General features: G+C 46.6%; 1 protein-coding gene across 3 annotated transcripts; it reads right to left on the bottom strand.

The window, feature by feature from the left end:
- Nucleotides 1-20,504: 20,504 nt before the first annotated feature.
- TBX1 (T-box transcription factor 1) lies at nucleotides 20,505-65,427 on the bottom strand. Of its 3 annotated transcripts, XM_081842779.1 has the most exons (9): nucleotides 65,064-65,427; nucleotides 59,396-59,927; nucleotides 46,045-46,146; nucleotides 39,338-39,509; nucleotides 37,135-37,290; nucleotides 29,588-29,655; nucleotides 29,175-29,275; nucleotides 24,303-24,365; nucleotides 20,505-21,387 (listed from the first exon to the last, which is right to left on the bottom strand). In XM_081842779.1, exons 1-9 carry the CDS (start codon nucleotides 65,344-65,346, stop codon nucleotides 20,951-20,953), a joined length of 1,914 nt encoding a protein of 637 aa, XP_081698905.1. In that variant the 5' UTR covers nucleotides 65,347-65,427; the 3' UTR covers nucleotides 20,505-20,950. The 3 variants fall into 3 exon arrangements, with proteins under 3 accessions (XP_081698905.1, XP_081698906.1, XP_081698907.1); XM_081842780.1 differs by lacking the exon at nucleotides 24,303-24,365 and having other exon boundaries at nucleotides 65,064-65,424; XM_081842781.1 differs by lacking the exons at nucleotides 24,303-24,365; nucleotides 65,064-65,427 and having other exon boundaries at nucleotides 59,396-59,968.
- Nucleotides 65,428-131,506: the final 66,079 nt, after the last annotated feature.

Below are 131,506 nucleotides of genomic sequence, written 5' to 3'. Positions count from 1 at the left end.
TAGATAAATAGGTACCGCTCCAGCGGGAAGGTAAATGGCGCTTCCATGCGCTGCTCTGGTTCGCCAGAAGCGGCTTAGTCATGCTGGCCACATGACCCGGAAAAACTGCAGAGAAATGTCGGCTCCCTCGGCCAGTAAAGCGAGATGAGCGCCTCAACCCCTGAGTTGTTCGCGACTGGACTTAACTTTCAGGGGTCCCTTTGCCTTTTTACGCATTACTTTGGTGGTGAATTTTGAAGGGCTGCTGTGTTTCGGCTTACTTAACTGGTGCAAATTAGGCAGGTTTGCCTTTAAATGCAAACTGACTCGAATCGCTGATGAGAAGCGGGGCACCCCTTGCTTGGCTTCCCAGCCCTCTCATTTCCACACAGGTGGTGCATCCTTCAGGGCTCTGGACTTGGGCCAGAACCCTGCCACCTGCAAATCTCTCTCTATCGCGTTCCCATGCCTTCGCAGCACGTTTTCAAACAGACACGCAGCAAAGCAGGTTCCCTGACCTGACTGTGATCCCAAACCCTCCGCCCCCAGGGTTACTTGCGTTGTGGGGTGGAGATAATCCCGGGACGCACAGTTCTGGCGCTGCCCCAGTCTGCCTCCCTCCTCCTGGGTGATGTGGGACTTTGAATCTCTGCTGGGCATAGGCAGGCCAGCCAATCTGGCCCGCTGCGGCCTCATTTGCTCTCATTTGTAACAACCGCGCTTGCTTCCGAGCTCTTAACCACAATCTCCTTCATCATCACAGCAGAGACTAATTTGTGTGAGGAGTGATTACGGGTGCTTTACCGCAACTGAGCCCATCGGCACGGGCGGATCCTCACTGGAAGAGCCTTTTCCGGACAGGGAATGGAAGTTTTCCCCTAGGCCAGGGGTGGGGAGTCTGTGGCCCCTGCAGGTGTTGTTCGACTGCAGCTCCCATCATCCTGATTCAGCAGACGCAATAGAGTGGCAGCCCAGAAGCACCTGAAGGATCACAGGTTGTCCCACTTCTGCTGGAGGTTCCTCAAGGTATCTGCTGGTATCTTCTACAAACACTGATATTGCAGCAGCAGTGGAGTCTCAGAACAGAAGAGCATGGGATGGCTTTACTGAGATACTGATTTATTTCTGGGCTTAATTTAAACTAAATGCTGAACATCAGAGACAAGGAACCAGGTGGAGGGCCTTCTCGGTAGTGGCACCCGTCCTGTGGAATGCCCTCCCACCAAATGTCAAAGAGAAAAACAACTACCAGACTTTCAGAAGACATCTGAAGGCAGCCCTGTTTAGGGAAGCTTTTAATGTTTAATAGGTTATTGTATTTTAATATTCTATTGGAAGCTGCCCAGAGTGGCTGGGGGAACCCAGCCAGATCGGCAGTGTATAAATAAATTATTATTATTATTATTATTATTATTATTAAGCCTGCTGGATTAGGCCAATGGCTCCTTTCGTCCAGCATCCTGTTCTCACGGTGGCCGACAAGATGCTTGTAGGATCTGAGCACAAGAGCACTCTCCCCTCCTGTGATTTTCCAGCAGCTGGTAGTTGGTTATTGGTTGGATGCAGACTGGATCTCGGTGGGTTCCACTAGATCTCACTTCCCTCCATGCATGGAAGCAGTTCTGCTGTCTGTGGAGGGCACCTGCAGATACTTCCCCTGATTTTGAAACCCTGTAAAATTCAGGGTGTGGATACTGAGAGCAGGAGGTTGCCAACCTTTTAAAGTCCATGTATGTTTGGAATTTTTAAGCAAGCGCTGTGCGCAACACCACTTCTGGTCACTTTCTCCTGCACCCCTCAGATCAGCCCCATAGCAAGACAGAAGGGGGGGGGGAACCCACATACACTCACGCTTCACTTTTTTGAGGCATCTGGTTAAAGTCAGATCCAGTAGATTTAATCTGAGCAGTAAAAAAAAAAAAAAAAAAAAGCACATAGAGCTGGAGTAAATGGGAAAGGGCATCACTCTTTCAACCTCCTCCTCCAGCTCTATGTCATTTTGAAGGGAGAAAAGGGCAATGGCCTCACCCCCTCCTGACCAAGGGAGTAGTGAGAGGGGTGGGAAAGGCTCAAAGGGCTTTGAAGAAGACTTCAAGGGTACCATTTCACCCCAGGGCACTCTGTTGGCAACCAATCGAGCAGGTCATCTCCTCTGGTCATCCATGCAGTTCTCTTTTTCGACAGCAGTGCATTTTCTAAAACAAAACGTAGGCTAGTACCTTATTGGTCTGCCTTGCTTAATATTGTCTGCGCAACAGTAGCTCTTCAGGGTAGCAGACAGGAAGCTGAAGAGGAGTCAGGGCTTAGTGAGAAGGGAGAGTCTGCGACAGAGAGGAGTCCAGAAGCAGAGGCTGGAGAGGAGGGGGCCTAAGAGGCAGAGATGAGTCTGGCTGGGGAAGAGTCTCTTCCCCTCCTGCTGGGACAACCTCCTCTCCCCACTTGTCTCCCAGAACCAGAAGAGACATGAAAAGGGTGGGGGAGAGACTGGGTGCATGCAGGCACAGCCTCCAATTGCTTGGGGAAAGGCCCTGGAGGCAAGGGGACTTGGATGGCTGTTGCGAGGTGGGGACTTCCAGTCTCAGCAACTGATCCATGGGGCAAGACCTACTGGGGTTGAGCTGCCTTAGGAGATGAGTGTCCTTAGGCCTGACACTCTGCCAAGTCTGTGTGGGTCGTGTTCTTGCTAACAAAGAGTTAACTCCAACTTTAACAGTGTGATTTACTGCCGGCTCGCTCCTGACACCTACGCAATTTATGCTCTCTGAAATAATGCGCCAGCCCGAAACACATCCAACGTTTGAAATTTGCGCTACGATGAACCTTGCAGTGCAACTCTCCTGCCAAGTAATAGATGCACAAAATGCATAAAAGCATGTACTGGGCTAAAGTGTGCATAAAAATGCATATATTAGGAAAATATGCACACACATATTAAGTTGAAATTGCTGAATATGCAGAGTTGCATACGTACGTGCGTATCTGGGATAAATTCTCACAAAAATGCGGAGGAATTTTCTTGAGGATGTCACACACACACACACACACACACACACAATTGCATACTAATGGGGAAATGTAGAGATCTGAAGACTGGAAAAAGCGAAAACCGAAACTGACGGATTCATTCAATCCCTGCAAGGCTCGGTGCTCAATGAAATAGAGACATTGAAATATTTCAGAGGGTTGTTTTTTTTTTTATCTCATCAACTCATCTGGTTTGAAGCAGCGCATACAGGAAAGGGAACGGAATCAAAGGCACTCGCTGTGGTTGCTGAAATAGGAGAAATATGTGAGGTGATGTTTAAAGGACTCCAAGAAAGTGTCTCTCTCTCCCCTCCTCCCCCCACCCCCCAAAATATTCTCAGCCTCCTTTATCTGGCAGTTATGAAAATGCAGCGTCTCTGAACGTGCCTCTTGTAGCATATCCAAACAGAGCACTTTGAGCCCTGGCTGTCGATATGGAGGCTCTCCAGAAATCCTCCTCCTTGTTGCATCCATGATGGTCTGTGTTCAAGATGGTATCAGGGCAGTTATACATGATCTCGCTTTCAGTACTGTCTGAGGCGGCAAAAGATCCCTGAGAGGTATGCAGCTTCTTTTGCAAGTCCCCAAACATCCTACCGAAATCTTGTGATTTTTTGTACCACAGGTGGTCCAGGATTTCTGCCCCAGCCTGTCTCATTTTCTGTTGTAGCAGACCTATCAAGCCAAACCCCTCTGCAGACCCAAAGACCCAAGAGCATCTGTAGGGATGAAGATGGCATTTTGGATACTTGAGGCCTAAGTCACGAAGGGCTTAAAATCACTTAGATCCATGTCATGGTGTAGAAGAAGAAGAAGAAGAGAAGATTTTGGGTTTGATATCCCACTTTATCACTACCCAAAGGAGTCTCAAAGCGGCTAACATTCTCCTTTCCCTTCCTCCCCCACAACAAACACTCTGTGAGGTGAGTGGGGCTGAGAGACTTCAGAGAAGTGTGACTGGCCCAAGGTCACCCAGCAGCTGCATGTGGAGGAGCGGGGAAGCGAACCTGGTTCCCCAGATTATAAAACTACCGCTCTTAACCACTACACCACACTCACACTGGTGTTGTGTTCTTATTTCCCTTTTGACTCTGCATAGATGCTAAACTTACTGTACGATTGTGAAACATGGACCACTTATAAATGCTATCTCCAACTCCTCGAAAGATTCCATCAATGGTGTCTCTGAAAAAATGTACACATCACTTGGGAAGACAGGCGAACTAATGCCAGTGTACTGGAAGAAGCAAAGATCAACAGTGTCAAAGCAATGATTCTTCAACATCAACTTCGATGGACTGGTCATATTGTGTGGATGCCTGATTATCATCTTCCAAAGCAGCTACTCTATTCTTAACTTAAAAATGGAAAGCGTAATGCTGGTGGTCAACAAAAGAGGTTTAAAGACTCTCTCAAGGCAAATTTTTAAAAAGGTAGTATGAACAACAATTGGGAAACACTGGCCTGCGAGCGCTCCAGTTGGAGAACAGCCTTTACCTAAGGTGTCATGGGCTTTGAAGACACTCAAACTCAGGACGCAAGGGAGAAACGTGCTGAGAGGAAGGCACGCTTGGCAAATCCACACCGTGATCAACTCCTGCCCAGAAACCAATGTCCCCACTGTGGAAGGACGTGTGGATCCAGAACTGGCCTCCACGTTCACTTACGGACTCATTGTTAAAACTGTGTTTATGGAAGACAATCTTACTTGGCTATGAGTGATCGCCAAAGAAGAAGAAGAGAAGAAAACACAACTGCTTAATTAGATTGCTGGGAAGATTCAATAGGATACAGTATTCTGTAAATGATCTGTGTTCTTATGTAGCTGAACCATTTTATACATTCTGGATGTACCATGATCATATTATAAAGTAGTTGTGTTTTGTCTTATAAATCCAGCACTGCTTCTTGTTCCTTTTTGTTTCCCAATGTATTTCTAATCAGCAAGCGAATTTTTGTTCTGAAAGTGTGACCCAGGAAAACAAGTTGGAGAGCCACTGGGTTAAAGTGTCAGACTAGGACCTGGGTGACAATGACCAAACCCCCCACTCAGCCATGAAACTCACCAAGTGACCTTGGGAGTCAGTCACACGCACTCTCACTGCCTAACCCAGAGTTGTTGTGAGGACAAAGTAAGGAAAGGGAGACTTGTGTACACTGCCTTGACCTCTTTAGAGGAAAGGTGGGATATATAAGTGCTATAACAAACAAACAACAATAATTAATAAACAACAAACAACTGTGACCACCATGATCTTTTAAGGAAGCGTTTCCCAAACTTACAATCATCATGTGCCCCTTTCTGAGTTTCCTCCCATTCTCAGATGAAGATAGTTTGGAGAGTAGTTTCAATAATGCTATTTTATCTAGACCAGAGCAAATTATGCCATGAACCTTTCAAAACCCCTTTGAACACATTGCCTTAAGGGATCTCCATCTTGGAAAAGGATCCTCATCTTAATCCTTCATTCTTTTAATTTAGTATTTTACAAAGCACTTTCCCCTTTTGTAAGGCGGTTTCTGCTTATAATGTGAAAATCCTGAACTTGAGATTCATGTGTGACTCAAACATCAGGTTTGTGGACTCTCTTCCTTTTCACCTTCCTTCCTTCCTTCCTTCCTTCCTTCCTTCCTTCCTTCCTTCCTTCCTTCCTTCTCTCTTTCTATTTCTCTCTCTCTTTCATACCTAATGGAAATAAATGTGAACAATGTATTGTAATTACTTTGATATAGGCTGTTCTCAATACTTTTCTTTTCACAGAAATCTGGAAACACATTTAATTCCCCATATGGAAAGGGGGAAAGCCCACATTTATCTTAATTTAACCATAGACGGGTCAGCCAAATCTGTTGTCCGTATATGCAAAACAGATGTGACATATACAAACTGTTTGAGTGTCATAGGCTATGAAAGGGAATATAATAGGTATATTACACCAACATGTGTGCCTCGTTTGCAAACCTAGCGTGGGTGGAATTCGAGCACCGAATGAGGCAAAACCAAAACGTTAGCCAGAATCGAAACAGATCATTGGGAGAATTGTGGCATCTGCGTTCGTGCTGGGCCGCTCCATTTCAGGCTGCAGGTGGGGAACGGCACGTTTAAATGTTTCCTCAAATTGAAAAGAAAAGAAGATTGACGATAGATCCTCTTTCTTTGGTGATAGTATTTGTGTGTGTGTGCATGTGCACATGTGTGTCTGCATGCCAGTATTTTAATGCAAGAGACTGAGTGTGTGGAATGTGGCCCCCGACAGCTTTACATAGGGGCAATGTGGCCCTCGTCCTGGGGAAAAAAATTCCATGCCTCTACACAGCAGCTTGAACCAAAGAATCTTCCAGACCCTTTTGTCTCCCTTCTCAGCAGCTTTCCAGAGAGAGGTGGAGACTGGACCCTCTTACTTCCTGCGATACAAGCGTTGTTCTCTAGAGGGCACTTGCTATTAAGCTGCTAGCTGAATTCTCAATGGCCAGCAGTGCAATCCTATACATTTAGAAGTCAACACTCCTTCAATCCAGTGGAATTTACAGGTAGGGGTGGGCAAATACAGGGGTAGGCAACCTAAGGCCCAGGGGCCGGATGCAGCCCATTTGCCTTCTCAATCCGGCCCGCAGATGGTCCGGGAATCAGCATGTTTTTACATGAGTAGAATGTGTCCTTTTATTTAAAATGCATCTCTGGGTTATATGTGGGGCATAGGAATTCATTCATTATTTTTTTCAAAAAAGAATCCGACCCCCCACATGGTCTGAGGGATGGTGGACCAGCCCCCTGCTGAAAAAGGTTGCTGACCTCTGGGGAAATATATCAAATTCAGTTCCTCACTTTTCCAACCTTATGTTCAGTTTTCTGCAGTTGGGATTTTTATTTTAAAAAGTCGTGAAAATTCACCAGTATTTTGGGTGCGAAATTCTCGTGGTGCACACATTTCTGTATGCAATTGTCCCAATTATGTACCTTTTCACAAAGCAATTTCCCTAATATAATGCATTTTTGGTGATATTCACACTACCAAATGCATTTCTCTGTCCACTTCACCTTAGCATCTGCAGTTTTGCACAGCTGCGCCACAAAATTCGGAAAAGCGTGAATTCCAAAAGATCGCCGTGTTTCAGTTTGCACCTTAATTTGCAAAGTGTGGCTTAGGTAGATTTGCCTTTAAATGTTGTGTTTCATCCCCTATCCCTATATAAGTGTGTATAAAAAAAGACTCTTGTTCCTTTCCCTTTGGTGACATGTAAAATCACACTGCTTTAATGCAGAAAATGTAACACAGGCCGCCACAGCGGGTTTTCCCACCTCACCTGTAAACCAAAAGGAAGTGCAAAAGAGCATTGCTGATTTCTTCCCATGTTTCATTCCCATGTTTCACTCCTTGGGAGGCAAATGCTCCCAATGGTTCTAGGATTCTAGGCTTTTGTGAGCAGAGCTGGCAACCGGTACATAAGAACATAGGACGCGGATGGCGCTGTGGTCTAAACCACTGAGCCTCTTGGGTCTGCTGATCGGAAGGTCAGCAGTTCGAATCCCAGCGACGGAGTGTTCTCCCGTTGCTCTGTCCCAGCTCCTGCCAACCTAGCAGCTCGAAAGCACATCAGAGCAAGTAGATAAATAGGTACCGCTCCTACGGGAAGGTAAAAGTGTTTCCATGCACTCTGGCTTCCGTCACGGTGTCCCGCTGCGCCAGAAGCAGTTTAGTCCTGCTGGACACAAGACCCAGAAAGCTGTCTGTGGGCAAACGCTGGCTCCCTCAGCCTGAAAGCGAGATGAGCGCCACAATCCCATAGTCGCCTTTGACTGGACTTAACCATCCAGGGGTCCTTGGCCTTTTTTACCTACATAAGAGGAGTCCTGCAGGATCAGGCCAAAAGACCAAGTGGATGCCCCAATGGGAAACTCAGAAGAAGGATGGGAGTGCAATATCAGCTCTCCTCACTTGGGAGTTCCCACAACTGGTATTCAGTAACATGCTGCCTCTTTTGCCATCGAGATAGAACACAACCGTAATGACTAGTAGCAACTGATAGTCTTGGGCTCCCAGAATTTGTCTAATCTTCTTCTACAGCCATCCCAGCTGGTGGCCACTGTGATTTCTTGGGAGAGCAAATGCCATAATAATAATAATAATAATAATAATAATAATAATAATAATAATAAAATTTATTTATATCCCGCCCTCCCCAGCCGAAGCTGGGCTCAGGGCGGCGAACAACAATCAAAATAATCCAACGATTCTAAAAACATTTCATTATAAAAATTAATTAAAATCAAATTGATGGCAACCATTAAGCAAAATTCTGTGCAGGTTGCCAGAGGAGGGGGGTCAGGCTGCGCCCTGACCAAAGGCCTGGTGGAACAGCTCTGTCTTGCAGGCCCTGCGAAAAGATGTCAAGTCCCGCAGGGCCCTAGTCTCTTGTGACAGAGCGTTCCACCAGATTGGAGCCGCGGCCGAGAAGGCCCTGGCTCTAGTTGAGGCCAGCCTAACCTCTCTGTGGCCTGGGATCTTCAAGATGTTTTTATTTGCAGACCGTAAGTTCCTCTGTGGGACATACCAGGAGAGGCGGTCCCGTAGGCACGAGGGCCCTAGGCCGTATAGGGCTTTGAAGGTTAAAACCAGCACCTTAAACCTGATCCTGTACTCCACCAGGAGCCAGTGCAGCTGGTATAGTACCGGATGAATGTGATCTCGCAGCGAAGACCATAGATTGCTTTCACCTTTCCCAAACCTTCCAACACTCATCTTTGTTGGGTAGCCCTGAGTTCTAGAGTTCTGAAAGAGGGAGGAACAGTTTTGTCTATCCACCAGGCAGAATTCTAGACACCTCACCATGTCCCCTCTAACTTGCATCTTCAGAGTTTGCCTGAAACCCTGGTGTGATTCAGGTGTAGCATGAACCTGGGGAAACTGAGCCACACAATCGGAGTTATGACGTGGTACAGCTCTTTCTGAACGGTTCCACTTCAAGCTGCTTGCTGGAGCATGGCATGCCTAAATTCTCTCCCGTATAATTCAAAAGACAGCAGCAACCTTCCACCCAGAACACTAGGAAGATGGGAAGTCACTTGCGCAGGGATTGGGCAGTCGTGAAAAGGCCCTCGTCCATTTAAACTGTGCAGAAAATCTCATAATGATCCAATGAATACTTGCTCCCATCTTCTAGTCCCACTCAGGAATTATCATCAGAGTCTGCCTTGCTCTAGGTTTCAGTTTTGGAAGGTTTGGTCTGTGAACACAAGACCTGGGAGCTTTTCTGTGACAGCACCACAGCCCTGGGTTTCTTTGCTGCTCAAACGCCACACGTTTCTTCTGACTGAAATTAAATACACTTTTAAATTTCAGTGGGCTTTTAATGGGTTAGCACCCCGTTTTATTGCCTCTCTCTTTCACATACCATGGTATCTCTGGATACACACACCTCTGGTTGTGTATCCTTCAGGATGCGAATGCAGCAAACCCAGAAGTATTTTTCCGGGTTTCGCTATGCACAGAAGCGCTCCACCGCACCATGCGCATGTGCAGAGGAGACACCTCCGGTTGCGAATTCCCCAGGATCCGACCGGAGCTCCAGAACGGATCCCATGTGCAACGGACAGAGGTACCACTGTATAACATCTTTGAAACTCATTAACGTGAGGTTTTTGTTTTTGTTTACAGTGCTGCTTGCTTTATTTGGGCGTCTGGTCGTTTTGGGTAGTCTGAGGTGAAGCTAAACAGGACAATTTTGATGCACATTGGTCTCAATTTTTTGCTATTATAAATAGGGAGAGTCACAGAATTGCTCCTCCCATGGCTCATTCCTTGTGGTTGGACTATAGTCATATTACAATCTCGGCTATATGTAACTACATCCCTATGATTAGGGGTTTTTTCCCCTCCTGGATATGCCTCGAATATGGTTCTGTTATTGTTTGCATGGTTATTTGTTATTTTTGTCCATGGGTTCATGATAAATCATTTTTTTTTAAAGTTGCTTGTGTTATATTCTTCGTTCATTGGTTCTTGCATTTGTACAACTGTGCTCCAGTTAGGGTTATTTCAGCTAAATAAATGGTTGTGACATCATTGGAATTTGGAGCTGCAACAAAAAGTTGCAGTGGTGAGTGCTTTGGATCAGGGTTCCACCCGTTCTGTTCCTGTCTTCCCTGCTCCCAAAAGCCTGTCTCTATTCCCAGCCCACTGAGTGTACCCAATCCCTGTTGGACTGTCTGGGAGTTCCTTCCTCCAACATCTTCCTCGGACATCTGGAGGGCCAAAGGTTCCCTGCACCTGCTCCACTAGAACAGGATTAGACCCAGGATTCCCTTGCACGGCCTGCGATAAGGCTTTCTTCATTCATAAAAGTTGAAGTTCACCAGTCACAACTGAGAATATCAGGGAAATCTAGGGAGAGCCCTTTGGAGGTTAAAAAAAAAAAGTGGGGTAGGAATTTTATTAAATAAACTAACCAATGTCCCGGGCGGAATTACCGTATTTTTCACTCCGTAAGACGCACCTGACCATAAGACCCACCTAGTTTTTAGAGGAGGAAAACAAGAAAGAAAGAAAAATTCTGAATGAAACAGTGGATGTATGATTTTTGTGGTTCATGCTGTAGCCATGGACATGATATGTGATCTGATGGTGAATTTAGGGAGACCCAGTTCAAAAATCCTGAGGATCCTTGTGGATTGGTGCTTTGTAACCACATTTTTGTGCCATTGCGGCCCCACGAAATAGTGGGTGCATGTTTCTTTTTTAGGTGCAGGCTGTAGCCATGGACATGCTATGTGATCTGATGGTGAATTTGGGGTGACCCAATGCAAAAATCCTGAAGATCCATGTGCTTTTACCTCCCCCCCTTCCAGGCAGCCTCCTTTATTGCTAGAGTCCCTTATCTCCCTCCTGATTGCTTGCCGATCAGCTGCTCAGCGGCTTCGTTTCAACACCCCCTTCCCCTTTTCTTAAAAAAAAAAAGCACGATCTGCTTTTCACCCCTGGGCAATTTGGCTCCAGGGACCACACATTTGCTCCATAAGACACACAGACATTTCCCCTTACTTTTTAGGAGGAAAAAAGTGTGTCTTATGGAGCGAAAAATACAGTAGTTGGTATGAAGGAAGGTTGGGGGACGTTTTTTCAAACCAAGGACCAGATCGGCATCTTGGCAATCCTCTGGGGGCCACATGCCAGTGGGTGGGGGGAGCCCGAGGCCAAATGGGGTGAGGCACAACAGTGGAGGAATGGCAGATAAAGATGATGGATTTTTTGGAGCTAGCCGACCTGCCTGGAAGAGTCTGTGACCAGGAGGAGGAGGAGTACCAAGAGGAATGGAAGAAATTCAAAGACTACTTAGTTAAATATGTTAAGATAACTTAAATAGAATTACTTGCAAGTATCAGATTGGCCTAGGATTTAAATATGTGATGTTGTAGAACACTATGGATAAAAGTCAAAATGAAAAGAAAGATGTTAATGGACCAAGTAAATTTTATGTGAAAATAGTTTTGGAAAACTGCTATAATGACTTATATGGAAACTCAGCCAGGGGGATTCGAGGAAGTCACCCAACAATGACAACAAAAGTGGAAATATTATAGTTAGGATACATGTTTGTTTATTTGTTTGTTTTTTGATGGTTTTTTTTATGTTTGTGGATATGTTTATTATCAATTTGGAAAACTAATAATTTTTTTTTGAAAAAAACAAATGGATGTGAGGCAATAAATATAAATGTTAACCTTCCTTCCTCAATTAACAACTGTCCTCCACCCAGACAAGTGAGAGGCATGACTGTGAAGCAAGGCAGACAGGTAGCCTGGGAAAAGTTCTGCAAAGTTCTGAGAGCCAGTGTGGTGTAGTGGTTGAGAGCAGTGGACTCATAATCTGGTGAACCGGGTTCGCTTCCCCGCTCCTCCACATGCAGCTGCTGGGTGACCTTGGGCCAGTCACACTTCTCTGAAGTCTCTCAGCCCCACTCACCTCACAGAGTGTTTGTTGTGGGGGAGGAAGGGAAAGGAGAATGTTTGCCGCTATGAGACTCCTTTGGGTAGTGATAAAGCGGGATATCAAATCCAAACCAGATTGAGAGCCCGGAGGGCCACACCCGGACCCTAGACCTGAGGCTCCCCACCCCCTGAGGTTTGTGCTGCAAACCGGGCTTTTAGTACTGCAGCTCCAGCCCTCTGGAATCAGGATGTGTGAAGAGCTCCGTTTTGCTTTCGTAACATGAAATGAACACCGCTGCCGCCCCCCCCAAAGCATGTGATTTCGAAGGGGAGGGGGAAAAAGAAAGGAGATTGAGAAAGAAGGAAGACGAAAACCTTTTATAAATGTTACTGTCTGTCATCTCTCCCTCCCCTCCCCCCCAGTGTAACCGCGGTATGTTTATCTACAGTTATCTACAAATATCTACAGATTATCTACACTCTTTGCAGATATGACTCTTTGGTTGAGTTGAATATTCCGGGCCCCCCAACCCCACCCCACCCTTCACTTTACACTGCAACTATCAAGAAGAGAAGAGAAAAAGAACACACGCACACACCACAAATTGCATAATTGCTGAAAGAAAGAAAATAATAATATTAATAATAACAATAAATATACCAATGTCATGAAAGACTTGACCCAAAGCTTTGGCACTAATCCATGTAATGGGGGAGAAAACCCTTCCAATAATTTGGAAATAAGAGTGATAAAAGCAAAAGCTCTCATAGAGGGGGAAGGGAGGTTCTCTGGTGGTGGGCGGGTGATACACAGAATTGTAGAATGCTAGGGTCATACGGGACACCCCCCCCCAAGGGTTATCTAGTCCAAACTCCCTACAACGCAGGAATCACACAACATAAACCTGCAGCCTTGGCCAGCCTGACTCCCTCCGTCTGTTTCAGACTACAACTCCCATCAGCAGAACTGTGCTATCTGGGGCTGATGGGAGTTGTAGTCTGAAGCCGATAGAGGCGGTCAGGGGGCAATGATTGCAATACTCCAGGCCTCCTCAAACTTGGCCCTCCAGATATTTTGCGACTACTATTCCCATCATCCCTGACCACTGGTCCTGCTAGCTAGGGATCATGGGAGTTGTAGGCCAAAAACATCTGGAGGGCCCAGGTTGAGGAAGCCTGCAATAGTCCATCAGCCATCTTCTTAAGGGCTGTGCTTGACAATGCCCCTTCCGATCTTCAGGAGGAGGGGGGGTTGTGGGATCACGACCCCGCCCACACTCGCTCTCGCGAGGCTGGCGTCAGCCTCGCGAGGGACAGGGATTCCCCCAATTAGCATACCCTGTGGCGCCAGCCAATCGGCTGGCGGCAGGGGCGGGCCTTCGTAGGGGCCACTTAAGGTCAGGGCAGCCCCTGGCTCGCCCCCTTTCTTCCCTGGAGACGACGCGGTTTCCCACCCACCCGCCCTTTAGGTTTTGCCACTGACCTTGCTATGGGCTTCGGCTGGTCGCCGCAAGGGGCCTGGTAGGAGTTTTTCCATTTGGCTAATTGGCTGGTTTTGTGAGCCACTTGGTTTTTTCGCCTACCTCGTAGCAAATCGTCACAACTCCCTCGGTTTTGGCGGTAGGCATTGGCCGGGGTATTATCATGCAGATGAGGTTGGGGGGGAGGAACGCCATCACCTCCCCCAATGCTTGAAGGGTAGTTCGTTAAAGGACTCCGAGGGGCGACGCCTCGTCCGAAACCTACGGAGGCTAGGGCCTAAAGCGCGCCCCCGAGCGGTAACCCCTCGGGGAGCGCCTAGGGATATGCATCTCGGGTGGCTCCCCCTGTTGGTGTTTAACCCTTCCCGGTCAGACCGGATAGTCGGTTAGGGCCAATGCCTAAAGCCAATACCCTTCTTTCCTGTAATCAATAAAGTTGTGGCCATTTTCGCCCATTAACCTAAAACACTGTGTCCGTTGTCTTCATTTATTCCACCTGTGGGGGGGAGGGAATAGCCACACAACATGGTTTAGTCCAGCCCTTGAAAAAATGCAGAATTACCACTACACTTTTTTAAAGGATCCCTTCTTGCGCAACGCGTTGCAATTGAATCAGACTTTCTTGCAACAGGAAAAAGCTAATATACCATAATTAACTAGAACACATCTGCTTTCGTCCATGACTCTTCCGAGCGCTGCTAAAGCCTTCCGAAAGCAGAGTTCTAACTGCAGTAGTAACACTGTATATCCGGGGGGAAGAGGGAGGAGGCAGGAGAAGCTCCCTTGAAGGAGATCAAGAAGCAACCTGCAGAACCTGGGGTGCAGAGGCACGAAGGAGAAAGTCGCACTCAGAGCTTGGGTATGTTTAGGCTAGATATGGGTCATGATTGCTGTTGTGCATATGAGATAGATAGATTGGCCAAGTTGAAGATCGATAAGCCTGTATCAGGGATGATCAGAGCACCAGGGAGAACAGTGTTAGAACATTTGCTTGGCATGCAGAAGGTCCCAGGTTCAGTCCCAGGCATGTCCTGGTAGGGCTGGAAGAGAACCCTGCCTGATACCCTGGATAGACACTGCCAGCTGGGAGTAGACAATATTGAGCTCTGAACTCCAGAGAACTGGTGCCTGAGTCCCTTCCAGGAAGCCCACACTTAAGGCATTAACTGTCCCCATTCTGTTCCCCTGCCCCCCCCCCCAACCACTGGTAAACTAAGTGATAGACATCCACTGATCATACGAGATTTATTTAGCTGTGCTGGCAAAGCATTTCTGGGGAAGGCATAGCTCAATGTTAGAGCCTGGGGTACAGAAATTTCCATTCCCTGCATCTCCAGGCAGAGAAGCCCTGGGAAGCTACTGCCAGCCTGTGCAGGCAATACTGAGTCCAATAGACTAAGGGTCCAACTTGGAATATAGTGGTGTCTTATGTTGCCAAGAGCTGTGAATGGACCTTCCCCCCCAAAAAATCCCCTTTAAAGCCCATCTATGTCAGACGAGCCACCTCCGCTTCTTACATCAAGTTTAAAGAGTACACCTAAGAAAGTAGGTGGCGCTATGGGGACGCAGATGGTGCTGTGGTCTAAACCACAGACCCTAGGGCTTGCCAATCAGAAGGTCGGCAGTTCGAATCCCCACGACGGGGTGAGCTGCCGTTGCTCGGTCCCTGCTCCTGCCCACCTAGCAGTTCGAAAGCACGTCAAAGTGCAAATAGATAAATAGGTACCACTCCGGCGGGAAGGTAAACGGCATTTCTGTGCACTGCTCTGGTTCGCCAGAAGCGGCTTGGTCATGCTCGTCACATGACCCGGAAGCTGTCTGCGGACAAACGCCAGCTCCCTCAGCCTATAGAGAGAGCTGAGCGCGCAACCCCCGAGTCATCTGCGACTGGACCTAACGGTCAGGGGTACCTTTACCTTTACCTTTAAGAAAGTAATAAGCAAAGGCTGGTGTCCATTGGGGCTTGTAGGTGAAAGGGCAGGGAGGCCAACAGTAGGTGGCGCCAGAGCCGGCAGTGGGAGGAGCCAACTCATTCTGGTTTTGTCCTTACCGAGCTAGGGGACTTGATGCAAGGCAGCTTCTAGGAAGGTCAGGAAGTCTGACTGCTCCTTCAAAGAAGAGCAGGTGCATGGGATAACAGACCACTGTTGAAATTTGAAAACCAAAACTCTGCTGCTGATTAAAGCACACTTTGTCAGATAAAGTGGAATGGAAGCAGTGATCTCCAGCCCACTGAAGCGATAAATGTATTCGCCTTTAAGGCGTCACAAGTCTTGGTTCTGTTTGTGCTGCAATGAATGCCCCTCCTCTGGAGTAACACAGAGTAACGCAGTGGCAGAGGGAGGGGGCATGCGGGGCGGACAGGTTCAACCCCTGGCATCTCCAGGTAGGACCAAGAGAGACGACTTCTGCCTGATGCTCCAGAGAGCCACTGCCAGTCGGTGTAGGACCAATAGCCTGACTCAGTAAAAAGGCAATTTCGTATAACTGGGGCAAGAGCTGAACCAGAGACGCAGTGGTGCAATGCATGCTATTCCTGCAAAGGGTTGCAGGATCAATCTCCAGCATCTCTAGGTTAGAGCTGGGAATGGTTCCTCTCTAAATCCCTGGAGGGCAGCTGCCAGTCAGTGCTGACAATACTAAGCGTGATGAGCCAATGGTTGGACTCAGCATAAGGCAGCAAGGGTCACTGCTTCACGGGAGAGAATCTTCTGTGCATGCAGAAAGTCCCAGGTTGTGCCCAGGTAGGGCTGGGACAGAGCCCTGGCTGAATCCCTGGAGAGCCTCTGCCAGCCAGTGTAGACAATATTGAGCTGGATAGACTAAAGGCCTGGCTCCTTATGAGACAGCTTCTTGCTAGGGTTAGGGACATAATTCAGTGGTTGAGTATCTGCCTTGCATGCAGAGCGTCTCAGGCCCAATCCAAATTGGTGGAGAGCTGCTGCCAGCCAGTGTGGACTAGCACTGGCACCCCCAACCTGGTTCCTTCCAGGCGTTTTGCACCACACTTCCTGCCAGCATGTGAGACAAAAAATAAATAAAATAAATATAACGACCTGCACGCAAGGACCTCCTGTTAGGGTCCAGAAATGGATCCAACCATCATTTTTGGCCAAGAGCGTTTGGAACAGGACAGGACAGCTGCTTCAGAACAGGCTGGTCCCATCAAGGTCTACTAGTCAGGGTGGCTGTGATCTGCCTCAGCTGTTGAAGGCAGCCTGCCTCTGAGTATCAGCTTCCGAGACTCGAAAGTGGGGAGAGCCCTGAGGATGATGACTTGGTTGGCCATTGGCCTGATCCCATCAGAGCTCCTTGTACCTGAACCCACTGGAGGGACCCTCTCGGTCATTCTTAAGGTCAGACACAGCTCCGGTCAAGTCTGCAGAGGCTCCTTTGTTGTTGCAGCTGCGTGGGGAGACTGAAACTTCCTTTCCCTGCTCTCTGCTATGTGATGGGGATGGGAGGACCCAACAGCAGCCCATGAACCCAAGTGTTATGCTTTGATTCTGCTCAAAGTCTTCCCTACATTGTCTAAAAATTGCCTTTGGGGAAAGAAGCACAACCTAGGCTATTCAGTCGTGAGTACCACTTTAGGGGGGCAGGGGTCAGTTAATTACATTTACAGCCTGCCCTTCTGCCCAAACTAGCCGACACGCTGCAAGGAGATCAAATGTGTGCATGTGCCCCCACACACTTGTGTAACTTCTCTGGTTCGTGTGACAAGTGTGTCAAAATAAAATATCTAGACAACCCAGCCATGGTTTTCCCAGTAGTGATGTATGGAAGTGAGAGCTGGACCATAAAGAAGGCTGATCGCCGAAGAATTGATGCTTTTGAATTATGGTGCTGGAGGAGACTCTTGAGAGTCCCATGGACTGCAAGAAGATCAAACCTATCCATTCTGAAGGAAATCAGCCCTGAGTGCTCACTGGAAGGACAGATCGTGAAGCTGAGGCTCCAATACTTTGGCCACCTCATGAGAAGAGAAGACTCCCTGGAAAAGACCCTGATGTTGGGAAAGATTGAGAGCACAAGAAGAAGGGGACGGCAGAGGACGAGATGGTTGGACAGTGTTCTTGAAGCTACAAACATGAGTCTGACCAAACTGCGGGAGACAGTGGAAGACAGGAGTGCCTGGCGTACTCTGGTCCATGGGGTCACGAAGAGTCGGACACGACTAAATGACTAAACAACAACAGACAACCCAGAGATAGCCTCTGGTGTCAAGCAGTAGGGGGTTAGCCCCACAGCTCAGGACAAGCCTGACAACCACTGCACACAAATGGTAACAAAGGAGATGTTAGCATTTGTGTGATTTAGTCCAACTCCTTCTCTCTATCTGTTCACCAGCAAAGATGGAGGTGTTGTATATAAAGCTTACACCCATTTGCATGAGCGCAATATCCAGCTTACACAATTCATGATGCGGCCAGCACATGTACCTGCTCTCTGCCATTCAAAGGAAGCTCTAGGTCCATCTAGGTCCATCTATGCCACTTATCTTCAGCTAGTGGATGGGGACCCACTATTGGGTGCCAGCCTGATCCCATGTGGGTCACAACAGGAGCACAACCACCAATTGTACATTTGGGTTAAAAGTGGATCCTGGATCTGAAAAGGTTGGCGATACCTGATCTAGGCAATTAGTATTGCCTAGGACTCGGACAGATGTATGGAAGTGAGAGCTGGACCATAAAGAAGGCTGATCACCGAAGAATTGATGCTTTTGAATTATGGTGCTGGAGGAGACTCTTGAGAGTCCCATGGGCTGCAAGAAGATCAACCCTATTCATTCTTCAGGAAATCAGCCCTGAGCGCTCACTGGAAGGACAGATCCTGAAGCTGAGGCTCCAAGACTTTGGCCACCTCATGAGAAGAGAAGACTCCCTGGAAAAGACCCTGATGTTGGGAAAGATGGAGAGCACAAGGGAAGGGGACGACAGAGGACGAGATGGTTGGATAGTGTTCTCGAAGCTACCAGCATGAGTTTGACCAAACTGCGGGAGGCAGTGGAAGACAGGAGTGCCTGGCGTGCTCTGGTCCAGGGGGTCACGAAGAGTCGGACACGACTGAACGACTAAACAAACAAAACAAGCTTCCTTATACTGAGTCATCAGGTCCATCTAGCTCAGTATTGTCTACACTGACTGGCAGGGGCTCTCTGAGGTTTCAAGCAGAGGACGTACCCAGCTTTACTCGGAGATACCGAGGACCTTTTCTATGCAAAGACAGATGCTCTCCCACTGAGCCAAAAACCTTAAACTGCAGACTTCTAAGGATACTTCCACATGGACAAAATCAGAACTAGTAGCTACTGCAATTTCACACCATCTTGATGCATAATCATCAGTCCCAGCGCTGCCCTAAGCCTGGCAAAAAACTGTGCACATAATTAAAAAATACTGGCAGTTCTGAAAGTCTCAACATAGCACCCCTTTTGCATAGGCATGCAATGATTCCGATGGACCTTACAGAAGAAACCCACCTTTGCATACACTGGAAACCCTGTGAGTATGTATCACAGAACTGCTTCTGGTGGTCTCAGCTGTGCCACTCCAAGGGCTCCCTGGGCTGTATCCAATGCTGGTCCTACTCAGAGAAGGCCCACCGGAATCAATGGGCCCAAGCTAGCCATGCCCATTGATTTCAGCGAGTTTACTCTCACTAGGACTAGTGCTGGATACAAACCTATGTATGGTTTGGGACTGTGGTTGAATGGGTTGAGATGCATTCTGTTCTCACAGTGACCGACCAGATGCCCATGGGAAACTCCCAAGCAGGATCCGAGCACAAGAGAGCTCTCCCCTCCTGACGTCTCCAACAAATGGTACCATGAGCATTCAGGGCCCGTGCAACAGATGACAAATAGAGGCCACTCTTGGTGTTGAAACCAGACACATGCCAGAACAGCAAGCACTTTAAAACTGCCATGCCAGCTGCAAGGGGCCTGATCCAGCTACATTTTTGCACTAGTGGTAGCCAGCACAATGAGTCCCACTAGTGCAGCGGTTCTCAAGCTGTGGGTCCCCAGATGTTGTTGGACTACAAATCCCATCATCCCTGGCCACTGGTCATGCTGGCTAGGCATGATGGGAGTTGTAGTCCAACAACATCTGGGGACCCACTAGTGAAATGGGACTTTCCCCATCCTTTCCTGCTCTTGTACGCCCGCCCCCCAATCAAATCTGCTCAGGGGGATTGGGAGAATACCCCAGAGCACAATGTGAGGGGACGAGAGGGGAGATTGCTCCATCCAGCAAAAGCAGAAGTCATTGTACTGACGGAACGGTCATCTTAGTGTGACACTGAATTCCACCCAAGGTCCACAGATGCTCAACTCACCTGTGGGATATGCAGGCCCACTGCACACCAGTACTCTGCCTGCAACAGAAAGGTCCTGGACCATGACCAACTATTTGCCCATGTATGCCAGCATTGTCTACACCAGGCATGGCCAAACTCGGCCTTCCAGCTGTTTTGGGACTACAACTCCCATCATCCCTAGCTAACAGGACCAGTGGTCAGGGATGATGGGAATTGTAGTCCCAAAACAGCTGGAGGGCCAAGTTTGGCCATGCCTGGTCTAGACTGACCAGCAGCAGCTCACCAGGGTCTCGGAGGTAGAGGCTTTCCCCATAATCTGCCCTCTGATCTGTACTGAATCATGGTCTTCTGTACTGAATCATGGTCCTTCCCCACCGTTACACTGACTAATGGATTTGCACCTGCCTTCCCCAAGCCAATGCCCTCCAGATGTCCTGGACTAATTCTCCTGTCCGTGCCAAGGCTGATGGGAGTTGTAGTCCAAATCACTTAGAGAGCACCAGGTTGGGGAAGTCTGCCATCTACCTATAACAGCTGACAGATAAAGCTTGTCACCTACCTTAGAGCGGTAAGGTAGGCAAGCTAAAATTCAGGCAAAAATAAAAATCGAGCTGTTCTGATGCTCACGCTTTAGGTCCACAGCTGTATCGGCATGATCACCTGACCTACCTGCACTGTGGCAGTGCTACAAGTAGCATTCAGCAAGCACTCTGAGCAGGTAAACAACTGCATAAACACTAAAAGGTTATTATGATGACAGCAGCGAGGGCAACAGAACAACATATGGCTTCATTTATAAAGCAAAGGGAGGAGGGGAGGAAAGTGCAGCTGCCAATCACTGTGTCGGGACGGACGAGAACGGTGGTGCCCTCCAAGCAGGGCGGCAGGCGGTGCAAAATGCTCCGAGTAAAGTCCCAACCTCCATCCATCCATCACGCATGTCAAGAGACTGATCATTTCCTCCTCCAGGACGAGGAAGGAAACCAAGTCATGAAGGACGATTCCAACGTTGCAAGAAGGGATGAGTAGAAAGCGTGTGCAAGAGACAAAGGACCCCTCGTGGAAACAGGGAAGGGTTGTTGTTTTTTTGTGGGGAGGCGAGACAAGGGGATGTTCTTTCGACAAGATAGTGCTCTCTGAAAACGTATGCTACTGAGCCGTTCAAACCCATGCAGATAGCCAGTCATATAAGCTAGAGGACCTTGCGTCTCAAAGGTTATCTTGGTCCATAGTCATAGCTGGTGGGAGCTCCTGCGGTGGAATACATGTTGGCCGCAGCGGCAGCCGCTGCAGCGGCAGCCGCCGAATTCATGTGGTGGTGATGGTGGTGGTAACTGTGTCCCCGGATGCTGGGCAAAGGGTAGGGGGCTGGCCTGCTCTTTGCCCCCAGGTAATGGTCGTAGGCAGAGACCGGGTGCTTGTAGGGGTGGTGGTGGAGGGGCTCCGAAGTGGATGGCTCCAGCCGCAGTTCGTGGTGTGGGGGGCTGGGCCGGCTCCCTGCCGGGCTGGTGAGGGGGACTAGACCCCCTCCACCAGGCACAGGGAGTGCCGGGCTCAACACTCGGGACATGAGCTGCTGGTGAGCAGGATCTGCATGGAGTGGCGTCCCGCCGGCTGCGTCCCTCTCGTATTCCCGACGACTCTCCGCCACATCTGCAGGGGGCACCAAAGAAGAAGGGGGGAGAAAAGCACAAGAGTCAGTTGGCTGGCAGGGAGCTTGGAAACTCCAGGTCACCTCCAGGTGTCCATCTAACCTCTAGAGAGGGGACCCATCACTCCAGAGTGAAGCCAGGTAACTCAAACCAATATAGTTTTAGCCTTTGTAGTGCAAACATGCGCCGCTGCAGATAAGAACATAACCTACTGGATCAGGCCAGCAGCCCATCCAGTCTGGCGTCCTGTTCTCACAGTGGCCAACCAGATGGGAAAGCAGCAAGCAGGATTCAAGCACAAGATGCCTGTGGTTACCAGCAAGTGGTAGAGAAAGGCTTGGACAATATGGCGGAGGCACCCAGTTCTGACCTTTTGTCAAGCAACGTCATTAGAAAATAAGGTGTATGGTTGCCCCAGGTGCTTTGGCTTCTAGGCCGTTTTGACACCAGAAGAGGAGTCCTGCCAGATCAAGCTGGACATAGAACAAGCGGAACACATGTAGAACATAGCCATGATGGTGAGCAGCCATTGATAGCCATTGATTTGCCAATATCCTTAAGAATGTAAGAGCAGTTCTGGTGGATCAGGCCAGTGTGGCCCATCTAGTCCAGTATCCTGTTCTCACAGTGGCCAACCAGATGTTCACCAGAAACCCACAAGCGAGACTTTCCCCAGCCTCCTGTGGTTTCTAGCAACTGGTATTTGGAAGTACATTGCCTCCAGCTGTGAAGGTGGAGCATAACCTCCATCACCCCTGACTTGGAAGGAAGAGACATTACATGCGAAAGAGTCTCCTACATATTCCCACTTTGATCGCTCCTCGCTTGCTTAGAGGGGACACATAAACAGGCCACATCAGCAAGGAAGAGACTACATCGAATGACAGCAGCCCCCTCACTGGGCAGTGGGACCTCTGCAAGCACCTAACAATGCCAACCTATGGTCCCACTCCTTTTCTTGGAGTTGTGGGCCCAGACACTCAAAGCACTCCAAGACACCCCAGAGACATGCCCTGTCCCCAGTGCTAAATGGGGTGCGGTGGAGAGATTGAGGATAAGATGCGCTTTTACAAACAGAAGCGGTTTGCTACTGGTCATGGTTTGCTGGAGGAAAACAAACCACTACTGAAGGAACGTGGGAAGCTACCTCATGCTGAGCAGCACCAATTGGTCCCTCAGTACTGTCTACACTGACTGGCAGCAGCTTTCCAGGGTTTCAGGCAGGGGAATTTCCAATCCTACCTGGAGCCTTCTGCCTGTAACGCAGGTGGTCTCCCACTGGGAGCCGTGGGACCTTCCTGGTTCAGACACAATGCTAAACCAGAGATTGTGACCACCTGTTTTGTAGAAGCTTGGGGGAGAGGAGGGTTCTGAACCAAGGAGTGCAGTTATTATTTCTGGATGATTAAAGGAGGAGACTGAGATTTTGATTGATTGGTTTGCATGTTCTACTAAGCTCTTGGTGAAGCTTTAGAAATAGCTTCTGCACACCTACACCTACTGAGACGCTGCTCTGTTCCGTGCGACCACGTTTCTTAAACAAAAGGACAGCCCTTTTTGTGTGTGTGTGTGAGTGTGTTGTTGTTTTTTCTTAGCTCAACGATCTTAAGTTAACAGAAGGGAGAGGAGGAATGCCAGGGATAGCAGCTCCCACCCCCCACCCCGCTCAAATGAAGTGTTTAACATTGTGTTCAGCAGAAATCTGTGCTCTTGGGACAAGGCATTCTGACTGTGATAAATAGAGCTGAGTTGAGTGACAAGTTTGCACACGCTTGAAATTTTTGCAATTGTATAACACTAAACAAATAGAGACTTCTCTTTATTTTAATAGGCCTGGAGTGTGCTGGGGGGAGGGAGGAAAGGCCCCCACCCCCAAGATTCTCTGCGCAACTGTTTACTCTGGGTAATGGAAAAGGAATCAAATAGAGGTGCCTAATGGGTTTGCTAGGGGGGGTCCTGCAAGAGGCTAAATACAACTACTGGCGGTTGTGTTTTCTTGCTCCTTCTCTTTTGGTTTAAAGAACAAGAAGAGGAGCATGGAAAAGGCTCTGCTCAGGTGATTGTTGAGGAGAGTGAAAGCCTCAGAGGTTAAAGAGAAGCCAAGCAAAACAAATCCCTAACTAATTTTATGTTTCAGCATCATAGGCAGGCGATCTGGAAGTAAAACAAATATTCTATCCTCTGGTTTATGTTGTTTCCCTGGGATTTATGTTTATCATTATAATTATTTTTGAACATTTCAAAACTCAAGTGCGTGTGCATGCTCATACAGCATACAATTTTATATAATGCATCTAAGGTCAGAAACGGCCACGAAGAAGCTTTTGCCATAATTAAAGAAATGGGGCAAAAGAGTCTGGGGTGCAGCAGTAAATGGAAAAGCTGGTGCAACTTTTGAAAAGTCAAGGCAAAACAGAAAAGAAAAAAAACCCTTAAGGCTGCAACCCTGTGCACTCTTACTGGGGAGTAAGCCCCTCTAAGTGTAAAGGTAAAGGTACCTCTGACCGTTAGGTCCAGTCGCGGACGACTCTGGGGTTGCGGCACTCATCTCGCTCTATAGGCCGAGGGAGCCGGCGTACAGCTTCTAGGTCATGTGGCCAGCATGACTAAGCCGCTTCTGGCGAACCAGAGCAGTGCATGGAAACACCGTTTACCTTCCCGCCATAGTGGTACCTATTTATCTACTTGTACTTGATGTGCCTTTGAACTGCTAGGTGGGCAGGAGCAGGGATCGAACAATGGGAGCTCAACCCGCCGCGGGGATTCGAACCGCTGACCTTCCGATCAGCAAGCCCTAGGCTCTGTGGTTTAGACCACAGCGCCACCCGCGTCCCTTCCATCAGGTATAATGGGACTTAATTCTGAGTAAAATATGTATAGAATCAGGTTGCACAGCTGCAAGCTGTAGATACTTACTTGGAAGTAGGTCCCATTGAACACAGAAGGACTTACTTGTGGGTACACACACATAGGATTGGTCTGCAAATTTAAGACATAAAATTGGAGGGGCCAAAATTCAATAGATGCCAATAAATGTTCTTATCTTTATATATCGGATGCAGGACAGTATGTGTTTATGTATACAGACAAACAGACATATATTTTCACCTGCATCCAATGAAGTGGACTCTAGCCCATGAAAGTGAATGCCATAACGACTTCTGTTCATCTTTAACATGCCACGACTCTCCTTGCCATTACTCTGAGTTGCTTATGCACTTCTATGCATACTTATCTGATAATATTCCATTGAATTCAATGGGCTTTATTTGGAGTACACATGTATAGACTGCACTGGAACAGAGTCTGCCTTTGAGCAACATCCTTCAATTTCACAATTAAATATGTGTTTATACATTACCATTAAATATTTATATTGTTAGATGTTAAGTTTTGATTAGGTTTGGTTTTGCTGTGTTTGTCATTTGATGACATAATGTGAACTTTTTGCTTTGTATTTGAGAACATATATGACATGTCGTTAAAATATGTGATTTGGTTGAATCAAACTTCAGATTCTCGTTTTTGAATTAACAATTGTTTCTTCGGGCATCATTGTAGGTTTATGAAAATAATGATGGCATTGCACTTATCCTTTACATAAAACTGTTGACATTTTGTTTGTCAACTACGCAGGGAACATTTAACAATGGTTGGTTACATGCATCTAATAAATAATAATATCAAACCAACTAATTTGTTCTATGCACATTTTTTTTAAAAAAAATACTAATTAATAGCCAAAATCAAATCCACCCAAATTCAGATAGTTGCACTGTATCCTGTACATGCCTACTCAGAAGTAAGCTTTATCGGGTTCAATGGGACTTGCCCCCAGGTAAATGAAAATCTCAGACTTCTGAACTGCCGTTCCTTGGATTGCCCTGTTAAGGCCTTACACGGTGCAAATAACACAGTCGCGACTGGCTCCAGATTAAAGTATTCATCATACCTGATATAAATATTTTATAAACCACAATTCCCCACCCTCTGGACTCTGTCTAAAATTGAGAGGATCATTGACATCCAGGGAATATTTATTTATTTATTTGTTATATCATAAGAAGACATCAAAGTGGTTTACGAAAATATCTATGTACAGTGGTACCTCGGGTTAATTACTTAATTCATTCCAGAGGTCCGTTCTTAACCTGAAACTGTTCTTAACCTGAAGCACCACTTTAGCCAATGGGGCCTCCTGCTGCCACCGCACCACCAGAGCACGATTTCTGTTCTCATCCTGAAGCAAAGTTCTTAACCTGAGGTACTATTTCTGGGTTAGTGGAGTCTGTAACCTGAAGCATATGTAACCTGAAGCATATGTAACCTGAGGTACCACTGTATAATGAAAACGCACAACAAATTTAAAATTAGAGACCAACTATCATTCAGCTAACTATCATGGAATTAAGATGTGCTCTTAATTGTCTGCGTAAGCCTGGTGGGAATAGCAAAAAAGTTTTTTGCAGGCATTTGAAGGTTGAAGGTGCCTGGAGAGTCTCTGTTTGCAGGGCATTCCATAGTTCTGTACTTAAAGGGAACTCTGAAATGTTTTGCTCAGGCACACAGGGACAATATATCAACCACTAGAATCCCAGGGCAGTATGGGTTATGTGTTCAGGTGCCCTCCCAGACCTCCCCTTTTAAATTGCAATTCAGCAGGTCTTTGAGTCGTTCTCCCCAAAGGCTTGAACTAAATGCACGAGGCCCTCCATGCAATTGGCAACTCTGTGGCTGGCTTTTAAAGCGTAAATCGCAGAGGCTGGAGTGAGGGAGGGCGATTTGGAATGGGACTCCAGAAGGCAGGTGGAGGGAGGGTGTGATCCAGATTCATTCACCTCCTGCTCGAGAGCCTGGTTCCCCTTTCCAGCATTTTTTGATAGTGGTCTCTCATCCCTGCAGAGCAGAAGAATTCTGTGCACCTAATACAGAAAGCTTTGCTTGTGGAAACCTGTTTTTATCAGGCGCATTGAGGCCACTGGATAGAAACTACTGGATTGAGGAAGAGGCAGTGAGCCCCACTTGCTTAAATAGGATAAACAGCCTATTGTGAAGTTTGCCACCTGAGCAAGTAAGCGCTTGGGGTGGTTTCTGCAGCCATGGGCATTAGCAGCAAAACTCCAGAAGAATAACCAGATCAGCCAGCAGAAGGGAAATAAAGAAGTAGAAGCTTCCTCCCGCTGAAGCTCTGCTAGTAACTCAGACGCTTTCTCTTTTGTGAGCAAGATGTTTTTCTTGTAAGACTATAAACCAGACTGGCAAATCTCCAGGCACTGTGCCTCGACTAGTCAGCGGATCTGGCTGTTAATCACATTTAATTTAAGGCTCCTTTGCATCGCACCACTTAAAGCCAAGCGCACACTTAGAGCTTCGTGTGGAGGGTGGAATCCCTAACTCTTACTATGGCCATCCCTTGTTCCAACGAAGTGACTTGCAGCGCTTGAACGACTCTTCCCACATTTACCCATTATTGGCCCTACCATCAGGAAGAGTGAGATATCCTCTTTTTCTATGGGGAGAAGGGTCACAGCTCAGAGGAAGAGCATATGCTTTGCCTGCAGAAGGCCCCACGTTTAATCCCCAGCCTCTCCAGGTAGGGGCGCACATTTGCCTCTGCTGTGGGCAGTTGGGAATCTGGGGAAGGGCCAAAGCTCAGTGATGGAGCCAGTGGCGTCGCAATGGGAGTGGGGGGTAGGGCGGTGTGCTCCGGGTGCCATGTCTTCAGGGGTCAGCAATGTCTAGGCAACACAATGACCATGTGCATATGCTATAGACAATCTTTATAGAATTCCTTCAAACCACAACAAGTACAAAATGAAATCTTTAGACTCAAAGTCTTTTAAAATCTTTAAATGAAGCGAGGTACCAGGCTTTGTACGATGAAAGACAAGCTGTGAATTCTATGAAACAGTAGTCAATATCCGGAATCACTGTTCAGTGTTGGACATCATATTTGCTGAATACACAAAGCTTCACAGCTTGTCTCTCATCGTACAAAGCCTGGTACCTCGCTTCATTTAAAGATTTTCAGAGACTTTGAGACTAAAAATTTCATTTTGTACTTGTTGTGGTTTGAAGGAATTCTATAAAGATTGTCTATTGCGTATGTACATGGTCATCGTGTTGCCTAGACATTGCTGACGTTCTCTTTGAAACACAGATGTCTGCGGGGGTGACAAGAAGGCACCCCGTGGCGGCGTGAGCATCCATCGTGCCACCACCCATGTGGAGAATCCTCCGTTTGCAGCTGCAGCTGTGAGCAGAGGATCCCGGCACCATCCATATGGCGCTGGAGCAGTGCCACTGGCAAACCGCTAAGTACAGCACATGTGCTATGGCGCTACGTACACCGCATGCATCATACGTAGCAACGCCGCACATATGCCCTATGTAGCGACACCCTGCCCCGGGTGTCACGATGCCTTAGTTCGCCCCTGGATGGAGCAGGCACTTTGCTTGCAGAAGGTCCCAGTTAAAAAAGGATCTCAGGTAGCAAATGATGGGAAAGATCTCTATGCCTGAAACCCCAAAGAGCCACTGCCAGTGAGAGCAGACAGTCTAGGGCTAGATGAACAAATAGTCTGACCTGTCCCAGACTCAATCCATGGCATCTCCAGGGAGGGCTGGGAGAGACCCACTGCCAGGCAGTGTAGTAATTCTGAGCTCGATGGACCAGTGGTTTGGCTCATTATAAGGCAGCTTCCTGTGAGGTGGATGCTTCAGGGAGCAGATGCCAGGGCTCAGGGAGCAGTGAGGAGGTGTTGGAGGACACTGTTGTGTGTGCCAAGCATGGCAAGTCCTACACCTGCTAAGTTAACGTGCTGCCTTCTGTTGCAGTAGACAATGTCCTGTTGCCTACATTGAAGATTCAGCTTTCAGTCTATAAAGTGGAATTGGGGAAGTGGGTTTGATATTGTCCTTCACATCAGGCAACAAATTTCCTTGGCCTAACCTTGCATGGTGCTGGAGAGAGAACCTGATATAGAATCATAGAACTGTAGAGTTGGCCGGGACCCTGAGGTTCATCTCATCCAACCTTCTGCAAAGGCAGGAATCTCAGCTAAAGCATCCATGACAGATGACCATCCAACCTCTATGGCTCCTGGGATGTTCTCCCAGATGTCCTGGGACTGCATCTTATCACAACCATTTCACTGGAATTTGTCCAAAGCCTTGCTGCATTCAGACTAAAGGTCTGTCTAGTCCAGTCTTTTTTTTCTTTCTCAGTGAGCCAGCCAGATTCACCCAAGAACCCCACAATCAGAACATGATGGCATTCACCCTCTCCTGCAGTTGTTCCCCAGTGGCTAGTATACTTGGAGGCAGCGATGTGTATATCCGCCATGGCTAGTAGCAATTGATAATCTCGGCCTCTTCTATGAATACCGGTTGCTGGGAATCATTCAAAAGCAAGGAGAAGACTACTGTACTCATTTCCCGCTTGCTGGCTTCCCATGGTGCATCTGTTTAGCCACTGCAATAACTAAATGGGGGGCTAATCCAAGCAGGGGCTGCTCTTACATTAGGAGGAACATGGGAAACTGTTTGCTATCAGAACATTGGTCCACCTAGCTCAGTACTGTCTACATGAACCTGCAGTAGGCCATTGGGATTTCAGGCCAGGGATATTCCCAGATCTACCTGGTTGGACCTTCTACATACAAAGCTGTCAGCCTACTACTGAGCTATGGACCTTCTCTGTTCTTAGGTTGAGTTTTTAAATCAACCATAACAAGCCACAGCTGCCCTGAATGCAGGAGGTTTTCTACCATTGTGACAAAGACTCACCTTTCTCGGTCCCATTCTGGTGCACAGGGGAAGATACTGGATTTCTAGATCTGGCAAAAGCACTCATGAGAGGCAGGGCTCCGGGCCGGTGATTCCTGGGCCTAATGTGGGAAAAGAGTGGACAGAGTTTAGACTTTTCAAAGGAATAATGGGCTCTGAATAATGAATACACACAGCAAGACGTTATGTGGATAATCAGTCCAGCCAGCCAAGCAACCAACCCAATTCTCCAAGACACAATCTAAATAAGGCTTCCCAAATCTCAGCATCCCTGATTTCCCTTGAAGTTGAGGTAGCGCTCCAAATGGACTCCAGCTCCATCTTCCCTTGCTCTCTACACCAGGGACATGTTTGAATCCAAACCTAGGATGAACCAGGACCTTAGCAGAGGAAGTGAAGAAAAACATCCTTACCAGTCTTCTGGATCACAGTCCCGGAATCCTTTTGCAAAAGGGTTGCTGGCAATCTTTAGCTGGGTTATCTGAAGAGAGAGATTCAAGGAAAGGAAAGACGTCAAGAGCCATTAAGGAACAACAATGTCATACTAACCAAGAGGGTGGAATCCCCAGGCCCTTGAGAGGGCAAGTTGCTCTGTTTTATCCTATATCAATTGTTCCAAAGCATGCCACACCATAAAGTCAGGGATGAGGAACATGTTGGACTCCAGTTTCCATCAGCCCAATCTAGCATGGTCAATGATCAGGGATGATGGGAGTTGTAGTCCATACCAGCATCCTCAGTAGGATCATGGGTTTCCCACTTCTGTTTTACACTGAATATGCAAGGAATTGACCCAGGGACCTTCTGTATGCAAAGCTATTTATGAGCCACTGTCAGCTCCCTCAGTGAAACTGGCTGAATGCTGGGCACAAAACCCGCTCAAAGAACTAACACTCAGAAAGTACATAGGGTTCATTTATTTGCAGCTCCCTTTATTCTGAGCACATTTTGATCATAGCATGGTTTTCCTTCTTCACTCCTAAATAAAATGTTTTTGTACCTTTTAGGAGAGAACACTGAATAGGATCCACCCCAGTCTGGTATGACCAGGGCACATTAAGCACTTGAAATCCACATTGGGTTTCATGCCAGAGAGCTGAGCACATATGCATCTTGCTCCAACTAATGGGATTTAAACACTTTTAGCTATGGCTGTATTGTTGCAGCCTAGAGATGTACAGCACACCAAGTACAGCATGTCTGTGGTGTGTGTGTGTCCGTCTGTCTGTCCAGGATTGGGAGGGGAATGTACGGTGCTGAATTACCCAATAAGCAGTCTATGCATGTGATATGGGCACCAGCAAGGCAGGGACACCAGAAAAAACGAGTTGGGTGTTTTTTTAAAAAAAAGAATTTGACATGAGGAAGACGAAGACGAAGACGAAGACAAAGACGAAGACGAAGACGGAGGAGGAGGAGGAGGAAGGAAGGAAGGAAGGAAGGAAGGAAGGAAGGAAGGAAGGACAACCGCAGCAGAAATATGGAATATCATACAGACACAGATCGAAATAATGCGAGGGAATCAGATTCTGTCATGTGTTGCAATAAATCCTTGTTTTCTTATTGTAATATATTCTTCTGAGCTATACGTACGTGATTCATTTTTCTTTCGTGTGTGTGTCATAATTAAGTTAGCTTTTGAATGTGAACCGAATCACATTTCTCCCCCATTCCTAATACTGGGTCCCCTTTTTGGTCGTGGCACCAGGGATGTTTCGAAAATTGTTACAGGCGAATTTCTCTCTCTCCCTCTATGCCTTGGAAGTTCAACCACATGGCTGCTCCCAGATGCAAAACTGTATTCTGTGCTAACACTAATTTGGGGCACCAGGGAAAGGCAGACCCACCCCCACCCCCCAACATACATTGATCTGTCTGAAATGCAAATAAACTTGAAAGAAGACGTCACTTCATATGCCTCCCCCCACCTCCCTCCTCTGCCAAACCATCCCATCACCACAAGAGCAATCATGTATTTGTTTCATTCACCAGGGAGAAAGACAGGGCATTCTCTCTCCCCACCCCCTTCCACCCCCACCCCCACCCCCCATATTTAAGCGAATCCAAGGATAAAGTATGTGATTGTGAGTTTCCGGAATGGGTTGAAAAACAAACTTTAAGCCCCTCAGTGACAGTTCCAGCCTTAGAGGTCAAACTGATAGAAAGCAGAAGAGAAGGAGCAGCTGTCCCAAGCCATCAGATAAATGCCAGTCGGGAGGTGGGGGGCAGAGAAGTCTCTTAAAGGCACCGCACTTGGCTGCCATGAAGGTTATTTTCAGATGTTGTCAGAACAGCAGTTGCGGAACCTCTCCCCCTCTGCCCACCCCCCACCTGCTTCACTTCTGATCTTATTCTTTTTAGGCGGGTAATGAAAATTTACAGGCCCAGAATTCCATATTCTTTAGCAGTATAAGTAATACTACTCTTGTTTCTTAGAATCGAGTCATAAACAAAAAGACTATCAGCAGCAATACAGGTTTACACACACACACACACACACACACAAATTGTCACATTTGCAGATCAGATTGGACCCACGGATTCAGAGGGACTTCCAGCTGTGTGGTCCTGTACACGCCTGCTCAGAAGTAAGTCCCACCGAGTTCTGTGGGTTCATACGTATGGGATTGCAGCACAACAGAGCAATCCTGTGAATGTTCTCTCAGAAGTAAGTCCCACTGTGTTCAGTAGGGCTTGCTCCCAGGCAAGCATGCTTTAGGATTGTCAGCAAAGTGTTGATGTGCAGGATTCATGGTGACACTGTGTGTCATCAGTTGTAACCCTGTGTGATGCTGCAGTGACAAAGAGTAGATATTCAGCCCAACTGTCTTGATACTGTTTTACACATCCTGATTTCTTTACAAAGAAAACGCTTCCATATAGGGAAAATGGGTGAAGCTTGAGTTTTTCCTCCTAACTAAGCAATACAGGCAGCTAATCCATTAATGGTTGGAATGGGATGGCCATTTAAAATGAGATTCTCAGATTCAAGGTACCTATGGGGCAGTTAATGTGTTCATTGGCTGATTATCAGTTAAACCAACGGCTTATGGACCTTATCAATAATTATTTTGGCAAGGAAGTGGGTATTTATAGAAAAAACAAATCTCTCACACAAGAAACCCCAGAATCGATATTCTAGTCTGTACTTCAGAAAGGCAACTCATGTTTTATGCCATATTGACTTCTATGGTTCAGCAGAGCAAGTCCAGATAAAACAGACACCTCTCCCAAGAGGAGTTTTTCACCTTACCAATTTTTATGTACTGCATTTGTACCACCTTAGTGGTGTGTTTCCTGCAGAACCTCAGACAGTGCTTGAGGCTTAAGTTTATACAAGCCGTGATGTCTCACTGATGTTCAGGACATTTTTGTGGGAGGTTTTCTTTAAGGCAAAACATGGAACCCTTGCCAGCTTCTTGGGGGGGGGGGAGATAATACTTCAAGGCCTCCCAGGGTGATCAAATTCCTTCAGAAACCAAGGGACGGGCTTAGCAGATGAACTGCTGCAGCAGAAAGAGGAGGAGGAGGGCAACTCCCTAGGCAGTCTACGCAACTTGCTTTGAGACTCAAAAAGCTGAATGCAGATTATTCAGCCAGAAGACTTTGCCAGCCCTGTAGAAAGAGTTGAGTGGAACAAAAAGCAATGGACTGGCTCTCACAGTCCATTACTGATCCTTCTCTCAGTAGCTCTGGTGATGGGCTTGTCTGCACTGCAAACACAATCCAGTTTCAAACCTGTTCTCATTTATTATGGTTCCCCTCGCTGCAAGGGGACACTGTGAATTAGGGCATTATGAAGTTGCTCCTCATCTTTCTGTACACAGTCTCATAGGTAGTAAAGGTAAAGGGACCCCTGACCATTAGGTCCAGTCGTGACCGACTCTGGGGTTGCGGTGCTCATCTCGCTTTATTGGCCGAGGGAGCCACCGTTTGTCCACAGACAGCTTCCGGGTCATGTGGCCAGCATGACTAAGCCGCTTCTGGCGAACCAGAGCAGCGCACGGAAACGCCGTTTACCTTCCCGCTGGAGCGGTACCTATTTATCTACTTGCATTTTGATGGGCTAGGTTGGCAGGAGAGGGGCTGAGCAACAGGAGCTCACCCCGTTGCGGGGATTCGAACTGCCAACCTTCTGATTGGCAAGTCCTAGGCTCTGTGGTTTAACCCACAGCACCACCCGTGTCCCATAGGTAGAAAGACTCAACAGTAGTACTTTGATAAACCCAAATTCAAGTTTCTTTACAGTCTAGTTTTATTAAACTCAGTGGTATAAGACAAAATAAAAAAATTCCTTCCAGTAGCACCTTAAAGACCAACAGAGTTAGTTCTAGGTATGAGCTTTCGTGTGCATGCACACTTCTTCAGATACACACATGTATCTGAAGAAGTGTGCATGCACACGAAAGCTCATACCTAGAACTAACTCTGTTGGTCTTTAAGGTGCTACTGGAAGGAATTTTTTTATTTTGTTTTGACCATGGCAGACCAACACGGCTACCTATCTGTCAGTGGTATAAGCTGTTTCCTGTTGTGGTGGTTTTAAGATTATGAACTCAGGAGCTGTAATGTCAAGAAAGAGACATGGGGTCTTACCTAGTGCTAATCCTACTCAGAGTAGACCCATTGCAAATAATAGGCATGGCTATGGCCAACTTATATCCATTGGTTTTCATGAGTCTAATCTGAGGACAGTTGGGTACAACTCACAGTCTGTGCAATTAGCTTGGAGTTGGTGGTGGGACTATAAAGTATTGCCATTTTGGGAGGCACCCGAAGGGGCATCTAGCCCCCCCCCCCCCCCGCAATGCAGGAATCACAGCTAAAGAATCCCTGGCAGATGGCCATCCAACCTCCTGTGAAGGAGAGTCCACAACCTTTTGAGGCCATCAGTTCCACTGCCAAACAGCTCTTACCGTCAGAAAGTTATTCCTAATGTTTAGTCACAATCTCTTGCCATTTGAATACATTGGTTCAGGTCCTAGCCTGAAAACAGCAGAAAACAATCTTGCTGGATTTGTGTTTAAGAGAGGTTATCACTGAAATATTGGAAGACACAAGATTTGCCCACCCTGGAAGAATGGCAGATGCAAGTGATAGACTACATGGAGATGGCAGAAATGACTGGCAGAATCCGAGACCTGGGAGAAGAGTCGGTGGAAGAGGACTGGAAGAAGTTTAAAGACTATTTGCACAAATATTGTAAAATGTTTGAATGTTAAAAAGATGTTGGATATAAAGACAATATGGCATTAGTGACATAGTCAAAAGGAGTATGCAAAAAAGTGTGGAAAAGAAAGGGGGAAAAGACCAGAGTAATGTTATGTCAAATGTATATTAAGTGGTATAAGGGACTAAGTTATAAAGATTAGGTAAAAATGATGCGGAAAGAGAAGAAAAACTGGAGACATAATAGGTTGAAACATATAATTATAAACAAGGTTTGAAAGAGGGTCAGAATTTGCTGAACTTGATTGTGTAAAGGGGAACACAAAAAAGGGAGATGTGAGGAAGTCAAGAAAGAGGGTTATAGAACTATGAAGTTAAAAATTGGATTTCTTCTTGGTTTTTTTAAATGTTTTTATTGGGTTTTTTTCTTTTTCTTTTTTGATATATCTGTTTTTGTTGTATATCTGTCTTACTTATGTTTCTGTTTTGTAAAATCTCAATAAATATCTATTAAAAAAAAAAGAGAGAGGTTATCACTGATCCTAACAATATTTACAGTTCCTTCCAGTAGCACCTTAGAGACCAACTAAGTTTGTTATTGGTATGAGAATGCACACCAATAACAAACTTAGTTGGTCTCTAAGGTGCTACTGGAAGGAATTTTGGTATTTTGTTTCAACTACGGCAGACCAACACGGCTACCTACCTGTAACTAGAAATATTTACAGTGTGTGCAACAGAAACAACATCTAAGCGAGCGCGCTGGGGAGATGTCTGAACTGGTTGGGTTCAAGCGCTGTGTTGTTACTGGTTTGTGGGTGGAAGTTATTAACGGCTGTTCTTATTAAATCACTGCTAAATTGGACCGGTGTGCTTCTAAACTAAAATCCAGCAATTCACAGTTGCCATATTTCCCAATGACCTCCATTCAAAGCCATGGGATTATCTAGGGAGCATGACACATACGTGAAACATGTAAGACAAATATGCATCCATAGCTATATTAGCAGTGACTAAAAAAACAGAGATATCAAAGTCTTAAAGCCATCAGAGCAGCTGAAGAAGCTGGAACGTTTTGCTTTAGGACTTTAATCTGTTTTGTGAACAAATTATGGTTTTAGGGATTTAGCTGCATCTTTCCAGCAAACAAATGCTGTTTTAAGCTTTAAGAATTGTAGTTTTACCACTGCAATATTTTAGATTTGGACTTTCTCGTCTTAATTTGCTTTAGGATCAAGCCGGGGGGTGGGGGGTAAATGTTCCAGGTGTGCCAAACCGGCCACTTTTGCTTCACAAATCTATTTAGGGCCATATTTTCACAGCTACTGCTTAGTGAGTCACTTCAACAAGATCTATGTCAAAAACACTACTGCTTTTGATGTGAGTGGGAATATACATTTTGCTTTTAATCCACATTGCTAATCTGCAAATCGCGTCTTTTCCTCGGCCTTTGATACCTGAGATGCCTTTTTTTTTTTTAAAGGATCCACCCTATTTTTGTGCATGTGTTGAACTGAAATTTTTTTAATTGTTGCCTTTTAAATTGTTGTAACCAGCCCTGGGACTCGAGTGAAGGGCAGATGACAAAATAAAATATAACAAGAACAACAATTTCCAATTAGTTTATATACTGTGGGTTGGATCCAGATGACGCATGAGGAAATTCCATTCACAGGACCCTGCTGTTGGATAGAAGGGTGGGGGCTCTTTTGCTGATTCATCCCAAATATTCCTCCTGCAATGCCCTAGTTCTACAAAATAAAAGGGGGGGGGAGAGGGAAACCAACCCCTTTTAACTCCTGTCATAGGGCTTATTTGTAGCATAGCTGCCCCTGTTCCTCCTTCTGAATACAGTGGTACCTCGGGTTAAGTACTTAATTCGTTCCAGAGGTCCACTGAACTCAATGAGGCTTACTTCTGAGTGCGAACAAGACTGAATGTATGGGGGGGGGCTCGTTTAATTTCACTGCACACAGGTGGTGCAGTGACAATACAGGTATTATTATTATTATTATGCATGTATATATATATATATATATATATATATATATATATATATATATATGGCATGGCACTGTTAACATCTCTGCATTTTATGAAACTGATTGAATAATAATTTCTGAATTATCTTAACTGCCTTGGATGAAGAGCTTATTATACTCAAAATGTGCTGGGCATAATATCTGCTTAGAGTCCTGTTTTGTATATACATTAAAGTAGTAATAGTAGTAATAGTAGTAGTAAGAGTAGGAGGAGAAACTGGAGAGCAGTTGCAAATGTAATTTCCTTTAGTGCCTTTTTAGGTTTGCCTCCTTGGGCATTTTTTGGGGAGGGGGAGATTGGTTTTGGAACCCAACTTATGCAATTCATTTCATACATTTCTTCCGAAGGGGTCTGCAAGCAATTTTTGCATCTCAACCAGTTTGATCTCATCTGTGTAGTATCATCACATCTGAGCTGATTTAACTGGGGACACGTCACCTTAAAGCACTTTATGGATAGTTGTTTTGTGGCTGGTGGTTTTTTTTTAAAAAAAACACACCAATATCAGTTGATTGACTGCTTTTAACAATGTCTCTCTCTCTCTCTTTCTTGCTTTCTCTCTCTCTCTCTCTCTCTCTCTCTCTCTCTCTCTCCCTCCCTCCCTCCTGCCTTCTCTTTTCCGTCTCTCCATCCATCATGTGGCTCGAAGAGAAGGTTGGGAAAGGTGCTTTTTCTTTTCTTTCCTTTGCTGATAAATGAAGTACCGGACGGAAGGTTTGTGTCTCAATAATGAACTCCAGATACTCACCCGATGGTTCTGGTAGGCGGTCACTGCGGTGAAGCGGGTCTCCTCGAAGACAAAAGTCTTATAGTTCTCTTCCGCGTATTTCTCGCTGTCTTTCCTAGGATCCACGTAGACCACGTGGAAGCGGGGCTGGTATCTGTGCATGGAGTTCAAAATGATCTGGATGATAAAACGAGCAAGGGAGATCATAACTGAGTCATTCTATGACACCATGATGGAACGCAGAGAGGCAAAGAAGGGTCCCACGCAGGAAACTGACAGCGGTGCCAATCGGGGGCAAGGCTTTGGGGCAGACGTCTGGGCCCCTGCTTGATAGGAAATCCCCCCCCCCCAGCACAGCAGAGTTGGCTTCTTACCATTTTTGGAGTATGTGAAGCAATTGACATTCCCATCTGAAAAGTCCATACCCTGCCCCAATAAGACCATTAAATACAGAGTTTCAAATTACCTAGCTGAAGTATACCACGTCACAGAGGGGGCAGACTGGGGGTGAGGGGGTCAATCTGTGCACCCCTAACTTTGAGGAGCCATCTGGACTGCAGGAGGACTCGACAAGGCCTACTGGTGTGCAATGTAAATCATTTGGGTGGATTTATTAATGAAATCACTGTCGTCTCCCCCCCCCAAAAAAAAAATGAAAAAAAGAAATCTGGAGCAGAATATCAATGCCACTGCTGAGAAAACTGTCCTGGCTGCCAGTTAGCTACTGGGTTAAGATCAAGGTGATGATGCTGGTGTACAAAGCGCTATACAATTGGGAACCAGGCTACCTAAACATCATTTGTTCATTGTGTCAACGGATGCCAGGCCAATATTCCACATTTTTTCCAAGGAGCTCCAGGTGGAACCCATGATTCTCCACCTCCTCATTTAACTCCCACAACAACCCTGTGAGGTAGGCTAGGCTGAGAAGCAGTGATTGGACCATAGGTACTACACACCCATGCTAGCTAAACTCTCTCTCTCTCACCAGGCCTTTTGACCACACGGCCTCTTTATTTGAGTCAGTAAATCCCAATGATTTTGATTGAAATGTTTTATTAATCTGGCTTGGAGGGTGTGCAATCTCTTCTAGCTTAGTTTTTTTGATGGGGTGCCACTAAAGAAGGAAGCAACCCATCAAAAAGTTATGCATTCTGAAGTCCAGGACACTTTGAACCATGCTTCTGCCTGCCGTAATTTCGGAGGGCCTGGATTCTCAAATAAATACATTCAGGGTTGCAAGTTGTTCTCATGTAAATTAAATAAGGCAACCTGTCTGGGCACCAAAATGTCTTCAAGTAAAATATGCAACAAAACAAGCAGTTTAAAAAGCATGGCAACGGTGTGTTTTGTTTATTTTAAAAAGCAAACAGTGTAAAAAAAAGTAATCAGAAGTTCAGTTCAGTGAGAGACTTGTGAAGCTGCTGTGTCTCTAGGGGCCAGCAGAATGCCAATGCTGATGGGGCTTCTCATATTTCATCAGGGAGGGGTTTCTACAACACTCGTGTCAGCAGTAGAAAAGCCCACCTCTGTGTTACCATGAGCTGATAACCAACTGGGTTCTATTAGCTGATTGTAGTGCCCTTGCTGGGTGGGAAGCAGAAGGTAAAATGTGTTGGGGGAGGGGTTCCTGGTCCAGAGTCATTTAGGGCTTTGTATGCAAGGAGTAGGGATGCAGGTGGCGCTGTGGGTTAAACCACAGAGCCTAGGACTTGCCGATCAGAAGGTCGGCGGTTCGAATCCCCACAACGGGGTGAGCTCCCGTTGCTCAGTCCCTGCTCCTGCCCACCTAGCAGTTAAAAAGCATGTCAAAGTGCAAGTAGATAAATAGGTACCGCTCCTGTGGGAAGGTAAACGGCGTTTCCGTGCGCTGCTCTGGTTCGCCAGAAGCGGCTTAGTCATGCTGGCCACATGACCCGGAAGCTGTACACCGGCTTCCTTGGCCAATAAAGCGAAATGAGCGTTGCAACCCCAGAGTCGGTCACGACTGGACCTAATGGTCAGGAGATCCTTTACCTTTATGCAAGGAGCAGAACCTTAAAATTGGGTCAGTGGCCTTATAGGCAGCTATAGCAGATCCCCTTTTACTGGCAGGATATGTGCCAGATACAGAGCACCCCTCAGCACCCAGCGGCAAGAACCATCCCACACCCAAGACTCATTCCATTATTATATTGTTCCATGTTCCCCAGTTAGCTTCCGCCCTCTCCAAGACAACACTTACATGTCCATTGTCATCCAATAAATTGTTAGTGAGCTTGAGTTTATCAAAGGAGACAATCTGTTTCATCCACTGGGCTCCCCTAGCCGGGGAATCTGGGTGATAATGGACTCTCCCCGGAGTTGCAGGGTCTGCCTTGCCAGCTACCAGCCAGGAGGAACTGTGAAATGCATATCTGTATGGGGAGAAAAGCCAGCCATGGGTTAGCCACCATGCTAAGTTTTACATTTGTGAATCTACGTTGCCAACAGCGAATTCAACACTTGTAAAGACATCGATTTTGATACATTAAATAAGCATCCTGATCTTTAGATAGGTTAAATAAACAACCAATTTAAAGAACGGGTTGTTTATTTACTCTGTCGAAATCAGCATCACCCTGTCTCAATGGACTTCAAAAAATTTTAGGTGTTTTTAATTAGCAAAACAATAGTGTGCCATTTTTAACAGTATGATTAGAAAGTGAGGCAGTGTGGTGTAATGGTGTTAGACCCTACTAGGCAAGACCCTGGTTCAAGTCCCCACTCTGCCGTGAAGCTCCCTGGGTAACCTTGAGCCTCTCTCTCTCTTTCAATGTAGCCTACCTCAAAGGGTTGTTGTGAGGGTAAGATGAAGAGCAGGGAGGAAAACCACATGCATTGCCTTGAGCCTTGTGGGGGACAAGCAGGTCTTCTAGGTAATAGGTAAGTATTGCATTTGGGCACAGGTCACATCCACTGCAGTGAGCTTTAATTTATGATAGATGTTATAAACTGCCGATATATAATGGTGGTTGTGTACAAGAAATTATAAAATAGGGAAATGTTCCCTGATACCAAGATGAGGTATGGAATGCAGATAGAGAGAATTGATAAGAATAATGATCTGTTGTAACCTTGAAAGAAGTGTACAATAGACGAGCCTTCTTGTGTTTTGGCTTATTTCCCCCCCCCCCTTTTTTCCCTCCTTCTTCTTCTTTCCTTTTCCTTTTTTCTTTCCCATAATGGCTTATGTTCTATGCCATGTACTTTGATATTTTTTGTAGTTTTTTAGCTTTTTCCATTATTATTATTATTATTATTATTATAGGTTTTTCTTTTGTAATTTTGGTTGTTTATCTGTATTTGTTTAAAGCAAAATAAATGTATTAAATTATAAATAAATAGAAAGAAATTATAAAATCGTAAAATCCAGAACAAACGGTCAGCACTGACGAAGCACTTGGTGAAACATAAAAATTTTGAGCAGGTGACAAAATATCAGCTTTGTAGGCATATTTGATTTCAACAGTAATAGGCAGAAGGAACACCATCCCATCCAGAGCTGAAAGCCCCAAAATGGGGCGCTCTGTTGGCAGGGCAGGGGCAGGACTGAGATGGCCCAAGATCCACCAGATCCCAAGCTGGTGTCCCAGCCAGTGCCAGCCAGTACTGGGCTCCATGCAAGAGTAATTGCTGCACCAACGCAGAGCTAGAACACAGATCAGGCCCAGTCTGTGGCTGGTCAGTAGACTTGGAGATCCCTCTCCCATGTTTCCGAGCTCTGGCGGCAGCAGTGGTAACTTGGACTGCTCTGCCTACCCCACAAGGAAGCTAAGCAAATATGTGGTAATTGTGGGACAGTCAAGTATTGCATCTGTATAGGGCTGTAGCTTTAATCTAGGGAGCCCTTGGCAAAGGATCTTGGAAGCGAGACAAAGAGACCTACCACAGCCAGAGGCCGGGTGGCATCTGAGCTACGGCTCAGCCAAAAAAATTGTTCTCATTGCCAGCACGTCACCTTGAAAGATGCAAAATGACAGTAACTAGAGGGTGCCGCTGACCATGGGCAGAGAGTTCCTTTCACCACAGAGTAAACAAAAGCAGTGCATGGACATCTGGGATGAGAGAAAAGAGCTCCAAAGTCAGAGTGGATGTCTTCCAGAAAGGGCCTTTCATTTCTGAACTTTAATGTGTGGGTGTGTCAGGTTTTGCTTTTCCTTCTGTGTGATGGGAACAACTTCACTTTCTGCTCTTGTAGCTTCTCAACCGCTAGCTTGCAAAGAAGCTGTAATATTTTAGTATGAGGTCTATAAGTTGGTGGGAACAGCTGATCAGATGCTCAGGAAGTTAAGAACATTAGAAGAGTCCTGCTGGTTCAAGCTAAAGGGATCTCTGGACACCTAGGCCACTGAGTCATTAGGGCCCAATGGAGATATGGTAGGAATATAACAACAGCCCTGCTAGGTAAAGGTAAAGGGACCCCTGACCATTAGAGGTCCAGTCGTGGCTGACTCTGGGGTTACGGCGCTCATCTTGCTTTATTGGCTGAGGGAGCCGGTGTACATCTTCCGGGTCATGTGGCCAGCATGACTAAGCTGCTTCTGGCGAACCAGAGCAGCGCACGGAAACACCGTTTACCTTCCCGCCAGAGTGGTACCTATTTATCTACTTGCACTGTGACGTGCTTTCGAACTGCTAGGTGGGCAGGAGCAGGGACCAAGCAATGGGAGCTCACCCCGTTGTGGGGATTTGAACCACTGACCTTCTGATCAGCAAGTCCTAGGCTCTGTGGTTTAACCCACAGCGCCACCCGCGTCCTTCCTAGGCCACTGAGTCAGATATGGTAGTAATATAACAACAGCACTGCTAGGACAGGCCAAAGGCCCATGTTGTCCGGCACCCTGTCCTTACACTGGAGAACCAAATGCAAAGAGGAACCAAATGTCCCAGGAACTCTCTCTACTTATGATTCCCTGCAGCTGATATATACAGGCATTCTGCCTCGAAAATGTCTGTCTGATGCTGAAATCAGCACCGACCCATCTTAGCAAAGGTGATCTTTCTATTAAAAAAAGAGAGAGAATCATTTGGCATGCCTCGCTTGAATCAAGAGAGAAGCATGTTGAAGCAGTAATTGGTTTAAATGTCATCGGGACAGTTAAATATGTTGACACCTATGCATGTCTACTCAGACGTAAGGCCCACTGAGTTCAGTGGAAACTTCTCTCAAATCAGTGCAGTTTCAAAGCAGGTTTCCAGCAAAACCTGCCACCGATTTGTTCTTTCGGTGTGTGTTTTTTCTTCCCCAAAGTCCACATTGAATCAAGAGAGTGCCAAGAGAGTGCCATTCCCTTTTTGTGATTGTTTATTTAAAAGTCTGCTTTGGCTCAGAGGGAGAATCTTCTCGCCTTGGAGTTGAGCAGAACCATCACTTGCCAAAAAAATGGAGGGGAAGGGGGGGGAGAGAAAGGGAGAAAAAGAGAGATATCCTCAATTAGATGTTCTATATCCCGTTGCCTTTGACAAGCAAACATTTCTGAAATGCCCTGGGAAGCTGGAGATCTGTCTAAATATTTACATCTTTGGCATTGGGATTTCATAGGAGCAGGTTTTTTTGTTTTTCTGCCAGGCGCCTCGGACCTGGAGCAAAACGCATAAATGCTCCTTTCACTGGGTCTTTGAAAACCCTAGGTATGGGGGGGAGTCAAAGCCTATAACAGGGGGAGGATGGGTGTGAAGGTGGGGAATATAGGAAGCTAGCTTATATTGAGTCAGAACATCAGTCTTGCCAGTGGTTCTCCTATTGTTTATTTGTCTTTTTATTTTCCTCCAATGTGGTTATCTCCCCCCTTAATCTTCACAACAGCCCTGTGAGGTAGGTTAGGCTGAGAGGCAGAGATTACCCAGTCGGCTTCATAACCAAGTGGGTGGCACTGTAGGTTAAACCACAGAGCCGAGGACTTGCCAATCAGAAGGTCGGCGGTTCGAATCCCCGCAACTGGGTGAGCTCCCATTGCTCAGTCCCTGCTCCTGACAACCTAGCAGTTCGAAAGCACACCCAAAAGTGCAAGTAGATAAATAGGTACCACTCCGGCGGGAAGGTAAATGGTGTTTCCGTGCGCTGCTCTGATTCACCAGAAGCGGCTTAGTCATGACCTGGAAGCTGTATGCCAGCTCCCTCGGCCAATAAAGCAAGATGAGCACCGCAACCCCAGAGTCAGCCACAACTGGACCTAATGTTCAGGGTCCCTTTACCTCCTGGTCCTAGTCTAACACTCTAGCCACTATGCCACACTGGCATGGACAGGAAGTCTCTCCCAGCCCTATCTAGAGATAATGAGGACTGAACTGGGGACCTCCTGGCTGCAAAGCACTGAGCTGTTCCCCAAGCAGCTCCCCAGAGGAAGAGAAAGTGGGGGGGGATGCATCCTTGCAGTGGGGAACAGATAAATCATGGGAGGCAAACTGAAGCCCGGGGGTTGGATCCGACCCAAACACCTTCTAAATCCAGCCTGCGGACACTCCAGGGATCAGTCTGTTTTTACATGAGTAGAATGTGTCCCTTTAATTTAATGCATCTCTGGGTTATTTGTGCGGCCTGCTTGGCGTTTTCACATGAATAGAATGCGTGCTTTTATTTAAAATGCATCTCTGGATTATTTGTGGGGCATAGGAATTCGTTCATTCCCCCCCATATAGTTCGGCCCCCCCACAAGGTCTGAGGGACAGTGGACCGGCCCCCTGCTGAAAAAGTTTCCTGACCCCTGAGATAGAGGCTCTTGTTGCCTAAAATGTATCTCCCCTGTTTCCCTCACTTCACATTCTTATACAGTATGTCCCTTCTACTGCTCTCGTCAATGTCAATGTCAGCGGCGCAGTTAGATCACTTTAGACATTGTCTTATGATGACACACCTCTTTAGATGGCAAGTAGTCAGTGTAGGTGCCTCGCAGATGTTGTTGCACTCCTGCCCCCAGCAGCCCAAGCCAGTATGGCCAGTTGTCAGAGATGATGGGAAATGTAGTCCAAAAAATATGCAGAACACAATGTGGACGATGTGTTTTTAATGGGATTGTTATTTTGTGAGTTTTAATTATGGGTTTTTTGTTTTTTTATTGCTTATGTAATTGGTTCCTATGAACTGCTGAGAAGCCTAGCTTGACTTTAAGCAGATTATTATTATCATTATTATTATCTGACTCAGAAGACTAGGTGCTTACAAGGGTGCTAGTTTTGGGACACCAGGATTAAACCGTGCAGAGCTTGAAGATGGAGAGCGACTAGAAATGTACCATATATATATATAATCTATTCATAAATAATAAAATGATAATGATGGTGGTTTTCTTCCTTTGAAATATGAGACAATGGATTCTGATAGATGGGGCCCTGCTCCAAAGTCCTGCGTTCTATGGGGCTTACTCCTCAGTAGCTGCCTACAGGATCACAGACTCTAAACCCAGTTCCCTTTCAGCTGGCTGTTGGTTGCTTCCTTCCTGACTGATGCACGCAGCAATTGCAATGGACGACTGCAGGATCCTAAACGCAGCAGAACCTACAGAATAAACACGCATAGGAATGTTGTAACAGACAACAGATTGTGGCCAATTAAATTCTCGCGGGTGAGGGGTTTGTGTGTGGATGGATCGGGCGGAGGGGGGTGGGTTGGTTATCAGTCAACCCGATGATCCCACCCACGATTCCTAAGGGCTTGCAAGCCAGAAATCGACTTCCACCGACCGAACCCGTTTGGAAGGATGGCCGTGAGGCGGATTCTTTTACCGAGTACAAAATTGGAGATAATCGCTGACAAATTGCCGAGGCCTCGGAGCGAAAACACGATAAAAGAGGCAGTAAAATTGGGATGTAATCGCCATCCGGGCTTGGCTTTCCTGCGCGTTGGAATGGCAGGGCTCAAAGCTGCTGGTTCTGCCGAGCCAAGGGATCCCGTGGGGAGTGCTTTTCCTTCTCTCCCCTCCCGCACGACTTATCCCTCATCTGAGCCACCGCTCCCCACATTCCCACGGCATTGGCACGCAAGAAAGTGTTTGCACGTCGGAATGCGCCCAGGCGTGTCAGGGTCGCTGAAACGATATGCTCGAGCGGAGCGGCAGTCCAAAAGGTGTGTGTGGGCGGGGTTCAACTTCTGCTTTCAGTGTTGCAATTATAAGCGTGAATTAGCTTGGAAGTAAAGCCCAAGTAATATAAATGGGACTTGCTCTTGAGTAAAGATGGGTAGGGCCGGGCTGTGATAGGCTTTGGGACACTTTAGCTGGGAAGAGTAAGCCTGCATCGGGCTGCACGACTGAAAAGTTACATTCCCGTCTCTAGGGAAGGGAAAAAATTCAAGAACATGATGCATGGAGAGATTGTGAATTTACAACTTTTGAGCTCCCTCGTGGGTTGGTTTATATAAGAGAATAAAGCAATACAAATGAGAATCCATTAGATAAATAAATAAACTGTCCTGATCTGGGATTTACAAGTGCTTATATCGAACTTGGTTTTGGGATTTTTTTAAAAGGTTTTTGTTTGTTTGTTTTTTTGTTTTGCATTGGTTCCTAATATTTGCAATCGTCCCTTAGACTTTGATTTTAAGAGAACGTGAAAACACGACATCATACAGCTTGAACACTAGCAAACCCCCGGAGAACCACCTGCGACTCCAGCCCCACAACTCTGCCCCCATAGCCGTTGCAAATGACCTTGAAACACTATCCTCGCCACCATATCCATTTAGAAGCGAGTCCTAACTGAATTCAACGGGGCTCACTCCAAAGTCGGCGGAGTTTGGGGTTTTTTTTATACTTGTAAACCGCTTAGTGCAAAGCGCTGAACAAGCGCTCCCTAGTCTTCCAGAGCTGCGAGGGACTCCAAAGTTTGCTGAGCGCCGATTTGGGCTCCCTTAATGAGAATCTTTGCTTCCACCCAGGGAATATGAGCGGAAAGAAGAGGTGCCCTTGTACTTGCCGGTATCGCTTGTCGTCCACGGGTACGAAGTCCATCAAAAGCATGTAGTCTGCCATAGGGTCCATCCCAAAAATCTTCACCTGGAAGGTGGGGAACATCCTCCTGGATTAGGGAAGGAAAGGACAGCGCAGGTGATGAGCCAGTTAGAGAAAAACGTTTTTTCTGATCCTGCACCCGGTGGTTGGCGAGGTACGTGGGAAAACAAAACAAACCAACACATCTGACCCGACTGGGCGCTGCCCTAACGACCCACGGATTAGCAGCGCTGAAGCGGCTGCACTGGAGCTGCCTCATAGCAGATCATTGGGCCACCTAGCTCAGCATCATCCCTACACCGACTGACAGCTGCTCTCCGGGATTTTAGACCTGCGGCGGGATCTCCCTGGAGACCTGGAGAGGCATGCAAAGCGGATGGTCTACCAAGGAGCCGCAAGTGTAGCGCACACGCTGTGCGCGTGGTTGTTGGACCCCTTTTATTTGAAGGCCCAGCTAGCTGGAGAGCAGCTGCCGGTCAAACATACTAAGCAGTTCTGGGATAAGTGGACAGCTAGCCTTTTCCTGGCGTGACTCTGCGAGGCAGCTTCACCTGCACTCCTCACCTTGGTGTTTGGAAGGTGGTTACGCACAACCCAGGCAGCAAATGCAAGTCTCAGTGGAACTGGGGAGCAGTGGCGTAGCGTGGGGGGTGCAGGGGGGGCCGGCCGCACCGGGCGCAACATCTGGGGGTTAGGGTTAGGGGGCGCAAATCCACGGGTTAGGGGGCGCAAATTACTTGCCTTGCCCCGGGTGCTGACAACCCACGCTACGCCACTGCTGGGGAGAAAACCTTTCAGCCCGTCTGAGACAAAACTCACTGCGACTGCAGTACCTAATTATACCTAATTGCAAATTCAAATGTATCCCTGCCGTGTTTTATGACTTCCTTGATATTGTTTGTGGGCTGGAACTGGTCTGTGACCGAAATAATAAATTCATTCAGTCTTTGAAACCCGTCTATTCTCTCGGAAAGGAAGTGGCATTAGTGGCGGGCCTAGAGATGAGCGCCTGTGATGTGACAATGGTTTGGGTAAGCGTCGCCAGCCTGTCCGGGTAAGGTTAGTTAGTTAGGCTGGCAATGCCCTAAGAACAGGCTAAGAGGAACAGAGGAAAGATTCGTCAGAAGAGGCAATCCCGAACGCTTAAAACCAGTGGGACTTTGGGTAGCAACATGAAATGCTCTCCTCGGCTGGTTACGCACCATACATCTGAAGCAGATTACATCACACACACGAGAAATCTTGGGAACTATAGTTTACCCGCCACAGCACTTCGAGTCACAGCACCCTTAAACTACAGTTCCCATGGTCCTTTGGGGAGCTGTGCGCTTTAAACGTGTGCCGTGCGCGCGCGCAGCCCTTGTCTGGCTATCCTAAACATGCTACTGGAAGCGAATGTGGAGCGCGCCCAGCTCAGTGGGCCAGCGAGTGTTCTGGTTCAAAATCCGGTTTAAAGGGGCAGGGGTAGATTTCATAGAATTGCAGAGTTCGATGGGACTAAATGGGTCATCTAGTCCCTCCCGCTGCAATGCAGGAATGTTTCGACCAATGTGGGGCTCAAACCCTTGATGGCCCCGAGATGGAGTCTTATGCAGGAAAAGGGACGGTAGGAAGGAGCACCCGTCGGAGGCTTTGGAGAGCCGCAGCAGGGCGTGTAGACCAGGCTTCCTCAACCTCGGCCCTCCAGGTGTTTTTTGGCCTACAACTTCCATGATCCCTAGCTGGCAGGACCAGTGGTCAGGGATGATGGGAAATGTAGTCTCAAAACATCTGGAGGGCGAGGTTGAGGAAGCCTGGTGTAGACTACAGTGGTATCTCGGGTTAAGAACTTAATTCGTTCTGGAGGTCCGTTCTTAACCTGAAACCGTTCTTAACCTGAAGCACCACTTTAGCTAATGGGGCCTCCCACTGCTGCCGCGGCGCCACCACACGATTTCTGTTCTCATCCTGAAGCAAAGTTCTTAACCCGAGGTACTATTTCTGGGTTAGCGGAGTCTGTAACCTGAAGCGTATGTAACCCGAGGTACCACTGTATAGAGGGCGAGGTGAACCAAGGGCCTTCCTATGTTGTTCCTTAATGCACAACATAGAGAGAAGTTGTTTGTTAGAAGTGGATAAACTGGAAATGAAAGGAAGCCGCATTGGATCATTTTTTTTGGAGGTGGGGTAAGGTTGCTGTAGGACCAACAACTATTCCATGCAAAGATGATGGAGAGCAAAGTTCCGAGTCCCCCACGCCACTTCTTCACAGAAGAGCTCTGTGAGATCTAGAAGCTTGCTCACAACTATGTTTTGGTTGGCCCTACGGTTCCCCACCCCACAGACCAATACACTGCTCTCACGCTCTCTCTCCTCTCCATTCAGAGTTGGGACCCCACGGGTCATCTAGTCCAACCCCCTGTAATGCAAGCAACCCCACACATCCAATCTGAAACCATACCGGGAGCGCCCAGCTTAGCTTTGCAAATGTGCTAATTGTGTGTTTCATTGTTTCTTCTCACCCCGTTCCCTTGTTACAGCTTCGTGGTATTTTAGGGGCACCGGAAATGTAGATGCTGGTCACAGAGAAGAAAAGCGCAACGGTGCCAAAAAGGACACTTAAATCCCTTTGACTTCAGCGTGGTTTTCTTCGGAAGAGGGAGTGGCAAACATCTGCTTAAACTTATAAATCCAAATATTTTCGCTTCTGGCAGGGCTGGATTTTTTTCTCTCCCTCTGAGCTTTGGGTGTCTCCCCTCCCTCCACCCCCCCCCAAATACAATTCTAGGGGCCAAAAGAGGAAAGTGAAAGCAGTCTGAGGAACTCTTAATAGGCCGACCTTCGCCCACGTGGGTACCCCCCCTCCTCCTCTACTTCTTTCGAGGACGCACGCTGCTCCAGAGATTCAGCAGCTTCGGATCAGGTCCCACATGCACAAGTCTCAAGTATAATATTTCCTGCTCCCAGGGCCCAGGCTACCCCGCCTCAGGCTGCTGGTGGCGGCTTCTCCGCGGTGCAGTGAATTCAAAACCCTTGCAAGCAGAAATCCAGCAGGAGAAGGATTCTGCCTCGACTTTCATCCAGCATGCTTCTCTTCTAAGTGCGGGGAGCTTCTTCGCCGCCCAAGTTGCACTCAGGGTAGACCCATTAAAATGAACACACCCAAGTTAGTCGAGTCCTTCAGTTTTAATGGGTCTACTCTGCATAGGGCGAACGTCGGACAACATAAGACCCTTGAACATTGGGAATGGATGTGGACCGGCCAGGTGAAACAGCGCCGCTTGAGCCTGCTGCAAAGCGGTTGGTTCTCCGCCCACGTTTCCCCCCGGGGCCTGTCTGGAGCCTGCACAAATATGCGCGGCATCCTGGCTTGGGAACGATTCCCCCTCCCATCTTCAGGATGAGCGCCCCAGCTTCCAGAAGGGTGCCAGCGTGATTCTGTTGCACCAAAAGCAAGCGAAGAGCCGCCCAGTGGGACGTTAAAGGCCAACAGATTTACTGTGGAAGAAGTTCCAGTGGAATGGCGCATTCCCGGGGCAGGAAAAGCATTTGCGCTCCATAAGAAGGCGATCCTGTTCCAGTTTGCCTGAGCATGACATACATACGCGAACAGGAACCTGCCTCCCACAGACTCACACTCATTGGTCCATCTGTCTCAGTACTGTCTACACTGACTGGCAGCCGTTCTCCAGGGTTGGAGATGCTCTGACTCCTACCTTCCTTAACATTCCCACAGCTTTTACGCCTAGTCTCCTCTGCACACTTTCGCTGGGGTGCAAAGGTTTGGGGCTGCTGCCAGAGCCATTGGTTGCGCTGGGGCATTTCGCCCCCAAAAAGAGTTAATGCCCCATGCGATGCTGCTAACTTCCGAGTCCTGCATCTTGCTCAGCACGGAGTACCAGAAAACCTCGGAGACGATATGCCCTAACAACTGGGGGAGGAAAGAAGAAGCGTTTTACAGAGCGATTTTCGGCGAAGTTAGCACCGTTCATGGAGCTTATAAAGGGGCTTCGTGGGAAAGGCTGTATAGGGGGCGAGGTGAACCCAGAGCCTTCCTATGTTGTTCCTTAATGCACAACATAGAGAGAAGTTGTTTGTTAGAAGTGGATAAACTGGAAATGAAAAGAAACCGCGTTGGATCAATTTTTTTGGCAGTGGGGAGTAAGGTTGCTGTAGGACCAACAACTATTCCATCCAAAGATGATGGAGAGCAAAGTTCCGAGTCCCCCACGCCACTTCTTCACAGAAGAGCTCTGTGAGATCTAGAAGCTTGCCTTTACCTTCCCGCCAGAGCCGTACCTATTTATCTACTTGCACTTTGATGCGCTTTCCAACTCCTAGCTTGGCAGGAGCAGGGAGGAGCAACGGAAGCTCACCCCATGGGGGGGGGGGTTCGAACCGCCGACCTTCTGATCAGCAAGTCCTAGGCTCTGTGGTTTAACCCACAGCGCCACCCCGTTCCTATAACTGTAGCTTTATGTGGGGCCAATTACAGTTCCCAGGATCTTTTGGAAGAATGTGTTTTAAATGTGTTTTAAAATGCATGGTGTGCGCATAAGCAGCCTCGGGCTTTCTGAGCCAGTGTGGCCTAGTGGTTAGAGTGTGGACTCGTATCTGGAAGACCAGGGTTCAAATTCCCACTGGGCCATGAAGCTCACTGGGTGACCTTGGGCAAGTCACGCTCTCTCAGCCTAACCTACCTCACAGGGCTATTGCGGAGATTAAATAAGGAGGGAGAGAAGCAGGTAGGTCACCTTGAGCTCCCTGGAGAAAAAAGTGGGATATAAATTAAAAATAAATCCTTAGGCGCCTTGCGCGCAATCCAGGCAGAGACCAAGGCGGGCGGGAGCCTTTTCTGAAAGCACCAGCCTGCTTCTGCTCGCACAGCTAAGCGCGCAGCATTCAATTCTCTGGATCGCTTCCCCCCACCCCATTGGGAAATAAAACCCCCCTTGAAATCGGTCAGGACCCCCCAGCTAAAATGTTTAACTGCTAAGCTGATGGGAGGACAAAGTAGGTGTCAACTCCGAGCAAACTTGTTTGGGAGCAAATCCCACCCGAAGTAAATTGGGTGTCTAAGAAAACGGAGAGGATGGGGCTTCTGAAATCAAATGTGCAGGAGGCCCCACTCCGAAAAATATATAATGAATTTTATATCAGACCAGCTTTCTGGGGATGGCTGGGTTAGCTCAGCGGGTACAGCAAGAGGCTCTTCATCTCAGGGTCGTGAGTTCGAGCCTCGCCTTGGACAAAAGATTCGGGCATGGCAGGGGGTTGGACTAGATGACCCGCGTGGTCCCTTGCAGCTCTACAGTCCTAAGATTCTGTACTTAAACAATTCAGAAACTCTAGGACTTCGTCTCTAAGGATAACACCTATTGCAATAGAGTGGTATTTACTCCCAAGTAAGTATGCAGAGGCTCGATCTGCAAGGGGCCGGAAAGATAAAAGTTGGGTAAGGATGGCCACAATCCGTCCCATCAACAGCGCAGTCGAATATATATCTACTCAGCCCTGTTGAGTTCGTTGGGTCTTACTCCCCGTTGTATAGAACTGTAGTCTCAGTACGTAGCTCCTCTTAGAGTGCGGGACTTATGCGGCACCAGTAAACTTAGCAGCTTGTGATAAAGAGACACGCTTAGCTGTCCGTTTCTCTTGCTTCTAATCAGAGATGTCAGGGGCGATTCCCCGACACACATACACACACAAAAAAAGTTGTACCACCATATGAAGAAGATATCTGAGCAGGTTTGTTAAACTGGGTCCCTTTCAGGGAACACTGGTATGTTCTGAAAAATAAGGACAGTACAGAATAGCACTTGCTGGGCACAACGTCGTCTAATCTCTCCTCCTCCCTGCCACAGAGCAGAATGACTTGCTCGTGAAATAGGCCCGCTACATCGTCTAACCTCCCCCTCCCCAAAACAAGTCGGGCTGAATGCTCACGAAACAAAAACCCGCCTGGAAGCGACCTTTTAAAAGGATGGATTGATTTACTGCGGCATAAACTTCTGCGAGAACCCAGTCCGCAAGATGCAGGGAGCTGGGTTGTATATTTAAATTACTTATTCGATTTGTACACCGCCTTCTCTGCCAAGGCACCCAAGGCGGTTTACAATTTAAATACTAAAACAAATGGATTATCTTAAACGAAGGCGGACAAGAGTCCTCTCCTGCCAGCTGCGTACTGCTGGTCTGTGGGCTCCCTGGTGCGTAGATTCCCTTGTTCCTGCCTTCCCTCGGGGCACGCAGATCTTCAGCAGCTCCCCAGGCAAGGGGAGTTCAACAGGCGTTTACTCCCAGCCAAAGAGGCGCAGGGGTGTGCAGGCTCGCTTGCTCGCTGCAACAGAAGACTGGCCGCCCGGTCCGGGAGCTGCTTCGCTTTCCAGGGAGAAGAAGCACAGGCTCCGTTGGAAAAAGAGAGGCAGAGAAGGAGAGGGAGGGAGGGAGAAGTGTCCATTGCGGATTGGGACAGCTGTCCTTTCTGTTCCCGACGTTTCAGGAGCCTCCCCCCTTAACATTTCTCTGCCCACCCCCAGTCTGCGCTTGGGAGAGAGAGATTCTTTGGCCGGCTCCTAACCAAACGTGCTCTTTGTAGAAAACGTGCGGGCATCTCTGCTTAACGGTGCCTGCTTGTCCCGTCTGGTGGAGACTGGGACGACTTCGGAGTCGTTCGGGGAAAAACCAAACCACACACCCCCAGACCCGGAGCGCAATATTGTGTCAGGCCCTGAGCTGATAGTTTAACAGGAGGTGAACCCTATTAACCTCCCGCCCCGGTGTTTTTTCGCGTTTGGCCTTAAATGAAGCTTGAAAAACAAACACGTTAACTTGAGAAACTCCAGCTTGAAGCATCACCGGTTTTAAGGAGTCGTTAAAATAAACCGGACCACTCGCCCTTACCAGGGACTAGAAGCCTGTCTTAAAAAAAATTATATCGGTTTGTTTCGCCCCTTATTAACCTTTCCCTTTCACCACCTCTGGTAGAGGCGTTCAGAATTTTAAAACGGTTTGGGCTAAAATGTAAGGACTGTAAACATGTGAGAGAGTTTAAAATATAGACAGGAACGATATCCAGTAATTTTTCCCACCACTTTCGGCGAGCATTTTTGCCTTTACTCGGAACTGAGTCCAAGTAAGTTAAACGGGACTTACTCCCCAGTAAATGTTTAGGAATTAAGCCTTAATTCTACCCTCGTTGTTCCACTTAAAAATAATCCAGCAGATTCTCAAACGCGCAAGCACGATTTTTAGAAGACACCCCCTAGAGAATCTTGCTTCGTAATCAACTCTACTAAAATCAGTCAAAACGAAGAAGCAAAGAAAACCGCTTTGGAGTGACCCACCGCGAAAGGAACTAGGGAAGACAAGGGGTTCTCGGATGATAGAATCGTGGCTTATTTTTTTACAATGTAGATGGGCGAAATAAAATTCTAGAGCAGCAGGGATCAGCACAGAACGACGTCCAGCAAACTGCCCTGGCCGGACCTAAGCGTTTCGGGGATTTGCAATTGTAATTCTATCTAAAATTGACGTTTAAAAATTTGACAACCCGCTATTTACACACACACACACGCCCAAAAATAGGAGGCCGGAAGGGGTTAACGGTTCGATTCACAAGCTCAGGGCCTCTTTAACATACGAAATGCGTGGATTTCATATCTGCAGACCCTAACACAGACCCTGAAACCGCTTACAGCCAGGGGTTTTTTTTACTTTAAAAAATTAAGCTGTGTATCAGTGTTGCTAATAAATAAACACGTTCACTGGGACGTGACCCCTGTTGAAATCAACGACGCTGACCTTTTATTAAAAAAGGAAATCCGTTTCAGATAGAGAACTTCTTGGGGAAACCACGATCGTGGCTTTCAAATCCAAAAGCCACGCCCCACAAACCCCCCAACTCACTTACGGAGGCCCGCGCACACAGCAGGGCCCAGGAATGTGGGCAAAGAACTCTGAAACCAAAGCGAAATCAACGCGAAGAGCATTTCCCCCCACTGAAACAATCGCCGAGGTTTTAGGAAGTCATCCATTCCCCCGCTCCATTATTCCAGCCCTACCAAATCAGAACAAAAGCAGCCATTGACTTAGAAGCTGCCTGGTGGTATGAACCCTAATTCTCGCGAATCTGAGAGACAAACTGGGGCTTCAGTTTCCTTTTCCCGCAAGTCTTTGTTTTTTTAAAAAATCAAAACAAAAAGCTCGCCCATGGAGAGATTCCTTTCAAATCCAGAATCTCTGCTTTCCTAAATAAACGTTTTCCACATTGTGCTTCTTACTGCAATCCTCGCATACATGTTTATTCAGAGGCAAATCGCATCGAGTCCAATGGGACTCAATCCCAAGTGACTGCGTATAGCATTTTAGATTTAGAGTGGCAATGTCACGCTTTGCTCGCTCACTTTTATGCGGGGCGTCCACATGAGGTAGTGATTATCTCATAGCCAGTCTGTATTTTCCCCCCCGTCCCTTCGGTTAGCTCCAAAGGGACTGGAAAGGAAAGTGTGTGTGCGCGCGCTGCTTAAACGCAACAACTGTGAACATTTACGTTTTCCTACAGCGAGGTTTACTTCTGAGCAAACACTCAAAGCGACAGGAACAACACTAAGCAATTTCTGTTATGCCTGGGGGAGGAAATTCATTTTAACGTATTAAGTTAAAAGGGTTCTTCTAACACGATCAACAATTATAAACTGTGCCATCCAGGTAGAACTTTGGGGGCAGAAGTCCAGGGACCCACTCAGAAGAATGAGCAGGAGGGTCCCCAAACACGTATCTATAGAGTCACCGTAGGACTGTGAAGTCCAGAGTCAAATATTATTTAAACTTAACTACTGCCAAGTAAAGTAAGTAAACAGAGTGTTCTTTTGTGGAAGTTTAAAAGGGGTGGGTATTCTCTTTCTGACACGGCTACATAACTTCTAGACCAGTTACTTTAAAAATCGCCTCCTAGGAAAGGAAAAACCCTTGATCTAAAAAGGCTGGGCAAGATCCAGGCAAAGCCAAGTTCGTTGGAAACCGCCTAGATTCCCCTGGGAGAGATCAAGTTGCTTACACACCATACATTTAAAGCACACACACACCCCCAACACAAAAAAAGTAATCACGGGAACTGTAGTTTGTTAAGGGTGCTGGGGGTTCTAAGGTGTAAACGAAGGTTCCCAGGATTGGGAAGGTGTTTTTATTAAATGTATGACATTCTGATAAGAAAAGAGGGGGAGATCAATGCAGTTTAAAAGAGCATGGATCGTGCCCATTGCCTACCAGCAGGTGTTCTGCATCACTCCTTGCTGCAGAGGTGTAAACAGAAAGGGAAAGAGAGCGGGGGCGACTGGACACAGAAAATTATGACCGGGTTGGCTAATAATTCCTACCGAACATTCTCGGCAGGAGACGGTGGCAGACTTGGCAGGCTTTGTTCCTTTCTGCTCACGGTTTGCTACCAGCAAACATGTGCAGGCGTTTCTGCTTCCGAGGAACAGTCGGAGAGAGAGAGAAAAGAAAGAAGAAAGGAAGGAAGGAAGGAAGGAAGGAAGGAAAGAAGGAAAGAAAGAAAGAAAGAAAGAGAGAGAGAAAGAAAGAAAGAAAGGAAGGAAGGAAGGAAGGAAGGAAAGAAGGAAAGAAAGAAAGAAAGAAAGAAAGAAAGAAAGAAAGAAAGAAAGAAAGAAAGAAAATTCCCCCAAAGCGTCAGACCCAAATGGGACTCCAGCGCACACCGGGCCTCTTCTCTGCAATGGAGTCTTTCCTTTCCAGAACCAAAGCGGCTCTTCTCCAAAAAGGTTATGGGGCGGACAAGCCAGATCCGGAGCTCCTTGCTCTAACAAAATAAAAGTGAGCCCGTGTGCCGCGATTGGAAGACCAACGATATTTGCCACGCTGGTTGGGATCAGATTCAAGGCCTCAGCTAGCCCTCCCCTCTCTCCGCATTCTTGCCATAAAAAGAAGTTAGGGACTGTGATTCTTCAATCAATTCCCCTTTGAAACCAGCGGGGCTGATCTACCAACTGCTGGCCGTATACCCACAGACGATGTCACCCTAAAGACTCTTAGCTAGTGAGGAACTGAACCTTGCTGGGCCTTACTTCCGAGGAACTAAGCGCAGGCTTGAACTTTCTCCTGACGCGGAAGCGGAGGTTTGTTTATAGCGCCTTGGGCGGCGTTCGTTGCCTCGGCAGAAACCGCTCCATAGCCCGGGCCCCTACGGAGCAACAACTCCTAATAATTTCAACTTAACTGAATTGTGGGTTGTTGCTGTAACAAAACGGGAGCATAATATACGACAACTCCTGCTGGGACAGAAACGTTGGGGGTGGGGGTGGCTGTGTGTGTGTTCAGTTAATTTATGCGGCCCTCTGAAGTAGGTGTTTCATTTAGTATATACCCAAAATTTAAAATGCAAAAAATAAAATTAAAAAATCCCCAGCATTTTATAAATGAATGTTTAAATTATGCTGAACTAAGGCTTTAACGAAACGAAATACTTTTTTTAAAAAAAAACAACCTATTTTTGTTCTTATTGTGTATGTATATATACTATATATATATATGTACTATAGAGAGAGCGAGTTTGAGAGGCCTGCTAGGGCGAATCCTGAATTTATTTTACTTCCCTTCCGAAGGCAGGAATAGAAAGAGATGACTAAACAGGCGAAATCCCATCATTTTCCCCGCTCAAATTAAAGTACTAACAAAGCTCTGTATTGATATAACCCCCTCCCTGTATTTTTTCATATATATTTTAAGCAATGTAAACACACGTTTGCCTCTCCGCGCTTCCCCACACATTTATAAGAGGCTTTCTCTGTTCTGCGCTCCCAACTCTTCTTTTCCACACTGAGACAAAACGCAGAGCTTCCCCTTAAAGAAACACAAGTGACTGAAAGCAGATTACCCTGGAAGAGTGAAGTTTTTAAATATATATTTTCTTCCAGAACAGGCCTATAAAATGTTTCCAACCTATCTATCCCCCGAAGGGAATTTGAATTCATTCCTTAGGAACTTAAAAAAAACAACAACATTAAAACGGCATTGAAATTCTGAACTTTAATTTTCTGCACTGTGGTGGGACGGCAGAAAGAAAGAAAGAAAGAAAGAAAGAAAGAAAGAAAGAAACCGTATGTTGAGAAACCCACATTTTACGCGACTCAACAGAGACTAGAACCCAAACTCCGGACAATGAAAAGAAACGACGTGTATTTAAGATTTTAAGCAAATTTTGCGCCAGCTAAAATATTAAGATATAAAGTTTTAAAGCGTGCAGCGTATCCCTGTGGAAGTTAAAATCTCCGCTCGACTGCCTAGATCTCAACGTTTAATTCTGATTTTTGTACATTTTTTTCTTCCCAAAATAGGGAATGAACCCTCGTGGTCACGCGTTAACCCCTTTACACGTTACAACCCACAAACCAAGTCAGGCCAAGCGGGCTGCTTCTACCTGATCGAAGGGTTTTAGGGATCGAGCTTGCCTTTTCCGCCGAATCAAAGGGAGACCGCTGACGCCCCCACCCGAAACAATTTATTTAGGTGAAAACGAGTCCTCGTTAAATCAGCCGGAATGACAAGTACACGTTGTTGCGTTCAGGATCAAAGTGGATCAGCCAGTTTTGAGTACAATTACGTTTAGTTAATTTGTGGGCTACCACCTTGCGGGAAGCTATTTTAAAGTTATAATGGGCAGCAAATTATCGGAAGGAAATGACGAGGAGGGTAGGGTGGGGCGGGGCGGTAGAGGGAGCGCAGGCTGCGATCCTAGGCGCGCACACACACACACACACACACACTTTGGAGCAATTCTCATTCAACTCAGTAGGACTTCTTTCTGAGTAAACGTGTACAGGATCTATTAAACCATTACAGCGCTACTTTTTAAAAATACACATTGCGCATATATGTAAAAGTTGGGGCTCAAGCAAGAGTTTTGGAAGGATGAGGGTTGATTAAGACTGGTAATGAACTAATCATTTAATCATCGCATTATGATGATGATGATGATGATCCTCCACACCTATTTTTCAAATCAAAAAGGTTTCCACCAGCGTTAGCCTGTACTACTGTGAACTGTAAAGGGGATTTTTAAAAAAAAAAAAAAAAAGCAAACAAATCAGCAACATTTTGGGTCAGATAAGCGGAGATGTCGCTACATGAAATCCGTAGTCAATAAACTGAAGGATCCTGGATCACATAGTCTCACTTGGAAGTAAGCACCGCTGAAGGAGGAGAGGAGGAAACGAGTGAAAGTGGTTGGGATCGGGGCGTTTAGGGACGAATTCGTTCCTTAGTAACTCCTGCACTTAACCGAAGCCACAGCAGGAAGAACGTAAGGAAAACAATGAAGGGGAGGGTGAAAAAAATGCCACAAGCAAGAAGGGGGGGGGGTACCTAGTGGTATTCACGGCAGGAACGAAGAATAAACTCCAGGAAGTCGATTAAAAGTCCCAACGCGCTCAAAGGGCTTTTACTATCCAAGGCGAGCACAGAATCGCAGCCTCAACGCCACAATCCTCAGCGTGCCTTCTGCTCAGAAGAAAGCCCAACATAGCTTGCAAGTTTCTGCAGGCATAGGATCGCAGCCCTCCCTCCTTCCCAACCCCCCCCCCAGACATCCCCAAAGCGCCCAACTGTGGCAGGATCGTGTGATAATAACAATAACAATGATTCAGTTATAGATAGTTATAGATAGTTATAGATAGGTAGCCGTGTTGGTCTGCCATAGTCAAAACAAAATAAAAAAATTCCTTCCAGTAGCACCTTAAAGACCAACTAAGTTAGTTCTAGGTATGAGCTTTCGTGTATCTGAAGAAGTGTGCATGCACACGAAAGCTCATACCTAGAACTAACTTAGTTGGTCTTTAAGGTGCTACTGGAATAACAATGATGATGATGATGATGATGATGATCGCCTTAAAATAAATAAAAGAACGCCTGGTATGTTTCCCATTCGTCTGCACTGCCTGCCCATCGGGGCAGAAAGCATCTGAGAAGGGGGCTTTTGGGGAAGAAGTTTGGGGGTGAGGAGAAACGGCGGACCCCACTTTCTGGGAAGGAAGCCCCTAGCGCCCCATGCTAGCCTTGCTCAGAGTAGCCCCACTGAAGTCAACGGACCTGACTCCCTTAGGCCCGTCCATTATAAAAGGCACCACGAACGAAAGCCTCTCCCGATCTCCTCTGAGCAAGACCCCCCCCCCCGCCATTTACTCCAGACTAGGGAGCCTGGAGAGGCCGGGAATGGCATCATTGGAAGGGACCTTCCGGGATCATCCAGTCCAACCCCCAACCCCGCCCCCCCCCCTGCGCGCAAAACAAGAAAGGGGGAGGAAGGCGCAAGGGGCTCTGACCTGCCGGCCTTGGTGACGATCATCTCGGTGCCCAGCTGGTTGAACTCGTCCCACAGCGCCTTCATCTCCAGCTGCACGTTGACGTTGGCCACTTTGGGGTTCTTCTTGACCGGCGCCTTGGCCGAGGCCGGCGCCGAGCCCCCGCCGCCGCCGCCTCCCCCTCCGCCGCTCTCGGGGGTCTCGGAGCCCGGCGGCGGCGGCGGCGGAGGAGGAGGAGGAGGGTTGGCCCCGGAGCCGCCTGGGAAGGCGTAGCCGAGCTGCTGCTGCTGCTGGCTGGCGTGGTGGTGCTGCGGCGCCGGGGGCGGCGGCGGCTGAGGCGGCGGGTGTTGCTGCTGCTGCTGCTGCTGCTGCGCCGAGCAGGGCTCGTAGTGCGGCGGCTCCTGCTGCCCGTACGGGTCCCCCGGCGACGGCGAGAGGTGGTGGTAGCCGGCCGCGGCCGCCGCCGACGCGTTGAGGCTGCTCAGGCTGTTGGCCGTGAAAGCGGCGACGTCGCAAAAATGGGACAGCTGCGTCAGCCAAGGGCTGGAGATGGCTGAGATCATGCCGGAGGAAGAAGAAGAAGAAGAAGAAGAGGAAGAAAAGAGAGAGAGAAAGGAGGGAGGGAGGGAAGGAAGGAGTGGGGGGGGGGGAGAGAGAGAGAGAACAGCGGGCGGTCAGGTCGGTTGCTCGCTTCGCGGAGCTGCTCGCCCTCCTGAGGTAAACTGGGCCGCGGCGCCAGCGCCGCCTCAATTTATAGCGCCCCGCCGCTGAGGGAGAAAGAGAATGGAGGCCCCTCTCTCTCTCGGTTGACTTGGCCTCTGCTCTTCTCCTCTCTCTCTCTCTCTCTTTCTCACCCCCCCTTTTTTTTTTAAAAAAAAGCGCTCGGCCAAGTTCGCCTCAGCGCCGGCGGGCTCGCTCCTCCGCTCTCGGTGGCGCGCCTGCGCGCGCACACCAGAAACTTTCCAGCTTATCCCCGCGGCTGCTTCTCCTCATAAACGCGCCGGGGGCTCTCCGAGGAAGGCGCGCGAGGCGGCCACCGCCTCGGCTCCGGCGAGACGCCGAGAGAAAACTGTACGCCGAGAGAGAGAGAGAGAGAGAGAGGCCCAGAAAAAGCCCCCCGCGCTCTGAAGGAACGAGCTCCTTTTCCCCGGCGTTTTCTCGCTTCCCCGGCGGCGCGAGAGAGCGAGCGAGAGAGTGAGCGCTACTGACAAGAACTCCCTCAGACTGCCTCTCTCTTTTTTTTCTCTCGCGCTGTGGCGCTCCTGACTGACTTGACTGACTGACTGACAGACGGACTGAGTCATTCCCCCGGGGACTGGGGGGGTGGGGTTGAGCACGGCGGGGGAGAGGCCTGGGCGCGCGCGCCACGCTCTCCTATCTCCTCCTCGCGCCCAGCCCAGCAGGGGACGTCCCTCCTCCCACCGCCAAACTCTTTCTCCCCCCCTCTCTCGCTTGGGCTTTTGGCCTCGCCCCCGAAAGGGAGAGGGCGAGTCAGCCAGCCCGGCCGTCAGTCAGCCAGCGAGCGCTGGCGGCTGGCTGCGCGGGCAGGGCTCGGCTCCTCCGCCCCCCACCCACCTTCTTCCTCTTCGTCCCCCTCATCTTTTAAACGCCCTGCTTTGCTTCCATTTTCTCCTGGCTTGGCCGTGAGGCGGCCTCTTCTCTCTCTCTCTCTCTCTCTCTCTCAGCAGAGGCCTCCCTCTTTTCGCTGCCACCAAACCGGTTCTTACTTTCCTCCCCCCCCCCTCTCCCTTCTTCTTCAGTGGCGATAAAGGGGAGCCCCTGCAGGTAACGCGCGCGCGCTTTTCCTTGCCTCGGGAGCCGCGCAGTGATTGACAAGCGGGGAGAGCGCGCGCGCGCGCTTGGAGGGGGTGGGCTTTTCCTTGGCTCGCTCCAGCAGCTTTGATGCAAGCAAAAATTTACATGCAACCTCTTAAAAACACAAAAAAACCCCACTTGCATCTGCTCTCATCCACCCCCATTTCCTATTATACTGCAAATTAATTATCTGCATATTATAGATGCGGAAACTCATCCAGCACCACTGCAGCTTTCCTACCCATTCAAACAGGCTCGTTTTTAACCCAGGACCTCTGAAACTTCAGCAAGCGCCGGTCCACAAATCTCTTAAGCCGTATACTGGAAGCAAAAGCGAGGGGCCTTATTTGAGCTCTTAACTCTGTTTAAATGGCCAGGAGGACTTTTACAGGAATCCCCTCTCCAACCCGAAATTGTCCGAATTAGGGCCCCGATCTATACAGTGTTGAGTGAGGTTTATATGAGATTGCAGTACTAATCCGGATTGCGGGCTCGCTAATATGTGAACACAGTATTGGAGAGGGTAGGGGGATAAATTCGCTGTTGCTAACCCAGAGTCAGATCACTGATCTATCTAGTTCAATATTGTCCCCAATGACAGGCAGCGGTTCTCCAGGGTTTCAGAAAAGGAACATTCCCAGCTCTACCTGAGATGCCCGGGACCTTCTGCATGCAAGGCAGATGTCCTACCACTGAGCTATGACGTTCCCCCCAATGCTGGAAGGAATGAAATGGTATTGGTTTCAAGAAGAGGTATTATTATTATTATTATTATTATTAGATTAGTTTGGGAAGTTATTATTATTATTATTATTAGATTGCCGTGGGAAGTGCATTTCCTTGGAAGTCAAGTTCCAAGGAAACCACAGAATTATTCTGATTCCTCTGTTCGGATTTAAAAATAAAATTAAGATTAAAGTTATTCCTGCGGAGAATACTCACTGAAACCAGACTGAGTGGGCATCTTTTCTTACACGACTCTTTAGATATCCTATTCAATGGAGCTTACTTCCTCTCAAAAAATATTCCTGTAAGAGAATTGGGTTACTAAGAAATCTGGGGAAAGTTGGCAGGACTCTCCTGCCGAGGTTAAATCCCGCTATATAATGAAATAGCGAATATATAATATAAGTTTTATTGTTGTTGTTTAAGATTCAGTTCAAGTAAGTATAGTCTGTTTTAAAAGTAACCTTTAAAAAGCAACTTTTAAAAAAGTTATTATGGCTTATTTTAAGATGTAGTGTGGAAGCCCGTCATATTATTCTGAGCTACTCTTGGACACCTCCTCAAGCCAGAAGATCTCATTCTGGAGAGAGAGAGAGCCATGGAAGTGAACGGGACCGCGCAATACCACATCTCTCCCATTCACTTCCGTGGGGTTCCTATAGGTGACCTTTCCGCGAAGTTTAATTAATTAAAGTTTATTTGTATCCTGCATTTCCACCAGCTAGTTCTTCCAGGCGGTTTACAAACACGTGCTAAATCCATATTGTGTCCTGTGTTATTCGCTTGCTGTTTAGCACGGTGTCCTTGGCTGCGCTGTGTAATACAGCATATAGCCTTTATTGCTCTGGTCGTCTGGATGAGCCCCCAGTCTCTCTCTCTCTCTCCCCCACATGGAATATTTGAAACAGAGAATCCTCTCCGCCACTCTCCAATTAAACTTTATGGATTTCACATTCTATGTGGCCTTGTTGTAGAAAATCGCCTCCTGACTTTGAACCAGCCGGGGTTTTTTAAAAGTTCTAAAACCATTGTTTTATACTTTCTATAAGCGCCATATGACTTCCTATACCATAACACTGCTATTTTATTTTCTTTCTAATTATTTGTATTTCTTCCAAGCTCTGTAATCTCGTGAATTAATTCCTCCCCGCCAAGGCTAACGCCCCGTTGCGCGTTGAAATGAACCGGGCTATCGCAGTGGAATCTAGCACAAGTTCATTTCTGTGTGTTTATTTATAGTAAACTGTTTTTAAAAACGTAAATGGAACTGGCTTCCAAGTTAAGTGATTAAGATCTCTGTATATAAAATACAACCCAGTGTTTACCATATTTACCGGGAAGCAAGACTCAAACGTGTTTTATGTCAGCTCCACAGAACGTTAGTGTGATCCTGTGTGTATAATCTGCACCGTATATGGGAACCATCCGGTCAAAACCTGTAGTTCCATTCATTTATTCCGAAGTTTCAGCCATTTATTTTTCAGTAAGGGTTAAGACAAGACTTCATCTCTTCCCACTGAAAGGAACGGGACTTTAAAAAGTCCTGTGGTTAGATTTGCATTCCCTTGACTTTCCTTATGTAGAAGGGAACTATTATAGTTCCTTGTACTAATTTAATAATAACAATAGAATTTAATAATAAGAATAGAATAGACTTATATGTTCCAAATACTCAACTTTCTCTTGTTCTTACAGGCAAATTAGAGAGAGCTTCTCCCCCCCCTCCCCCCAAACACACACGTGGTCCCTTCCTCACTGCGCTGCAATCGCTGCTAATAACTCCATAGCTCAGGGCTACTTTGCTAATTGACAGCGAAGCAGCACATTACAAGCATGTGCCTAACCTAGATTTACTATCGATTTGAGAGAGCCTGTGGTTTGTTTGTTTTTTCCGTGGGCGGTGGCTCCAGTTGCTAACGTTATATGTGCCACCCAAATGCCACAGATGCTTTTACTCGGAAGCCAACCCCACTGGGTTCAATGGGGCTGACGCCCAGGTAGGCTTCTGTTTCGGGACTCCGGCCTCGGTTACTTTTAGAGGAGAGTCGTTTTCCAAAGAAAAGACGCCGGGCGGGCGAGCAAACCAGAAGAGGTTGTGGTTTAGTTCCTAGATCCGTTAAACAAAAGTATGGACTATTTATTTTTTTTAAGAACCCCAAACAGAACTGCAATGTTTGCTGCTCACAGACCCATCCGCTCACACGGTGAGTTTAATGCTAAGTGACTTGGTAATGCTGCACAACATTCATCATAATAATAATTATTATTGTTGTCGTTAATTATTATGAATTATAATGGGTACTCCAAGCAGAACCCATTGAAACTAATGGGCATGACTAACAGGTTCATTAGCTCCTTTGGGTCTACTCTGAGTATATCTCCGCTGGCTACGGCCCGGAGCTGGAGGATCCGGGGGCGCTTTTCGCTGGGGAGCCTATATATGAGGAAGGGTCGTTCGTGGCTTAGCGGCAAACTGCATGCTCTGTAGGCAGATGGCTCCTCAGTTCAGACCCCTTAGGATTGGGGAAAATCTGCGCCCCAGACCCCCGGAGACCCAGTGCCAGTAAGAAGAGTTTAGAGGGACCGCTGGTCTAACTCGGCAGCAGGCAGCTCCCTAAGTCCCGAAGCCCCCAAAACCCGCGTTATTCCTCGGCGACAAAGCGCCACGGAAAATAATATACGCGAAAGAAGGCACATTTTCAATGCGCGGAAGTTCCTTGGAGCGAGGGAACCGGCGCAGCGCAAGCGGAGTCGTCGTGTCTACTCGGAAGTAAGCCCAGACACCTTGAATTTCCAGGTGTCGGCGTGCGCGCCGCAGAGGGACGGGCGCGCTGGGTTTTGCTTTGTTTGAGGCTGTTGTCAAAAGGTTTCCTTGCTGCAATACAGCCCCTTGGGCCGTCTCCGGGTCTCCGTGCGCGGCAGAGCTGGGTTACTCTAACCGGGAGACGAGTATCCGAGCAAACTGTGCGAGTGTCTGTGGGCGAGATCCCCGGAGCTCCCTTCGCCCTTGAACCCTGGGTGCTGGCTGCGCTAAGCAGTGGCTGAGGGGCGCCACATATTTTTGCAGACATCCACTCTCCCCTCCCCACCAACTAGTTGATTGATTTATTTTTTAAAAGCAAATTTCTCGAGCCTCTTCGCCGCTTACCTTCCATGTCCCGGGTAACGGCGCTAAAATGCATCCTCCTCCGGGCGGCGGCGGCGGCGGCGGCAGCGGAGGGGCTGTAAGGTCTGCGGAGGCCCCCCCCGACGGCGGCGGCGGCGCTGGGCTCGGAGTCCAGCGCAGCGACTACAACCTCCTCCTCGTCGTTGTCGTCGTCTTCTTCTTCTTCGTCGCCGCCTCCTCCTTTTCCCTCGCGCTCAGCGGCTGAAATCAGAGAGGCGATACTGAACGCGTTGGCCTTGGGGGATAGGGGGCTCGCGTCGTCCATAGGGGGGCAGAGAACCGCCGAGCCCGGGTGGAAACGGCTCGCCCGTCGGGGAGATCAGCGCGCCAGGGCCAGCTGCGCTGGGACGCGCGCGGCGCGCATGGCAGGGGCCCCGCGGCGGCCCGGCGGCAGAAACTGCTGCGGGAAGAGAAGGAGCCGAAGGAAGTTTCCGAAGCGGCTCCCCCACCCCTCTCTCCTCTGCCCTGGCCCTTCCCTCCCCACCCCCCCTCCAGCAACCCATCGCCGTTCCCTCCTCCCAGCTGGCGGAAAGTGGCTCTCCGCGCCTTGGCCCAACCCGAAATCTCCCTCCTCCTCCTCCTCCTCCTCTGCCACCTCGTCCCCCCTCCCGCTTCCCCCCCCCCCTGCACCTCGGATCAGCAGCCGGCCTAGCCACGTTTACTCGGAAGTAAGTGCCGCGCCTGCTCAGGGAGGTTTTACCTCCAGGTAAAGCGCTTAGGATCGAGTGGGATTTTATGTTCTTGCTTTCTCCACACATCTCTCCCGCATTCCTTTTTTTTCCCCAGCAAGGAATAGCTCAGGTAAATGCTCCTGGTTTTCCCTTTTTCCCGTTTCCCCTGGATTTATTGCGTTTATTTACACCACTTTCCTCCCTCCTCTGAGCGCGCCTTCCTTGCCAGGCTGAGGGCGCAGCTGCCTTCCCTGTCGCAGAGGATTCCTCTCGCTCGCTCTGCGCACCTTCCCGTGGGTGGCGATGCCACACGGATTGGCGCGTCGGTAAGAATGGCCTGCCCCGCCGCTAATTTCGCATCCTCCACTCTCCGCTTCCTTTGCGGAAACACTACCAGCGACAAACTAGCAAAGAAGAGAGCTATAAATTGGAGAGGATTGTGGCGGCGAGCAGTAGAGCGGGGAGACTGCGTCTCCTTCATTTTTCCAGTTCTCTTGCCATGGCCACCAGAATAATAATAGCAGAAACTTTGTGGGGAGTGTTTGCCCAGGTGTGGAAGGACACCCCAGAATCACCAGCAATTACCTATATAGGCGGAAGCAGCGCAACCCCCTCCCAGAGTGAGTCCAGCCTAGAAGCGAAACAGTCCGCTCCGCGGTTGCCCGAATCAAAGAAGGGGTCACCTAGCTACGCAAGACCTTGAGAATGAACCATCCCTTCTTCAGCCCGGTCTGTGGGCCGGTACTGAAAACGGTTTCTCCAGAGGTGCGTGTGGACAGATTAGTTCTACTGCGTTTTACTGCTTTGACCTATAAACAGGCCGCACTATTAGCGGTGACCCCACCACACACAAAGACACACACACGCCCCAATGCACCAATCCCATGGGCTACTGTATCCTCAGAAGTGCGTGCGCTTAGATCTCCATCCCTCCCATTAAAGCGCGCGTCGGGTTGTGCGAAGCCGCGTTTCTCTGCAAAACTGAACGTTGCGTAAGACAGCAATTACAGCTCTATGGCAATTATGGTGAGGAGCCTTGATTCGCACCCCAAACCTCTCCTCCCCTCGCGCCGGAGATGTCATCACCGACCCATAATATCTGGCTCGAGGCTTGGGGACGAGACACGTACCAGCTTAGTTTGCGAAGGATTGCCAGGGGTGGGTTTTAATTTTTGCGGTGGGGGGAGGGAATAGCGCCCCAGATCCAAACAGCACCTGCTTAAAAACTTAAAACACTTTCTCGGGGTGGGAATAAGCTTCGTAGAGACCTAGGCAGAGACATCTCTTTCCGATCCAGGCTCAGACGCCCAGAGAGGCGCGGGCCACTTTCGGTTTTTGAGGCCTCTGGCCATAATAATCTTTTAAAAAATAATACATGACGGCGACGGGGGGGGGGGAGGAGAGAAAACATATCCAAAAAGTGCATGGTTTGTATAATCAGCTTATCTGAGAGGACACATTCACCGCGGTCTAATCCTGAGCCATTCCAGCCGTTTTATTGCATTAATATCTAGGAACACTTTAAACTATCTAATATGACAAAGTTCTATATCGGTCAACAACGAAGTCTTTGGTCAAATCCCATCTCTTATTTGAATATATTTGAAGCTCTGAGCCGAAAGGATGTGTCATTTTTTGGTTTGTTAAGCAAAAATAAAATAAAAATAAAATTGCAAAAAGTTATCAAATGCTCCCAAAATTTAAAAAAGGGTCAAAATTTGAGATTAAGGTTAAGAGCAAATGGGTCCCCCTTCCTAAAGCAAAATTACTCTAGGAATGGAATATGAACCGAGTATGAATCGGGCTCTCGATCCCATAATAGTCCCAAACTCTTCTGCGTTAGTATGATTAGTACTGATACCAACAGTAACTGCGGAGTATTTATCACTTTTTATCACTACCGTTGCATAGTCTTCAGAGTAATCCTCTGATTAGGTATTGTAGTATTGTAGTATTGTAGGGTAGTACAATACATTCTATTAAGAACGTTTACTTGCCGCTGGAGAATGCTTTAAGTGAGAAACCATAATAAAAAGAATTAGTAGTTCTTAAACCATGTTTCCATCTGGATCGAGAACGCTCTCTTGATGCAAAACGGTGATAAACCAGGATGGATACGGAAGAAGGAAGGAATTTTACATGAAATATCCCTTTGGGACCAAAGCTACAGTAAAAAGAATTATGGATCTTTTGTGCAATGCCTGACACTGAATTCGGAGAAAGAAAGAAAACACTTTCTGAGTTCCAAACCGTATAAAAGTCATAACTGTTTTGTGAAATCGCAAAACATTCCCAGGTGCTATATCTCTCGGGAGTCCGAAAGCCCGCGAGCCTTTTCTGGATAAAGACATACATAATTTCTGGCCTTGCAAACGAGGTATAGAAAGGATTTTGTCCCGGTTCACACAAGACTCCAGTCCTTGTCACCTAAGAGAGAGAAAGTGAATGACTCTAGAGTTGAGCCATCAGAACTGGTTTCGAGGACACCCCACCGCCGAAAAGACCCCCACCCACTTAAATCTTCGTGCCCACGGGAGCCTTCACTCGGCTGCGCACGTCTCGGATCCCCTCCAGGGGGCTGCGATCCTAACCGCACATTGAGTTCAATAGGACTCCCGAGCGAGCTAGGCACAGAAACACACACAAATACATCTGCTTAACTGGCCAGGTCACCTGCAAAGGCTTCCTTGAAGCGCCGTCCCCCTTTTCTCTGCTGCAACGTTAGAAGGCCAGACCGGGAGAACAGGATCGCTTTTCGCGGCTGCTCCCGGCGCAACACTCCTGCAACCCGATCTGTCCTCCGGCTACAGACGAAGTGGTGGGGGGGGGCTGGATAAGCAGACTTTGCCTCCCCCACCGCATTATACCCAAGACCCTTCTCCACATGAGCACCCACGGAAAAAAATAAAATAAACCCAGGCTAGGGCTGCTGGGATCTCGATGGGTATGGCAGACACACCATCGCTGCAGGGTCAGGGAGCGTATTGCGTGTTTTGCATAGAGACTGTCTGAAATTAACCCCCATTATCATCATCATTAAAGGGAGAACAGCCAACTGAAACCTCTGAATTGGCATTAATCAGGAAGTTCGACCGCATCACTCCTGGACTGAATCGCGACAAGGGCTTGATGTTACGTTACACGTGCGAACCCGATTCTTCGTCTTCCGAGAGACGCCTGTGTTATCAGCGACAACTGTCTGCAAACCGCCTCCGGGAATCACGGGATCTGTGTTCTGCTTCTGACCTCAATGTTTACAACTCCCCAGAAAAAAAGCATCACTCTCACATGTACATATACTTGTAAAACAGAATAAAACTCCATCCATCTGATGAAGTGACCGCAACCTACGGAAGCTTATGCCATCATAAATCGACGAAGTTTTCGAAGTGCCGCAAGGCTGTTCCGTAATAAGGAGCAAAAATATATATTTATGCAGCACTTAAAAAACAAAACAAAAAACGCTTAAAATGATGCAGGAGGATTTACTTAACATTAGCAGCAGTGGGTAGCGTGGGGGGTGCAGGGGGGGCCGGCCGCACCGGGCGCAACATCTGGGGGTTAGGGTTAGGGAGCGCAAATCCACGGGTTAGGGGGCGCAAATTACTTGCCTTGCCCCGGGTGCTGACAACCCACGCTATGCCACTGATTAGCAGTCCTGGCCAAGTCAATGAGATCCTGTAAGAAGTGGGCGGGATGTTATCACGCAATGGATCCCTCGATGACCACGATCACACGGATATTCTTCCGTGTTTTCCAACTAACGGAGCAACTCCCACTTTTGAGTAAGCCGTAGAATATTGTTCCAGGTCAGTGGGGGTAGGAAGAGAGGCTAGCTGCCGTACTTTCAACCGGTCCCGTTCATTTCTTTGGTGGACCTGGGTGTGAATTGTGCGGAAGGACCCCCAGGATTGGAAGCCGACCTGTAAGCCGCCTTGAGCTCCCGGATGGGGGAAAAGACCGTTTGTTATAAATAGAATAAACAAACGAATAAAATTGGTTTTGGGGGGAAAGGGGGGGAAAAAATCAACCACGATTCCGTACTTTATAATGCCCCTTTTATATCCGTGGGACATATTTAAGCGTAACTGTCCCATTGGAATAATAATAATCCCTGGCCTTTTGGCTGGAAAGTGGTTTACAAGATAGTTTCAGAACAGGTGATGATCGGATGCCTTAAGAAAATAAGAGCTCTAAATAAAACGGATTTATTTGTCTTTCTTTTTTTAAAAAAAAATACAAATCGTGCCTGGGTTTCTATAATTTTACAAGGATTCTCCCTCCCCCTCCAATGAATAAACAGCACTTTTTATGACACTTTGCCCAGATTCTTTTTTAAAAAAGAAGTTTTTAATCCCTATTTTAGGTCTCCCTACCATGAATGACAAAACTCACAACTCTTATGATTAATCCACCGTTTGAAGAAACATACCACCAAAACCCACTATCTGATCTTCCTATAATCAATTTCAAATCCCCAGTATCATTCTGTTGTTATGGCTGATTTTTAGGACTCATAATAATAGCATTGTGTCATTTAAATCGCGTTCATGCTGACCTCATTTGATATCAACAAAAATAATATTGCAGTAATAATAATTTAATAATGAACAGGACTGGGGGAGTGAAGGTGTAAAACTCTTCAGCTAAGTCCTACTTAGAAAAGACCCACTGGAATTAATGGACTTAAGTAAGTCCTGTCCATTAACTTCAGGGGTTGCAATCCTATACATCCACTGAATAATAATAATAATAATAATAATAATAATAATAATAATAATAATAATAATTTATTTATACCCTGCCCATCTGGCTGAGTTTCCCCAGCCACTCTGGGCGGCTTCCAATCGAGTGTTAAAAACAATACAGCATTAAGTATTAAAAACTTCCTTAAACAGGGCTGCCTTCAGATGTCTTTTAAAAATAGGATAGTTGCTTATTTCCTTGACATCTGATGGGAGGGCATTCCACAGGGTGGGCGCCACTACCGAGAAGGCCCTCTGTCTGGTTCCCTGTAACCTCACTTCTCGCAATGAGGGAACCGCCAGAAGGCCCTCGGCGCTGGATCTCAGTGAACGATGGGGGTGGAGATGCTCCTTCAGGTATACAGGACCGAGGCCTCAATGGGACTTACATCACAAGAGATGGTTGGCTCTCCCAATCAGGCACCTCTCAGATTTACAACCTCCTGGTTGTAAACATACTTACTAGGGTTCCTTGCGTTGAAAGGTGAGATATTAAATGTGCTAATAAAAAACAAAGCGAAACAACAACTTTGCCACCAGATTCCAACATGCCCCCCCCCCCAATGTCTAGTGGTTCGTGTCTACCATTTGATTAGTCCCAGATGACTGTGTTTAACTGATAGGTGAGTATGTAAAGCATGGTCTGACTGCTCTTCTCAAATGTCTGGAAGTCGAACCCTTTCTCTGAAAGCTGCTGAACAGGTTTATGGGGAAGACTTCGGATAAAGCAGTTTGTGGATTTTTGTGGTTATAACCCATCCGGTTCAAAATATACCAAGTAAAAGGCCTCTACTGCCATACCTGATAAATTGAACATTATTCTAGATGCTAAGAACATAAAATCAGGAAGAAAAGTCCAGGTTATCTAGGGTCCTGTTCTTACAGTGGCCAATGAGAGGCCTATGAGAAGATACTCCAGAAAAAGAAGAAGAAGAAGAGGAGGAGGAGGAGGAGGAGTTTGGATTTGATATCCCGCTTTATTACTACCCTAAGGTGTCTCAAAGCGGCTAACAATCTCCTTTCCCTTCCTCGCCCCACAACAAACACTCTGTGAGGTGAGTGAGGCTGAGAGACTTCAGAGAAGTGTGACTAGCCCAAGGTCACCCAGCAGCTGCATGTGGAGGAGCGGGGAAGCGAACCCAGTTCACCAGATTACGAGTCCACCACTCTTAATCACTATACCACACTGGCTCTGAACAGAACCTGAGCACCATCCTTGCTTCCTGGTGAGTATGAGCAACTGGTTGTCAGAGGCAGACTGGAAGCATAACATAACCATTATGGTTTGTAGCCACTGGTCGCCTCATCCTGCATTGATTTGTGTAATCCAAGCCATGCAAATTGGTGGAACATCACTACATCCTGTGGAACGCTGTAGACTAGGGGTGGGGAACCTTTTTGGCTACACAGACCAGATCCTCATCTCAGGATTGGCTTCCCAAGCTAAACTTGACAGGTAGGTGGATGGGGTCACCCACCTGTCAATCAAATCACCTGTCAGTCACGTCACATCAGCCCTGCCCACCTCTCAAAGTCCTTTGCACAGTCAGCTGGCGGTTTGCAAAAGGGCTTTCTAGGGCAGTCCTGGGCTTGCATGCATTCCCACTCTGGAGGGAGGCTCAAGCAGGAAAGTAGGAGTGCACTTAGCAAAAGTGCTATTTGAAGCAGCTCCTCGCTTCTCCCTTTCACTGGGCGTCCATGGAAGCGGAGAAGAGAAGGTCCCATCCATCAGCAGCTGGCATTACCAGTGCTGTCAGCTGATGGTCAGGTGTGCATGTTTTGAGGGAAATTGTCCCATGGGCCAAACTGCACACCATTGTGGGCAAAGATTGGCCCTTGAGCCTGAGCATAGCCCACTACTTCACTTGCTGTAGTCTGATTTCCTGGATTCAGGCAATTCAGGAGCGCCTGAATTGGCAGGGATTTGGACCAAAGCAGTATCGTTCAAACCAGGGTCTCCAGATGTTCTTAGACTACAACGCATTGTGGATTTTCCGTCTGAAGTCTTGCAGAAAGAACAAATGCTCTTAGTGAAAGATGGTGTGATTTGCACCTGGCAGTGCGATCTCAGTCCAGCAATTATTGTATTAGTCAAGTCGTTAAGAAGTTCAATAAAAATAAGGACTGTTTCTTCATTTCCTCCCCCCCCCCACCTTTGCTTTTTAAAAAACAACATTCTTTATTATTTGGCACATTTTGCAATGTACCAATGAAAAATCTGCTCTGGGCTTCAAAACCTTTGCCAAAGAGTAGAAGAAGAGGAAGAGTTTGGATTTGATATCCCACCTTTCACTCCCCTTCAGGAGTCTCAAAGCGGCTAACATTCTCCTTTCCCTTCCTCCCCCACAACAAACACTCTGTGAGGTAAGTGGGGCTGAGAGACTTCAAAGAAGTGTGACTAGCCCAAGGTCACCCAGCCGCTGCATGTGGAGGAGCGGAGACTCGAACCCGGTTCCCCAGATTACAAGACTACCGCTCTTAACCACTACACCACACTGGCTCTCCAAAATGAGACAAATCCCTGGAGGAGATTTGATATCCTAGAGAATAAAATCAAAGTGTTTGCTTTCAGGATAGGAGGTTCACTCTTATGCTTGGGTTTCTAGCAAGTTAACAGGAGTGTTCTTAAACAATATGCTCCAGTCTTGGTGCTCCAGGAATTGTTGGACTACATCTCATCATCTCCAGCCAGCATAGCCAATGGTCATGGATTATGGAAATTGTTGTCCAACAACATCTGAGGACCCAAGTTTGAGGAACACTGATTTTGGTTACCTTTGGGGTCATTTACAACTACATTTCTCACCATAATGGTAACCTTGAATTGACCAATCCAGCCAACATCCTAAATCAGTGTTAAATTATAAACTGCATAGCCAGGGAGGGGATTCACAATACAGTGGTACTTAATTCGTTCCGGAGGTCCATTCTTAACCTGAAACTGTTCTTAACCTGAAGCACCACTTTAGCTAATGGGGCCTCCTGCTGCTGCCGCACTGCCAGAGCACGATTTCTGTTCTCATCCTGAAGCAAAGTTCTTAACCTGAGGTACTATTTCTGGGTTAGCGGAGTCTGTAACCTGAAGCGCCTGTAACCCGAGGTACCACTGTATGTCACATCAAGCAGGATGGGGAAGCTGTGCCGCACCCCCAAATGCTCCAACCCTTATTCTGGCCAATGGTCAGGGATGATGGGATGCACCACCCGTGTCCCTTCTACAGGCTTAGTTGGTCCTTAAAGTAGTTGGTCCTTAAAGTAGCCTGGACCCAAGTTGTTCAGGGCTGTTCATGTGATAACTCACATGTAGACTATGATGGCCCATGTGTGAGCCAAAATCACAAATGCATGATTGCTAGACAGTCACAGAGAAGGGCAATGGCACCATGGAGTTTTGGAACCTATGTAGAGGGGACTCTGATATCATACCCACAAACCTGGTACCACCTTCTTTCTGTCACTACATATTATTTTATGTACCTGCAATGGGGGAACTATGGACTATGGATATTTGTAATGTTTAAGGATTATCGGCCGCCTGATTTTCCTCACTGTATCTGTTGAAGCCTGGCAAGACCTTTGATGTGAGTAAACCTTGTATTTTCTTGTTCACTTAACAGCCTGAGAGTGATTTCTTTATTAAGAGGGGAACATAAAAAAGGGAGAAGATAATCAAAGTCTGCTTCAAGCACCCTTGGATATTCCAATTGTTCTAGAAGGTTATGCAAACTTGTCCTAATAACTTCTAAAGATACGCGTCACATAGACGGCGATTTTTAACTCTGCTGAATCAGGCATTTGCTTTCTCACGCAAGTGAGAAAAAGGAAGGATAATTACAAAATAAAATATCATCTCCTACTCATCTAAATCCCACCAGCATCTCAAACGGTGGCTCATCCCTTGATAGACATCTGGCTGCTTTGTAAACAATGCTGAGTTTATAGAGCAGCAATACATACTTGGAACCTACAGATTTCATCTCTGCAGACCATCTAAAAAACAAAATGGCTCCAACTCCCAGGGAGCAGATGCCACACACTTTAATAGGATGGGCACCATCCACAGTAGGAGCCGTCAACATGGTCTCACTAGATGATGTGAGACTACCAAACCTTAGCATTGGCTATGTTGGTTAGGGCTGATGGGAGTTGGAGTTCAACAGCATCTGGAGAGTGCCACATTGGCTATTCTCCCATATTGTCACATTGTGGAAGAGAGCAAAATATCTCCCCATCAGGGGCCAGACAAAAACCGGACAGATTCCTACAGAGGAGCCAACCAAACAAATTGCCAGCCCCATGCAAATGGGGAGCCCAATCTACATTGCATCAAAGCCTGGCTAGGATGGAGTGTGGGGGTTGAAACCTGTTCTCCTTATCAAGGTCAACGGTGGGACACCAGCTCGACTCACCACTCCCTTGTTTTTCCCACATGCCAAGCCCAAAATGTCACAAACCGAAACACCCCCATGATTGCATCACTGCTTCAGCTGTTCTTAGGAACCAAGGGTGTAATAATAAACCTCACCATCGCCTCTGAAGACAATCGAGCATCAAAGACTGTCCAGAGTTCCTGACTCATCTGGAAGAGGGAAGAGTTTGAATCGGCAGAGAGGGTGGAGCAAAGGTGGAGGCGAGGAGATCTATGGAGAATCCTGGAAGAGATGTTGGAAGTCATCTAATCCAAGGATCTGCTCAGTACAGTATAAATACATATTGCAACTTCATCTTCCCTGAGAGATACCTGTCCTGAGTCTAGTTCAGGTGTGGGGAACCTGTGGCCCTCCAAATGTTGCAGAACTACAGCTCCCATCAGCCCTAGCAAGCATCTCATATACATAGTACCCTTAAAAAGCTCCACATTGCACTTTCATAATAAATAATAGTAAAAAAAATGTTGCTTAACATCTTTTAAGCAAAATAACTAATAGACATTTCCCAGACTCTAATAATAATAATAATAATAATAATAATAATAATAATAATAATAATTTATACCCCGCCCATCTGGCTGAGCCTCTCCAGCCACTCTGGGTGGCCTCCAACAAAATATTAAAATACCGTAATACATCAAACATTAAAAGCAATTTGTTTTTGTGTGTTTAAAAAGTCTTTTATCATAAAGTTGATACATAATAACTGAACCCTGTCAGTAGACCTGTACTCACAAGCTGTCTGTGGACAAATGCTGGCTCCCTCAGCCTGACAGCGAGATGAGTGCCACACCCCATAGTCACCTTTGACTGGACTTAACTGTCCAGGAGTCCTTTACCTTTACCTTTTACTAACAAATGATTTGGTGTGTGTGTCGGGGGGGTGTGTGTGTACATCTAGGCGGAACAATCAAGAACCTAAACATATTGTGTAGCTTACAAGGAAGACTGATTGAACTGAATGGGACTGACTTCTAAATAGACACACACAGAATTTCCTTGCCAGTGCCCTCCTTGTTGATCTGGAGAGCCTGAAAATCTGCATCCTATTTTGTGACATTTTGTCTGGCCTAATAAAGGCATTGCCCAGATGTTGGCCAACAGTTGTATTGCTTCAATTAACTTGATTAATAATAATAATAATAATAATAATAATAATAATATGTCTATGGCTTGCTGGTTTCCCCAGTGTCACTACACTGGAAGGCAAGAAGCAGGTGAGTACAATACTGTCTGCACATTTTTCCTTGTGTCTGTCTTAGTATCTAGAGGATTACTTAAAACACACACCCACACCCGCACACACCATGAAAACATCAGAAAAAGGCTTTGCATTCCCCAGACCCCATCATTGGCCCCAGAGACCACAGTAAAAATATAAAATGTTGACATCGCCACCTGTTTGAGCGTTGCATAAGTTGAAAGCAAAAACGAAAGCTAGACTTAATTCTCCAGTTAAACCAACAGGACTTTGTAAGTTGAAAGCAAAAACGAAAGCTAGACTTAACTCCCCAGTTAAACCAACAGAACTTTGTAAAACCAACAAAGGCCGTAGCTCTGCTAAACCAGTGCTTTCCATGTAAGGCTGGGGGACAGTCCCTGACTGAAACCCTGGAGAGTGACTGCCGGCCAGTGTCAACAAGACTGAAGTAGATGAGCCAGTGGTCAGAATCAGTATAAGAAATTTCCTATGATACTGTCCATAAGAGAAACACGGTTGCATCCCCTAGTTCAGACTTCCTCAAACTCGGCCCTCCAGATGTTTTTGGCCTACAACTCCCGTGATCCCTAGCTAGCAGGACCAGTGGTCAGGGATGATGGGAATTGTGGTCTCAAAACATCTGGAGGGCCGAGGTTGAGGAAGCTTGCCCTTGTACAAGAAAGGCCCTCCTGCCTCCTCTCCTTCAAAAAACACTCTAGCTCTTCTGAACACTCTATACTTCTATAAGTGGGCATTTCTCTCAATATCATGCAGGTGGCCTTCAGGGCAGAAGATGTCCATGCTAGATGATGACACCACGCAGGCTGGTGAAGTTCAAAGAGGGAGAGGTGTTAATAGCAGGCTTTCGCCCAGCTAAACACAGTAGCTGCTCTATCAGTTAAATTTGCATACAAGAAAAACAAAACACTGCAATAGTTCTAAAGCATAAAGCATAATCCTTTTGATGATAGCTGATGCAGGTGTGTGTGTGTGTGTGTGTGTGTGTGTGTGTGTGTGTGTCACAGCCCATGCCATCTTAAAAGTAGCTTCCTGCTCCTTGCTCCAGGGAGAACCTCTCTCCTAAAATGCACTTGCCACCTGCAATTTATTAAACGCTTGTATTAAAAATAATAGGAGAAAAAATTATGTTGCCCAATTAATTTTGGGGACGTTTCTTTAGTTGATTCATCTGCCATGAATCAGCTAAGCTGCTGCAACACCAATACTGTAATTATAAAAATGTAATTGCCTCTGGTGAAGAAAGAAAAAATTGATACACAGACACAATGCTACAGATCCGAGGCGTAACTTTTTATTCTTCTCCAAGTAAAGGATACTGTTTTTAGAATCATTGCGAGCAGAATTTAATCTTAGCTGTTTTAACAGCTGTCCAGTTGTTGTTTTCAATGCAAGGCTTTGTTTTGTGATGTGTGTGTGTGTTTGTGTGTGTGTGTTTCTATATTGACAATGAACATAACAGCTGTAACAAAAAGAGACAGTTTTGCAATTGATTTCAGTGGGATATGAATTGCAGACCAAGTCATAAAAGGTGGCTGATTTAAGGTAGTTTTCTCTACTGCAGTGGAATACAAGCAAGAGTTGCAGCCTTCGGCCATGTAACACATCAAGTGCTAAAACATTCTCTTTGTGAATGGGAATTAACAAATTCTTGTATGTATAAAAGTGGGGGAGATATTATTATTATTATTATTATTATTATTATTATTATTATTATTATTATTATTACTGTCCAGGAAAGCTTATCCTACAATAATTTTGCTAGTCTTTAAGGTGCCACATGAATCTTGGCTGGAAAAGACTAACAAGGCCACCCCATGCTACTACCAGTTTGCTACTAATAGTAATGGTAGAAGCTGCCTGGAGCATTTTATAATCTCCAAACCCTTTTTAAATTTTGTAATCTGTTCAGTCTGAAAGATATCATGGGCGGTGCAGGCAAATGAGTAGACTTTATGTATTTTATAAATAATAAGTAAACACAGCTATCAAACTCCAACGTAGAGCAAATTTGCCAGAATCTTAACTTGAAGTTTTGGAAGACCCATGTGTCTCGGCTGTTCTTTAATTTTGCAGGCGAAAACTTGGAAGGAAGATTTCAAGTTTTATTCTAGTTACTTATGTACTTTTTAATTTTTGTTACACCACTCCCCCCATCAGTATTTAGCCAACAGTCTAAAACATGGGTAAGCAAACTAAGGCCCAGGGGCCGGATCTGGCCCAATCACCTTCTCAATCCAAATCAGTGTGTTTTACATGAGTAGAATGTGTCTTTTTATTTAAAATGCATCTCTGGGTTATTTGTGGGGCCTGCCTGGTGTTTTTACATGAGCAGAATGTGTGCTTTTATTTAAAATGCATCTCTGGGTTATTTGTGGGGCACAGGAATTCGCTCATTTATTTTTTTCAAAATATAGTCCAGCCCCCCACAAGGTCTGAGGGACAGTGGACCGGCCCCCTGCTGAAAAGGTTTGCTGACCCCTGGTCTAAAACTATGTTTTTGAAGTGATTTCCAGTGGACTCACTCAATAGGATACATTTTCCAGTAGGTGACTGAGGACCCTAGGCGAACTATTTAAAGTTGCATCCAACGTCACACACCAAGTAGACCCATTGAAATTAATAGGCACGACTGGTTTGGGGCCTTTAATTTCAGTGGGTTTATCCTTAGCTGAATAGCTGAGCCTTACTGATTTTGATGCTTCGCCGTGCACATCCCTAAGGCTGGGGCGGGCAGAGTAAACATCATTATACTCAGAATTATTACTATTACATTGACAAAGCAGAAACAGACCTGCGTCGTCCAAGTCAAAAGATGAACAAACTCTCCCACGGAATTTGGGAACAATTTCTTTCCTCCGAAGACTGCAATCTCATGCCCGCTTTCTTGGGAATAAACCCCCTTGAATTAAAGGGGACTTCTGAGGATGACATGCACAAGATTGCACTTTCCTCCAGAAAAAAAGAGGAGGCCCTCTTAAATCTCCCCCCAACATTTTAACTGGGGTCAGGCAGGAAAGACACCCGAGTTGATCCTCCTTGTAACTGTAGAGCCTTTAAATGGGGATCGCTCGCAAGCGTTCCCTGGGAAAGCGAGCCTCGTTAATGGAGAAGCAGGCCACGCGTGTAATCCCTGGATCAACACGGCTCGCTCGCTGTGTTTGCCACCACCGGGGCGGCAGGAATGGGGCGTTCAATAATCACCTCCCCTTTCGGCAAGCATTCACGGAGCCCACTGCACACACCAGCTCAGTCAGGGAACCTTAGCCCCGGCACTTACTGTCCTAACGCCCCTTTGCAAAGCTTTAGACCAGGAGTGGTCAACTTCCAAGAGACTGAGATCTACTCAGAGAGTTAAAAACTGGCAGTGATCTACCCCCTTTTTTGGAATGCAGGTCAAAGATGCAGAGCTTTTTTTAGGGGAGCCAAAGTTTCTGAGCTTCTTTGGGGGGGAGCCAGTGATCTGCCAGCGATCTACTTCAGACGTCCACTGATCTACCAGTATATATCGGTCTACCTCTTGGACATGCCTGCTTTAGATCTATATTCCTTCGGCTATATTTCTTCACCGGGTGGTCAACCGGCTCTGCTGTTTTCGGGGGAGTGGGGTGGTTGGTAGCTGGCTCATTCCGCAGCTTTCTGCCCCGAGGGGATCCCTTGACTGTGAGTAGATCCACCGGGATGGAGGTCCCACTCCGGACCTATGTTCCCCAGCAAAAGGCTACGATTCGAATCAACCGTGCGCTCCAAGCGCAGCCCTAATCGGCTGTTCCACAGATTTGCTTATTTCAATGAGGCTTCTCTTTCTTATGTTTTACTCCCGAGTAGATCTGCGCGGGATTATCGCCGATTTAGTTCCTCCTTTTTTATTGTAGGGTGGAGACTCTTTTTTTAAGCAGGAACCCAGACAGTGTTTACTTCGCGCGTCTGGTTCACCTTGGGTGCTTGGCTAAGGGAGTGTTGGAAGGATTTAATGTACCTTTAAATGAGCCTTCCCTGAGCCAAACTAATCTCTCCCGCCGCTCTCTCAAGGTAATTGAGCATATAGGGATGTTAACCATTTCCTTCCCGCTTTAGAGCGCCCGGGTTTCAGGTTACCGGACCCGATTCTGGAGGAGGAGCCGCGTTCTAGAGTGTCTCCGATACGCACACACCTTTTGAAATGCGTCCATAAAACTTGTTGTATTTGTGTTTGGGTGAGGGGGATACTTCCAGAAAACAGATTGAAGAAAGGGGCAGACGAGGCTATACACACACACCTATGTCTGCGATCCTACGTCTGTCTACTGATAATTAAGATACACAGAATTCGATGGGTACAGAAAATCTACCTATATTTACTTATTCCTGGGTTGTCTCCAACCAAGTCCTCCTGCCAGCTTGCAGTTCTCAGCTAGATGGGACCACACTGGTCTCATCCTGTAATAAGAGAGCTTCCTAGGTAAATCAGGGCTTTACTCAAAACAACGAAGATTGAATCTTGGGGTTGTCTCTAGCTAAGCGCTGTTCAGAGTAGACTCATTGAAATTTAGGAACCTAAATTAGCCTTGCCCATTAACTTCAATGGTCCTGCTATGAACATGACTAGTATTGGGTACGACCCTCTGCATTTTCAGAGAGAGAGAGAGAGAGAGAGAGAGAGAGAGAGAGTCAGTCTGTTTGTGTTTACAACTCCGTTCCCCGTTGGGATCAACCCTCGCAAAGCTCTCAGCGAGTTCAACGGAGGAGCTGGGTTGCACTAAAGCCCCGAGGGTCAGTTTCACGCGCGCACTTTTTGCATTGAAACTGAGCCGCGTTGCTGTTTCTTACAACAACCTCTCCCGAAGCAACTCGCGCAGATTTCGCAGTAGGCATTCCACACCCGCGGTGTGTCTAACAACACGCTTGGGAGCTAAACCTTTTACCATCCCGATTTAATATGCACCCGCAAGAGAGCAGAGAGCTCTAGACCCCCCTCGCGGCTCTAAGCCACCAGGTATTAGCAAAACCGCAACGCTCCGTGCAGGGAATTTGGTTCCTCCGAATCCAGCGAGCCACACTTTGTCTTCGACTCAAGGATTCCGGCTTAAGTGCCTGCGTCTGGGTCGGTAAGGAATTTGCAAGGGGCCATCGCAGCAAATAATTGCTGCCGCTGCTGCTGTTACTATTGGGTGTACCCAATGATGAGCCTACTCAGAGTAGACCCATTGAAATTCATGAAAAGGACTAACATAGGTCCCTTCTTTTTCAAGGGGGTCTACATAATAAGAAAGCATTTAAGAGACCGACCCTAACCATGTTTATTGGAAGTGAAACCCAATTTATTCCCGCGGAACTCCCAGCTATACATAGGATCGCTCCGTGAGCCTTATTTTCAGGACACTCCGAGGGGCTTTCTTCCGAGGGATCCTTAACGACCCACAGTCCAGATAAAGCGAAGTGGTTTTATATCTAGTGTTGTGCTCTAAAGCGCGCTCGCGGGAGAGTAAACCCCGCTGGGTTGCGCGGGGTGCGGGAGGAGGCTTACTTCCGACCAAATACTTATAGGATCGGTATTAATAACCATTCGGAGCGCAGTGCTGTATGTGTTTGCTCGACAGAACGTCCCCCGGCCAGATCTGAATTTGCACAAAGGAAGAAAATACGCAAGGGAACCTTGTCTCTCTGCCTCTCTTATGCTACCAGCCACAGGTCGCCTCTCTTAAGGAAGCAAGGTTGCAGCAGTGGGGGAGCTGTAGAGATTCTTGTGATTCATAAAAATAAAGAGATGGAAGATGGAAAGCGCGCGCAAGGATCCGTTGGAATAAAGGCAGCTTGTTCGGTAGGGGAAGAGTTAATGACTCATATAAAGAAAAGTGGAGGGATAAAGAAGTCCGTTCCCCCCTCTCCCCAAGGAAAAGATCCGCAATAAGGAGGGATGGAGACTTACAGCAGGGAAAGCCTCGCGGAGGTTCCCTTCGTCTCCAGGCAGCGAGGTCTGCTTCCTCCTGCGAGGCCCGTCGCCAGCATCGAAAGCCCCGGAGGCTTCCGGAGAGGTCCCTCTGCGTCTCTCTCTCTTCTTCGGCTCCTCTCTCTCTCTCTCTCTCCGCTCGGGGCCAAGGTGCCTCAGAGGAGAAGCTCTGCCTCCCTTCGCCCGGCCTCCATTGGGTGCCTTGCGCCTCCCTCCTCACCTCCTGCGCGCAGCAGCGAAGGCAAAAAGGGGACCGAGGCTGCTCCGGGTCTGTGCTTCCCTCGCCCTGGCTAGCTCTCCAAATCTTTTGCAGGATTGGCTTGGGAGAAGCCTCCTCCCTGCCTTGCCTCGGCTTGCTGCTGCTGCTGCTGCTGCTACTTCTCTTTATGCGGAAACCCAGTCTTCTGCCTTGATCTCTCAGCCAGCCAGTCCCGCCAGCCCGCGCTGCCAATGGCACAAGCTCAGCAAGTAACCTGGCTGGCTTCCGCTCTTACTCCCCCGCCCCAACTTGTGCCAATGCCTTTTTTTTTAAATTGAGAGGAAGAAAGTCGACTCTCTGAATCCCATGGAGAGTTTCTCTCCCGTCCTTTTATTTTATTTTATTTTATTTTATTTTATTTTATTTTATTTTATTTTATTTTATTTTATTTTATTTTATTTTATTTTATTTTATTTTATTTTATTTTATTTTAAGGGAAATTAAGTGGAAGCGTAATTGGAGGAAGTCCGTGAAGTGGGGGTGGGAGACTTGCACCCAACTAAATTTTCTTTACGGGTTAAAATGCATGGGCCTAAGTTAGTCATCTCGATTAGTTTCAATGGGTCTACTTTGAGGAGAACTTAGTTGGCGGCAGACCGCAGTTAGGAAAAGAGGATGGAAGGGGAAGGGGAACTTAAGAGTGGGGCAGGAAAGAGTTAGTCCCGAAAGCAGAGGATTCCAGTTATGATTTTGGATATGGGGCATTTCAGGTAGTTACGGGGTCCGGATGCTGGCGCAGCAGAAACAAGCAGAATGCTGTTTTCTGCTTAAGGGCTGAAGTGCTGCGGTTTCAGCAGCTGGACTTTCGCTGGGCTGGACACCAGACGCGTCCTCATATTCTGTCATCTCTGACCCACTTGCGATTCTGAGTTGTTGAGTGAGATGGGCAGGGACTGACTGATCTACCTTATCACTTAGTCTCTCCTGCCTCTCGATCAGTTGTACATAGATCGATGACAAGTGTCTATCTCTCCGCCATCTGTGCCTGTTGGGGAAACAAGAAGGTGCCCGTGTACGGCGTAGCTCCTCAAAGACTAACACGTTTGTTATGGCATAACCTCCGCTAGAGGCTATGGAAGGGCGTAGCTCAGCGGCAGAGCGTCTGCTTTGCCTACAGAATGTCCCAGGTTCGATCCCCAGCATCCCTACGTAGGGCTGGGAAAGATCCCACATGCCGGAACCCCGGAGAGCCACTGCCATTATTGAGCTAGATGGGCCAATGACCTGACTCAGTTTAAGGAAGCTTCTGATGTTATCCTCAGCCTGCAGGTGCAATGCATGCAATGGTGTAGAGGCTTGACATACAATAGTGTAGAGGAGAGGGGTGCGAAAGATGGAGTTAAACGGGCCCCTAGTTTAGCGGAGGGCCACTGCCAAGTGTTGCTACACACACACACACAAGGAGGTGACTAGGGCCTTTTTAGTGGTGGCATCTCAACTGTGAAATACCACCCCCCCAAAAAAGGCCCACTTGGCACCAACATTAAGTTCTTCTTCTTGCCTGGAAAATACCTATTTTATTCTCCTGGGGCCTATAAATGTAAGTGATATGCTTTCGGTTCTTTTTTTAAAAGTCTAGGCACACTTTGCTTTTTTTTTCAAGGTTGCTTTTTATATTTAGTTTTATACTAGTATGTTTTCCACGTTTACCTCATGTTTGATTTAGCTGGATTTATGAATTAAAAACAGATCTTTAAGAAGTTTTTACATAACACCAAGTTGCACGCTTTTGTGATATTCGCAAGGCGGTAATGTTATGGTTTATCTTGCACGGGTGCATGTTTGTAAACCGCCTTGCGCGGTTGGCTGAGAGGCGGTTTAGAAACGGGACCATTTAGAAATGATGGTTTGGGGTCCAGGAAGGAAAAAGTTGGAGACCGCTTAACACAGACTATCCATGCCTTTTCTTGCCAAGTAAGGAAAAGTGAGAAAAATAGGATTTTTTAAAAAGCAGAAACTTGCTCACGCCTTCAACCCCCACTCCCCTCCCAAGCAAAAAACGTGGCTGATTCATCGCACAAACTCATTATGTACCCCATACTCGTAGGTATGCCTCATTTGAATCCAGTGGGGCTTACTCCGAGGTAAAAGCGCAGGACTGCAGCATGTGACGCTTCCTTAGCCGAAGAGCTCTCAGGAAAGCGAGAGGAAACGGATCCAAAAGAGATCAAGATCAGATTAAAACAACGAGACCCCACAATGAGGCGGTTTAAGATGCCGAGCATAACAGGGGAAAGCGTGCTTAATTAGAAGAAGGGTGGGAGGGAAATAATTGCTAAAATTAGGAGAAAGTTTCAGCGAGAGAAACAGCCTTCTAAAAGCCATCAAGCGCCGGGGCGCCGGATTACACCCACCCGCTTGCTCGCATTTATTAGTACGAAATTAAGGCGAAGCCCGGCCTATCTCAATCCGGTTTTGCTAATCTGGAAAGAATCACTTGGGAGCGGGCGGCTGTTGTTACTGCAAGCCGCGCTCTGTTATTAAGGCAGTGATCCCGTACCCGGTTAGCTGGCAATAAGCCCCACTGAGCACTGCGGGGCTTACTTCAGAGTAGACCCTGTGAACGGGCGATCCTAAATGCCCCTCTCCCTGGGAGTCCTCCTCATTGAACCCGATGGGACCTGCTTCTAAAACAGACCTGTGTGATAGGCTTACACTGTAAGGCCGCGATCCTATACGCTCGCTGGCCTGGGAGTAAGCCCACTGAACTCTATGGAGAGTCACGCATAGGACTGGGCTTTATAACAAACTGCGATTGTTACAAGCGGGGTGTAGGCTTTAAAGTTTAAACGGACGGTGGCCCGTAAGGGAGTTCTTGCGCGTACCAGGCTCCAGATCCGGTTTTCCGCAGGCTGCGCTGTTTGCGCGTGAGAGAAAAATCAGGCCCCCACTCTTGCACTCACGCCCCGGGTCTGAGATCCTAAACGCGCTCAGATCCACAAAACTGACTGGCTATGTTCCAGCCAGTTCCACAGAATAAGATGTCCCAGACTGCGACTGATTTCCGTTACTCTCATTTTTATGTCACCGACAGAAAAGCATCACAGAGCGCTTCCAATCTAATTAAAGCTCCCTTAAACCGAGAAGGGGTTTTTCCTGTTCAATAATGGGGGAGGGGGAAGTAAATGTTTATGTGTCTGGGAGGGGGTGCACTTGACCCCCACCTCCCATTGGTGCATCCAATGTTCATCCATAGCCCCTATTCCCCTTTCCGCCTCCAGATCCCAGTCTTGTGGATTGTAAACCATCGGGGCAGAGACCTCGCTCGTAATTTCTGCGTTCTGTACCGCATCGAGAACGCGATGGGGGCTAACTTAGAGTAGCCTTTTCACGCAGGTGTAAAAATGGCTTACGGTCTCCCATAGGCGGTGCAGAAAAATAGTTTCCCCCGCCCCGTTTTAATGCCCCCCCCCGGCGCGCTGTTCGTGTTTAACGCGCAACTAGCCTTTCCAACAGGAAATGGCCGGCCCAAGCGAAGTGGGGGCAAATCCGAGGCTGAAATTCCGTCCACAGAAAAACAAGAGCGAAAGAATGTCGCAAAGTAGGTCTTCTCGCAAGCGCCAGGTGGGATTATGGAGCCGGGATGCTATTAATTGGCGGCTCTGAAAAAAGAGGGAAAGGAAAACAGTTGCGTCTAATGGGTATTCGGGATGTATTCAGAAGGAGATGTTTTGTCTTGAAAAATAATCCCCTCTCGGAAACAAAGAGACAGTTAAACAGCAGCCCGCGACTCGAAGTGACCGGCTTTGGGTGAAACGCGGACCTGAATGAAGCCCAAGCAATTTAAGATCTCTCCAAATCCGGAAGCAGGAATCTGCCGGACAACCAAGTTTAGGACAAAAGGCTTCCGGTTTATTATACCTGATGTATTTTGCTTAAGAAGAGAAATAAATTCGGCAGATTTTGGGGAGTATATAAACAAGACGCACGGACTTTTTTGACGCTAAATTATGTGAACTTTTGCACAACACTGAAAAGTGGTGGTGTTGTTGTCGGCGAGCGAAGCCCAATCCTATGCGTCTTTACTCCGAAACGAATTCTGTTTTCGGAGGGGTTCATTCCTCTCCGGAAAATGTGTTTAGGATTGCAGCCATCTCATGCCTTCCTCGCGACAAGTATTTGCTTATTTTATTTTATTTCTAAACCCAAGCCGAATGCGCTCCAGTGATTGCGATCCTAAAGAAGCTTAGGCAGAAGTAAGCTCGACTGAAGGCAATGCGATCTATTCCCTGAAAAATGTCGTTCTGGCTTGTTTCGTTTAGTTAATATAGGGAAGGAAAAGCACAGCAGAGAGAAGCCGTCGATTCTGGATTTAAATCGGATCCAGATATGCGATCCATTTAAAGATGAATCGCGATCCTATGCTTTTTTTTTTACTGGGCGTACAGTTCGGGGGAATTTATTCCCCGATAAAATCATTGAGAGCTTCAGCCTTAGTCCTGCTGAAGTCAATATTCCTTGCTGAATCTTGCCCACGACCTGAAGGAAACCTCAGCACAAGTCGCTCCGGTTGCATCGGAGCCACCCTGAAGCAAGTTTAGTAATCTTAACGGCGTCTACTCCTAAGCAAGAGCTAGCTGACTTAAATTTTAAGGTTTCGCACTTTAACAGGAGTCAGGATCATTTGAAATAAAGATCAGAACAAATCAAAACATTCCGACTTATTTTAACGAGTCTCCCAGGGATAACAGATTTTGGAGAGTGCTGTATTTTATTTTTAAAAAAGAGATAAATGGATACAAACAACGCTGCGCAATAACAGAGCGTGGACGGTATATTTCATCGCCCCCCACACATGGCGATGTCTTATAGTTGGCCGGCAGCAGGTAGCCACAATCTCTATGTATTTCCTGAGAGAGGGAGTTGCTTTCTAATGCCGGCCATCCTTTACGCGCCAGGTTGCTAACCATTTGGAGGTTAATATTATTATTTGGCTCCTTTGCAAAACTTCTGCTACTGAAGGATCCAGCTGCGCTTGCATCCCTCACCCACCGCTGATACTTTGAGGGTCGGCGTGTGACTAGTGCGGCTGCTCAGACTTCTGAGGATCAAACGCGCAAAGAGTGATCGAAGTGACTCCTGATTCAGAGAGGCGGGGAATTTTATTAATTAATTGACTGGATTTCAATCCTGCCTGCCTTTCAGCCTAAGCTCACAGGGTCAGTTATTTCAATAACAACAGAAATAAATGATAGATAGCGTGTGTGTGTTTGTTTGTGAATACATTATTATTATTATTATTATTATTATTATTATTATTATTATTATTATTTACTACTACTATTACTACTACTACTACAGCTTATTACCCGCCCTTCGTCTGAAGGTCCCAGGGCGGGTGACGACAATTGAAACACAACATTAATATAAAACACAATAATGCACAATGTTAACAGTTTAAAACAACTTAACTTTACAAAAATAAGGCGGGTTCTAAAGCTATACATCTCAAGTATGTGTGCATATATGCATATATATGGCATATATATGAACACACACACACACACACACACACACACACACAGTACATGGCATACAGATTTTTAATCTGATTTTAAAAATAGTTTTCTTTCGCTGAAAATTGAGGTGCCCGCGAATGCTGTATTATAAACCGCGTGGGGCGGGGGGCGGGAAGCTGTCATTCTAGGGAGCGGTTTATGTCGATCCTTTAGAAATCACGAACACAAGACTAACTGAGGTCCGTGGCTGGACTCTGAGCGGGACCAGACCAGCATGGATTACCGCGTCCTAACGCACAACGTCTGGATCGTCCAAAGACCTTCCCGCATTCTGCGTCAGATATGCCTTGACTGTTTTTCGAGGGGAAGAGTTCAGGCCACAAGACACCCGTCGAGTTTTTGAGGCGCCCTAGGACTCCCGAACTGAAATCCTCCCTTCCCCTGAAACGAGGGACTTACGTTGAATTCTAGGTACCCCATCAATAAACAACAATAATGATCAATGAGACTGATTGCTGGATGAACACGGTTAAAAGGAGGGAGAGTTCTCCTTTTTATTTCGGTCCTCTTAATTTTCTTGTTCTTGTTGTTACGGCAGAGAATGGGTTAAAGAAAACCTTACGTATCAGAGAAGGTATAAGCAAGTATCAAAGGAGAACTGAAGTGTGGGTTTGTCTGTCAACAGCTCTCTCTCTCCCGTGCGCTTGCAGATAATGTCAAGCTTGTAGATACGTCTGCGAAGATTTCGATTGGAAAACTGGTTTGGGGAGATCGTAACAGAAGAGCACAAAATAACATCTCCATATCCAAATCGCTGGGTAGTGATGAGACACAAAACCTTCGCCAACCGGCTGCCCTCCAGCTGTTTGGGGCTGCAAGTGGCTGGCTGGAGCTGAAGGAAGCTGTCCTCGAAAACAGCTGGAGCCTCAGATGAAACATAAATAATGTTATTTATTTAGCAGGATTTATATGCCGCTTGAGCCTAGGAAAAACATCAAAGCGGTTTACAAAACAATGCCGCATACTAACATATAATATGTAATTCTATATGTACTGTCCATGTTTTTAAAAGATGCACCTAGGTTTTAAAAACCAGCGCGTAATCCTAAAATAGGAATATATGGTTCCATTTTAATAAACAAAGTGCTTTCTGTTTTACCTTTTAAGAGTCACTAGGGCTTATTAAAAGAGTGGTAGTTCTGGTTATTTTGCTGCGTAGTCGGATTTTGAAACTGCTGAGCTAGTTCTCGTCTGAAACATTCACAGTGTTTGGGGTTGCTTAAAAGAAAGAGATCTGTTAGAATGACAGTTGCTAAACCTCTACGGAAAGTATCTGGCAGAGAAGATACCCCCAATTATTTCAGAGGTTTCAGCCACTTCCAAGTAACTCGTCCAATTAGAAATTTAGAAAGATTGGGGGGCGGGTGTGTGTGTGTGTGTCCAAGCAACCCAGCCAGATGGGAGGGGTATAAATAATAAAATTATTATTATTATTATTATTATTATTATTATTATTATTATTAGTCATGAAACCATCGATTCCTGGATAACCATATTCCCATATAGATGCTTTTGGGACGCAGGAACGCGCGATCTTGACAATTTTTACTCTTGGTAACGGAAGTGTCTTGCGCCCTAGTAAATGTGTTTATGCTTGCAGCCTCAACATCTGAACCTTGGGGAATATAACTCTCTCTCTCCACACACTGAGGCTACGATCTAAAGACTGACTAGGGAGTAAGCGTGCAAACCTATGTCTCCTCAAACAGAAGTCCCATTGAATTCAATGGAGCTCATTCCCAAGTAAGTGGGGTTAGGAATGCAGCTCAGACGTCTCGCTCAACACACCAGGGCTTGCTTCCGAGGAAGCACATCTAGTTTTGCGCTGTAAGAGTGGAACTTGTGGATGGTTACCCTTTTCCTGAATTCTAAACAAATAATCCACAACTGAACGCTCCGACGCTTGTTGACGGAGGCCTTCCTGCGTCCTGGGCGCAACAGGAATATTGAATGGATTCTATGCTTGCTTTCTCAAACCCAATCTCTACTGAGTTCAATAAGACTTACTCGCAGCTTTACTCCCTATTGGGACTGCAGACGTAGATTGCAATCCTAAACGCGCCCACGAAGGAGGAAGCTCCGTTTGAACACAGTTCAAACCGCCGAGTAAGCAAGCAGAGGTTAGCGCTGCTAGTGGTCAGATTCAGTTACACGCAAAACAACAACAGCGCAGCAGTTTTGTATGGTTTGATCATGTTTTGCCTTATTCTATTGTAGACCGCCTTTCGGTCATAAAGATTCCTCAGGCGCTTTACAATACAGCAAATGAAACAAGTTCAGGTTCATTAAAAAAAGGGGGAAAGTGGGGGGCAACGTCTAAACCCCAAATTTTCCTTCTGTTGGATTTAAGGTGAGACGGATCCAGTGCAGAATAAAGGTCGTTGGGGCCGATCCAGCGAAGGCCTCCTTTTTAAGCAAACCTCCTCCTTGAAAGTTATAACCGCTGGGGACTTTTAAATTGTCACGTCTTATACACACTTAACTGAAAGCCAGTTCCAGGGCTTTTCTTTCTTTCTGGAGGTACGCAGGGGTACGCAGGGGTACGCATACCCTAAACATTTTGTAAATCTTTGTCCGTTTGTCCATTTACTGTATTTATTTTTCCCAATTTGAACTATAAAATGGTGGTTTTCTTGAGTCAAAATGAGAGTGGCTCTAAACATTTTTTTAAAAGAAAACTGGCCAGTTCCATTGTCTTCAATGAGGTTTAGGTCTGAATAGGCGTCTATGGGATTGCGGGGTGTTTAGGATCTGAATTTTACGCTGAGGGGTCTTGTCCTGTGGCAACTTCAAATGTGAATCAGGCTTGTTGTCGTGTTTTTAATCCATGTGGCTCCACTTTAAGCGGTGTGTGGTTGGCGTGCCCATAACTTCCAAGTGTGCCCCCCCTCACAACAACCCTGTAAGGTGGCTTGGGCTGGAGAGACCGTGACCGGCCCAAGGTCGCTCTGGGAACTTCACAGCTGAATCAGGATTCTGAACCCGAGTGTCCCAGATCCTAGTCCGACCCTCTAACCATTATACCACACCGCCTCAGGGTTTGGAACCTGTATTCTCTCTCCCCGCTTCCCACCTCAGCCTGGTTGGCTAAGACTACAACCCTTAACCCCATTTACCCCAAGCTCCTTTGAATTCAGTACGGCTTCCTTCTGAGTAGACATGGTTAGTCAATCCACATCTTTTTCAATGCGCACCCTACCCAAATAATCCTGGAAACTATAGTTTCTTAAGGGTGCTGTGGTGTAGCTCCGTGAGAGGCAAAGTGCCATTCCCAGGATTATTTTTGGGTGCCTGAATACTCTACCTCCTCATTTTTAAAAAAAGAATAATAATTTTAAAAAGCCACTTTTGTTACCCTCCATAGAATCAAAAGCTCCATTCAGGGCAGACTTCCGAGGCCGGCAGGTGCGGGGGTCCACGCGCGATTTGCAGGCGTAAAAGCGCCGCTTTCAGAAAGTGTTTGCTTCTCTGTCTCCCCCCCCCCTTTGTTTTCACAGTGGTAGCTCCGGGGAGATGCTGCCCCCCTTTCACGCGTCCCCCTTCAGGAATGATTCATGGATCTCCCTTTCCGGGGGCTGCTGGTGGCCCTGGGTAGATTTGGAGGGGAGATAAATGGGGGTGAGGTGGAGGAGAAGAGCTGTCATTGAGGAGAATTTGGGCATGACGGGCGAACAAACAAGGAAGGACGGTCGGGGTGGTTGGGGAAGAAGGCAGGAGTCAGGACGGGTGGGCTGGACGCGGAAGGCTCAGGGGGAACAGAGATTCCTTCGGCTGCCTTCCACTGTGTCAAACCATCTAGCTTAGTATCGCACTGCACTGACTGGCAGCGGCTCTCTGGAGTTTTCCCCAGGGACGCGGATGGCGCTGTGGGTTAAACCACTGAGCCTAGGACTTGCCGATCAGAAGGATGGCAGTTCGAATCCCCGCGACGGGGTGAGCTCCCATTGTTCGGTCCCTGCTCCTGCCAGCAGTTCGAAAGCAGGCCAGTGCAAGTATATAAATAGGTACCGCTCCGGCAGGAAGGTAAATGGCGTTTCCGTGTGCTGCTCGCCAGAAGCGGCTTAGTCATGCTGGCCACATGGCCCGGACGCTGTACGCCAGCTCCCTTGGCCAATAAAGCGAAATGAGCGTCGCAACCCCAGAGTCGGCCACGACTGGAACAAATGGTCAGGGGTCCCTTTACCTAGAGATGCAGGGAAGCGAACCTGAACACCTTCTGCATGCAAAGCACATGCTCACCCACTGAGCTACGGTCCTTCTTTCAATAAGAAGCTGCATTTTGCTGAGTCAGACCATTCGGCCACCCAGCTCAGTATTGTCTGCACTGATCGGCAGCGACAGTGTTTTCCATAAAAATTGTTTTCGAAATAAAGGACCTGGGAGCAAAGGCTTTTGACCGGAAACCAGAAGCTCACCTCTCCATAAATAAAAGCACACACCCCCACCGAGAATAGGAGGGGGAAAAAACTCTTAAATTTAATCCACTCACCCCCTGTCTCTAGCAAGTGATGGGGGGGGGGACGTACAGTGGTACCTCGGGTTAAGTACTTAATTCGTTCTGGAGGAGGTCCGTTCTTAACCTGAAACTGTTCTTAACCTGAAACTCCACTTTAGCTAATGGGGCCTCCTGCTGCCGCTGCGCCGCCAGAGCACGATTTCTGTTCTCATCCTGAAGCAAAGTTCTTAACCTGAGGCACTATTTCTGGGTTAGCGGAGTCGGTAACCTGAAGTGTCTGTAACCCGAGGTACCACTGTATTTAAAAGGCTGGGACGAAAATACCCATCAGCAAGTAGCTAATCCGAGTTTAACTCCAATCTCTCTTCCTAAGGAAACTTAAAAAATATATATATAACCAAAAAATATTCTTATTTATGACTCCATCTTTGATATATCTCAGAGTCGCCCCCGTGCAATTGTCGTTAGCGAGATTTCAACAGGGCTCGAGGCTGTTCTCCCTGCGCGCATCTGGGTCAGTTTCAGCCCCCTTTCAGCAGCCTGGGTTTAGACTTGATCTACAAATGATTTCTTTCTCTCTCCGCCCCGCTCCGGATTCGAAGATCAAGATTAGAAGCACTTTCTTTCGGAAGGGTGAAGACAGCCCCCGATTCCACCCGGGAATAACGCCCATCCACGTGCATTAAGTGGGCTGCTTTCTCGACTTTGACAGCGATCTAGGCGCAAGGGGTTTTGTGCGCGCGCGCTTTTAATATTTCCCCCTTCACTTTTAAAGAAAAACGGGGGGGGGGGGGAGAGAGAGGGAGTACTTTTGAACAGAAAGCCTGTTTCCCAGTAGCCTGCGATTTCATTCAGGGTTGTGGAAATATTTAAACAGGCTGGTTGTTGTTTTCTAAAAAAACAAACCGGTTTTTAATGGCAAGTGTCATAAACTGTTAGGGTGCTAATAATAATTATTATTATTTTAAGTATGCTACCAGCACAAACGACGGTAGGTAATAATAATCATCATGGAATAAATTTGTGTTCCTCGCAAGAAATAAAGCGCGTTGCTCAAAGTTGCAATCCCCTAGACGCGTTTCTCGCGAGGAAGCCGCAGGGCAGTCGGTAGATCTACTGCCCAGTTCGCAAGGATCGGGACCCCCAACACTCCGGTTTAAATGAACGGGCTTAAAAAAAAAATGCTTCACGTCAGGTGGATCGTGTCCACGACAAGGTGTTAGGGTAGCTTCAGAATTAAAAACGTTTGGGCCACACTGAGAAAAGCGAAACAACGTGATGAGAAGGGTAATATGTATATTTATCTATCGATCTCTTGGGAGACAGGCAATGACCTCTCAGGTCCCAAATCCGGGAGATTTCTTTGGGACTGGCATTCTGTTTTCAAAGTCCTCTTGGGTTTTGCCCAACTAAAGTAGATCCACTGAAATGAATGGGCCCGAGCCATGTCCATTCATTTCAGCGGGTCTGCTCTTGAGTCCGCCTGACGGTGGATGACAACCCGTTGAATTTGACGGATCTCGGAGGAGGTTCTTATAGACCCCGGAGGGGGTTCCGTGGCGCCGGGTGCGTTTGAGACCCCCCCCAACCTTAAATCTAGGCAAAGCATTCCTTTAAAACACCGAGGATATGTGTGAGGCACTGCCGAAACGGAAATAAAGAAAGTCACGGAAGGAAACACGCGTTACCAATTACACACGAGACGAACTCTCGTAACGCCTCGCGTGTAGAGGCAGGGGGAAAAAGAGATTTTGCTATAGGCAGTCGGCCTCTACGGTCCCTTTCCAGATTGGGAACTTCCCCGCCCCGCCCCCCCCCATTTTTTAAAAAAGTATCTTTCCATGCGAAATCTTGACGCTGATTCGGATTGTAGTGATTCCCTCTCCTCCTGTTCTGGGAATTGGGATCGATAATTAAATAAATAACCCTTCGCTTCCCAGCCTCTTGCGATCCTGCGTCTTTCACTGTCTTCTTGGGCTGCGCGGGGGGGGGGGGGCGAAGAGAGAGGAAATAAATAACCATTGTTAAAAGAGTCTGAGGGGCTTAGCAAGGGAGAGGTTTTATTTGAGGGTTTTTGTGTTTTTATACACACACACACACACAGTATATGTAAAAATAGCCGCCCCGGATTTTTGTAAAGAAAACGTTACAAAAGAAGGGGAGGGGGGAAGCCCAACAAATTTCATAAATAATTTCTGAATATGCCCAACATAATTCAGACATAATTCGGACTTAATTTCTGCTGCTTTCTTTTGTCCGTTCTGCTAAACCCCAGTCCGTTGCTTTGAGCAAGAACAAGGGGCCTCGTGCGCAGAAATCAGAGCCAGCTAGATTTCAGAGAAGATGGAGAGCGAAGACAACGTGAGCTCCTTTATTATAAGCGAGCCCCCTTCGCCCACCCTTCCCAACCTCCGAGGCAGAACTTCGGTTTTAAAGCCGGCGCACGAGGACAATCGCTGCTGGCTGTCCGAGGAAAGGAACGGAAACGTGCCGTTTTATTTTCGGTCGCAAGAGAAAAAGCGCAGCAGTTCCGGAGCGGAGTCTTCCTGCTTGTCCGCTCTGGTTGTGCAAGTAGCGTGTTTGTTCTCTGAGATCGTAAAGAAAGGAAAAAGGCTGTGCGGAAGTTAAGGAAGCAAGAAGCTCAACCAAGCCAGAGTGGGATGGAGGGGAGAATATTAACAGGATAGCAATAAAAGAATAACCATGTTGTAGGACCATCAAGAAGGCTGATCGCCGAAGAATTGATGCTTTTGAATAATGGTGCTGGAGGAGACTCTTGAGAGTCCCATGGACTGCAGGAAGATCAAACCTCTCCATTCTGAAGGAAATCAGCCCTGAGTGCTCACTGGAAGGACAGATCCTGAAGCTGAGACTCCAATAGTTTGGCCACCTCATGAGAAGAGAAGACTCCCCGGAAAAGATCCTGATGTTGGGAAAGATGGAGGGCACAAGGAGAAGGGGATGACAGAGGACAAGATGGTTGGACAGTGTTCTCGAAGCTACCAGCATGAGTCTGACCAAGCTGCGGGAGGCAGTGGAAGACAGGAGTGCCTGGCGTGCTGTGGTCCAGGGGGTCACGAAGAGTCGGACACGACTAAATGACTAAACAACAACAACAAAGGAGTTTTTAAAAAATCCTTCTGCAAATGAAAAGGTTTTGGGTGTTGTTTTTGGGAGAAAAAACTGGGAAGAAGGGTTCTTGCGAGATGTGATGAAGTTGTTGATGATGATTTATTAAATTTGTATGGAGAAAGAGAGGCGAGGAGGTGTGCGCGACTGTGAGAGAGGGGATGGGTGGGCGTGCAGTTGAGCGCGTGAAAGAGAGAGACAAAGAGAGAGAGGAGAGGATCGGGGGAAATCCCAAGGCGAGAATTGTGAGTTTCAGTCAGTGGGGCTGGAAACTGAACCCCCATTTCATCATCATCAGTCTAGGATTTATGTATAACCTAAACAAGCTATAGCTTAGGGCCCCACTCACTTGGGGGCCCAAAAAAAATTACTGGAAAAAAACGCTGGATGTCCATTTCCAAAATATAAGATAAAAGCAAATAAAATAAAGCCTACATACAGCAACAGTGTTTTGTTTTGTGTAGGCTCCTATTTGCAAATGGCTTTAGATACCTATTAGGTCCATAAATCACCATATCACATATATTCAACACAAAAAACAGCGACAATTTGTTGCTGACAAAGGACAGCTGGACATATAAAGGGCCCCATTACTTTCAGTAGCTTAGGGCCTCATCAAACCTAAATCCGGCCCTGATCATCATCATCACCACCCCCGTCATATTTCTCTTTTCCCTCTTCCATTCTAAGAAACGAGGAAAGAAAAGAGACGGCCTGCTCTCCTAGCCAACGAGCCATCGCTTTTTCCTTGTTTGAATTATCATCTCGCTGCCTCACGCTTTTTTCTCCCCTGAGGTTTTGAACGCGGATCGAGCCGTCGGTGCAAAGCAGATGGCTCGTCAGCTAAAAGGAAAAGAAAAACTGACTCTGGCGACAGCGCGCTTTCTGTCTCTCGTAGCGCTCGACTTGGAAGTGAAGTTCCTTTGATTTCTGGAACTGACATTTCTCCAAAGAGCGCTATGCAATTAGGACTTTTCTGGAGCAAGACCCATTGAGTTCAATGGGTCTATCTTGAACTGCAGCCTTGAAGGGCTCGGTTTCCTTTGCATTGTTTGGTTTCGGCAAGCGACGTCATTTTATTGCGTATATAATAATATATTCTACGCAGTGGCGTAGCGTGGGGGGTGCAGGGGGGGCCGGCCGCACCGGGCGCAACATCTGGGGTTAGGGCAAATCCACAGGTTAGGGGGCGCAAATCCACGGGTTAGGGGGCGCAAATTACTTGCCTTGCCCCGGGTGCTGACAACCCACGCTACGCCACTGATTCTACGTATAATACGCTCTAAGTCCTGCCTGTTTTTTAAATTTTCCTTTTATCGGGGCATGTTGCTTTAAAAAAAAAATCATCATTTTACATCGTACTGGATCAACCGCTTAGAGCCTTTTTGTTGTTAAGCGGCTTATAAATTTTGTTAGAAATAAAGAAACAAAATAAATTCGGAATGGGCTGTCAGGCTGACGTACACAAACCCACTGCGGAGCGTCCCAATGTTTACTTTTAAAAGAGTGCTGTTTTTAATATTTAGAAATATGGCTTAATAATTTATTTTTTTTAAAAAAAACCGGTGGAAGATTCCTCGCCCCCATTCCATATATTTGTCCATCCGATCCCATTTGGGGCTTGCCTAGGTTTCGCAAAATATATATGAAAATGAAGTCAAGTCTTAACCCGGGAAGAACAGCCAGACCACAAGATAGCTCCATTTAATGTGCAGTGGTACCTCAGATTAAGTACTTAATTCGTCCCGGAGGTCCATTCTTAACCTGAAACTGTTCTTAACCTGAAGCATCACTTTAGCTAATGGGGCCTCCTGCTGCTGCCGCGCAGCTGGAGCACGATTTCTGTTCTCATCCTGAAGCAAAGTTCTTAACTTGAAGCACTATTTCTGGGTTAGCGGAGTCTGCAACCTGAAGCGTATGTAACCTGAAGTGTATGTAACCCGAGGTACCACTGTACTTCTCCCCCCCCCTCTCTCTCTCTCTCTCTCTCTCTCACACACACACACACACTTCATACATACTTCTATTTTTAGTTGCAAAGCAGAATCCAGCACTCTGCACATGTTTGGAACGAATATTTATGATGCATTAATTAATTAATTTTTATCCGTCTCATTCAGATTTCTTTTCCTTTTTTGAAATCATTTTAATTGATTTTTATTGATTTCATTTTACAAAGCAAAGTACAAATAAACAAACTAGTACAGTGGTACCTCGGGTTAAGAACTTAATTCGTTTTGGAGGTCCGTTCTTAACCTGAAACTGTTCTTAACCTGAAGCACCACTAATGCACCACAGCTAATGGGGCCTCTCGCTGCCACGATTTCTGTTCTGATCCTGAAGCAAAGTTCTTAACCCGAGGTACTATTTCTGGGTTAGCGGAGTCTGTAACCTGAAGCGTATGTAACCCGAGGTACCACTGTAAAAACATTCCTATATAAAGAGATTCTCCAGATCCTGAGAATTCCCCCCATTCATTCCATGGGGTCTCATTTTAAACACCTACAACTGCATATTCATCCGTACTCCAATTTTTATATCAAACCTATTGTCCGTAGTGATGTTTACACTACATGTGAATCAAATCCCTGATCTTGTTTCCATCTGCTTACAGTGGTCTCCTAAGTAACTTATAAATTTCCTCCATTCTTTTATAAAGTTTTTATCCACTTGGTTTCTGAGTTTCCCAGTCAGCTTTGCCATCTCGGCATAGTCCATCAGTTTGGTTTGCCATTCTTCTCTGTTAGGGACCTGCTCATTCAGATTTCAGAACCTCAAAGCGCAGTTAGCAAACCGTGGACACAGGGACAGAAAGGGAACAAAGCGGCCAGCTCAGCAAATCAGGTGCACATTTTCTATACCCAAAAGAGAGAGGAGAATGTCACCAAAGGAGAGTGGGGTAAATTTAGTTCTACAGGCTATCACTGCCCTTTGATATTTTGGGTGGAATGGATATTATTATTGTGGTTTACCACCAGTGGCGTAGCGTGAGTTGTCAGCACCCGGGGCAAGGCAAGTAATTTGCGCCCCCTAACCCTAACCCCCTGATGTTGTGCCCGGTGCTGCCGGCCCCCCCTGCACCCCCCACGCTACGCCACTGTTTACCACTCCTCTCCAACACACTTCTTACATTTCTTGCAACAGAAACCAACACAACTCTGGGGTGAAGAATCCACCTTTCAATTTGAACTTAGCCTGATCTTTTATTCCCTCTCCTTCCCTTCCCCTCCCCTTTTTATGAAGATTACCCGCTCTGGGATCCCACAGCTAATTCTCCCCCGGCCTCCTCGCTGGCCCAAATAGGACTAATTTAGCCAGCTAGCCTTGGTGATCATCTAATGTTTATTGGATGGATTTCCCCCCTAAATTGATTTTGAATTCTGAATTTATTGTTATTCACGTTTTATACTGTGTTTTTTGTTGCATCAAGTTAAGTGTTTTAAATTTGTTGTTAGCTGCCCTGAGCCCGGTTTTTTGAACCAGGAAGGGAGGGGTATAAATAAAAAAAATATTATCCATCTTATTTATTTATAATATAATTTGTTTAAGTTTTTAAACTGTTTTTAATATTATATTTGAATTGTCGTGACCTGCCCTGGGATCTTTGGGCAGGTAATTAGTAGTAGCAACAACAAGGACGACAACAACAATCTGATACCCCCTATGTCATTACCAAGATTCAAGGAAGACAACAGCTCAGTACAGTGGTACCTCAGGTTACATACGCTTCAGGTTACACACTCCACTAACCCAGAAATAGTGCTTCAGGTTAAGAACTTTGCTTCAGGAAAAGAACAGAAATTGGGCTCTGGTGGCGTGGCGGCAGCAGGAGGCCCCATTAGCTAAAGTGGTGCTTCAGGTTAAGAACAGTTTCAGCTTAAGAACGGACCTCCAGAACGAATTAAGTTCTTAACCTGAGGTATCACTGTATCTCATTTCTATATAAAGAAATATCTTTTGGGCTATTTTCTGGTTGGAACCCAACTCACAAATTAGACCAATGACAAGAGAGAGGGGAGGGGATTTATAAGCCCATTTATAAATATACCCCAGAGAAAAGGGAGCTTGGTTTGTGCTTGGATTATACATCCCAAAAGAGGGGCATTAGAGGGCGTGTACAAAAGCTAAAAAGCTCTTTTATGACCACCTCGGGTTACCCTATTTTTAGAGTGCCAGTTTTAAATATAGACCTCCTGGCTTAAAAAGGAAGAGAATGAAGGAAGAATGTGGAGATAGACTTGGATGGAAGAAGAACCGGGACAAGTCTTCCTCAAATATTCAAGCACTACATTGCTACTTGACCATCCACTAACTTCATAACGTAATAGTATCTTCCAAGTATCATGATGCTAGGGGTTGGGTGTCAGTAGTGTGGGGGTTTTTTGGGGGGTACCGCTGTGGGTTAAACCACAGAGCCTAGGATTTGCCAATCAGAAGGTCGGCGGTTCGAATCCCAGCGACGGAGTGAGCTCCAACCTAGCAGTTTGAAAGCACGTCAAGTACAAGTAGATAAATAGGTACCGCTCTGGCGGGAAGGTAAACGGCGTTTCCGTGTGCTTCTCTAGTTCGCCAGAAGCGGCTTAGTCATGCTGGCCACATGATCCGGAAGCTGTACGCCGGCTCCCTCGGCCAATAAAGTGAGATGAGCGCCGCAACCTCAGAGTCGGTCACGACTGGACCTAATGGTCAGGGGTCTCTTTTACCTTTACCTTACCTTCCCAAGAGAATGTTCATAAGATTGTGGATTTATCTGGGGAGTGGGAGAGACGTACGTGGGCAAACAGTGAGCATTATGATATGACACGTGCTTTTTGAAAAATTATTAATCTTTCTTATTGAGTTTTATATTGGAAATTTCAATTCAAACATTAAACATCATTATCATTTAGGATTCCCCGAATCCTTTTACTCCCTTCCACCCTTCCATGGTTACCATTTTCAATCTTTTCCCACTGCTTCACATATTTTCTCAATTTTTCTTAAATAATCCTTTAAAAAAACCCTCAAATCCTGCCAATTCAACACATTCTTTTACTGGTGAAAATAGCATTGCTTGGCAATCAGCTATAGTGGTACCTTGGGTTACAGACACTTCAGGTTACATATGCTTCAGGTTACAGACTCCGCTAAAATTGCGCGGCAGCAGCAGGAGGCCCCATTAGCTAAAGTGGTACCTCAGGTTAAGAACAGTTTCAGTTTAAGAATGGACCTCCAGAACGAATTAAATTCTTAACCCGAGATACCACTGTACAGTGGTACCTCGGGTTACATATGCTTCAGGTTACATACGCTTCAGGTTACAGACTTCACTAACCCAGAAATAGTACCTCGGGTTAAGAACTTTGCTTCAGGATGAGAACAGAAATCGTGCTCCGGCGGCACAGCGGCAGCAGGAGGCCCCATTAGCTAAAGTGGTGCTTCAGGTTAAGAACAGTTTCAGGTTAAGAACAGACCTCCGGAACAAATTAAGTACAGTGGTACCTTGGGTTACATACGCTTCAGGTTACATACACTTCAGGTTACAGACTCCGCTAACCCAGAAATAGTGCTTCAGGTTAAGAACTTTGCTTCAGGATGTGAACAGAAATCGTGCTTGGGCAGCGTGGCGGCAGCGGGAGGCCCCATTAGCTAAAGTGGTGCTTCAGGTTAAGAACAGTTTCAGGTTAAGAACAGACCTCCGGAACGAATTAAGTACTTAACCCAAGGTACCACTGTACTCCCTGTTTACCAACCAACCAACCAACCAACCAACCAACCAACCAACCAACCAAACCAAACCTTGTGTTGAGGGCTGACTTTCAAAAGACTGCAGCTCTGCTGTGTATGGCACCCTGACCATGACTCAGGTGGTCTATGAAGGCCCCCGACAAACAGGTGGGGTGTTATGGGTGAGAGCTGCATTGCACTCCTGAGAGGGGACAACTCACTGCCCCAGTTGCCGGCACCAACAGGAGGGCATAACGCTGTTGCTCTCAGGTCCTGTTTGTGGATTTCCCACAGACACCTGGTTGGCCACTGTGAGAACAGCATGCCGGACTAGATGGGCCATTGCAGGTTCGTCTTATGTTCTTATGTTATAAGGAAAACATTTAGAATTTGGGTGGGAAACAAGGGGTGCCAACTTGAATTAAATATTGCGGGAGGGGGCAGGCAAGATCTCCCCCACATAATCAATCACAAGTCATGGTGCACACACACCATTTGAATGGCAATGGCTGACTCCCTCAAATATTGTATGGGGGGGGGGGCAAAGGGACCATGGCCCCTAGGAATTGGCTCCTATGGTGCGGAAGCAGTAAAGTACAATGTGCTGGCAGCCAATTAGCTCCTAGGCTAAGTTTGTACTGTTTTGTACAAAGCCCTATATGGCTTGGGACTTGTTGTTGTTTAGTTGTTTAGTCGTGTCCAACTCTTCGTGACTCCCTGGATCAGAGCACGCCAGGCACTCCTGTCTTCCACTGCCTCCCGTAGTTTGGTCAAACTCATGCTAGTAGCTTCGAGAACACTGTCCAACCATCTCGTCCTCTGTCATCCCCTTCTCCTTGTGCCCTCTATCTTTCCCAACATCAGGGTCTTTTCCAGGGAGTCTTCTCTTCTCATGAGGTGGCCAAAGTATTGGAGCCTCAGCTTCACGATCTGTCCTTCCAGTGAGCACTCAGGGCTGATTTCCTTCAGAATGGAGAGGTTTGATCTTCTTGCAGTCCATGGCACTCTCAAGAGTCTCCTCCAGCACCATAATTCAAAAGCATCAATTCTTCGGCGACCAGCCTTCTTTATGGTCCAGCTCTCACTTCCATACATCACTACTGGGTAAACCATAGCTTTAACTATACAGACCTTTGTTGAATTGGGACTAGGATGTCCAAAAGATACGCTCATCCCATATACAGTGGTGCCCCGCAAGACGAATGCCTCACAAGACGAAAAACTAGATGAAAGAGTTTTCCGTTTTTTGAGTCGTTCCGCAAGACGAATTTCCCTATGGGCTTGCTTCGTAAGACGAAAACGTCTTGCGAGTTGTTTTCCTTTTTTTTTAAAGCCGCTAAGCCGCTAATAGCCGCTAAGCCGCTAATAGCCATGCTTCAGAAGACGAAAAAACCGCAAGATGAAGAGACTCGCGGAACGGATTAATTTCGTCTTGCGAGGCACCACTGTATACCCATCTGCTTGCAGCAGATGCCATCTTATCAGGAGCTCTGTCCTCAAGGCCAGCCCAAGACATTTTGGCACCTGAGATAAGCCAACTAATGCTTTCCTCCCCTTGCCACGGAAGAAAGGGTGAGTGAAGATCTTCATCAGGAACATGGGAGGGATAAATACTGACATCAGGATCTGCTGACCCTGTAGACACTGCCACCTGAGGTGGTCACCTCACTTGGCCTCATGTGTGGGCCGGCCTGTCTGTCCTGCACTATGTAGGAACAGGGCCTTTAGTGTTGTGGCACCTTTCTCAATCACAACAGTCTTACTTATTTATTTCCTAACTCTGCTGTGATAGCTACCCAAGTCCTGTCTGTATCATCCTCATCCCCATCACCCTGAGTCAGTGGCATAGCACTGGTTGCTAGTACCCAGGGGCTGTGCGGAGCTAGAGACATGTACTCACCGAAGAGTCACTCAGGAGATCACAACTGCAGAGATAAGAAGAGTTGTTCCATTGTCTGGAGAGGTCACTTCCTGGTTCTCATGGAGAAGTCATTTTCATTGGAGCTCAGTGACGGAAGTGCACAGCTGTATTGAGGCAGCACCAGGTGATGAAATTGTATGCGCCTAAGGCAACCACCCTGTGGCTCCCCACACTGTGCCACAGTCCTGAACCACAGCACAATGTTCATGGAGAACACAGAAATCTCACCGCATTTGGCTGCTCCTGTTAATTCTGCTGAGCGGCGTCCCGGTGGCTGCACTAAATTCCTGCTCTGATGGCGTCCCTGCTGTCCAGGTTGAAATGACCATTCCTCTCTCCAACCTGGTGGATTGTGTGTGTGTGTGTGTGTGTGTGTGTGTCGCATCCTCTCTTCTCACTTTTAGTGCCCACTGTCCATAAATAATCACAACCAGCGAGGCTCCTGTGGCAAAAGATGGGAGACAGCAAGGGAACTGGCCCACAGCCCTTCAGCTGATATTGAAGCCACCAGGACTTTGCCTTATTAATTGGGCTTGGAAGATCATTTAGCACTTCATAAATCACGGCAAAGCCCGGCAGGTGGCTTGGGAGTCAAAGGGAGCTGCCAGGTTGCTTTGGCATGACCCCCCTTCATATATGAGGGGCACAGATCCTAGTATTAAAATGTGAACCTTGAAAGCTGAACTAGGGGGAGTTGGGAATAGCAGTTGGATTAGGGACAGACGGAAAATGGGGGCTTTGAAGGAGAGAGAAAAGAGGCTTCTGTTATTTTCACTGTATTACCTGGGTGATTAACTGGGATACCCAGTTGTATGATATTATTAAAGAAAGACAATTTCAGTTTCTCATTTTTCCACTCTGTAAAGTTCAGTTTTCCACATTCTCTCACATCAGCTAGTGATTTTTTAAAGAAGTCCTCATGAAAATTCATCAGCATTTTAGAGCATATTTCTCCCAATATACACATTTTTGCCTGCGAGTTTTCCAAATACACACAATTTTGCAAAGCGTTTCCCCTTGACATAACACATTCTTAATGTTATTTTTACTTATATGCATCTTTATGCAGAATTTACTCCTGTGTATGCATCTCTGTACACATTACGTGTTTGAAGAACTGCACTACAAAATTCATAAAGTGAGAATTTTGAACGATGGCTGTGTTTCAGCTCATGTACGGTTTTGGAAAGTTTGAATAAAGGTAGACTTTCATTTGAATGCAAATGGAATCAAATTTCTCCCCCATCCTTTCCCCTTCTCCTTTAGCCTTTAATCATTCCCTCTATTTCCAATGCTGTGGCTCTGTGTGCCATTCCTTATGTAGCCGAAACAGCACCACCCACCCACCGTGGAGAGGCACTTGCAGGCTTTGGAAAGCCCCAGAGGTAGCAGAAGTACAAAAAGATGTGGGGGAACCCCTAAGAGGCGAAATCCCACTGTCTCCTAGAGCCCAGTGAGGACTGAATGTGTTCACTTGCACTGAACGTCAAGGAAGAAAATGGGAAGGCTTGAATCCTGATCAGTGTTATACATGGCAACATTTTGTTGTAGGTCTTGTAATTTAACATCATCATCATCATCATCATCATATTTCCAAAGTACATTCGCCATCACATTTAAATGTAGGCACAGTTTACTTTCCCAATAAATCTTGCCAGTTCTCCTGAAATCAATGGGACTTTATTCCAACTAAGGCTCCAGTTCCAACCCTTGATTACCCAGGAGTAAGCCCCATTGAGGGACGTGGGTGGCGCTGTGGGTTAAACCACAGAGCCTAGGACTTGCTGATCAAAAGGTTGCGGTTCGAATCCCCGTGACGGGGTGAGTTCCCGTTGCTCGGTCCCAGCTCCTGCCAACCTAGCAGTTTGAAAGCAGGTCAAAGTGCACGGAATCCGTGACCAGAAGAGAGAGACAGTGGAAGAAGACTGGAAAAAATTCAAAATCTATCTTAAAAATTGTTGCAAAATTTTGGAATGTTAAGATGTCAAGGGATTAGATATAAAGAATTACAGCTGTAAAAATTGAAATTTAGAAAAAAGCTCTAAAGAGAATTAAATATAAAAAGGGATGAAGGATTGCTAAAAAATTTTAAAATAAGGATGCAGTGAAGGGGAGGTTTGGGGAAGTCGCGTTATGTTTGTTTGTTTTTTGTTTATGTTGTAAAATTAATAAAAATTATTTTAAAAAAAATGAAAGCAGGTCAAAGTGCAAGTAGATAAATAGGTACCACTGCAGTGGGAAAGTAAACGGCGTTTCCGTGCACTCTGGTTTCCATCATGGTGCTCCATTGTGCCAGAAGTGGTTTAGTCCTGCTGGCCACATGACCCAGAAAGCTGTCTGTGGACAAACGCCGGCTCCCTTGGCCTAAAAGTAAGATGAGCGCCACAACCCCATAGTCACCTTTGACTGGACTTAACCATCCAGGAGTCCTTTATCTTTAGCATCCCCTGTTCAGGGATGATGGGAGTTGGAGTGCAACCACATCTGGAGGGCCACAGGTTCCCCATCTTTGCAGTAGCTTAACATCTCCCCTCTGTTTCTTGATCAGTAGCTGAGGGAGATCCCCCTCCCCAATTTTGTGTCAAAGGCTGGTTATCATCCAGGTCTCCAAAATAGTACACAAACCATGCTGAAGATTTGAAAAGAGTACCAATGGGTCTGATGATGAAACAGGAAGCTCTATTATTCCAGGCTTGTTTTGTTTGCGTGTGTTTTTATTTTTATTTTTAATATTTTATTAAAGTTTTCTTGGTTTACAAAGGTATGTGCAATGTCTCTTTTTTCGGGTTACATTTTCCATAGCTCAGTTTCATTTGTTGAGACATTAGGGTTACATTAGGAAGAAAAATGGGGAGAAGAGGTGGAAGGGGCCATGGTGGGTGGGGTGTGGGGTCGGGAGGCGATATTTCTATTTTGCTTAATGTATGTGCGGGTTTTTGTGACAGCGTTGTTTGTGCAGGTTCTCTTTGCTATTCGCTCGTGTTCCTTTGGTGGTGAGAGAAATTGGGGTTGGCCTAGGGTGCGGCTGCTTGTTTGTGATTGGCTGTGTTGAGCTTTGTTTGCGTGTGTTTTGAGGTTGTGGGGAGGTTTGGTCCAGAGCTGACTTTCACTAAAGGGCCCCCTGCTGATTCCTCCATAAGTGCTAATTAGCAGATAAAAGTCAAAGCTGAAATCCCCAGCCAACTTGATTGACAGCGCCTTTCCCACCATGGTTCTCTAAACAGCCTGGAAGGGAACAAAGCATCAACAGGTGAATCTCAAATTAATTACGGAGCCACTCTCTCATCAGCTTCTCCACCTTTCAAAGCTGACACATAAATATGTGGAGAGGAGTTTTGAACAATTTATTGTTGACTAATTCTCTAGCAATTGGGGGAGGATAAAGGCAGGCTTATCCATAAGCTTAATAATAGACGCATTTGGAGGTAAGTCTTCCTTTTCCTTTTCCTTTTTTTGCTTCCTTTAGCTCCTAGACATCCCCACATCTCAGCATCAGAGCCACCAAGGCTCTAAGGTAGGGGTCAGCAAAAATTTTCAGCAGTGGGTTGGTCCACTGTCCCTCAGACCTTGTGGGGGGCAGGGCTATATTTTGAAAAATAAATAAATGAACGAATTCCTGTGCCCCACAAATAACCCAGAAATGTGTTTTAAATAAAAGGACACATGCTACTAATGTAAAAACACGCTGATTCCCGGACCGTCCGCGGGCCAGATTTAGAAGGCGATTGGGCCGGATCCGCCCCCCCGGCCTTAGTTTGCCTACCTATGCTCTAAGGTGACCGATGCTTAAACAGGTACAGAAAGAAGTTGGGACAAGCCTGAAGGTGGCAGATTTTGGGGAACAAGTGCTTAATGAAATAAGTAAAATTACACATTAGCATGTCACAAAGTCCCCCAAAACTTGCATAACTGAATCTGTTTTTCAGTGACAATCCAAACTTGGTGGATAAACCACTACAGTCATACCTTGGTTTGAAGTAGCTTCGGGATAAGTATTTTTGGGTTGCGCGCTGCAGTGATCCGGAAGTAACGTAGGCCACTACGTCCAGGTTTCGCCGCTCGCGCATGTGCAGATGGTCAAAATGATGTCACACGCATGCACGGAAGCGGCGAATTGTTCCCTGCACAGATGCGGGTTGTGTTCGCTTCTGGATGCGAATGGGGCTCCGGAACGGATCCTGTTCGCATCCAGAGGTACCACTGTAATTGGATTTATTTTAGTGTCTGCACACATGGCTATAGTCACATTATGGAAGGGTTTAAAAGGTGTGGACTTCAACACTCGGTTTAGGGGAGTGTGGCATATTTCCATCATGGAAGAATTGACTCACAAATTAAGACTGGCGAGAGGAACAAAACACAAAGAGACCTTTGCTGGAGAATGATGACACTTCGTTTTGTTTACAAATTCTCTGGAAAACCAAAGTCCATTTCCAAAGGTTTGTATTAATTTGTGGATAACTTAATAAGATCTTGTTTTACAGATGTATACTGCTGTAAGCCGTGCTGCATGTAGGGCATTACAGCTTTTCATAATGTATTTGGTGGGGAAATATATATATATATATATATATATATATATATATATATATATGAAAGATGTTGGCTTGGCTTTTAAATACAGCAGTTTAAGGGGCTTGTCCTACCATTCCCCCCTGGGAAAACCCAATCTTTAGTGATGTACAGGAGCAAACATCAATCTGCTTTGCTGTAGGGTTGATATTTGCTCCAATTTAGTGCTAAAGAACAGGTTTTCTGGAGGGTAAAAGGTAAAGGTCAAGGACCCCTGGACGGTAAGTCCAGTCAAAGACAACTATGGGGTTGCAGCACTCATCTCGCTTTCAGGCTGAGGGAGCCGGCGTTTGTCCACAGACAGCTTTCTGGGTCATGTGGCCAGCAGGACTAAACTGTTTCTGGCGCAACGGAACACTGTGACAGAAACCAGAGCGTACAGAAACTCCGTTTACCTTCCCGCCGCAGTGGTACCTATTTATCTATTTGCACTGGCTTGCTTTCCTACTGCTAGGTTGGCAGGAGCTGGGACAGGACAACGGGAGCTCACCCTGTCATGGGGATTCAAACTGCCGACCAGATTGGCAAGCCCAAGAGCAGAGCCGGATTTAGGTTTGATGAGGCCCTAAGCTACTGAAGGTAATGGGGCCCTTTATATGTCCAGCTGTCCGTTTTCAACAACAAATTGTTGCTTTTTTGTGTTGAATATATGCTATATGGTAATTTATGGACCTAATAGGTATCTAAAGCCATGTTATTTGGTGCAGGAGAGGATATATTGTGAGATTATATCCTAATCCAACTTGTGCTAACAAGTTCCCAAAATATCAGCAGAGTTTATAGACATTCCCCTTTAAGTTTGCAACGGTAACGTCTGCACAGGTTCGCTAGAACCTCTATAATAATTACTCTGGTAATTTCCCCTTTTGTTCCCTCTTAAAATACAAGACACGACACAGTCTTCATAAAAGTATAAAAGAGTTTACTCACGTTCTGTTCACAATATGATCCCAGAAGGTAGGCAGGCTTAAAAAGGTAAAATACATTTAGAATCTATCTTGTAGCAAGATAGTCCTTATCTCCTCTCTTGGCTGGGAGCCAAGAGAGCATCCTTAGATGTTTCCTCATCGAAGGAAGATGGCAGAGAGAGAGGCAAGAGAGGCAAGAGAGAGAATGGTTGCCTGCCCTGTGCTTTTATCATTACCTGCACAGGTGAGGCCACACCCATCTCTGGTCACATGCGGAGGAAGTCCGTCCCCAGGAAGTTTACCTGCTTGCTGGACAGACATCCCTCCCCATGTTCTAACATGTACACTCTAGGAATGTTGTCATTGACTGCTCCTGTGTTTACATCCCACACTCTCTTGGGGGCCCCAAAAAAAATTAAAGGAAAAAACATTGAAATTGAAATAGAAATATTGAAATAGAAATACTTTATTGTCACTTGTACAACTTGTATACAGTGAGATTACACAAGCACCCCCACTCAGCTCTCTTAGTCTTAATTCCCCTCGTTTACTGACGCACATCCACCAAACCCGAAAGTCGGTTGCCCTGTTGTTATTTTTTCATTTGGCAGCCTAACAGCCCATGGATAAAAGCTGTTCTTTACCCTGTGTGGTGTAGTGGTGTAGAGCCAGTGTGGTGTAGTGGTTAAGAGCGGTAGTCTCATAATTTGGGGAACCGGGTTCGAGTCTCCGCTCCTCCACATGCAACTGCTGGGTGACCTTGGGCCAGTCACACTTCTCTGAAGTCTCTCAGCCCCACTCACCTCACAGAGTGTTTGTTGTGGGGGAGGAAGGGAAAGGAGAATATTAGCTGCTTTGAGACGCCTTAAAGGGAGTGAAAGCCGGGATATCAAATCCAAACTCTTCTTCTTCTTCTTCTTCTGTTGGTGCGACTAACCATGCTTCTATATCTTCTGCCTGAGGGCAGGAGATCAAGAAAGTGCCGGCCAGGGTGTGTGAATCATCCCTGAGAATTTTCCTCACTTTTCTGAGACAACTTTCTTCTGCTATTTCATCCAGCAGATTCACGGGACAGCCCCTAATATGCTGTATTCACCACCCTCTGTAGGCACTTCCTATCAGATGATGTCAAACCAGCGTACCACACCATGATGCAGTATGCAAGGACACTTTCCACTGTTGACCGGTAGAAGGAGATCATCAAATGTTGAATGACATCGTTCTTCTGCAATACTCTGGATGTACATTTCCAAAATATAAGATAAAAAACAAATAAAATAAAACCTACATACAGCAACAGTGTTTTTTTGTTGTGCAGGCTCCTATGATGGAAGTAATGGGCCCCGCTGCTAGCCTGCTCCTTAAAATATCACTGGTTTGCTCATTTCTATATATAGGGTGACTACATTCTGCATGGACTGGTTGCATGGCAACATATGTCCATCAATTACCATATAGCATATATTCAACACAAAAAACAGTGACAATTTGTTGTTGACAAAGGACAGCTGGACATATAAAGGGTCCCATTACCTTCAGTAGTTTAGGGCCTCATCAAACCTAAATCTGTCCCTGACTGTGAGAACAGGACTAGTTGTTGGGAGATGTTCTAGTCCTGTTGTGAGAACAGGACTAGAACTGGACTGGCCTGATCCATCAGAGCCATTCTTGGGTTAAGCAGCGAGTCATTTTCACACCTCCTCAAAAGAGATGCTGCAAAGGCTGCAGTCTGTGCAATGACACCTCTTGGTGTGTGGGAAATATCAAAAGAGGAAACTGATGGAGGTGGAGGTGAAAAAAACGAGAAAGAGCTTTCTCGACTTCCAAGCAAGACGCAGACAAACTCGCCCTCTGTTTATTATCTCCAGCCGGTTGGCATGAACAAGGGAGGGCCTGAATGTTCCATTGGTTACTTCCTCTGTGGCTGAACACACACTGAGCAACAACCCAGGGGGACGGAAAGGAAGTGGAGGGGAGACAGAGCGAACACAAGGAGAGGCGGGCAGGACAGAGCAGCTACGAAAATGTCAGAGGTTCAAAAGCCGGCCAGGAACAAACGCCGTGGATTAGCTCTCCAATTTGTTGACACTGCCATAGGCCGTGTTTTCCTTGGCATGGTCTGGCTCTAGAGATCATGTGGGCTCCCAAAGTATTTGTGAATTAATTACCAGGTACTGTTCAGAACAACAACATGGTTTCCCGTGCAGCGTAAGAAAAGCATGACCCGCCCCCGCCCCGCCACCGAAATATGGAACACCCAGGATTATTTAAATAATGTCTTATTTGAGAAGGATCTCCAAGTGTCAAAGATAAGCAAATCTGGAACTGTAGCCAGGGACTCACTAAAGCCAAGGGGTGATGGCGGGGACCCCTTGGCCCTCCAGATGTGGCTGGACTCCAACTCCCATCGACCCCAGACAGTATGGATTATGCCCAGAGATGATGGGAGTTGTAGTCCTACTATTTTGTGGTGGTGAGATGGTTTTCTCACCCTGTTCTAGAGCAGAGGAGTGTGTCCCCAGGGCTGGATTAAGACCTTCAAAGGCCCCAAGCACTGAAAATATGATGTTGCCTGTGCCCACAGGTAATTCAAAATCAATGCTAAACAATAAAATAAAATTTTATTGGTTACATTTTACCCTGCCTCTTATCTCAGTTATCTGATTTCTTTTTTAAAAAGAAACCGGATTATACAATGTACACTCTTTCTATGTATATATGTATGAAAAATAAACAAATGCATTAGAACCCCCCCCCCCCCCCCGCATAGAGTTATTGCAACTTCTGGAGTGCTTCAGGTTGGTGAGTCCTAGTACAGTATGTTGAAACTACTAGTTTCTCCACAAAGGGAATTGATGGTGTTGCCACCTAAGCTGGTGGCAATGATACCATTCTTAACCTGAGGTACCACTTTAGCTAATGGGGCCTCCCACTGCTGCTGGCGCGATTTCTGTTCTCATCCTGAGGTAAAGTTCTTAACCCGAGGTACTATTTCTGGATTAGCATCTGTAACCTGAAGTGTCTGTAACCAGAGGTACCACTGCAGCTGTTTTGCAAGCAATGCTATTAGCACCAGTAAAAGAATGTGTGGAATTGGCAGGATTTGAGTTTTGTTAAAAAAGGATTATTTAAGAAAAATTGAGAAAATATGTGAAGCAGTGGGAAAAGATTGACAATGGTAACCATGGAAGGGTGGAGGGGAGTCAAAGGATCTGGGGAATCCTAAATGATGACGATGTTTAATGTTTGAATTTAAATTTGCAATGTAAAACTCAATAAGAAAGATTAATCATTTTTCAAAAAGCACGTGTGGAAAGCCATATCATAATGCGCACTGTTTGCCCACGTACGTCTCTCCCACTCCCCAGATAAATCCACAATCTTATGCACACTCCCTTGGGAAGGTATCCCCCCCAAAAAACACCCCCCACCCTACTTGTAACCCGAGGTACCACTGTAAGTCAGAAATAACCCAAAGTACCTTGATTTTGGAAGGGGGGGGGCACTAATTGGCCTGACCCTGTGGCAAGGCAGAAAGCTCCTGGCCTCTGAGATGAGTATTTTTTTCCTTCCTACGTGTGCCCCATTAGTGTGGGATGTATCATCACTGAAGCAGTCAAACACAACATTTCCTATTGCCTAGAGCGGACACGCAGGGGAATGTTGCTTCAGACAGGGAGGACCTCCTGTCATACCTGCTCTGGAGCGTCCTCCCCCTGTGTGTGACCAGGTAGATGGGTGTGACCCTAGCAGACTCTATAAAAGGGCTAGTCACGCAGCCATCTTCCTCTCTTCTGGCTCCACATGGCTCATCCTTACAGAGGATGGAAGCCACAAGGTAGAAACTCCGAGGCCTAGCTCAGACATCTCTTCTCTACAAATGGAACTGTAACCGCAAGATAAAGCCTTCCTTCAGAATCCTACTGTGAACTGAATCTAAGTGAACTTTACTCTTACTTTTAAACAAGACTGTCGTGCTATTATTATTGTTAAGAGGGAAATAAAATGGGAAACTTACCAGGAACAATCCAGAGTGGACAAGCCAGACTGGATTGTTTAACTTCAATGATTCTAACCAATCTACCAACTTGCACAGCAATGTGCAAGGAAATGTGCTCTGCTGCTGGCTCACTAGTGTGTGTGAGGAAGGATAATATTTAATCAACATACTCTCTCCTACTTTCCTCAACATTCCCACAGTTGGAACCAGCAACAAATCAGAGCCTGGGAGAAAAACACACACACACACAAACACACACACAACGATAATCTTTATTGTCATTGTCCCATACAGAACAACAAAATTGAAAAATCTACACCAGACATTCAAAACCAACAAGCCTGCTATCCCAGCTATCCCAGCCTGGTTAGCCCCCTAAAAACTCTGATACCACATAATTAAATACAATATACTCCCATAGAGACTACCTTAAAGGTAAAGGTAAAGGAACCACTGACCATTAGGTCCAGTCGTGGCCGACTCTGGGGTTGCAGCGCTCATCTCGCTTTATTGGCTGAGGGAGCCGGTGTGCAGCTTCTGGGTCATGTGGCCAGCATGACTAAGCCGCTTCTGGTGAACCAGAGCAGCGCACGGAAATGGCGTTTACCTTCCTGCCAGAAGCTACTTGCACTTTGACGTGCTTTCGAACTGCTTGGCAGGAGCTGGGACTGAGCAACGGGAGCTCACCCTGTGGGATTTGAACCGCCGACCTTCTGATCGGCAAGTCCTAGGCTCTGTGGTTTAACCCACAGTGCCATGTGCGTTTAAAACCAAAATCACATTTCGATAGAAACTGTTTCTCAGGCGGTTAGTCCTAATCTTAATAACCCTGTACCTACACACACATACACACACACACACACAGAGAGAGAGAGAGAGAGAGAGAGTATATAACCATGATTTCTATGTTCTACCTCCAACATTGGACACAGTGACACCTCTGAATACCAGTTGCTGGTGGTCAGAGAAGGAGAGAGCATTCATGTGCTCAGTTCCTGCCTCCCATGGGCATCTGGTTGGCTGCTACAAGAACTCAGTGGACCATTGGCCTCATCTAGCAAGGCTATTCTTACATTCGTAAGTTGTACCATCCAGGAAAGAGATTATTATGTGATTCTGCTGAATGTCTAGATCAGCTGTCAGAGATAGATCCCTCTCCTCTCGTGCCTGGAGAACTGCTGTAAGCAGCAGCCTTGGGGTTTAGCACTTTGCCACAGGAAAGAAATTAGGGAACAGATGGCGGATAATGAATGACAGGAAAGCTTAGCATTTGTTTGTTCCCTTCCTTCTCCCTCCCTCCTTCTCAGGTCTCATTGGCTCTAGTTATGGAGCTTTCCAGTCAGTGAAAAAGCACAGAGGGAGGTTTTCTCTTTTGCTGAAATATTGCCCTCTCCTTGCCACAAGTTAACCCAGACAGAGGCTCTTCAAATCACTTCCTTGCTACAACGATGGCTGCATCTAATCCACCATGCAACAAGATGTGCCAACATGGCTCATCTCCCCTAGTGCTGACAATGAATTGGTGGGAGGAGGGTCAAAGCCACAGACAGAGACAGCTGGTAGGTCATTAGCTCTCAAGAAGAACAGCGTTTAACTGTTGTCTGGTCAGTGCAAAGGCAGACATGGTCCACCCAAAGCTGAAAAGAAGGCAGGGAGTTTGACTGACTGGTGGCAAGTTTAGCTTGGAAAGGGTTGTGGTTTTTTTGTTGACCAGTTAGTGGAGGGCGTCACAGCTCAGTGACAGCATGGTTGCATTCAGGTTCATGGGCCCAGGTTAAGTCCTTGGCACTTCAGGTAGCAAGTGATGGGAAAGGGAATTTGGCAAAGCCGGCACCCATCAGGCAATGCTGGGTGAGATTTTGATCAGTTGGTAACCGGGGCTTATGTGCATAGTGCTGTGCCAAAGCAGGGCACCTGATGTCATTGGGGTGTCATGTGATGTGGGTTATGTGATGTGGGAGCCAGTGTGGTGTAGTGGTTAAGAGCAGTAGTCTCGTAATCTGGGGAACTGGGCTCGCGTCTCTGCTCCTCCACATGCAGGTGCTGGGTGACCTTGGGGCAGTCACACTTCTCTGAAGTCTCTCAGCCCCACTCACCTCACAGAGTGTTTGTTGTGGGGGAGGAAGGGAAAGGAGAATGTTAGCCACTTTGAGACTCCTTCGGGTAGTGATAAAGCGGGATATCAAATCCAAACTCCTCCTCCTCCTCTTCTTCTTCTTCTACAATGCAGTCCAACCAACAATGCATGTTTGCTAGGTAGGCACATGATAGGAGCTGAAGCTCAGAGTCCTGTAAGTTTCCTAGAGCGGACTCTGAGAGACACTCCCACTGTGCTCTGTCAGGGGGAGGGCATTGCCATACATATACAGTGGTACCTCAGGTTACATACGCTTCAGGTTACAGACTCCGCTAACCCAGAAAAAGTGCTTCAGGTTAAGAACTTTGCTTCAGGATGAGAACAGAAATCAGGCTCCGGCGGCATGGCAGCAGCAGGAGACCCCATTAGCTAAGAACAGTTACAGGTTAAGTACGGACCTCCGGAACAAATTAAGTAGTTAACCCGAGGTACCACTGTACAGTGGAACCTTGGTTCCCAAATGCCTTGGTTTTATGTTTCGGTTCTCGAACACCGAAAACCTGGAAGTAAATGCTTCCGTTTTCAAATGTTTTTTGGAACTCAAACCTGCGACATGGCTTCCACTGAGTGCAAGAAGCTCTTGCAACCAATGGGAAGCTGTGCCTCGGTTTTTGAACATTTCGGAAACCGAATGGGCTTCCGGAATGGATTTCATTTGAGAACTGAGGTACCACTGTAATCTCACCTGGCTGAGGTACTTTGTCTTTGCTCTTTCGCTTTATTCCAGCAATGTAGAACATCTGCATATCTGAGCTCTATTGCTGAGACACCATTTTAAAATTAGACTAAAGTATGTCTTTGTAACTGAATTGCCATTTTAAGCCTGCCTGAATAAAGCTGCTGTATATGTTACTGTTCAACAAGTATTCTGAGTGAGTAAATGTTACTTTTTACCTTTTACAAGATTGGGGGGAATCCAGTCTGCCTTAAAGCATCTTGGATTACTTAAACTAAAAGGCTAAAACTAGCCTAAGCTTCCCCTTTAAGATGCAAAGGGATGCAGTCTGCTGAGCTCACAAACGTGAGGAAGGAATATATCTAATAAATATATCTTCTCCTAGCATCTACACAAATCCCTACAGGTTATAGGTGGTCTGGGGTGGGGTGCAGTTGAGGAGGTGTGGCTTGGAAGGAGTCTCCAAGACCCAGTGTGCTGGTCCCGGGGGCTAACTGACAGGCGAGGTCCAAGTCCAGTCCGAGGTTGATGGTGCGGTATGGAGGCCGTCCGTCAAAGCTGTAGCTGGGTCCAAGGCAAGGAGTCGAGTGGGGTCAGGAACTCTGGCAGAAGAGCAGGACAGGGTGCAGACAGGAACAGGCTAGCAACAACATTGCTCCCGCAACCTGGGACTGGGGCTAGCTGGCTTTTATCTGCCCCAAGGCATAGGGCGGCCCTGGTCCACATGTGACTCGCCTCTCCTGGCCTGGAGGCGAGCACTCCTCCTGCAGGAACTTAGCTCCCTCCGCCTCTCTGCCCTGAGCCTCTGCAGCTCAGGAGAGGCTGGAGGATTACCGGACCCAGAGGCAACCTCGGCTTCCCCTGACGGGGCTGAGAGTGGAGCACCTGCAGGCAATGGGTCCTCCATCACCTCAGGAGCCAGAGCAGACTCAGCTGATGCCTGCACCTGAGGATCCAGCACAGGTGAGGACCCTTCAGGCTCAGGCCCCAGCCCCGGCTCAGCTGGTTCTGGAGGTGGGGACTCCTGTGCAGCCTGGGATTCCTCAGGTTCAGCCTCTGAGTCTGAATCCTAGGCCATCACAGCCAGATACAGAGGTGTAGTTGTCCAGCGTTGTGGGTGGCTGTGTCAAAGAACCATTATTCTTTCTGCAGTAGGGAGCCAGCAGAGTCCTTGCGTCCAGCATCTTAGAGACATGAAAGGGGAGATTTCTCAGCACTGAGAAGAAGTCTTCTGTGAACTGCCCTGAGACCTTCGGGTGTAGGATAGTATTTAAATTCAATAAATAATAATAATGTCTTGTCACCCTTTGTGCTGATTGGAGCCAACGAGAGTGAAAAGAGGAGGTGAGGATTGGCTCCTGGGGTCACTCTGCAGAGGTCATGCAGGAGGAACACCAAAGAGGTGTGGCTCTCTATGCTTCAAAGATCAGCATTTCGGAATACTGAAAACACAAGGGGCTTTCTTTTTTTTATTATTTATTTATTTATTTATTTACATAGCACTTTTATTTATATATTTCAAATTTCCAAGCTTGTGTGTTTCGGTTCTATGCCACCTTTACGGGTGGTTAACAAAGTTATTAACATGACAAATTAAAGCAGAAGAATATTAAAATGGAATTACCAGTCAGCACAAAAAGCACTAAAAGCCAGCATAAACACAAGCAGCATAAAGTACATGCAGGTCCTGCTGTTTACCTGCTCACTATCTGCCAGTTCACTTATCCAAACATAAATAATCATGCCCAAACCTCACTATACACTCCACAGATTCAGATATCCAAAGAGCCAGAGTTTGCCCACTTCCTCACTTGTGCTTGGCTGGTCAGTGGCAGCCATTTTCGGACAGAAACCGTGGGGAAAGGGAGTGGGGAGAGAGATTGGACAAATCTGTTTTTTGCTTTGCTTCCCTTTAGCTGGTTGGCTGCAGCCATTTTAGGAACAAACCATGGCAGGAGGGGACAGAGATAACCGATTCCCAAAGACATCAATGGAAATTGTGGGTTTGTTTGCAAACATTTGCCTAAGAAAGGATTTCCAGGAAATGTATTGAGGACGGCTAGACACAAGGGGCTTTCTGTTCAAGAGAATGGGGTGCAAGTTCTGGACTTCAAGGAAAACACAACTTAAGTCACTCCGAAAGAAAACAAAATCATTTTCTTATGTACATACCTGGAAAATGGTACATCTAGCTGAAAGGCAACACATGATTATTGCAACACATCCCTAATAATTACAGTGGTACCTTGGTTCTCAAACACCTTGGTACGCAAACGCCTTGGTTCCCAAACGCCGAAAACCCAGAAGTAAGTGTTCCGGTTTTGGAACATTTTTTGGAAGCTGAACATCCGATGCGGTTGTTGGCTATTGTTTCCAGGGCACCTGCACCAATCAGAAGCTGCGCCTTGGTTTTCGAACATTTTGGAAGTCAAACGGCGCTTTTGTTTTTGCTATTTATTTTGCTTTAGATTAATTTGTTTTTGTGACTGTGTGGAAACCAGTTCAGCTACTGATTGATTGACTGATTGTGTGACTGCAGAAATGGATAAAAGCCCCCCACCCAAACAATGACTATCATCAGCGCAGGTAAAAAAAATTTAAAAATTTTATCACCTGCAATACTGTCTTATTTATTTTATAGTACAGTACATTGATTATTGCTTTTATTTTATGGATCAATGGTCTCGATAGTAAAATTCATGTTAAATTGCTGTTTTAGGGGTTGTTTTGAAAAGTCTGGAATGGATTGCATGTCTTTCTATGGGAAAGTGTACCTTGGTTTTCGAACGCTTTGGTTTTGGAACGGACTTCTGGAATGGATTAAGTTTGAGAACCAAGGTACCCCTGTATTACTGTATAGTTATAAGATTATTGTATAGTATTACTCTTAGAAGGAGGTGTGACTATGAGCGGGCAGGCCTGTGACTATCCTGAAAGGACTCTGCACTTCTGAACTGGCCTGGAGGGCTACATTTGTCCCTGTGCCTGAGGTTCCCCATTGCTGGGGTTATGGGATAGGTTTGTTAGTCTATGCTGCAACATTATGTAGCAGGTCTGACTTGTTTAGCAAACCGGACAGCTCTTTTCTGTCACAGATATCTCTATAATAGCCAAGACGCACCATCGCCACAAAGAAGTCAGTGCGAAAGCCAGATTTTTTCCGCCTTTTCTCCCCATTCCCCAACATCATAAAAATAAAATCCGTCTGGAGAGAGAAGGAAAACAGAGTTTGTGGGGGGACTGAGCCAAGGGACTATCAGGATCTCGTGGTTTTGTTCTGGCTGGTAAGAAAAGGCTGGCCCTGCCTTCCCAGAGACAATTTCCTGCTGAGCCCGCCTTGTGATGTGTGTCCTTGCTTTTAAAACTGGAAACGCTTTGATGGATATTATTAGGCAAGGAGGGGAAGCATTTGGAAGCCTCCCCTTCCGCACAAACCCACCAGAGTGTTCCTGGATGAAAGAGGGGCAAATTGGAAGAGCTTGTGGTTGGATTCCTGGAGGGGATTTTCTGGCTCCGCGTTGGGAATCTGCTGTGTATAGATGGAAACATTCCCCCCAAAACTTCCTTCTTTGGGCAGGGGGGTTGAATCCCTTTGCCTCTTGAGTGCAGGAGAGGATATGACGTGTCTCTTGAGCTTGCATGTCAAAGAGGAGAAGACTGCGGTAGAGGAAGACATATCTCCAAGGCCTCTTCCCACTGGAACCATTCATTTCTATTATTTTATTACAACTTGTTGCAAGTCCCTGCTAGCAGCCCCTGATAAAGAGATGTAGGAACATAGGCAGCTGCCTTCTGCTGAGTCAAACCATTGCTCCATATAGCTCAACATTGTCTATCTTGACTTGGCAGCACCTCACCAGGGTTTCAGCTAGGGGACAACCAAGCTCATACCTTCCATCATTTCTCCGATGAAAATAGGGAAGTCCCATTCCACTGTCATAATTTTACCATTTAATACTTCACACATCTTACTGGGTTGCCCCAGCCACTCTGGGTAGCTTCGAACACACACAAAAACATAATAAAACATTAAAAAAACACCCTTCCCTATACAGGATTGCCTTCAGACAGCTTGGAGGGTTGGATAACTCCACACCCTCCAACATTTCTCCAACGAACACAGGGACATCCTACTATTGTTGTTGTTGTTGTTTAGTCGTGTCTGACTTTTAGTGACCGCATGGACCAGAGTACACCAGGCACTCCTCTCTTCCACTGCCTCCCAAAGCTGGTAGCTTCGAGAACACTTGTCCAACCATCTCGTCCTCTGTCGTCCCCTTCTCCTTGTGCCCTCCATCTTTCCCAACATCAGGATCTTTTCCAGGGTCTCTTCTCATGAGGTGGCCAAAGTATTGGAGCTTCAGCTTCAGAATCTGTCCTTCCAGTGAGCACTCAGGGCTGATTTCTTTCAAAATGGATAGGTTTGTTCTTCTTGCAGTCCATGGGATCTCAAGAGTCTCCTCCAGCACCATAATTCAAAAGCATCAATTCTTCGGCGATCAGCCTTCTTTATGGTCCAGCTCTCACTTCCATACATCACTACTGGGAAAACCATTGCTTTAACTATACGGACCTTTGTTGGCAAGGTGATGTCTCTGCTTTTTAAGATGCTGTCTAGGTTTGTAGCATGTAAGTGAAAATAAAAACTCTGTCTGCTGTTTCTGTTTGGGAGGGCCTCTGAAGTTGACTTTCTTGTGGTAACGTAATGCATGAAGATCATGGGTGAGGAAGCCAGACAAACTTTGGGTGCAGCCTGGGTATAGTGGCGGAAAAGGCTCTGTCCTGGGTATCCAGCCACTTTACCTCTGAAGTTGTTGGTGGGGAGAAGAGAAGGCTCTTGAGTAATGGCCTAAAATTCCCGAAAGGCTTAGTGGTGGCTGGTGCCTGTTGGGCCTGATGGGGCAGAAGGCAGGGAGTTCGACAGTAGCTGGTGCTAGAGCTAACAACAGGTAGAGACAACTCATTCTGGCTTTGTCCCCAGTCTCCTCCCTGTTGGGTTATTCAAGGGCAGCACTGAGACCAAGAGGAAGCGAACAGGCAATCTCCCCTTCTCCTTTTCTTCTTCTTTGGCGATCACTCATAGTCGAGTAAGATTGTCTTCCATGAACACAGTCTTAACAGTGAGTCCGTAAGTGACTGTGGAGGCCAATTCTGGATCCACAGTGGGGAAATACATTTCCAGGTGGGAGTTGATCATGGTGAGGGTTTGCCAAGAGTACCTTCCTCTTAGCACGTTTTCCCCTTTCGTCCTGAGTTCGAGCATCTTCAAAGCCCGTGATACCTTTGGTAAAGGCTGTTCTCCAATTAGAGCGCTCGCAGGCCATTGCTTCCCAGTTGTCAGTGTCAATACAATTTTTTTTTTTTTTAGATTTGCCTTGAGAGAGTCTTTAAACCTCTTTTGTTGACCACCAGCATTACGCTTTCCATTTTCAAGTTCGGAACAGAGTAGTTCGGAATAGAGTAGTTGACAATAGCCAGGCATCTGCACAACATGACCAGTCCAACGAAGTTGAAGAGTCATTGCTTCGACACTGGTGGGTCTGCCTTGGGTGACCCTGCTGGGAGTACGAGATTCCCAGTGGCTTTGTTCACAAGGGGAGGAAGGGAAAGGAGATTGTTAGCTGCTTTGAGACTCCTTAAAGGTAAAGGGTAAAGGGACCCCTGACCATTAGGTCCAGTCATGACCGACTCTGGGGTTGCACACTCACCTCGCTCTGTAGGCCGGGGGAGCCGCGTTTGTCCGCAGACAGCTTCCGGGTCATGTGGCCAGCAGGACTAAGCCACTTCTGGCGAACCAGAGCAGCGCACGGAAACGCCGTTTACCTTCCCGCTGAAGCGGTACCTATTTATCTACTTGCACTTTGAGGTGCTTTCAAACTGCTAGGTTGGCAGGAGCAGGGACCAAGCAACAGGAGTTCATTCTGTCGCGGGGATTTGAACCGCCGACCTTCTGATCGGCAAGTCCTAGGCTCTGTGGTTTAACCCACAGCACCAACCGCGTCCCTTGAGACTCCTTAGGGTAGTGATAAAGTGGGATATAAAATCCAAACTCCTCCTCCTCCTCCTCCTCTTCTTCTTCTGCTTCGGAATGTGCAAGCCCACACACCACAACAAGGTGATGATCCAGTGAGAGAGTAACAGGCAGTACCACTCCCTCAATGGGTTGTAAATAGGAACGCTGAGTTTGGTCCACCCAAATGGATCAGCCTCTGTTGGAAGGAGGTGGGCCTTAAGATATTTATCTATTTAATATAATTTATACACTGCTTGGTTGTAACAAAACAAAATGAATCATAGAATCATAGAATCATAGAGTTGGAAGAGACCACAAGGGCCATCGAGTCCAACCCCCTGCCAAGCAGGAAACACCATCAGAGCACTCCTGACATATGGTTGTCAAGCCTCTGCTTAAAGACCTCCAAAGAAGGAGACTCCACCACACTCCTTGGCAGCAAATTCCACTGTCGAACAGCTCTTACTGTCAGGAAGTTCTTCCTAATGTTTAGGTGGAATCTTTTTTCTTGTAGTTTGGAACCATTGCTCCGTGTCTGCTTCTCTGGAGCAGCAGAAAACAACCTTTCTCCCTCCTCTATGTGACATCCTTTTATATATTTGAACATGGCTATCATATCACCCCTTAACCTCCTCTTCTCCAGGCTAAACATGCCCAGCTCCCTTAGCCGTTCCTCATAAGGCATCGTTTCCAGGCCTTTTTGGTTGCCCTTCTCTGGACACGTTCCAGTTTGTCAGTGTCCTTCTTGAACTGTGGTGCCCAGAACTGGACACAGTACTCCAGGTGAGGTCTGACCAGAGCAGAATACAGTGGCACTATTACTTCCCTTGATCTAGATGCTATACTCCTATTGATGCAGCCCAGAATTGCATTGGCTTTTTTAGCTGCCGCGTCACACTGTTGGCTCATGTCATCTTTTTAAAATGAGACCCAAAGCAGTTTACAAAGAGATAATAAAATCAAGGAAAATTTACATCCATACATAAAACATACAAAAGTTAAAATATGGAAACAGATTAAAATTACCTCAACTTTCTAGGCACTTGGGTAGGCTTGTCTAAACAAGAATGTTTTTTTAGCAGGCAATGAAAAAAGGGTAGCGAAGGCGCCTACTTGATCTAAAGGGGCAGGAAGTTCCAAGGTTTAGGTGCTGAATTGAGTTCTTACAAATACAGAACGGATATTAGGTGGCACCTGTAGTAGTGCCAAGATACATCAGACATTTGCAATTCTGCCCAGTGCCAGATTCTGCACTTTTATTAGGAATGGGGCAAGATGTACTTGACCCAGAAAGTCACTTGCTTGCTGCGCTACTGTGAACCCATAATTTAAAACAAGCCGATCTAATTCTGACTATAAAATGCAAAGGATTATGTGGCTGCAAAACCTGGTTTCCCTTGTGGTGGTGGGACTCAGAATTCGAAGGCTTCCAGGATCCTGCGGGTTCTTAATACAATAACCCACACAATCTTTGATGTGAAAAGTAAGCGCAGAGGGATTTCTCGAAAGTTGGAAAACCTTTCCTTTTCCCGTCCTTGATATGAACCCCGGGCTGCCCAGCATTAGCCTCAAACCAGCTGAGCGAGCTACATCAAGAAACCCTATTATTTCAAACCAAAGCGAGCCCCATAATTGGAGAGAAAACCCCACTGAACTGCGAGGGTTGGGTAAAACAAATCCAGGCATTATTTTGACTTCAGTTTCGTGTTTGGCTGCAGGATTTTTTCGATAGCAGAAAGCGGTTAGTACCCGATGCAACCTGGGAAAGATTAAGGGAATAATAACAGGAATAAATCACAAGGCTAATGAAAGTTTGTCCCTGCAAAAATGGCCGAGTTGAAACCTTAGCCTCTGTAAAGGTAAAGGGACCCCTGACCATTAGGTCTAGTCGTGACTGACTCTGGGGTTGCGGCGCTCATCTTGCTTTACTAGCGGAGGGAGCCAGCGTACAGCTTCTGGGTCATGTGGCCAGCATGACTAAGCCACTTCTGGCAAACCAGAGCAGCGCACGGAAACGCCGTTTCCTTCCCGCTGGAGTGGTACCTATTTATCTACTTGCACTTTGATGTGCTTTTGAACTGCTAGGTTGACAGGAGCAGGGACGGAGCAATGGGACCTTGTCGCAGGGATTTGAACCGCCGACCTTTTGATCGGCAAGTCCTAGGCTCTGTACACCTTTTTTTAAATTTTTGTATGAATAGCAAAACTTTCTAAATAACCCCCTCTCACCAAACATGTTTTTTAAATTGTTTTTGCTATATGTTTATATCTTTTTAAGGTTAAAAAAACTTACAAAAAAGAATGGAACTATGGTTCAGAGACACACGGAGGAAGCTGAATGAGGTTCTGAGCTGTACATGTGCTTTCTCTTGCTTCTGAGAGTGGAACTAAACATGGTGGGCCAAGGTTAGGTCCCAGTGACTAGTGTAAGAAATAGTCATATCCTCACCGTTCAGACTACAGTACCCTTCTTCAAGGCTATTAATGCAAGAACACAGACAGGAGATAATTCAGCTGTGGTTTGAACCTGTTGTCCTTCCTAATAGCGAAGGATTCTGCCCAGTCCTGAATCAGATCAATGATCCATCTAGCTAAGTGTTGCCTAAACTGAGCTTGGTGGTGCAGAAGACCATTTCCCCCAAAGCGCTGCCATGCAAATCCTACCCTTAACTCTAACTGCCCACTCAGAGGAAGAAGCAGATTGTGTGGACTCTTGTCCCTCAAAAAAGAGCAAAGCTGTTTGGTTGAGGTGCCGTTTCCAGGAGCAAGGCTTATCCTTCACTTTCCCTGGGGGCAGGGTTGTTTTGTCCCAAAGAGGAGGCCCAAAGAGAACAGCTTCTTCTCCAGAGCGATCTCGGCCCTGAATGGGAAACCTGGACTTTGAAAGTCATCTAATCTTCCTTGCTGTATTATACTGTATTGTTTTAATTAGTGTTTTTATAGTTGTTCTGATTTTGTGTGGAGTGCCCTACCTGGGTGGATGGAGCAGCCAAGTAATTTTCGTTGTTCCCGAGAGGGGGCAATGACAATAAAGATATTATTATTATTATTATTATTATTATTATTATTATTATTATTATTATTATTTGTAAGGTGAAGAACCAGGGGTAGCAGGCACGGCAAGCTCTGTTATCCATGCCTGGCTTCAATCAACATGATCCTTCTGAGAGAGAAGAACTGGGGTTAGGTGTGCTTGTTCTTCACATGTGTGTGGATCATATAGCAGCAAGGCATGTCTTCCACGATATAAACACCAAAACCACCACTGCAGTAAAGAACACAGGAGTACAGGAAACAGCCTTACATTAGGCCACACCGGTGGTCCACCTAGCTCAGTATTCAATGACTGGCAGCAGCTTTCACATACAAGGTATTTTTCATAAACTTTATTGCACTAGCCGAAGGCCATGGCATCATTCACAAAGGAAACAAGAAGAAAAACAACAATAACCATAAAAACCATAAAAACATCAGGCACTGCAAATACAATAAACCATGGTCACGTCTCCTAGAAATTATTTGTTGCATACGATAGAATAGCAGGGGGTTCTCAGATAGAATGTGTCAGCTTAAATGTCCGAATCACCTTTGCAATTGACCGCTATTTTCTCTAGTTCTTTTCTCCTGATCTTCTTAGCTGCCAACGTGTATAGTGCTATTTTATAAGTTACGAAGTCATCAGTATTACTAAGCAGCCATTTCACCCTTTCTGCCCTGTTCAAGTGAGTTCCATTCGTAAGCAGGGGTTTTATAAATCGGTCTCTTGGTTCTATATATGGTGGGCATTGCAATAAATAGTGGTACAGGTCCTCCACACAAGGTTGCCCACACAGACAAAGTCTCTCCTTGTACTGTACTTTGCCGTACTGACCATCCACCACTGCCGAGGGCATCAGTTGGAATCGTAATTCTGCAAAAGCAATTCTTAGTATGGCAAGTGGGAGCTTTGTCAGATAACTAGCTCGGATGTGCTCCGTTTTGGTAAGTGGGAACGATGGTGAACTTTTGGTAGAGGCAATTGTGGTTAAATCCCTTTCTGCATCAGACCTGAAGAGACAATCTCTTAAGTGCCTCTTATCCATCTTCATGATCACCTGAAGATCTTGTAATTGATATTGGGTCAAGAGGCATTGGATTACAAGGTATTTACCTGGAGATGCCAGAACCTGGGATCTTCCATGTGCAAAGCCGATGCTGTACCCCTGCCAATGGGCCTTCCAGTTCTGTGCTGGCAGATGAGCCTTTGCCACCTCAGTGCCCTTTAAATGCTTGAGACACAACTCCCAGCAACCTCAGCTAGCACTTCCATTCTGGCTGGATCCAATGGCAGTTGTAGTCAAAAGCATATGGAGGGCACCAGGTTGGCAAAGATGCTTCCTTTGTGTATGCATTCTGGTTCTTCCAGCGACTTTCTCTGGCGAGACATGTTGCAAAGGAGCACCAAATGCACGAGAAGAGCAAGCGAGAAGTTGCGCCGCATTTGGGAAGCCACCTACATCTCTGATATGGCAGAGCCCCCGCCATGTTTAAAGCAAACAGTCTTGACCCTTGTGTAAGCTCTAACCACAGAAAACCTCACCTTTTGGACTCTCCATGGCGTTTCATAATGTGCTTCCATATTTAAATGGACATGACTCACGCCGGGGGTTCTTGTGTTCAGTCGATTGAAGGCAGGTGGGAAGGAGTAGGAAAGAAAGATGAAACCCAGATGTTCAGACTTTCACATCTTTGCTGTAAATTAAAATAGACTGAGGATTCAGGAATATGTTAGCGTTTGCTGAGATTTTAAGAGCATATTATTAAAATTATTTATTAAATTTGTATACCACCCTTCATCTGAAAATCCCAGGGCAGTTCACAACAAAGGAAGCAGCCTTATTTTGAGTCAGGTCCAGCAGTGTAGCTGCAAATTCAGAAAGATGGGGTCCCATCATGATAGTCACAGCTACACCTGCTTACAGCCATGTCCCCCTCTAAGCTTACATAATAATTTTATCATTATACAATAATGATAATTAGGAATGCATTGCAATGGTCAATGCAGATCTCAGTATGCTGCCTTGCAGCTAGACATATTATTTTCTGTGTATGCACATGGGGAAATAATTTGGAGTGTTCCAATATCTCCTTATGGTGACTGGGATTGGCCGCCGAGACTATAGAACACTGGTCCTGAAAGACCTATATTGGCTCCCAGTATGTTTCCGAGCTAAATCAAAGTGTTGGTGCTGACCTTTAAAACCCTAAACAGCCTCAGCCCAGTATACCTGAAGGAGCGTCTCCACCCCCATCGTTCAGCCCAGACACTGAGGTCCAGCTCCGAGGGCCTTCTGGCGGTTCCCTCATGGAGAGAAGTGAGGTTGCAGGGAACCGGGCAGAGGGCCTTCTTAGTAGTGGCGTCCACCCTGTGGAACACCCTCCCATCAGATGTCAGGGAAATAAACATATATCTGACTTTTAGAATATTCTGTTGGGAGCCGCCCAGAGTGGCTGAGGAAACCCAGCCAGATGGGTGGGGTATAAATAATAAATTATTATTACAGTGGTACCTCTGGTTACGTACTTAATTTGTTCCGGAGGTACCTACTGAAACGGTTCTTAACCTGAAGCACCACTTTAGCTAATGGGGCCTCCCGCTGCTGCTGCGCCGCTGCCACACAATTTCTGTTCTCATCCTGAAGCAAAGTTCTTAACTCGAGGTACTATTTCTGGGTTAGCGGAGTCTGTAACCTGAAGCGTATGTAACCCGAGGTACCACTGTATTATAATTATTAAATTTAATTTTGTGCTTTTCTTGGAGTTCCATTGCAGATCACGGAACTTGCACCACACTCTCTTGACACCGAAGCAGCTTTGTGTTGCCAATGTACCTAGATGCTTAACTTTGTTGTTCTCCCCACGTGGTGTCTACAGAGTGACCCTGGGAGCCAGTCCTCAGTGGTCGACTCACTTCCTTTCACTCTGGTTCCAGCCAACACAAAGGGTGAGGAGAATTCATCTCAATGGCTAAAAAGCCCCCCTTTCATGATGGCCGAGTGGTACTAGGACACTGGAGACAGGGATCATGCTACAGACTTAGTAATGGGTCTTTGACCTCCCACAATCCCAGACCATCACATCTTCTGTGGACGGGGAACCTGTGCCTCTCTAGACATGGTTGGACTCTTAATTCCCATCATCCCTGACCATTGGCCGGAATAAGGGTTGGAGCATTTGGGGGTGTGGCATAGCTTCCCCATCCTGCTTGATGTGACATACAGTGGTACCTCGGGTTACAGGCGCTTCAGGTTACAGACTCCGCTAACCCAGAAATAGTACCTCGGGTTAAGAACTTTGCTTCAGGATGAGAACAGAAATCATGCTCCGGTGGTGTGGCGGCAGCGGGAGGCCCCATTAGCTAAAGTGGTGCTTCAGGTTAAGAACAGTTTCAGGTTAAGAACGGACCTCCGGAACAAATTAATTACTTAACCCGAGGTACCACTGTATAGATTTGGAACAGTGGTTTGCAGAAGGGCCTAGTTCAGAAGGCAGAAGCTGGGAAATATTGGATGGGGAATAACTAGCAGAAGAAACACTAGAAGAGAACGAGTTAACAGATTCACAGTCTCTGGATAGTATCCAGTTTCAGGTTAAGAACGGACCTCCAGAACGAATTAAATTCTTAACCCGAGGTACTACTGTATTTTGAGCAAATACCCCAAAGCTGCTTGACATGACCATCCGTACGTTCTTAGGAAGACAGACCATTCAGGGCTCCATCTGTACTGTGTGCAGCATCCTACCAATTTAACTGTCATGGCTTCCCCCAAAGAACCCTGGGAAGTGTCTTTTCTTTTCTTTTTTTCTGGCAAAACTGTTTTTATTTTTCACAGTTGCTTGGTTCTTCTTCTTTTTGAAATCATTTTTATTTGATTTTACAAATATAAATTTATAACAATCCAAATGCATATCCATATATAGAGCTTACTCTGAATCTCAAGACCTCCCCCCATCACCTCCATGGGTCCTATTGTCAACATTTACAACTGCATATTATTTCATAATCTGTATTTTGTATCTGTCCATATTGTCCATAGTGATTGTTACATTACAAGTGAGATTAAAATCCTGCTAGTGTTTTCATCTGCTTGCACTGGTCTCTTAAATAGATTATAATTTTTCCCCATTCTTTTTTTAAAGTTTTTGTCCTCTTGGTTCCTGAGCTTTCTAGACAGCTTTGCCATTTCGGCATAGTCCGTCAGCTTGGCTTGTCATTCCTCTCTGATAGGGACTCTTTCTTCTTTCCATCTCTGGGCTAGTAGCATCTGAGTGGCTGTTGTCGCATACGTCATAAGTTTTTTCTGCTCCTTTGGTACCTATAATAAAGTTTCTGGTTTTTAAACAAAAGTTATTTTAAACATTTTCCCCCATTTAATTATATCATCTCCCAGAAAGCTTTTACAGTGGTACCTCGGGTTAAGTACTTAATTCGTTCTGGAGGTCCGTTCTTAACATGAAACTGTTCTTAACCTGAAGCACCACTTTAGCTAATGGGACCTCCTGCTGCCACTGCTCCGCCAGAGCACGATTTCTGTTCTCATCCTGAAGCGAAGTTCTTAACCTGAGGTACTATTTCTGGGTTAGCGGAGTCTGTAACCTGAAGCGTATGTAACCTGAAGCATATGTAACCTGAGGTACCATTGTATTACCTTACACGACCACCACATATGATAAAAGGTACCTTCTTTTTCTTTACATTTCCAGCAGGTATTTGTACTTGTTCCATGCATTTTTGCTAACTTACTAGGAGTCATATACCACCGGTACATCATTTTCATATCCTTTTCTTTCAGCGTACAACATGCCATTAATTTCAGATCTGTTTTCCATAACCTTTCCCAACATACCATCTGGATATTATGTCCCAAATCCTTTGCCCAGTGTATCATTACAGATTTAAAAGATGAACATGTTAAATCTGGGAAGTGTCGTTTCTTAAGGGTGCTGAGAGTTGTTAGGAGACTCCTTGACTGGGAAATCAAGGAGGAAGAGGTAAAATCAGCAATGGTTAAATGGGCTCAAGACTTTGGTTACATTTAACATCCCTATGGATGCCTGGGAGAGGCCCATAGCTGTCAACTTTTCCCTTTTCTTGTGAGGAATCCTATTCGGAATATGGGAATTTCCTTTTAAAAAAGGGAAATGTTGACAGCTATGGAGAGGCCATAGAAGGTAGATATGAAGTTCACCGCGTGTTATGCCCTGAGAGAAAATTTTATGAAGATGCAATTTCGCTGGTACCTAACACCACTAAAATTATCTAAAATGTGGTGGAAGTGTAAGAAAGTAAAGAAATTTGGGATGTAGTCTATAACAAGCTCAAAAGAATGTTTAAGATCTCATTTTTTAAAAACCAGAAGCTTTCATTTTGGGAATACTAGGAACAGACATAAAGCGAGGGATATATTCCTGTAAGCCAAGGTAGCTGCTAGAGTACTGATTGCTACAAATTGGAAAGGGGGGAAAATCCCAACCGAACTAAAAATGGCAAAGCAAACTCTTAGAATACGCAGAGTTGGCAAAAATGAGAGGGAAACTGAGAGGTCATAGTGATCAAACTTTTATTAGACAATAGGGCATGTATAAAAAATACTTTAAGGAGCATTGCAATAACATGACGTCAGCAGCAGGCCTTGAATGATTTCTGTGATATTGTGGAAACTTAGAGGATAATAAGTCATGAATGAAAATTAACAAAGGAAAATGAATTGACGAAATAAGTGGTGGAGGCGTGATGGGGTGACGGGAAGTCATTAGAGACGTAAGAAGAACTGATCGTGATCTGATGTAACATATATTACTGTTTTTACTTTTTGGATGAACTTTTGTTCGCTATTTCTTTTTAATTTCAACAAAGCATTAAAAAAAGGGAAAAAGAGAGTTGCTAGGAGACCTTTATTCCCCTCATAGAGCTACAATTTCCAGAGTGGTTTAACAGTCAATTCCTCTTTCCAGGGAACTCTGGAAACTGTAGCTCTGTGAGGGAAGTATGGCTTTCCTGACAACTCTCAGCACCCTTAAGAAACTATACTTCCCAGGATTCTTTGGCCCCAGGTTGGTTTTGTTCCCTCACTTTTCACCATGGCATGCGGGACTTCCTGTTTTCCCATGGAAGCCCCGCTCTCTGTTAACTCCTGGAGTTTTGCTGATGGAGGGAGACGATTATCCCATAATGTCATTGACCCCCCCCCCTTTCTCTGCTGCCACAGGGTCTTCACCTGCCACCCACCACCACCACTTCCTGTTGAACAAATAAACAGGGAAGTGTTGACAGCTGTCAGAGGAATTCTGACAGAAAATGGATGCTTGGGCCGAGAAAAGAGTGTGTTTGTGTGTGTGTGTTGTGTGCAGGAGAAAGAGAGAGAGAAGGGTCTTTGTAGCACATAGTAAAATGATGCCTAGGTTAACCAAAATGGGTGGTCTCAGGAAGCAACACAGAATTAATTCAAAAACACAAGGGAGGCTTGTAATACCTCAGAGAGATCTCTTCTGGCACAAGTTTTTGTGGAGTTGAGGCCACTTGGGTCAGAGGGACGAAGCAGGCTCTGAGCCATGAAACATCATCTGCACCCTACATTTTAAAGCAGTATTATCATACCACTTTAACAGGCATGGCTTCTCCCAAAGAAACCTGCCGACTGTAGATCGTTAAGGGTGCTGAAAGTTGCAAGCAGATCCCCGTTCCCCTCACAGAACTACAAATCCCACAGCGGCTGAACAATCAAAACCTCTTTGCAGGAAACACTGGGAATTGTAGTTGTGTGAGGAGCATAGGGGGTCTGCTAGCAACACTCATTTCCCTTCACAAACTCCAGCTTCCAGGCTTCTTTGGGGGAAGAGGGACTGTAAATAGTGTCATAACATTAGGGTTGCCATATTTTGAAGAGCAAAGAAGAGGACACATTTCTCAACTTCTACTTTTAACTAGTCTTACCCATAGAGGCTAGTGGTGTGGGGCGCCAGGGCAGCAAGTTCTGGAGGGCACCAGGGAAGAGGCAGAGGCTGGATGTGGCACCTCCCGGCATCAGCTCACCGCCCTCGCTCGCCTCCGCCATGCTGTGCCGAAGCAGCACCGCACCCGGAGCCTCCGTCTGCC

This window comes from Podarcis erhardii (genome assembly GCF_964252035.2).
Source record: "Podarcis erhardii genome assembly, chromosome: 15".
In the NCBI taxonomy this organism is placed as follows: domain Eukaryota; kingdom Metazoa; phylum Chordata; class Lepidosauria; order Squamata; family Lacertidae; genus Podarcis; species Podarcis erhardii.
The sequence above is the reverse complement of the archived record's forward strand: the minus strand, read 5'-3'. Positions and strand labels throughout refer to the sequence as shown.

Coding starts and splice junctions, on each gene's coding strand:
- TBX1 (XM_081842779.1), bottom strand. CDS start 65,346: ATGGACGACGCGAGCCCCCTATCCCCCAAGGCCAACGCGTTCAGTATC. Junction 37,291..39,337: donor TATTGGATGACAATGGACAT/GTAAGTGTTGTC, acceptor TTTATCATCCAG/ATCATTTTGAACTCCATGCA. Junction 29,656..37,134: donor CCGCCTACCAGAACCATCGG/GTGAGTATCTGG, acceptor CTCTCTCTTCAG/ATAACCCAGCTAAAGATTGC.